The sequence below is a fragment of the Canis aureus genome, chromosome 25 (assembly GCF_053574225.1).
Source record: "Canis aureus isolate CA01 chromosome 25, VMU_Caureus_v.1.0, whole genome shotgun sequence".
In the NCBI taxonomy this organism is placed as follows: domain Eukaryota; kingdom Metazoa; phylum Chordata; class Mammalia; order Carnivora; family Canidae; genus Canis; species Canis aureus.
This window is the reverse complement of record NC_135635.1, coordinates 6,460,642-6,580,911: the sequence shown is the minus strand read 5'-3', so window position 1 is coordinate 6,580,911 and position 120,270 is coordinate 6,460,642. Positions and strand designations below refer to the sequence as shown.

The window sequence follows — 120,270 nt, the reverse complement described above, 5'->3', positions numbered from 1 at the left end:
GGAATATTACTCAGACATCAAAAAGGAAGAAGTCTTACCATTTGCAATGATGTGGATGGAACTAGAGGGTACTTTGCCAAGTGAAATAAGTCAATCAGAAAAAGACAATTATATGGTTTCACTCATATGTGGAATTTAAGAAACAAAACAAAGGATCATAGGGGAATGGAAGAAAAAATAAAATAAGATGAAATCAGAGAGGTAGACAAACCCAAAGGGATTATTAACTATAATTAACAAACTGAAAAAAAAAGAAAAAAAGTTAAAAAAAAAGAAACAAACTGAGTTGTTGGAGGGGAGGTGGGTCGGGGGATGGGGTAACTGGGTGATGGGCATTAACAAGGGCATGTGTTGTATTGAACATTGGGTGTAATATTCAAGGGATGAATAACAACTCTATGTCTGGAACTAATGATACACTATATTTTTATTAATTGAATTTAAATAAGATAATAAAAATAAAAAAGAATCACCCAAAGAGAAACACATCAATATGTTAGTTCATGTCTTTTCAACCATTTTGTTTTCTATATTTTAAAAGCTTTTAAGTTCAACATACGGCCCAAGCAGAATCTGCCTTCAAAACTTTAGTGTTGGTGAGCACTATATCTTTAGGATGAAATGTAGCATTGGCTCCTGATTGGAAGATCTGCTGTAAGTCCAACAGGGAGAAAGTATAAAGGATAAAAATACATTTTTTGTTTGAATGGGCAACTGGGAACAATTGCATTGCATCTCATTTTATAGTCCAAAATAATTTACTTATTTAATACATGATTGTCTACCATGTTCCATATATCGTGCAAGGTGCCAGGGATATATATATATAGAATCATGCATGAGAATTTTCTCTCTGACTTCATGGGTATTATACTATATTCAAGGTCATTAGATTAAGGGGATAAGTAAGAATATAAAGAATCCACATAATATATGGAGTATGGATTAACGTATATGTTAATATATGGAATAACAAAAAACCATACTTGTATAAGCAAATATATTTCAAATTCTATTGCATCCATATAGGGAATGTATTCTTTTGAAGGGTCATGGAACACTTGTAAAATACTGTTGATGTATTAGGGTATAAAGAAACCTTAAATGAACTCCAAAGAGCCAAAACAGTTCAGACTATATTCACTATGCTAACACCGGGCATTAATATTCTTAAATTTCTGTATAGAGGAGATTTCTTAAAATTGTGTTTATTTTCTTCCCTTGAGAGAGAAAAAAAGCACAAGTGGTTGATCACCTTGTATGTAGGATTTTGCTTACCAATATTGTTTATTATCACCGTGCACTTTAAAAAAAAAAAGATTTTATTTATTTATTCATGAGGGACATGGCGAAAGAGAGTCAGGGACACAGGCAGAGGGTGAAGAGGCCCCATGCAGGGAGCCCGGTGCTGGACATGATCCCGGGTCCCAGAATCACGCCATAAGCCAAAGGCAGATGCCCAACCACTGAGCCACCCAGGCATCCCATCACTGTGCACTTTAAATATCTTATAAGAGGGGGAGGAGCAAGATGGCGGAAGAGTAGGGTCTCCAAATCACCTGTCTCCACCAAACTACCTAGAAAACCTTCAAATTATCCTGAAAATCTATGAATTCGGCCTGAGATTTAAAGAGAGACCAGCTGGAATGCTACAGTGAGAAGAGTTCGCGCTTCTATCAAGGTAGGAAGACGGGGAAAAAGAAATAAAGGAACAAAGGCCTCCAAGGGGGAGGGGCCCGCGAGGAGCCGGGCTGAGGCCGGGGCGAGTGTCCCCAGGACAGGAGAGCCCCGTCCCGGAGACGCAGGAGCTGCACCGACCTTCCCGGGGGAAAGGGGCTCGCGGGGAGTTGGAGCAGGACCCAGGAGGGCGGGGATGCCCTCGGGCTCCCCGGGACAGTAACAGCAACTGCGCGCCCAGGAGAGTGCGCCGAGCTCCCTAAGGGCTGCAGCGCGCACGGCGGGACCCGGCGGGACCCGGAGCAGCTGAAGGGGTTCGGGCGGCGGCTCCGCGGAGGGGGCTGCGCGGCCCCGGGAGCAGCTCGGAGGGGCTCGGGCAGAGGAAGAGGCTCCGTGCGGAGGGGGCTGCGCGGTTCCAGGAGCAGCTCGGAGGGGCTCGGGCGGCGGCTCCGCGGAGGGGGCTGCGCGGCCCGGGAGCGCAAATCCACCAGCGCAGGCTCCGGAGCACAGGGCGCCGGGACACAGCCCAGGATCCCGCCTCCCCCGGGACAGGCAGAGGCCGGGAGGGCCCAGGACAGCGAGGACGCTCCTGCCCCAGCTGAGCACATCAGCGGCCCCGCCCCGGAGCCTCCAGGCCCTGCAGACGGAGTTCCTGCCGGAGCTGAATCCAGGTTTCCAGAGTTGCCCCGCCACTGGGGCTGTTCCTCCTGCGGCCTCACGGGGTAAACAACCCCCACCGAGCCCTGCACCAGGCAGGGGCACAGCAGCTCCCCCAACTGCTAACACCTGAAAATCAGCACAACAGGCCCCTCCCCCAGAAGATCAGCTAGACTGACAACTTCCAGGAGAAGCCAAGGGACTTAAAGAACACAGAATCAGAAGATACTCCCCGGTGGTTCTTTTTTTGTTTGTTTGTTTTTGTTTTTGTTTTGTTTTGCTTTTTGATTTGTTTCCTTCCCCCACCCCCTTTTTTTCTCCTTTCTTTTTCTTTCTCTTTTTCTTCTTTTTTTTTTCTTTTTTTTCTTTTTTTTTCGTTTTTTTTTCTTTTTCTTCCCTTTTTTTTTCTCTTTCTCTTTTCTTTCCTTCTTTCTCTCCTCTCTTTTTCTCTTTTTCCCAATACAACTTGCTTTTGGCCACTCTGCACTGAGCAAAATGACTAGAAGGAAAACCTCACCTCAAAAGAAAGAATCAGAAACAGTCCTCTCTCCCACAGAGTTACAAAATCTGGATTACAATTCAATGTCAGAAAGCCAATTCAGAAGCACTATTATACACCTACTGGTGGCTCTAGAAAAAAGTATAAAGGACTCAAGAGACTTCATGACTGCAGAATTTAGAGCTAATCAGGCAGAAATTAAAAACCAATTGAATGAGATGCAATCCAAACTAGAAGTCCTAACGACGAGGGTTAACGAGGTGGAAGAACGAGTGAGTGACCTAGAAGACAAGTTGACAGCAAAGAGGGAAACTGAGGAAAAAAGAGACAAACAATTAAAAGACCATGAAGATAGATTAAGGGAAATAAACGACAGCCTGAGGAAGAAAAACCTACGTTTAATTGGGGTTCCCGAGGGCGCCGAAAGGGCCAGAGGGCCAGAATATGTATTTGAACAAATTCTAGCTGAAAACTTTCCTAATCTGGGAAGGGAAACAGGCATTCAGATCCAGGAAATAGAGAGATCCCCCCCTAAAATAAATAAAAACCGTTCAACACCTCGACATTTAATTGTGAAGCTTGCAAATTCCAAAGATAAGGAGAAGATCCTTAAAGCAGCAAGAGACAAGAAATCCCTGACTTTTATGGGGAGGAGTATTAGGGTAACAGCAGACCTCTCCACAGAGACCTGGCAGGCCAGAAAGGGCTGGCAGGATATATTCAGGGTCCTAAATGAAAAGAACATGCAACCAAGAATACTTTATCCAGCAAGGCTCTCATTCAAAATGGAAGGAGAGATAAAGAGCTTCCAAGACAGGCAGCAACTAAAAGAATATGTGACCTCCAAACCAGCTCTGCAAGAAATTTTAAGGGGGCCTCTTAAAATTCCCCTTTAAGAAGAAGTTCAGTGGAACAGTCCACAAAAACAAAGACTGAATAGATATCATGATGACACTAAACTCATATCTCTCAATAGTAACTCTGAATGTGAACGGGCTTAATGACCCCATCAAAAGGCGCAGGGTTTCAGACTGGATAAAAAAGCAGGACCCATCTATTTGCTGTCTACAAGAGACTCATTTTAGACAGAAGGACACCTACAGCCTGAAAATAAAAGGTTGGAGAACCATTTACCATTCGAATGGTCCTCAAAAGAAAGCAGGGGTAGCCATCCTTATATCAGATAAACTAAAATTTACCCCAAAGACTGTAGTGAGAGATGAAGAGGGACACTATATCATACTTAAAGGATCTATTCAACAAGAGGACTTAACAATCCTCAATATATATGCTCCGAATGTGGGAGCTGCCAAATATATCAATCAATTATTAACCAAAGTGAAGAAATACTTAGATAATAATACACTTATACTTGGTGACTTCAATCTAGCTCTTTCTATACTCGATAGGTCTTCTAAGCAAAACATCTCCAAAGAAACGAGAGCTTTAAATGATACACTGGACCAGATGGATTTCACAGATATCTACAGAACTTTACATCCAAACTCAACTGAATACACATTCTTCTCAAGCGCACATGGAACTTTCTCCAGAATAGACCACATATTGGGTCACAAATCGGGTCTGAACCGATACCAAAAGATTGGGATTGTCCCCTGCATATTCTCGGACCATAATGCCTTGAAATTAGAACTAAATCACAACAAGAAGTTTGGAAGGACCTCAAACACATGGAGGTTAAGGACCATCCTGCTAAAAGATAAAAGGGTCAACCAGGAAATTAAGGAAGAATTAAAAAGATTCATGGAAACTAATGAGAATGAAGATACAACCGTTCAAAATCTTTGGGATGCAGCAAAAGCAGTCCTAAGGGGGAAATACATCGCAATACAAGCATCCATTCAAAAACTGGAAAGAACTCAAATACAAAAGCTAACCTTACACATAAAGGAGCTAGAGAAAAAACAGCAAATAGATCCTACACCCAAGAGAAGAAGGGAACTAATAAAGATTCGAGCAGAACTCAACGAAATCGAGACCAGAAGAACTGTGGAACAGATCAACAGAACCAGGAGTTGGTTCTTTGAAAGAATTAATAAGATAGATAAACCATTAGCCAGCCTTATTAAAAAGAAGAGAGAGAAGACTCAAATTAATAAAATCATGAATGAGAAAGGAGAGATCACTACCAACACCAAGGAAATACAAACGATTTTAAAAACCTATTATGAACAGCTATACGCCAATAAATTAGGCAATCTAGAAGAAATGGACGCATTCCTGGAAAGCCACAAACTACCAAAACTGGAACAGGAAGAAATAGAAAACCTGAACAGGCCAATAACCAGGGAGGAAATTGAAGCAGTCATCAAAAACCTCCCAAGACACAAGAGTCCAGGGCCAGATGGCTTCCCAGGGGAATTTTATCAAACGTTTAAAGAAGAAATCATACCTATTCTCCTAAAGCTGTTTGGAAAGATAGAAAGAGATGGAGTACTTCCAAATTCGTTCTATGAAGCCAGCATCACCTTAATTCCAAAGCCAGACAAAGACCCCGCCAAAAAGGAGAATTACAGACCAATATCCCTGATGAACATGGATGCAAAAATTCTCAACAAGATACTGGCCAATAGGATCCAACAGTACATTAAGAAAATTATTCACCATGACCAAGTAGGATTTATCCCTGGGACACAAGGCTGGTTCAACACCCATAAAACAATCAATGTGATTCATCATATCAGCAAGAGAAAAACCAAGAACCATATGATCCTCTCATTGGATGCAGAGAAAGCATTTGACAAAATACAGCATCCATTCCTGATCAAAACTCTTCAGAGTGTAGGGATAGAGGGAACATTCCTCGACATCTTAAAAGCCATCTATGAAAAGCCCACAGCAAATATCATTCTCAATGGGGAAGCACTGGGAGCCTTTCCCCTAAGATCAGGAACAAGACAGGGATGTCCACTCTCACCACTGCTGTTCAACATAGTACTGGAAGTCCTAGCCTCAGCAATCAGACAACAAAAAGACATTAAAGGCATTCAAATTGGCAAAGAAGAAGTCAAACTCTCCCTCTTCGCCGATGACATGATACTCTACATAGAAAACCCAAAAGTCTCCACCCCAAGATTGCTAGAACTCATACAGCAATTCGGTAGCGTGGCAGGATACAAAATCAATGCCCAGAAGTCAGTGGCATTTCTATACACTAACAATGAGACTGAAGAAAGAGAAATTAAGGAGTCAATCCCATTTACAATTGCACCCAAAAGCATAAGATACCTAGGAATAAACCTCACCAAAGATGTAAAGGATCTATACCCTCAAAACTATAGAACACTTCTGAAAGAAATTGAGGAAGACACAAAGAGATGGAAAAATATTCCATGCTCATGGATTGGCAGAATTAATATTGTGAAAATGTCAATGTTACCCAGGGCAATATACACGTTTAATGCAATCCCTATCAAAATACCATGGACTTTCTTCAGAGAGTTAGAACAAATTATTTTAAGATTTGTGTGGAATCAGAAAAGACCCCGAATAGCCAGGAGAATTTTAAAAAAGAAAACCATAGCTGGGGGCATCACAATGCCAGATTTCAGGTTGTACTACAAAGCTGTGGTCATCAAGACAGTGTGGTACTGGCACAAAAACAGACACATAGATCAGTGGAACAGAATAGAGAATCCAGAAGTGGACCCTGAACTTTACGGGCAACTAATATTCGATAAAGGAGGAAAGACTATCCATTGGAAGAAAGACAGTCTCTTCAATAAATGGTGCTGGGAAAATTGGACATCCACATGCAGAAGAATGAAACTAGACCACTCTCTTTCACCATACACAAAGATAAACTCAAAATGGATGAAAGATCTAAATGTGAGACAAGATTCCATCAAAATCCTAGAGAAGAACACAGGCAACACCCTTTTTGAACTCGGCCATAGTAACTTCTTGCAAGATACATCCACGAAGGCAAAAGAAACAAAAGCAAAAATGAACTATTGGGACTTCATCAAGATAAGAAGCTTTTGCACAGCAAAGGATACAGTCAACAAAACTCAAAGACAACCTACAGAATGGGAGAAGATATTTGCAAATGACATATCAGATAAAGGGCTAGTTTCCAAGATCTATAAAGAACTTATTAAACTCAACACCAAAGAAACAAACAATCCAATCATGAAATGGGCAAAAGACATGAACAGAAATCTCACAGAAGAAGACATAGACATGGCCAACATGCACATGAGAAAATGCTCTGCATCACTTGCCATCAGGGAAATACAAATCAAAACCACAATGAGATACCACCTCACACCAGTGAGAATGGGAAAAATTAACAAGGCAGGAAACAACAAATGTTGGAGAGGATGTGGAGAAAAGGGAACCCTCTTACACTGTTGGTGGGAATGTGAACTGGTGCAGCCACTCTGGAAAACTGTGTGGAGGTTCCTCAAACAGTTAAAAATATACCTGCCCTACGACCCAGCAATTGCACTGTTGGGGATTTACCCCAAAGATACAAATGCAATGAAACGCCGGGACACCTGCACCCCGATGTTTCTAGCAGCAATGGCCACGATAGCCAAACTGTGGAAGGAGCCTCGGTGTCCAACGAAAGATGAATGGATAAAGAAGATGTGGTTTATGTATACAATGGAATATTACTCAGCTATTAGAAATGACAAATACCCACCATTTGCTTCAACGTGGATGGAACTGGAGGGTATTATGCTGAGTGAAGTAAGTCAGTCGGAGAAGGACAAACATTATATGTTCTCATTCATTTGGGGAATATAAATAATAGTGAAAGGGAAAATAAGGGAAGGGAGAAGAAATGTGTGGGAAATATCAGAAAGGGAGACAGAACGTAAAGACTGCTAACTCTGGGAAACGAACTAGGGGTGGTAGAAGGGGAGGAGGGCGGGGGGTGGGAGTGAATGGGTGACGGGCACTGGGTGTTATTCTGTATGTTAGTAAATTGAACACCAATAAAAAAAAAAAAAGAAAAAAAAAACTTATATTACACATTTAAAATGCACTTCTGAAAAAAATAAAATAAAATAAAATGCACTTCTGTGTACTACAAAAAAAAAAATATCTTATAACTTTCAATTATACCTAATTAAAGCTGAAAAAAGTCTGTCAAATCCAAATGGATAAAACAGAATATTGCTTGCTGGTTTTTTTTTGTTTTTGTTTTACTTCAAGGAAAGAAGTAAATTCTTACTGAATATTTTAAATTTATGATGTGTTTTTTGATAAATAAATTATAAATAACATTCTTCTGATCTGCTAGGTCGCCAGGAGTGTTATGTCATTTGTGTACAGCATGAATGCTGAAATCCAGGCTGTGCAATGTAGCCTGTGCTCAATTCACCAAGCTGTGTACCCTAGTGAGGTGTGAGTTCAGAAGTGGTGTCTTCTTTCTAATTCTTCTCTGAGACAGTGACTTTTTGTAATTATCCCAAAGGTACCATATGTGCTAGGGAAGCACTGCTGATCAAGAAGATCCAGCTGTGAGAATATTTAATATTTAAATTTCGGCACTTACATTTTTTGTCTTATTAGATTGGTGAAATTTTGAATGAATAATAATTAATAGGCCTGTGTTCCTCTGAGTGGATTTTGGGAATAAAAAGGCAAAAAGTACTTCTTATAATGCACTGGTATTCAAAGTGTGGTCCATAGACCACCAACGCCAGCAGCATTACCTGAGAACTGGATAGAAATGCAAACTGTTGGGCTTCATTCCAACTACTGAAACATAAACTCTAGGGATGGGCCCAGAAACCAGTATTTTAACAAGCCCTCCATGTGATTCTGATGCACATTAAACATCGAAACTACTGGTTTAATACAGGGGTGGACACATTATGGCCCCTCAGCCAAATATAATCCACTGCCTATTTTTATAAAGTTTAAGAGGAACAGAGCTACATCCATTTATTTATGTATTTCTATAATTGTTTTCCCACTACAATGGCAGAGCTTAGTAGTTGCCACAGAGACCATATAGCCTATAAATAAGGTTGTCAGATTTAGAAAATAAAAATATAAGATGCTTTAAGTGTGTTTTTCAGACACTGAATAGTTTTTTATTATAAATATGTTCTGTGCAATATTAGTAATCCAACATACAAAGCCTAAAATATTTACTACCTGCCCCTTTACAGAAGACATAAAGGGTGTGTAAGAGAAGCAACGAAAAGGCCTTACTTAGTCCTGAATACACACTTGGGATTTCGGTGCATCCAGACTCAAGCACTTTCTTCCCAAGAAGAAGGCTAAAACTAGGAGACCAATTTGCCTGAATGGAAGGGCAGCTGGTGCCTCTTCTTTTTCTGTTTATTTTTTTAAATTAATTAATTAATTAATTTTTTCTTTTTCTGTTTATTAAACTCACTATATCAGTTGCTTTCCCTTTTTAAAGTGCCTGGTGTTACACATGTTCAATTAAGATAAAGCAGACGTCCTTCAATAGCAATTAAAAAAAAAAGATCAAGCAGATGTTTTAGAAGCATTGTCCAAGTAATTGAGAAGCAGTTCTGTGACAATAAAACTAGACATGATTATGAAAATAGCCCCATCTACTTGAAAATTGGGGGGAAAACCCCTCTGAAAACAATCCTTAGATCAAACAACCAATCAAAGCAGTAATTACTATTTAAAAAAATACTAGTAATGAAAAGCAGCATATACTAAGTACTATACACATATATTTGTTAAAGTAGCCTGAAATCGTTTTTTTACTCAACAAAAAGAAATAGAGATGAAATTAAAAAAAAATTGCTGAAGGGGTATTCACTATTCTGAGTGAAAGGAATAAAGTGCAGTTGTTCTAAACCTTGGCTTCACATTATACTCACTTGAAGAGCCTTTAAATGTCTCCTTGGCAGAAGATATGAACAGGCATTCTCCAAAGAAGATATCGAGATGGACAACAGACACATGAAAAGATGCTCAACATCACTCATCATCAGGGAAATACAAATCAAAATCACACTCAAGTATCACTTCGCACCTGTCAGAGTGGCTAAAAGAAACACAAGAAACAACAAGTGTTGGCAAGGATGTGGAGAAACAGGAGCCCTCATGTACTGCTAGGAATGCAAACTGGTGTAGCCACTGTGGAAAACAGTATGGAGGTTCATCAAAAATTAAAAATAGAAGTACTATATGATCCACTACATAGTAGAACATAGTAATTCCACTACTGGGCATTTACCCAAAGAATACAAAAACATTAATTTGAAAAGATACAGGCATGCCTATGTTTATAGAAGCTTTATTTACAACAGCCAAATTATTCATTTGTTTATTGATAGATGAATGGATAAAGAATGTGTGGTATATATACAAAATGGAATATTATTCTATCATAAAAAGGAATGAATCTCAAGACTTGCAACAATATGAAGGAGCTACAGAGTATAATACTAAGTGAAATAAATCAGTCAGACAAAGACAAATACCATATGATGTCACTCATATGTGAAATTTAAGAAATAAATGAACAAAGGAAGAAGAGAGAGAGAGAGAGAGAGAAGCCAAGAAACAGACTCTTGATTATAGAGAACAAACTGATGGTCACCAGAGGGGACGAGGGTGAGTAGATGGGTGAAACAGGTGATGGGGATTAGAGTACACTTATCATGATGAATACTGAGTAATGGGTAGTTGTTGAATCACTATATTGTACACTAATATAATACTGTATGTTAATGATGCCACATATCAGACACATTAAAACAGAATGTATTCAGATGGCTCAGTCATCAATATTTTTTTAATAATAAATTTATTTTTTATTGGTGTTCAATTTGCCAACATACATAATAACACCCAGTGCTCATCCCGTCAAGTGCCCACCTCAGTGCCTGCCACCCAGTCACTCCCACCCCCTGCCCTCCTCCCCTTCTACCACCCCTATTTCGTTTCCCAGAGTTAGGAGTCTTCCATGTTCTGTCTCCCTTTCTGATATTTCCCACTTATTTTTTCTCCTTTCCCCTTTATTCCCTTTCACTATTATTTATATTCCCCAAAGGAATGAAACCATATAATGTTTGTCCTTCTCCCATTGACTTATTTCACTCAGTCATCAATATATTTAAAAATTCACCAGGTAAGTCCAATGGTGCAACTAAATTTGAGAATTATCAAAATAGAGAAAGGAGACAAAGGGCTATAACCAAATAATGCCAGGTCTTGACAGTTTTTATATGAGTTCTTTCTAATCTTTGCACCAATCAGGTATTTTTGAAGACTACCAGAACTATTTACAAGAATAGAAAAAATAAAAGCTTGCTTATTATTTTTAAGAAGTCATCAAACCAACTGATACCAAAACCTGAGAAAGTACCCACAAAAGAAAGTTGTGACCAAGATAATTTATTAATAATGAAATAGGCAAAGCAAATTACTAGCAAATGGAATCTATTAGTGCATTCAAAGCATACTGTGCTATGACCAACTAAAATTTATCCCAGGGATTTAAAGTTTTCCTTATATGAGGAATTCTACTAATACAACTCATCATATTAATATGACAAAGATGAAAAATTTATTTTATTTTATTTTATTTTTATTTTTTTTAATTTATTTTTTATTGGTGTTCAATTTACTAACATACAGAATAACCCCCAGTGCCCGTCACCCATTCACTCCCACCCCCCGCCCTCCTCCCCTTCCACCACCCCTAGTTCGTTTCCCAGAGTTAGCAGTCTTTACGTTCTGTCTCCCTTTCTGATATTCTAATCAATGCAATGTTAAGACACTTGATAAAATTCAACAGAAATGTCTGATTTAAAAAATCCTTAGTAAAAAAAAAAATCCTTAGTAAAATAGGACTAGAAAGAGCCTTCCATGTCATAATTTAAAAATTTATCTAAATTAAAGGAATTATAATGCATACTATGTGTTAGATATTGTTTGTTCTACATGTGCTTTAAGTAGTAATTGTTCTAAACTTCAAAATAATATATGGGGTAGGCAATCTTTCTTTTAACCTCACAGAAAGAGTCAGTGATTGGCCCAGCTTCACACAGTAAATGAACAGTGAATCTTAAATTAATACCTGGGAAATCAGATTCCAGAAGCTTCACTGTCAACTACTCCCACATTTTCAGGGTTTTGACTGCCCTACAAGTTATTAGCCAAAGCATATGACGAATTAAAGGAGTGGTGTATTGGTAAGTGTTTAACAGATATCTGAGAGGGGCTCTGATTTGTAGCATTTGCCAATTTCTATAGTGTAAATACTCCCACCATGACCTATTTCAAGCTAGAAATGTGACATCACTAAACATGCTTTAGGAAAATATGTTCATTAGGTTACTATAATTTTTGCAAACATACAGACATAACAGATGTAAATAATCTTGATAGCATAGATAATATTAAGAGAGTGAAAAAACTTAGGAAGTAACAAATTTTTAGCATTACCTCTGTTTTTAAATATAATTTATTTAGTAGTAAGCTTATATAAATTTGACAACTAGTTCTTAAACTTTCTGAAAACTTAATGGCTCTTGAGAGCTGGTACCAAATGGCTCCAGTACACCACTGGAATGAAAAGGAAAGGGAAGAATTATAATTTGCAGAAGATATTTCCAGGAGTAGAGTGAATTTCTCCTCTCTTTATGTTTCTGCCTCAACCTATAGGGAGGCCATAATTTCTACCTAAATTTCTCCCATTAAGGGGGAGTAATGTTACAGGAAACTCTTTCATCCCACTGTTCATCTTTACTCTAGAAATAAATATCCCTCAGCTTGGCACTGGTTACATATATTATGGTACATGCACAAAATGGGACAATCTTTTGGAAATTGAATCTTACCTCATTCTGTTGCTATGGCTGGAAATGGTCTTTTTGTCACCAAATCACTGTAATAGGTAAGAAAGACAATCTCATGAAGCCTGAGGATGAGCTAGCCCAGGGAGAGAACATCTGATATTGGGGTTCTCTCTGGAAAAGATGGTGCCCTGTAAATTTATATAACTTCTCACATATAATCTCTCAAATTATTCCAAATCAATTCTACTCAGATAAAACTTCTTTACCCATTTATAGTAATTTATAGTTTACAAAGCACATTCACATACATTATCCCATTTAACTCTCACAAAAATCCTGTGAAGTAGATACTACCTCCATTTTACAGATCAGGAAACTGAGACTCAGAGAGCTAAAGTAACTTGCTTCACATCATACAGCTATTAAATGAAACCAATGAAACTCAGACCAGATCTTTAAAGTCCTTAGAAGGGACGCCTGGGTGGCTTAGCGGTTGAGCATCTGCCTTTGACAGAGAGCGTGATCCCGGCCCCGGGAACGAGTCCTGCATGGGTTTCCCTGCAAGGAGCCTGCTTCTCCCTCTGCATGTGTCTCTGCCTCTCTCTCTTTCTGTGTGTCTCTCATGAATAAGTAAATAAAATCTTTTAAAAAAAAGTCCTCAAAATACCTTTCCACCATACCAAGGTGGCTAGGGCAGAGATGTTATTACCTCTTGCAAGTTACACCATTAATTAATGTTCCATTTAGTCAAGAATACACATGCACACACTGTTCTGACCCACATTTCCTTATAGTTATATTCCTCATTCTTTGATTTAATCATGATAGAGAACAATTTATTGTGTGTATGTGTGTGGCACGGAAATCCCTTTGAAATTTGAATACATTTATGAACCATTTTAGCCTTGTCCCTCAAGCTGAATATTCATGAGAATTCATGAGCTTTTATCAGGTCTTGCTATCCTTATTTCCTCATTACCTTTAAAGTTTCCAGAAATAAGAAAAGGAACAACTAAAGAAGAAATGGATTGGAGACATGAAAGAAAGTATAAGAACTAAATAAGCACATTTTGCATTTTAAAAAATTGAATGTGTATAATACCCTTGGCTGACAGGCTGATCAGATCATCCCTGAAACAAAGAATTATATACTAATGAGGGGGTTGAATCAGAACCCTGAAAAGAGAGATTTAAGAGGTTAAGAAAGAACAATCTGGAAAAATACTCCTATTCAAATACAGCAACCAGCTGTTTGCTCTACAACTCCCACAGGACAGACCAATAGGAATGGAGGTAAGTGCAACAAGAGTATTAAAATAGAGAAAAAGGAATATTTTGATTTTAATGAGGGATTTGAAAGCATCAAAGTGATTGGATGCTCTGTGTCCAAAATTAGGACAGATTCCAGAGCATCAGGTCTTGTTTAAGCTCAAAACAGTCCAAAAGCAAAGAGTGGACTGGAGCCTGCACTTCCTTGTTTGCTTTCTTGTTTAACAACATCAAGACACATCCACTTCTTTAAGTAGAAGACTGGGTGACTTTTTCTGCTTCTTACTCATTTCCACATGCAATTAGTCTTTCATTTTCTCATTTCACCTCTTCCACCACCTTTATGCACCCTATACTGCAGTTACTATTTATCATATAGAAACCCATCCATCTGTTCATTCAGGTATTAGTTGGTGGCTAATATGTACATACTCCACTCCTTCTTGCCTCCATGAATTCACACATTCTGGTTGTTTTCTATGTAATGCCCTTCATCTTTATTGGCATCTAGTGAAATTCTTATTTTTTTGTGATGTGGATCATATGCCACTTCCTTAACATAGTCTTCCCCAATAACTTGCCATTCCCCCTCCCACTTTCTCTTATTGAAAATAGTTTAATTTTGGCAAAGTAAGTTCTTTTTATTCCATTATTAGCTCTCTTTTTCTTTTTTGAGTATAGTTGACACATGATGTTACATGAGTTTCAGGTATACAACATAGTGATTCAACACCTCTATATGTTATGGTATATTCACCACAGGTGTAGCTACCATCTGTCACTGCAACACTATTTTCTCTTTGAGCCATAAGTGCTGTGTACAGTTTATACAAGGCCCTCAAAATAATTGGAAGAATTAAATTGGCTTTATACTCATTCTTGGGAAGAGACCAATACTGAGATATTTAACATTTTATAATGGATTAGCTAAGAAATAAATACTAAATATAACTGACAGACATAATCAGTACACAAATAAAAATTAAAATAGCCAAAACTGGATGTAGTAAAATGTAGATCTATAAATTTTGACCTGGGAAAATGGGACTGGATAAAAATAATGCCCACAAAAGAAAACACATAGTAGCAGAAGCTATTATGTAAAATTTGATTTGGACAAAGACTGGTAACAGAACTGCTTGATAAGTTAAACGTAAATGAATCAGTCTGGATGAAAATAATTTAGTATTTTTATAGTCTTTTTAGTTTTTTATTATTTTTATTTTATTTAAAATCAATTAATTAACAGTGTATTATTAGTTTCAGAGATAGAGTTTAGTGATTCATCAGTTGCACATAACACCCAGTGCTCATTACATCAAGTGCCCTCCTTAGTGCCCGTTACCCCGTTAACAAAATTGGAAATTGGAAATATCTAAAGTAGTATAATAGAAAATTGGTTAAGGGATTGATTCAAGTTAATGGAATTAATTATTAAGAGTAATTTCATATCAATAATTTATATGAATTTGGTGCTGGTATAATTCTGATTTAAATATCTGTATTCATTAACATAGAATCAATCTCAGGACCAAAATAGTGAGGGAAAAATAACTACAGGGACATAATTGTGGGACAAAATTATCTACTGGCTCTCCAACAGAGTAAGCTTTCTTTTAAATATTTTATTTATTTATTCATGAGAATACACAGAGAGGAGAGAGAGTCAGAGACACAGGCAGAGGGAGAAGCAGGCTCCATGCAGGGAGCCTGACATGGGACTCTCTCCCGGGTCTCCAGGATCACACGTTGGCCTGAAGGCGGCGCTAAACCGCTGAGCCACCCAGGCTGCCCAGAGTAAACTTTTGATTAATGATTTTTGAACAAGGAAATGAATATTTAAACTGTAATTTTTGTGAACACTTTGTAATTATGTAATCCACAAAATCTGCTTAAAATTCATATTTGCCAAATTTGTAATATTTAATACACAATTAGATTATTTTAATCCTCTGATAATTTTGCATTACTTTGTGTGCTTCTCCCCTTCTATTTAGCTTTGGAGAATTTCTTTTCTTTTTAAAGATTTTATTTATTTGTTCAACAGAGAGAGAGAGTGCACAAGCAGGGGGAGCGGCAGAGGGAGAAGCAGGCTATCTGCTCAGCATGTGTGGCTTGATCCCAGGACCCTGGGATCATGACAGAAACCAAAGGCAGACGCTTAACCAGCTGGACCATCTGGGTACCCCTCTTTGGAGCATTACAAAGAGTTTTAAATTCTAATCTATATATGGACCCTTCTGCCTTAATTTCCCACAAGCATATTATGTTGTATTAATCAGGAAATGAGATCATTCAATAGAAGTCCATCATACAGAAAAACATCACAACACTTAATATTTCATTATTTCATGGGTCCATCTGCTTTCCAAAAAAGAAAGAGAGAAACTTGAGGACAAGAGAAAAGAAATATGTTAATCTCTTTCCTTTCATTTAAGAAAGCAACTAGATGTTTCACACTACCACTTAATTATAGTGTATAAAATTTTGAATATATTTCAAAAACTCACAGAAAAACTGGAAGAAAATAGAGTTGAGCTTTGAATGAAGGGGAACTTCTGAACCAAAGGTAATAAGTCACCAGCCCTCTGGCCCACACAGGTGTGTTTTATTCAGCCTATAGTCTTCTCTGAAGGATACCTCACATAAAACTCTAAATTCTAGCTTATCAGGGAAGAACAATCAGAAGGTCTTGCTACACTGTGCCTATTCTCTTTAACAACAAATTGGAATTTTGTGCTGGTCTCTCCTTTACAAGACTCAAGTCGTCCAGTCTCAAGACTCTCCACTGTCATGCCATTGCACTATTTGACCACTGAAGGAATTTGAGCTTAAGGGCATTGTCTAAGTCATACAAGAAATCATGAAGAGAAAGATTTTTACATCAAATGGGAAATTTTGGTATAACAACAAAGAAAGCTACCTTATTTGTTTGTAACAAATAACTGATTAAAAAAATGCAATTATAAGAGGCACCAACATATTAAATTTATCATGTAAAAAGCTCATCAAAAACACCAAAGCATTAAGAGATAAAAAGATTAAAATACCATGCTGGGTCTAGAGAAAGAGAAAAAGGAGAAAGAGAGAAATAAAAGGATAAGAACTCTTAACTGATAGAAGTGGAAAAAACATCCAAAAGCATACAAACTCATTAATAATATAACAATGGTTTCAGATCAGATACCATTTCTTTCTTTTTGTAAAAAATATTTCCAAAGTAGAGTTTATTATCATTTCACTTTCTTGACGTTAAAGGAAGACAAATTATCTGAATTTAAAATACACTTCTGAGGGGGGCACTTGACGGGATGAGCACCGGGTGTTATTCTGTATGTTGGCAAATTGAACACCAATAAAAAATAAATTTATAATAAATAAATAAATAAATAAATAAAATATTAAAAAATAAAAAAATACACTCCTTAGCTGTTTTCAAAACAGAGTATTTTGTATGTTTGACATCTTCTCATAGCAACAATCTTAAATATTAGCTCATGAAATGTCTTTGCAGGACTCCAATGTGACCAGTATGGTTAGAAAATAATGATAAAACCAAGCCACTACCAAATTTTTATAAGAATGTAGTAAGAAAATATGAATCAGTTTTAGAAGTTCAAACACAATGGTGATTTTCAATATACTAACCACTGCCTGCTGTTTAAAACCATTAAAGATGAAATATATCAAAACTTAAATCTTCAAAATATTAAAGAGCTGAGATAGTTACTGTCTTTTGTCGGTTATATATAAAAAATCCATTGCAAATCAAATTTTCTCCCATTAAAAATTCAAAATCTCAAGGTATCTAATTTAATTTTGTGTATCTCCATGCAAAAGGTGAAATTTGGTTATGGTAGTCTAATTTTGTTTTACTATAAGCCACTTTCCCATAAGAATTGATATTTTTATCCATAGATTCTTCATTGCCTATGTCATTACTTCTTTTTATTTTCTGATTCAGAAAGTATGTTCCAATTTTTTTTAAAGCTGCCTGCTTTAGAGCAAATAAAAGTTTATTTTCTTTTAGTTTTAGTGGCATGTAAGTTTTATTTTATTTTTTACATTTTTAAAATTTATTTATTTTTATTATTATTTTTAAAGATTTTATTTATTTATTCATGAGAGACACAGAGAAGGAGAGGGAGAGAGAGGCAGAGACACAGGCAGAGGGAGAAGCAGGCTCCATGCAGGGAGCCCGATGTGGGATTCGATCCTGGGTCTCCAGGATCAGGCCCTGGGCTGAAAGCGGCGCTAAACCACTGAGTCACCCGGGCTGCCCCATTTTTAAAATTTAAATTCAATTTGCCAACATATAGTATAACACTCAGTGCTCATCCATCAAGTGTCCTCCTCAGTGCGAGTCACCCAGTTAACCCATCCCCCCACCCATTTCCCCTTCTGCAACCCTTTATTTGTTTCTCAGAGTTAGGAGTCTCTCATGATTTGTCTCCCTCTCTAATTTTTCCCACTCAGTTCCCTTCCTTTCCCTTAAAATCCCTTTCACTATTTCTTATATTCCACATATGAGTGAAACCATATGATGATTGCCCTTCTCCGATTGACTTATTTCACTCAGCCTAATACCCTTTAGTTCCATCCACATGGGAGCAAATGGTGGATATTCATCTTTTCTGATGGCTGAGTAATATGACATTGTATATATAAATATACCACATCTTCTTTATCCATTCATCTGTCGAAGGACATCGTGACTCCTTCCACAGTCTGGCTATTGTGGATATTGTTGCTATAAACATTGGGGTGCAGGTGTCCCAGCATTCACTACATCTGTATCTTTGGGGTAAAGACCCAGTAGTGCAATTGCTGGGTCATAGGATAGCTCTGTTTTTAACTTCTCAAGGAACCCCCACACTTCTCCAGAGTGGCTGTGCCAGTTTGCATTCCCACCAACAATACAAGAGGTTTCCCCTTTCTCCACATCCTCTCTAACACTTGTTGATTCCTGTCTTAACTCAACATTCTCACTGGTGTGAGGTGGTATCTCATTGTGGTTTTTTTTTTTTAAAGATTTTATTCATTTATTCATGAGAGACACACAGAGAGAGAAAGGGATAGAGACACAGGCAGAGGGAGAAGCAGGCTCCACGCAGGGAGCCCAATGCGGGACTTGATCCTGGGACTCCAGGACCACGTCCTGGGCCAAAGGCAGGTGCCAAACTGCTGAGCCACCCAGGGATCCCCTCATTGTGGTTTTGATTTGTATTTCCCTGATGGCAAGTGATGCGGAGCATTTTCTCATGTGCTTGTTGGCCATGTGTGTCTTCTTTGGTGAAATTTCTCTTCATGTCTTCTGCCCATTTCATGATTGCATTGTTTTTTGGTAGATGCCATTTCTGATTCATTAAATTAAAAAGATTTAAGTTATAGCATCAATGCTGATGAAATGGTACTCCATTGTTGGTTGGAAAGCTGTTTGGCAGTTTTAAAAAGTTAATTCCTTTTAATGTAAGGTTCCTTTAAAAATACAGACCTTGGAGTCCAATTATCTGGATTTAAATCCTGGCTTCACCACTTAGCAAATGTGTAAACTGAATGACTTAAATGAACATGCCTCAGTGTCTTCTTTTCTAAGATGAGAATAATAGTGATAGTACTTACTGGATTATGAAGATTAAATAAATACTTGTGAAGTTTTTTGAACAGTGCCTGGCACATAGTGCTATTTAAGTCTGCTAAATGTGAATAGATTTAACTATTTAAAAAATTTATTCTAAGGGCAGCCCAAGTGGTTCAGCAGTTTAGTGCCACCTTTGGCCCAGGATGTGATCCTGAGACCCAGGATTGGGTTCCACATTGGGCTCCCTGCCTGAAGCCTGCTTCTCCCTCTGCCTGTGTGTCTGCTTCTCTCTCTCTGTCTCATGAATAAATAAATAAAATCTTTTAAATAAATAAATAAATTGAGCAAAGGTCATCCCAAAACTCATGGGAGAAATAGGTAAATTAGCATTATTTATAATAGCAAAAATAAGAAGCTATAATAGAATAGTTATATCATTGAAAATTAAACTAATGAAATATTATACAGTCATTAAAATTGTTTATGAATTCTGTGTAATAATATTGAAATACATTATAACTTTAAGTGAAACAAAAAGCAAAATGCAAGCCAGTATATTTGGTACTCTCACTACATTAATAAAAAAGAAATTTCCTTTGCATTGATAAAAAATTTGGGAGGAAGTTCACCAAAATGTTTAATGGCTGCTTATTGATGATAGAGCTATAAAATATTTTTATTTTTATTTTTTAAAGATTTTATTTATTTGATACAGAGAGAGAGAGTGCACAAGCAGGAGGAGCAACAGGCAGAGGGAGAGAGAGAATCAGACTCCCAACAGAGCAAATATGTAAAAGTAAAGAATGCTGAGTTTTAAATAAATGGAAAGCAGAGAAAAAATTTCCATTTATTTTAAACTCAGCATTCTTTACTTTTACATATTTCTTTATATACATTTTCAAGGTAGAAAGTGACATTATGTGTAATATTATTATTCTGATTTAACTGTTAGAAAGTGCACCAAAGATAACAGACTTCTCATTTACCCATTAACTTTCTTACTCTTAGTGTTTAAATACCCCTCTTAAACTGAACATTGTGTAGTACTAGCTTGTTTAATAAATATATGGTTACATATGTATGTAATTAAAATATATTGAGAACATTAAAAAAGGATAAATCAATTTAATAAATATCTAATTTATTCACTCATTCAACAAATATTTATTAAGACCCTGTTATGGGCCAGGCCCTGTTTTAGACACTTGGGAAATAACAAGTGATCAAGATTATTGTTCTCATGATGCTCCCATTCCATTGGAACTGAGAAAATAAAGTGAGAATGGCTTTGACTGAAAGAATCTTGAGACATCTAAAAATATATATCTCGGATTTAAAAGGATTTAAGAGGGTGAGACTCATGGTATAATTAACCAAAGTCCAACAAATTTCATAATTTTTATATATATCAACTTCAGACAACCATATTGTGAGATGATTTTCTTAGATGTTAATATTAAGAAACATAAAGATGGACTCATAAACAAATGCAAAAATAGAAAATATTTGAAGTCATTTAATTACATATAAGATATTATAAATTTAATAAATGTCAACCTGACATTGTGAAAATTAACCATTAGGTTCATAGAATTGGTTTTAGGATACTTAGTTTGCTCTCTTGGGGCCATAGTAGAATTAATAACTAAATAGGTATTGGAATATTTTATGGGAATTAAAAGGAATACTGATATCAAATGCCTGGCTAGGTCTAACCTACATCTATTTTGGAGCAATTTATGTTGTCCTAGCCTTAGTAAAAATTGGGATTTATGTTCATCTTTTCTTTACTATGTGAAGACAAACAACAAATTTGTTAAATTATAATAATTTCAATTATGTATCTAGACATTTTTCAAGGTAATTTGGTTTCTTTTCTTTTTCCCTATTATATATCCTACCCTCTCATAGTTGGATCCACTGCAATGTCTCCATTATTTCTATAATTGAGAGACTCTGAACTACACTTCCTATCTAATGATGGTCTGACTGACAGTGTGGGGGCCCTTGCTTGGCATGACAGATCTTTACTGCTAAGGACAAGACAAAAGCACAAGTTCTATTACAGTGAAATTTCTCTGGTATCCACATGAGTGAGAGACAGCACAGATAACCTTATTTTAGATCTTTATTTCAATATTTTTTTCTTAATTCTAGATGGATGTAATATTCATTTATCCTTTCTGCTAAAATACTTAATAGTTATTCACAGTTTCCCCTCTAGAGGAACAATCTAAGCTATATATGGAGAGAGCAAAAAATCAAATAAAGCCAAGAATACATGCCTTATGGTTTGACAATGGCTACTCTTACAAGGGGATTTAAACAATTTTTGAAAAGAGTCCCTAAATCTCCTAAAGTCCCCCATAAACTGCCTCCTGACCCCAAAATACCCTAAAACATATAGAGAAAGCAAGATGAAAAGGTGAACAATTAATTCACAATAGAACGACTAATCCTTAAATATTAAGGGTTTGGCTATTTGTACAAGATTGATTTGTAGGAAACTATACAGACAGACTTTGTGATTGATGAAGGCAAAACTGAGCATTAGATTAGCTTTTTACAGCAGTGTTTGCAGCCATCATTAATGTGAACTACATGTCATTTATATTGTCTTGAAAAATTGCACTGATTGTAAAAATAATCAGAAACACAAAGATAGGGACATGAAATAGTTACATACGAAAGTCCTGGAAAGAACTAAATAATTTGTTAGTCAATGATATAGATAGTATTAAATGAAATAGGCGGTCCTGGATGTCTCAGTTAAGTGTCCGACTCTTGATTTCAGCTCAGGTCATGATTTCAGGGTCCTGGGATTGAGCCTGTGTCAGGCTCCACACTCAGTGGGGAGTCTGCTTGAGCTTCTCTCTCTCTCCCTCTTCCCCTCCTCCTGCTTTCTCTCTCTCTAAAATAAATAAATCTTTTGGAAAAAAAAGAAGTGAAATAGTCATTTCTTGAGATCCAACATCCACATGTGAAACTCACACATATATGGTAAATATGTAGAAAAAGCTTAGGGTTTGGAATTAGATAAGCCAGTACTGAGGCTTTGCCACTTACTAATAGTATTTTGAGATAATCTCTCTGGCTTATCGAATGGCCTAAAGATAAATTTATAATGGAAATAATACACTTAAAGTGACTGATAGACAGTAACTGCTTAGTATATGTTTATTAACTTCTCCTTTACTTTGCTCCCATCTTTTCTTCTTTGTATCTCATATGCTGGAAGAAATCTTTTAAGATCTTGAATCAATATTCCACTGCCATGGAAAATTCCTAGGTAGAAACTATGGTTTCTTTTTCCAGATCAGAAAATCCTTTTGTTTAGCAGATTAAACTCCTGTCCTATCTTTGACTCCTTGACCAATTTCCTTTTAATTTTATTTATTCTATCTATCTTAGAGGAAATGAGAAAAATTGAATCTTTGCGTTATTTACCTTATTTTGAAATATATTAACAAACCTCTTCAAGAACCCTAACCCATTTTTTTCTCAAAGAAGCAGGAAAGAAAAATGCACAGATATATATGAAAACTATTTACACAGGCAAACGGATTGAGAAAAAAACACAAATGGGGAAGGAGGAAGAAAAATAGTGAGGCAGATAAAAGAAAAAAAAGCAGGGAATCCCTGAGTGGCTCAGCACTTTAGCGCCTGCCTTCAGCCTACGGTGGGATCCTGGAGTCCCAGGATCAAATCCCACATCAGGCTCCCTGCATGAAGCCTGCTTCTCCCTCTGCCTGTGTCTCTGCCTCTCTCTTTGTCTCTGTGTCTCTTATGAATAAATAAATAAAATCTTTGAAAAAAAAAGAAAAGAAAAAAAGCAGATGAGAAGAAAATGGAAGATAAAGTCAAATAGAAAAATAAAGTGAAAGTTAGAAATAAGAGGAGACAAAAATAGAGTGTGAGAGACATAACTGCAGCAATCCCTCCCATTTCCTTGACTCTCTCCATGGTATAGATTCTCTCAGATGTTCCTCACAATAACCTGTAAGGAACCTGTGCTCTAAAAGGATGCCACTAACAAGACTGTAAGATGCAGAAATGGAGTCTCAGGAAAGAATAAGCAAGAATAAGACTTGTTAAGTAGCAAGACAGGGATAAAGGCAAGACTCTAACTATGGTCTTTTAGTGTCTTCAAACCTCTGTGGATCAAGGCCACTTATACATAAAATATTAAAATCAAAAGAAATTTTCTGGCTCCTGGGATAGTGCTTTTTCTTCTATTCATGGTAAAAGAGGATGGGGAAATGATGAAAAGGGGGGATCTAGAGAGAGGGAGGTGAAGGATATGCTGAAAGCAGAAAGAAGGCTAGAAAAAGAGAGAGAAAAAAAATCCCCAGAAAGATGAAAAGCCAAATAGGAAACAGACTGAGAGACCCACCTAAGCATAATGGCATATGTCTTTGGATGATATTAAACCAATCCCCCAATCTAGGAGTTTAGAATCTTCTCACTTCACCCAGGTGACTCTGAAAATAACTGGTCTGGTCTCTGGGTTCTTTCTGCCTTGTAGACTGGTCACCTCAAACCAGACCAGCCCTCTCATCCAAGTTATCTGCCCCTTAACCAGGGCCAAAAGGGCAGTGGGGCAGACTCAGAGCCTGATGGAAACATGGAGGAGAGACACAGAGAAAGAAGCAACTAGCTGGAAGAGCTAACAAAATAGAGACATGGCTAGACATCTAGAGAAGAAACAGTAAGGCAGAGGTAAACTGAGTCAAGATCGGTGACATTTTATCAATGGCCACTGTCTGCAAGTCCCTGGTGTGATCTGAACACAGGTGATTGCTGAAGGAGGCAGTGAGATTCATCTCTGAGAGATGCCAACTTTCAGCACAGGAGGAGTGAACATATTCACTGACCTTCTCCATGGGCTTCAGTATCTGCAGGTGAGGACATTGGCTGTGCTACTATCGGGTCCATAGTGAGGATGCAGAAAGTTCTGCTGTAAACCAGCTGCTCATTTATGGTGTGACCTCCTGATTCTCTGCTCCTTCTGGTGTTTTCATGTTTCTTGCTCCCTAATGTTAAAAAATCCTCATGCTGTCTCTCTCACACATACATCCTCTCCCTCACAGATGTAGCAGGATATCCAGTTGGCTCTTAACATTAGGGAGGTAGAGGCTACTCCTCACTGGTCACTGAGAGGAGACTAATTGTAACAGATGAAAAATCTATTCTTTCAGTTTGCCTTATTAAGTCTGACCACATGTCAAACCAGTCCTAGGATCCTTGGGGGGACCTGTCCATTGGCAAAGGGCTCTGGAACTTCTGAGTTAGTTTCAGATTTCATAAGCAGAATCTTTTCCCCACCCAAGATTGCTGTTTGGAAGAATTAAGGGTCAGGATGTTTTCATGTTTCCTGCTCCCCTATGTCAGACCAAGAACCCTCATTCCTAAAGGCAGAACCTATCTAGAACTGATCACTCTGACCCTCAGCCCAAGGGGTTCAGGGAGATCTAGTCCAACATGGGACTGCGGGAAATGCAATGAGTAGTTGTTTTCTTTGGAAAAATGTTTGTTCAGAACAATTCCTGAACTGAATCAGCTATCCAGTCACGTTCAAAATATCCTCCTTGTCTCATAAGCTTTTCTTTTTCTTACAGTTGGTTTCTTAGAATTCAAATTCAAACAAGACCCAGAACTTACAAGCAGCACAGGAAAGAGTGGGCCCATGTCAACAAGACTAATTCTGCATATCTCTGCTGGCAGAGGAGAGGTTATAATTTTCTTCCATGCCTTTTTTTTTCTAAGCCATGGGCTTAGAAATTGCACAGGGCTGAAGCTATAAGAACAGCATTTCGGTCTCTGCTGAGAGGGTGGCCAGAGACTACAGGGCCAATAATGAGATAGTAAATGCATAATTCTGTTGAGTTTGAATGTCCTGGAGTTCCAGATACTGAAGCTAACAGGTTTAATGTGACACCACCTTCCAGGAAGCAGACATTACAAGAATTGTAAAAGAGAGTGGAGTTTACTCCCAACTGCATTTCCTAGAATCCCAGAACTTCTTTTCAGTCTTTTCTAATATTGGGTAGACTCTCTTTTTATGGAAGTGATTTTATTTTATTTATTTATTTTTTAATTTATTTTTTATTGGTGTTCAATTTACTAACATACAGAATAACCCCCAGTGCCCGTCACCCATTCACTCCCACCCCCCGCCCTCCTCCCCTTCTACCACCCTTAGTTCGTTTCCCAGAGTTAGCAGTCTTTACGTTCTGTCTCCCTTTCTGATATTTCCCACACATTTCTTCTCCCTTCCCTTATATTCCCTTTCACTATTATTTATATTCCCCAAATGAATGAGAACATATAATGTTTGTCCTTCTCCGACTGACTTCACTCAGCATAATACCCTCCAGTTCCATCCACGTTGAAGCAAATGGTGGGTATTTGTCATTTCTAATAGCTGAGTAATATTCCATTGTATACATAAACCACATCTTCTTTATCCATTCATCTTTCGTTGGACACCGAGGCTCCTTCCACAGTTTGGCTATCGTGGCCATTGCTGCTATAAACATCGGGGTGCAGGTGTCCCGGCGTTTCATTGCATTTGTATCTTTGGGGTAAATCCCCAACAGTGCAATTGCTGGGTCGTAGGGCAGGAATATGAACTGGTGCAGCCACTCTGGAAAACTGTGTGGAGGTTCCTCAAACAGTTGGAAGTGATTTTAGATAAATCAAGGTGCTTCACTAAATCGTCTCTTCTTTCTTCCACACTTTTTTTCTGAAAGGCCCTTACTCTCCAAAGCTTGACAAGGGAGCATGAAGAATTGATTTGTTTGTATTTTCTGTTTTTCTGCTTAGAGTGGTTTGAAGTCTGTGGTACCCTTTGTCTTCCAATTATGCTGAGGCGTGTGTTTTATGAGTTTTATTTCTTCTTTTTGACCTATACTGTTTTTAAAGTATTTGTGGAGAGATTCGGTTTTAGGTAGCTATTGTTATCCTTGATGAGCCAGAATCCAGATATTTTGGTTTCTGTTTTTGCTACTAAAAATCCTTCTTTTGGTCTAATATCTCTTGTCAATAATATCTTTTTCTGTGGCTATTCTAAGACCTTCTTTTTGTATTCAGTATTTTGAAATTTTATTACCTTTTTAATTTTTATTTATCTTGTTGGAGATTTGCTATCCCTTCTAAATTTAAGATAAAACTTCTTCATTAACTTGGGAAAAATCATTCAGCCATTATCTTTTTAAATATAACTTCTTCATTCTTTCTGGTATATTCGTTTGTTTTTTTAAGTTTTATTGATTTGTTTGAGTGGGGGAGGGGCAGAGGGAGAGGGAAAGAGAGTCTCAAGCTGACTCCAACTGAATTTGGAGCCTGACTCAGGACTTGATCCCTGACCTGAGATCACAACCTGAGATGAAACCAAGAGTCTGACGCTTAACTGATTGAGCCACCCAGGCGCCTCTATTAGTTTTTATCATTCTATTTGCCACTTAACTCTATTTTGTTTTAGTTTATCTTACTGTCTCTGAGCTGTGTTCTGGGTAATTCTTTAGCTCCACATCTCGTAAGTTTTCTAATTGTTTCTTCTTTGATGTGTAAGGTACTGTTGAAATGTCTAAGTTTTTTTATTTCAAAAACTATTTTGCAGTTCTGTATCTTATTTTTTTCTGCCAATATATCTGCTTCACTGATAGTATCTTGTTCCTTTCTCATGTTTTCAACTTTAGATTTTATTTCTTTGGACATCTTAAACACACTTACATTGTATTAATAAGCCAAAAATTCCATTGTCTGGAAATACTAAGGTGTCACTAGTGATATTTTTTTGTTTCTGGTATTTGTTGCTCAGAATGGTAGCTTTGTAATTTTGGATTATCAGCACATATTTAGCTGGACTTCACATAAGGAAATCTTGTGCAGTCTATTTTGTGAGAGGATTTATGTTTGTATCTATCAAGTATTCCAGAAACGTACAAACTCAGAATCATCTTATAATTATTTAGTTTAGAATTATTATTCTGGGGCCATGCACAAAGTATAAATTCATGAGTGAAGGTTTGTGATCATAAATTTTCAAGGGCTATTTTTTCCCCCAGAATTCGGGCTAACATAAACAGATATCCATGTTGTTTTCCTCTGCCAATGGAAAGATTATTTCCCTGTCCATTCTTTTACTGAGTGTGTAGACCTTTGAGGATACAAGCTTTAGTCAAGATTTCATTTCTAACTTCCTAAATTGTGTAGGTAAAGAGTTTGCTTCCTGTTCTGAAGTCTGTTTACTGAGATCCACAAACATTCCTGAAAAACATGATCTTAGTGACTGATTGTCATTCTGTTTTCCAGCTTTTTATTTATTTTTGCCCACTGTTTTATTTTCTTGAAAGTTCAGCAAGCATTTGATAGGATTTAAAACATACTTTATATAGCATTGTTAGGTTTTATAATTGTATATATGGGAAGGGATGGAAAGGTGGTTGAGACATGGAAATTCTTCCTAAAATCTTTTTATATATTGGGATATAGTTTATATTCAGTGAAATTTACCCTTTTTAGTGCAGTTCTATTTGACAAATATATATAGTAATGTAATCATCACTGCATTCAGGGTACGTAGCCCCACATTCCCTCATTTATCATCTCAAAATACTCCCTCATGGCCCTATGTAGCTAATTTATTCAACTCTTCCGTCTACCCCAAAACCTTGGTAATCACTGAACTGTTTTCTGTACCTATAGTTTTGCCATCTCCAGAAGGTACATTTAAGTGGAATTATATAGTATGCAGCCTTTTGGGTTTGCCTTCTTTTATTTAGCATAATGTATTTCAGATTCACCTATGTTATGTATACCAGTAGTTTGTTCCTTTTTATTTTTGAGTAGTAGTATTTCACTATATAGATGTACCACAGTTTTTTATCCATTAGTCATTTGGAGGTATTCACTATCACTCAAAATGTCAGTTGTTGGTGATTATGAGTAAAGCTGCTATAAATAATATCTGCATACAAATTTTTGTGTGAATGTTAAGTTTTCAATGTTCCTGAGTGGAAACCTTGGAGTAAGATTTTTAGGTGGTATATTGTTTAAATTTATGAGACATTGACAAATTATTTTACAAGAGGTTATATATACCATTTGCATTCTCACTAGCAACATAAGAGAAATATGAGAGTTCCACTTGCATTATTTCTTTGTCAGCACTAGGTATTTTCAGATTTTTATCATACTCTATAATTATAATAAATGTGTAGTGTGGTTAAATTGTGATTTTACTTGCATTTTCATAAAGACTAATGATGATGAGCATTTTTCTTGTGCATATTTGCCACCCATATATTTTCTCTGGCAAAATATCAACTATTTTGCATATTTAAACAATTGGTTTGTTTTCTTTATTTATTTTGAGCATTACTGATGCATTTTGGATACAAGTCATTTCTCAGATATGTGATTTTCAAATGTTTCTCCCAGTCTGTGTTTGTTGTTTTTTTCATTCTCTTAATAGTGACTTTCAAAGAGCAAAATTTTTATATTTTGATGAAGTCCAATTTACTAAGTTTTTTCTTTTATGCTTTGAGTGTCATAGTTAAGAAAACTTTGCCGAAAGAGGTAAAGGATCTATACCCTAAAAACTACAGAACACTTCTGAAAGAAATTGAGGAAGACACAAAGAGATGGAAAAATATTCCATGCTCATGGATTGGAAGAATTAATATTGTGAAAATGTCAATGCTACCCAGGGCAATTCACACATTCAGTGCAATCCCTATCAAAATACCATGGGCTTTCTTCACAGTGTTGGAACAAATAATCTTAAGATTTGTGTGGAATCAGAAAAGACCCCAAATAGCCAGGGGCATATTGAAAAAGAAAACCAGAGCTGGGGGCATCACAATGCCAGATTTCAAGTTGTACTCCAAAGCTGTGATCATCAAGACAGTGTGGTACTGGCACAAAAACAGACACATAGATCAATGGAACAGAATAGAGAACCCAGAAATGGGCCCTCAACTCCATGGTCAACTAATATTCGACAAAGCAGGAAAGACTATCCACTGGAAAAAGGACAGTCTCTTCAATAAACGGTGCTGGGAAAATTGGACATCCACCTGCAGAAGAATGAAACTAGACCATTCTCTTACACCATACACAAAGATAAACTCAAAATGGATGAAAGATCTACATGTGATACAGGAATCCATCAAAATCCTAGAGGAAAACATAGGCAACACCCTTTTTTGAACTTGGCCACAGCAACTTCTTGCAAGACACACCCATGAAGGCAAGGGAAACAAAAGCAAAAATGAATTATTGGGACTTCATCAAGATAAAAAGCTTCTGCACAGCCAAAGAAACAGTCAACAAAACTAAAAGACAACCTACAGAATGGGAGAAGATATTTGCAAATGACATTATCAGAGAAAGGGCTAGTATCCAAGATCTAGAAAGAACTTATTAATCTCAACACCAAAGAAACAAACAATCCAATCATGAAATGGGCAAAATACATGAACAGAAATTTCACAGAGGAAGACATCCACATGGCCAACAAGCACATGAAAAAATGCTCCGCATTACTTGCCATCAGGGAAATACAAATCAAAACCACAATGAGATACCACCTCACACCAGTGAGAATGGGGAAAATTAACAAGACAGGAAACAACAAATGTTGGAGAGGATGTGGAGAAAGGGGAACCCTCTTGCACTGTTGGTGGGAATGTGAACCGGTGTAGCCACTCTGGAAAACTGTGTGGAGGTTCCTCAAAGAGTTAAACATAGAACTGCCCTATGACCCAGCAATTGCACTACTGGGGATTTACCCCAAAGATACAGATGCAGTGAAATGCCGGGACACCTGCACCCCAGTGTTTATAGCAGCAATGTCCACAATAGCCAAACTGTGGAAGGAGCCTTGGTGTCCATTGAAAGATGAATGGATAAAGAAGATGTGGTCTATTTATACAATGGAATATTACTCAGCCATTAGAGATGACAAATACCCAGCATTTGCTTCAACATGGATGGAACTGGAAGGTACTATGCTGAGTGAAGTAAGTCAATTGGAACAGGACAAACATTATATGGTCTCATTCACCTGGGGAATATAAAAAATAGTGAAAGGGAATAAAGGGGAAAGGAGAGAAAATGAGTGGGAAATATCAAGCGAGGGTGACAGAACATGAGAGACACCTAACTCTAGGAAAGGAACAAGGAGTAGTGGAAAGGGAGGTGGGAGGGGGGTTGGGGTGACTGGGTGACAGGCACTGAGGGGGGCACTTGATGGGATGAGCACTGGGTGTTATGCTATATGTTGGCATTTTGAACTCCAACAAAAAATATATACAAAAAAGTAAAAAAAAAAGAAAACTTTGCCAAGACAAAGGTTATAAAGATTTTTACCTATGTTTTCTTCTGGAAGTTTGATCATTTTACATGATACCTGAGGCCTATGATCCATTTCGAGTTAATTTTTTTTATAGGGTACATGATATGGGTTGATGTTTGTTTTGCATATGTATGTTCAATTTTCTCAGTGTCATTTCTTAAAAAGATCATATTTTATTTATTGAATTTACTTTGAGTCTTGTTGAAAATAAGTTGGCTATACATATGAGGATCTATTTCAAAACTCTATTCTATCCCACAGGTTTATAGGTCTATCCTTTTGCCAATACCATGTATTTTTTGTTATTGTAGCTTTATAGTGAATCTTGAAATCAGGTAATGTGAGTCCTCCAACTTTGTTATTGATGTTCTTTGAAATTAATTGACTATTTTTAAGAGCAGTTTTAGGTTTACAGCAAAATGGACATAAAATATAAACAATTCCCATATATCCTCTAACACTTTACCCCACCCACTCAGCTTCCTCTATTGTGAATATTTTGCATTAGTATGGTGCATTTGTTATAACTGATAAGCCAGTATCAATATGTTATAACTAAAAGCCATTGTTTACATTAGGATTCATTGTGTGTGTCTACATTCTGTGGGTTTTAAAAAATGTATAATGGCATGTATCTACTATCATAGCATCATATGGTATAGCTTCAGTGTCCTATAAAACACCTGTGTTCCACCTATTTCTGCCTCCCTCTCTCCCTCTGTACTCCTGGCAACAACTGATTTTTAAAAAATTATCTCCATAGTTTTGTCTTTTCTAGAGTATCATATAGTTGGAATCATGCACTATATGCCCTTTTCAGATTGGCTTATTTCACTTACCAATATGCATTTAAGAATCCTCTATGTCTTTTTGTGGCTTGATAGCTCATTTCTTTTTATCATTATATGGATGTACTAGAGTTTGTTTATCCATTCACCTATTGAAAGACATCTTGCTTGCTTCTAAGTTTGAGCAATTATGAATAAAGCTGCTGTAAACATTTGTCTACAGCTTAGATCTCGTTTGGGTAAATACCAAGGAGTATAACTGCTGAATCATATGGAAGGAGTATGTTTAGGTTTGTAAGAAATTGCTAAGCTTTTTAAAAAATATTTTTATTTATTTAACACAGAGAGAAAGAGAGCTAGAGAGCAGAAGCAGGAGGAACAGCAGAGGGAGGAGGAGAAGCTGAGCAGGCAGCCCATCGTGGGGCTCTATCCCAGGACCCTAAGAATATGACCTGAGCCAAAGCAGACGCTTAACCAACTGACCCACCCAGGCACCCCACTAAACTGTCCTTTAAAGTGACCATATCATTTTGCATTCTACTAGCAATGAATTAGAGTTCCTGTTGTTTCATATCCTCATCAACATTTGGTATTGTCAGTGTTTTGGATTTTAACCATTTTAATGGATGTGTAGTGGCATTTCGTTGTTTTAATCTGTAGTGCCCTAATGACATATGACATTGGGCATCTTTTATATTTGCCATCTGTATCTTCTTTGATAAGGTATCTGTTCAGATCTTTTGCCTATTTTAAAAATCAGGTTGTTTGTTTTCTTATCGTTGAGTTTTACTAGTTCTTTGTATATTTTAGATACCGGTCCATTATGAGATATGTGTTTTGCAAACATTTTCTCAGTCTGTGGTTTGTTTCATTCTCTGGCCATTGGGTTTTGCATAAGAAAAGTTTTTAATCTTAATGAAATCCAACTTATCCACTTTATTTTATGCATGATGATTTTGTGTTGTATCTAAAAAGCCATTGCCAAGTTTGCATAGAGTTTCTCCGATATTATTTTCTTTTTTTTTAATTTTTATTTATTTATGATAGTCATACAGAGAGAGAGAGAGAGAGGCAGAGACACAGGCAGAGGGAGAAGCAGGCTCCATGCACCGGGAGCATGACGTGGGATTCGATCCCGGGTCTCCAGGATCGCGCCCTGGGCCAAAGGCAGGAGCTAAACCGCTGCGCCACCCAGGGATCCCCGATATTATTTTCTAGGAGTTTTATGGTTTTGTGTTTTACATTTAGCTCTATGATCTATTTAGAATTAACTTTTGTGAAGGATGTAAGATCTATGTGTAAATTCTTTCTTTCTTTCTCTCTTTTTTTTTTTTTTTGTATGTGTATGTCCTGTTTTTAAAGCACCATTTGCTGAAAAGAATATCCATTCTCCATTGAGTTGCTTTTGCTCCTTTGACTATTGACTATATTTCTGTGAGTCTGTGCTTGGGGATTATGTTCCATTGATCTATTTGTCTGGGTTTTTTTTTTGGGGGGGCAATATTACACTATCTGGACCAAAGGAGCTTTCTATTGTCTTAAAGATGGCTATTGTCAGTCCTCCAACTTTGTTCTTTTCCTCCAATATTGTATTGGCTGTACTGTGCCTTTCGCCTTTCTGTGCAAACTTCAGAATCAGTTTTCTGTATTCACAAAATAACTTGCTGTGTTCTTTTCAAAGTTGTTTTTGGATATCTTCATTCCTTTGCATTCCCATGTATGTTTTAGAAGCAGATTTCTGATTTCTACAAAAAAAAATCCTTCTAGTTTTTTGAGATTGCATTGAATCTATAGATCAGTCTTGGGAGAAATGACATCTTAACGATGTTTAGTTTTCAATTCCTGAACACAATATTATATATATATTTTTTTTTTCTTTTACTTCTTTCCTTGGCATTTTATAGTTTTTATCATAAAGGCCCTATGTACATTTTATTAGATTTATAATTTAGTATTTCATATCTTTCGGTGCTATTGTAGTTGGCACTTTTTAAGTTTCAATCTTTGTTATTCATAGCTAGTATATAGAGATACAACTGATTTTCTTTATTGACCTTGCTGAACTCACTTATTTTGTAGGTTCTTTGAGATTTTCTCTGTCAACAGCCCTTTAATTTGTGAATAGAGACACTTCACATTTATTGTATTCTAATCTTTACCTTTTCAGAGGTACCAAAATCTGTACCCTCCCTCCTCTCTTTTTTTTTTAAATTGTCCTCTGTCACCACTCCTTTTTTTAAAATTTTTATTTATTTATGATAGTCACACACAGAGAGAGAGAGAGGCAGAGACACAGGCAGAGGGAGAATCAGGCTCCATGCACTGGGAGCCCGACGTGGGACTCGATCCCGGGTCTCCAGGATCTCGCCCTGGGCCAAAGGCAGGCGCTAAACCGCTGCGCCACCCAGGGTTCCCTCTTTCTTTTTCTGATCTTTACATACAATATTCCTCATATTGGAAATGTGTTTTCTTCATTTTTCTTTGACTAGAGAGTTATTAATTTTATTGAATTTTTAAAGAACCAGGTTTTTATTTAATTGATTTTGTTATTTTCAATTTCATTAGATTATTCTTTTTTTTAAATTGAAGTTCAATTTGCCAACATATGGTATAACACCCAGTGCTCATCCCATCAAGTGCCCTTCTCCATGCCCATCACTCTGTTACCCTATCCCCCCACCCACCTCCCTTTCCATTACCCTTTGGTTCGTTTCCCAGAGTTAGGAGTCTCTTTGTCACCTTCTCTAAATTTTCCCACTAATTTTCCCTCCTTTCCCTTACAATCCCTATTAATATTTCTTATATACCCCATATGAGTGAAACCAATAATCATTAGATTATTCTTTTTTTTTTTTTTTACAGATCAGTTATTTAATTAGGTCCTTTGTAGGTAGCTCTGAAGAATAGCTTTGATTTTTGACAGAATTTGAAAGTCCATAGCTTTCTGATCAACCTTGTGCTCGTCCATAATCTCATTTGTTTCTCTATGTCAAAGATCTTCCTGGTGTCTGGGTTTATGCAGCTGCTTCTTCTTAAAGTAAGTAATCATCAGTGAGATGTTTTGGAATTTTCACATTACTGTTATCAATTTTGGTGGAGGTTGTAATGACAGATTTCTGATCTGTTTTAAGCAGAGGGACTTGATTGAGGGCCAGAGGCCAGTCACAAGCAGCAAGCCACTGCTCAGCTGCTTCAGGAAAACCACTCTCTTGCCTCTGTGGTGTCCAGTGAGGATGATCAAAATGGTCTTAGAAGTGATGCTAGCTTGCAGTTTTCTCACATGCTGTCTGAAAGGTGTCCCCCCACCCCTCCGCCAGCTCAACAGCTTTTGAGGCACATCTTCAGTAGGATAATAAATACCTAACTAAGCATTTTGTGAAATTTAACCTGTTGGGTACCACCAATTCTTCTCACCACCAACTGGTTTTGTGATAGTGTGGAAAACTTTCTCCTTTTTCTTTTCAACCCTGGATTTAGCTGCTGAATACTTCCTCTTGTACATGGCCTTTTTGAAATACACAGCCAATTAGGAATATCTACCAGATCCTACAACTAGGGTTTCAGCTGCAGTGGGGCTTCCCTTCTTTGGCATTTTAGTCTTCAGGTTACCATTCTTAACCTTGCCACCAGCATCAGCCTTCTCAGTTTTACATTTCTTCTCCTTAGTATCTGACTTCTCAGTTTTGTCACCTGCCATCTTGCAAGATGGGAAAGAGCCATTAGATTATTTTTTTATCATCTTTATTTTCTTCTTTCTGTTTGCTTTGAATTTAATTTGCTCTTCTTTTCCAATTTCTTAAGACAAGAGCTTAGAGTATTAAGTTAGACCTTTCTTATTTTCTAATATAAACATTTATTGCTATAACTTTACCTAAAAGCACTGCTTGGCTCATAATAAGCACTGCTTATATCTTACAAATTTTGATATGTTGATTTTATTTTTTTGTTCAATTCGAAATAGTTTCTTCTGATCTCTTCTACAACTCATGGATCATCTAGAATTATGTTTATTTTTTTTAAATATTTTATTTATTGATTCATGAGAGACACAGATTGAGAGAGAGAGAGAGAGAGGCAGAGACACAGGGAGAGGGAGAAGCAGGCTCCATGCAGAGAGTCTGATGTGGGACTTGGTCCTGAGACTCCAGGATCACGCCCTGAGCCAAAGGATTGACGCTCTAGAATTGTGTTTTTAAAAATGCTTAGATATTTGGGGATTTTCAGGATATCTTTGTAATTTCTTTTTTTTAAAAGATTTTATTTATCTATTTGAGAGAGAGAAAGAGATTGAGCACCACATGGCAGGGTGAGGAACAGAGGGAGAAGGAGAAGCAGGCTCCCTACTGAGGAGGAAGCCTGACATGTGGCTCCATCCCAGGAACCCAACATTATGACCTGACCTGAAGGTAGACATTTAACCAACTGAACCACCCAGGTGCCCATCTGTTATTGATTTCTAATATAATTTTGTTATGACCAGATAACATAACTTGAATAATTTCAATTCTTTAAAATTCCTTATTTATTGCCCAGAGTAAGATCCATCTTGGTGAATTCCCCATGTGCATCTGGATAGTACAAGTGTTCCGCCATTGTTGGGTTCAGTGGTCCATAAATGTCAATTTGGTTAATATGATTGATAGTGTTATTCAGATTTATTACTTTTTTCTTTTTAAATTCAAGATTAATATTAGTTTTAGATGTACAATATAATGATTTGACAATTCTATAGGTTAAACAGTGCTCATCATGATAAGCGTACTTGGACTTTCCTTCACCTATTCCACCCATCTAGCCACCCATCTCCCCTCCAGCAACCACCAGTTTGTTCTCTATATTTAAGAGTCTGGGGGTTTTGTTTGCTTTTTTTCTCTGTTCATTTGTTTGGTTTCTTAAATTCCACGTATGAATGGCATCATATGGTATTTGTCTTTCTCTGGCTGACTTGTTTCAATTAGCATAGTATAGATAGTATTATACCCTCTAGATCCATCCATGCTGCAAATGGCAAGATTCCATTCTATTTAATGGCTAATATTCCATTGTATGTATATATGTCTGTACATATATACACCACACCTTCATCCTTTCATCTATCGATGGACACTTGGGCTGCTTCCACATCTTGGCTATTGTAAACAATGCTGCAATAAATAGAGGTGCCTATATCTTTTGAAGTAAGTGTTTCCATCTTCCACTATTGGAATTACTGGATCATGTGGTAGTTCTATTTTTTTTTTTTTTAATTTATGACAGTCACACACACAGAGAGAGAGAGAGGCAGAGACACAGGCAGAGGGAGAAGCAGGCTCCATGCACCGGGAGCCTGACGTGGGATTCGATCCCGGGTCTCCAGGATCGTGCCCTGGGCCAAAGGCAGGCGCCAAACCGCTGCGCCACCCAGGGATCCCCTATTTTTAATTTTTGAAGGACCTCCATACTGTTTTCCACAGTGACTACACCAGCTTGTATTCAAACAGTGCAAGAGAGTGCCTTTTTCTCCACATCCTCATCAACACTTATTATTTGTTTTCATTTTAGCCATTCTGCTGACATGTGTATGGTGATTCCTCATTGTGGTTTTAGTTTGCATTTCTCTGATGATTAGTGATGTTGAGCATCTTTTCATGAGTCTGTTGGCCATCTCTGTCTTCTTTGGAAAAAACATCTATTCATGGATTATTTGGGTGTTTTGGTGTTGAGTTGTATAAGTTCTTTATATATTTTGGATATTAACCTTTTATCAGATACATTATTTGCAAATATCTTCTCCTATGCAGTAGGTTGGCTTTTTGATTTGTTGATTTCCTTCACCTCACAAAAGCTTTTTATTTTTGTGAAGTCCCAATAGTTTAATTTTGCTTTTGTTTCCCTTCAGGAGGCATATCTACAAAAATGGCTCTACAGCTAATGTCAAAGAGATTACTCCCTATGTTTTCTTCTAGGAATTTCATGGCTTCAGGTCTCACACTTATGTCTTTGATCCATTTTGAGTTTATTTTTGTGTGCTGAAAGAAGGGGGCCCAGTTTCTTTTTCTTTTCTTTTGTATATAGCCGTTGTTTTGCTAACACCATTTGTTGAAGAGACTGTCTTTTCCCCATTGTATATTCTTGCCTCCTTTGTTGTAGATTAATTGGCCATACAAGGGTAGGTTTATTTCTGGACCCTCTATTCTATTTCATTGATCTTTTTAAGTCTATTTTTGTGCCCGTATTATATTCTTTTGATTACTACAGCATTGTAGTATATCTTGAAATCTAGGAATGTGAAACCTCCAGTTTTGCTTTTTCAAGATTGCTTTGGCCATTCAGTCTTTTGTGGTTCCATGCAAATTGTAGGATTGTTTGTTCTAGTTTTGAGAAAAATGCTGATGGTATTTTGATAGGGATTGCATTAAATCTGTGGATTGCTTTGAGAAGTATAGACATTTTCACAATATTTGTTCTTCCATTTCATGAACATGGAATGTCTTTCCACTTCTCTTTGTGTCATCTTCAATTTCTTTCATCAGTGTTTTATATTTTTCAATGTGCAGGTCCTTCACCTCCTTGGTTAAATTTATTCCTAGGTTTGTTTGTTTGTATGTATGTATGTATGTATGTATGTATGTATGTATGTATTGGTATACTTGTTCATTGGGATTGTTTTCTTATTTCCTTTTCTGCTACTTCATTATTAATGTATAGAAATGCAATAGATTTCTCTATATTGATTTTGTATCTAGCAACTTTACTGAATTTATTAGTTCTAGGAGTCTTTTGATGGAGTCTTTAGGGTTTTCTATATAGAGTATCATGTCATCTGCAAATACTGAAAGTTTTACTTCTTCCTAACCAAATTGGATGCTTTCTGTTTCTTCTCCCTGTCTGACTGCCATGGCTAGGAGTTTTCATATGGTGCTGAATATAAATGGTGATAAAGGACATCCTTGTCTTCTTCCTGATCTTAGGAGAAAAGCTCTGGTTTTCCCCACTGAGTATGATATTTGCTGTGGGCTTTTCATGTATGGCCTTTATTATGCTGAAGTATGTTCCCTCTAAACTTACTTTGTTGAGGGTTTTTATCATGAATGTATGTTGTACTTTGTCAAATGCTTTTTCTGAATCCACTGAAATGGTCATATGGGGGCAGCCCTGGTGGTTCAGTGTTTTAGCACTGCCTTCAGCCCAGGGTGTGATCCTGGAGACCTGGGATAGAGTCCCACGTTGGGCTCCCTGCATGGAGCCTGCTTCTCCCTCTGCCTGTGCCTCTGTCTCTCTCTCTCTCTCTCTGTGTCTCTCATGAATAAATAAATAAAATCTTTTAAAAAATGAAATGATCATATGGATTTTGTCCTTTCTCTTGTTGATGTGATGCATCACACTGATGATTTGTGAGTATTGAACCACCCTTGCACTCCAGGAATAAATCCCACTTGATCGTGGTACATGATGTTTTTAATATACTATTGCATTCAGTTTGCTAATATTTTGTTGAAAATTGGTGCATATATGTTCATCAGAGATATTGGCCTATACTATTTTTTGTACTGTCTTTTAAGAAAAAAATTTTAGTAGGTTCTATGCCCAACTTGGGGTTTAATAAACATAGAGGGGGGAAATAGGAGAGGAAAACTGAGAAATATACGCTTGAGAACAAACTGATGGTTACCAGAGGGGAGGTGGGCAAAGGGATGGTTAAATAGATGATGGGGATTAAGGAGGGCACATATTGTGATAAGCAATACAGCTGCTGTATATAAGTCTTGAAACACTAAATTCTATACCTGAAACTAATATTAAACTGTATGTTAACTAACTGGAATTTAAATAAAAACTCAGGAAAAAAAAATCAAACTCACAACCCCTAGATCAAGAGTGGCATGCTCTACTGACTGAGCCAGGCAGGCTTCCCTTTTATAGTGGTCTTTATCAGGATAATTCTGGCCTAGAAGAATGAATTTGGATGCTTTCCTTCCTCTTTTATTTTTTGGAATAGTTTAAGAAGAATAGGTATTAATTATTTTTTAACTGTTTGGTAGATATCATCTATGAAGCTTCTGGTTCTGGACTTTCATTTGTTTGGAGTAGATTACTGATCTAATTTCATTGCTAGTAATTGGTCTGCTCAAATTTTCTATTCCTGTTTCAGTTTTTGGAGGTTATACTTTTCTAGGAATTTATCTATTTCTTCTGTATTGTCCAATTTGTTAGCATACAAATTTGTCATAATATACTCTTATAATCCTTAGTATTTCTGTGGTGTTTATTGTTATTTCTCCTCTTTCGTTTCTGATTTTTCTCTTTGAGTCCTCTTTTATTTTTCTTTTGATAGGTATGGCTAAAGGTATATCAATTTTGTTGGTTTTGGGACGCCTGAGTGGCTCAGCAGTTGAGTGCCTGCCTTTGGCTCAGGGCGTGATCTCGGAGTCCCAGGATCAAGTTCCACATCAGGCTGCCTGCATGGAGCCTGCTTCTCCCTCTGCTTGTATGCTTCTCTCTGTGTGTCTCTCATAAATAAATAAATGAAATCTTTAAAAAAAAATTTTTTTTGTTGGTCTTTTCAAAGAACCAGCTCCTGGTTTCGTTGATCTGTTCCATGTTTTTTTTTTTTTTCAGTTTCTGTTTCACTTATTTCTCCTCTAATCTTTATTATCTCCTTCCTTCTACTGGTTTTGGGCTTCATTCTTTTTCTAGCTCCTTTTGGTGTAAGGCTAGTTTATTTAAAGTTTTTCTTGCTTTTTAAATTAATCTTTTCTCTTAGAATAGCTTCTGCTGCATCCCAAAGATTTTGGACTATTGTATTTTCATTTTCATTTGTCTCCCCATGTATCTTTTTATTTCCTCTTTGATTTCCTAGTTGATGCATTCAGTACTTAGTAGCAAGTTATTTAACCTCCATGTATTTTTTCCTTCCAGATTTTTTCTTGTGGTTTATTTCTAGCTTCATACTACTGTGGTCAGAAAAGATGCAAGATATGCTTTCAATCCTTTTGAATTTGTTGACACTTGTTTTGTGGCCTAAAATACAATGTATTTTGGAGAATGTTCCATATGCACTTGAAAGAATGTGTATTTTGCTGTTTTTAGATGGAATGTTCTGAATATATCTATTAGGTATATCTGGTTCAATGCCATTGTTACCTTGTTGATTTTCTGTCTGAATGATCTGTCTACTGAAGACAGGTCTTAAAGTCCCCTGCTATTATTGTATTACTATTGATTTCTTCCTTTATGTTTGTTAGTAATTGCTCTATGTATTTGGGCACTCCCATGTTGGGTACATAGATGTTTACAATTGTTATCTCTTATTGGATTGTTCCCTTTATGATTATGTAGTATCCTTCTTTTTCTCGTTATAGTCTTTGTTTTAAAGCCTATAGTATTGCTACCTCAGCTTTCCTTTTGCTTCCATTTGCATGATAAATGTTTTTCTTTCTCTTCACTTTCAATCTGCATGTGTTTTTAAGTCTGAAAGGAGTCTCTTGGAGGCAGAATATAGATGGGTCTTGCTTTTTTATCCATTCATTCTATGCCTTTTTTTCAAAGATTTTATTTATTTATTCATGAGAGACACACAGAGAGGCAGAGACACAGGCCAAGGGAGAAGCAGGTTCTTGCAGGGAGCCCAATGTGGGACTCAGTCCTCGGACCCTGGGATCAGGCCCTGAGCCGAAGGCAGACGCTCAACTGCTGAGCCACCCAGGCATCCCCACTCTATGTCTTTTGATTGGTGCATTCAGTTTATTTACATTCAAAGTAATTATTTATAGGTATGTATTTATTGTTATTTTGTTACTTGCTTTAAAGTTCTATTTTGCAGTTCTCCATAACTATCTTCTTTTTCTCTCTTCGCTTGGGGTTTGATGACTTTCTTTAGTGAGATGCTTGGATTCCTTTCTCATTATTTTTTGCATATTTATTACAGGCTTTTGATTTGTGGTTACCATTTGGTTTATATATAAACCTATCCTTTTTTTTTTAATTTTTATTTATTTATGATAGTTACAGAGAGAGAGAGAGAGGCAGAGACACAGGCAGAGGGAGAAGCAGGCTCCATGCACCGGGAGCCCGATGTGGGATTCGATCCCGGGTCTCCAGGATCGCGCCCTGGGCCAAAGGCAGGCGCCAAACCGCTGCGCCACCCAGGGATCCCAGGTTTATATATAAACCTATCCTATGCATATAGCAGTCTATATTGGGTTGACAGTTGCTTAAGTTTGTACCCATTTCTAAAAGCACTAAATTTTACCCTCCCCATGTTTAATGTGTAGTTTGTCATACTTTATATCCTTTTATTTTGTGAAAAACCTTGAGGGACTTTTTTTTTAAATTTTTCAATTTTTATTTTTTATATGAGAGAGAGGCACACAATGAGAGAGAGAGGCAGAGACAGGCAGAGGGAGAAGCAGACTCCATGCACAGAGCCTGATGCGGGACTCGATCCCGGGACTCCAGGATCATGCCCTGGGTGGAAGGCAGGCGCTAAACTGCTGAGGCACCAAGGGATCCCCCTTGAGTGACTTTTATAGACATAATTGACATTTACTACTTTTGTTCTTTAATCTCCATACTGGTTTTTATTTTTTTATTTTTTATTTTTTTCATACTGGTTTTTAATAAGGATAATCCACTACTTTTATTATGACTGTATGTACCTATGACATTTTTTCTTTCCATTTTTTTCCTTCCCTAATTTTCCTACTCCTAATTCAGGTCTTTTCTTTCCACTCAATGAATTCCCTTTGATGTTTCTTATAAAGCTGGTTCAGTGGTGATGAATTCCTTTAGCTTTCATTTGTCTAGAAACTCTTTATCTCTTATTCTACTCTGAATGATAGCCTTGCTAGATAGAGAATTCTTGGCTGCAGATTTTTCCTATTCAACACTTTGAATATATTATGTCACTCCATTCTGAATGTTTTTTTTTAAAGATTCTATTTATTTATTCATTAAAGACAGAGAGAGAGAGAGAAAAAAAAAAAGAGAGAGAGCCAGAGACACAGGCAGAGGGAGAAGCAGGCTCCATGTAGGGGGCCTGATGTGGGACTCGATCCTGGGACTTCAAGATCAGGCTTGGGGCCAAAGGCAGGCGCTAAGCCCCTGAGCCACCCAGGGATTCCCTTGCCACTCCATTCTGGTATGCAAAGTTTATGCTAAAAAAATCAACAGATACCCTTATAGGGCTTCTCTTGTATGTAACTGTTTTCTTGTGTAACTGAAACCTGCACAACAACTTTAACCCTTGTATGCTGTCCTTGGTCTAATAGCCTCCCTTAACAGGCCTTCTCACCACCGAAAACCTTTGTCTTTAGCTGAAGATGGTATTTAAAGTGATTATTTGGGCCATTTTAGAGAACTAAGCAGTATTCCTGAGTATCTCCTATGTACAAAGCATGTATAGATGTTATTAAGCTTGTTTTTCTCCTATTAAAAAAACTCTTTATAACTATTTTCTGCCATTTAAATTATTGTGTGTCTTGGTGTGGACCTCTTTTGGTTTATTTTGTTGGCAGGCTCTCTGTGCCTCCTAGATCTGAATGTCTGTTTCCTTCCCCAAGAATAGGAAGTTTTCAGCTATTATTTCTTCAAATAAATTCTCTGCCCTCTTTCTCTCTCTTCTTCTGGAATATCTATAATGCAAATGCTATTATGCTTGATGATGTCCCTGAGTTCCCTTAACTTTCCCTCATTTTTATTGTTTTTTTTCTTTTTCCTATTCAACTTGGTTGCTTTCTATTACTCTGTCTTTCACCTCACAGATCTGTTCTTCTGCTTCCTCAGCAACTATTTATTCCTTTGTAATCTCAGTTATTGAGTTTTTCACCTTTGATTGGTTATGTATATATATTTTAAGATTTTATTTTTTTTATTCATGAGAGACAGAGAGAGTGACAGAGACACAGGCAGAGGGAGAAGCAGGCTCCCCATGGGAGCCTGATGCAGGACTAGATCTTGGGATCCTGGGATCATGCCCTGAGCCAAAGGCAGAAGCTCAGCCATTGAGCCACCCAGACATCCTTCTTTTTATATTTTCTATCTTTTTGTTGAAGGTCTCACTGAGAACTTCCAGTCTTTTCTCAAGCCAACATCTTTATGACCAGCATATTGCTTATCTCTTTAATCTAGCTCCTTTATTGTAACTTTGCACTGTTCTTTCATTTGGTACATATTCCTCTCTCTTCTCATTTTATCTAACTCTGTTTGTTTCTATGTATTAGGAAAGTTAGCTGTGTCTCCTGATCTTGAAAGTAGTGGCCCTTTTAAGAAGAGACCCTAGAGTGCCCTGTAATGCAATGTCCCCTATTCACCAGAACCTGGTACTTCAAAAGTATCTTCTTCTTTTTTTTTTTTTTTTTCAAAAGTATCTTCTATGTGTGTTATATGCACTCTACTTTAGGCACCCTACTGAGGGGTGGGGGAGAAAAATATTGCCTGTGAGCTCTTCTGTTCTTGGAGAAGTCTCCTAAAGATCACTGCCCTTCCAATGCATGTTTTGAGATTAGTAAGTAAATCTCCTTCCTGTATACTATAGATACTTTTCAAACTGCTGCTTCTAAGCTGTATCTCTGGTATAGTTTGTTATGCAATCTCTTTAAGGAAAGGGACAGCTTCTTATTGCCCTCCAGCTCTCTCAGAGTCAAGTCTCCTGATTTTTTTTTAAGTGGGCTCCACACCCAGCATGGAGCCCAATGCAGGGCTTGAACTCATGACCCTGAGCTAAAATCAAGAATTGGATAAAGGGGAAAACTTTTTCACCATTGATGGGAATGCAAGCTGGTGCAGCATTCTGGAAAATAGTGTGAAAGTTCCTCAAGAAGTTAAAAATAGAGCTACCCTACAACCCAGCAATTGCACTTTTAGGTATTTATCCTAAAGATATAGATGTAGTGAAACGACAGGACATCTGCACCCCAATGTTCATAGCAGCAATGTCCACATGCAAACTGTGGAAGGAGTTGAGATGTCCTTTGACAGATGAATGGATAAAGAAGATGTGGCATATATACATACACAATGGAATACTACTCAGCCATCAGAAAGAATGAATAGCTACCATTTACATCAACATGGATGGAACTGGAGGGTATTATGGTGAGTGAAATAACTCAATCAGAGAAAGACAACTATCATATGGTTTCACTCATATGTGGAATATAAGAAATAATGAAAGGGAAGTGGGGGAAACTGAGTGGGGAAAAATTAGAGAGGAAGACAAACCATGAAAGATTCCTAACTCTGAGAAACAAACAAAGGGTTGCAGGGGTGGGGGTGAATGGGAGGATAGGGTAACTGGGTGACAGGCATTAAGAAGGGCAAGTGATGTGATAAGCAATGAGTGTTATACTATACGTTGGCAAAATGAATTTAAATAAAATTTAAAAAAAGAGTTGGATGCCCAACTGACTTAGCCAGCCGGGTGCCTTTCAAGTCTCCTGATTTTTAAAAGTCCCACTGATTGTAAAAATTCATGTCTGTCTGGTTTTCAAAACCAAATGTTATAGGGACTTGTCTTCTAGTGCAGGCCCCCTGTATCTCGGGTGTCTGGCGTTGGGTCTACTCCTCTTCCTTTTTATGCTTATGGTGTCCCTCCCATTTGTGGGTAGTTTTTTTAAATTTAGAATTTATTTTATTAAATATTCTAGGTGGCATGTGATAAACTGAACTTCTGTTGGTTTGCAGCTTAATGATTCATGTAACTGTGGCAGTGCTTAATTTGGTTCCCCCTGACCAGGACTATTTTTTCCTACAGTTTTTGATGTGGTCTCCTCTCTACAATTAATTGTGGAGCGTCTGTTCAGCTAGTCTTTGGTTCATTTTCTGGGTTACTTACACTGATGTGACTATTATCTAGGTGTATCCATAGGGTGAGATGAGTTTAGGATCTTCTGACTCTGCCATCTTCCCAGGCTTCCCTCTTAGATCTATTTTTTTTTTTTTTTTTGTGGTGTCTCTCTACTTCTTGAAATGATTACTAATATGTCTCCAACTATAGCTATTTCACCTTTTCTCCTTCTAGTTTTATTCATTTTTGCCTTATGTATTTTGAAATCCTTTTCTTAAGTACATACACACTTAGGTTTATTATGTCTTTTCAGTGGACTGTCTTTTTGTTGATCTTTGATTATAATATAATTATTCTAGCCATCTTTTGATTTTTGTTTGTATGATCTATCCTTTTACATATGACAATTTGTATTTTTACAGGTTTTTGGATCATTTGCTTCTAATTAATTATATGACTGGATTATGATCAACCATATTACTAGTTGTTTTCTAGTTGTTTCACCTGTTTTCTTTTTCCCCTCTTTTTCTATTATTAGATTGATTATTTTTATAATTTGATATTTATCTTTGCCATTGGCTTATTATATACATACTTTAAATTTTTTTAGTGATTGTCCTATGATTTTTTTTGTCCTATGATTTTTAATAGACATATTTGTTATTTACATTTTACCTTCAAACAGTACTATGTCACTTCATGATAGAGTAGTTTCATAACAAATACTCCTAATTTCTTTTCCTATCTTTGTCATGGGAAATATGCTGTCATATATTTTAATTTTCATATGCTCTAAACCCATAGTACATTGCTACTATTTTAGCTTTAGACAATAAATTATTATTATTATTTTTAATAAAATAATTTTTATTGGTGTTCAATTTACCAACATACAGAATAACACCCAGTGCTCATCCCGTCAAGTATCCCCCTCAGTGCCCGTCACCCACTCACCCCCACCCCCTTCCCCACCTCCCCTTCCACCACCCCTAGTTCATTTCCCAGAGTTAGGAGTCTTTATGTTCTGTCTCCCTTTCTGATATTTCCTACACATTTCTTCTCCCTTCCCTTATATTCCCTTTCACTATTATTTATATTCCCCAAATGAATGAGAACATACACTGTTTGTCCTTCTCCGATTGACTTACTTCACTCGGCATAATACCCTCCAGTTCCATCCACGTTGAAGCAAATGGTGGGTATTTGTTGTTTCTAATGGCTGAGTAATATTCCATTGTATACATAAACCACATCTTCTTTATCCATTCATCTTTCGTTGGACACCGAGGCTCCTTCCACAGTTTGGCTATTGTGGACATTGCTGCTATAAACATCGGGGTGCAGGTTAGACAATAAATTATTGTATAAAGTGATTAAAAACAAGAAAAATATATTTACCTTCATCTTAATAATTTTTAGACATCTTTTTGTGGATCCAAATATCTGTCTGGAATTATAGCCCTTCCTCTTAAACTCTTTTAACAGTTCTTCTGTTATAGGTCAACTGGCACTGAATTTGCTGTTTTTGTTTTGTGAAAATTATATTTACAAATGATCCCTGACTTAAAATGGTCCAACTTAGGATTTTTTTTTCTTAAAAATAGTGTGAGGATATATATTCAGTAGAATCATTCTCTGAATTTTGATCTTTTCCTAGGCTAGCAATATAAACCTGTGATTTGATATCTTTTTTTTTGAAAACTCTCAGCTATTTTTCTTAACATTTATTTAAAAATTATTTAAATTCAATTAGCCAACATATAAGACATCATTAATTTCAGATGTAGAGTTCAGTAATTCATCAGTTGCATGGAGAGTACCCAGAGCTCATCACATCACGTGCCCTCCTTAATACTCCTCACCCAGTTACTCCACCCCCGCACCCACCGCCTCTCTAGCAACCCTCAGTTTCTTTCCCATAGTTTATAAGGCTCTTATGGTTTGTCTCTGTCTCTGATTTCTTTCCATTCAGTTTTCCCTCCCTTGCCTGATGATCCTCTGCACTGTCTCTTATATTTCTAATTAGTTCTTCACATTTTGTACTTTGTTATCTCATCTTCTTCTAAGTTTCTAATTACATGTATGTTAGGCTATTTGATACTGTCACACACCTCTTGAATATTTTGGGTTTTTTTCCACTCTTTTTAATTTTTGTGTTATAGTAGTGTAATTTCTATTGACCTATCTTCCAGTTCATTGATTTCTACCCCTCCCCCACCCCAGGATATGTTTAATCTACTTATGAGCTTATTGGGAGGCATTCTTCATTACTGTTACCATTTTTATTTCTAGTATTTCACTTGTCTTTTTCCTATAGTTTCCTCTCTGTCCAATTGAAATTACCTAACTTTTGATGCACATTACCTATATTTTCTGCTAGAGCCTTTTACATATTAATCAGAATTATTTAAAATTCCCTGGTAAGGTAAACATATGGTTTATCTTTTTGTCTTTTTTTATTTTTTTTACATGACTCCTAATTTTTGGTTTTGAGTTACACATTGTGTGTATGACAGAAGAGACTGAGGAATATAGTGTTATGTCTGGAAATGGTCATGATCTAGTATCTATAATTTTGAAAAAATTCTCATTGACCTCACTTTTCTTCCAGTTATTACCACACTTCCCTTCAGTTATTACTTCCAGTTTTCAAAAGAATTTTCTCTAAAGAATCATCTGTAAAAGTTGTCTTTACTTCTCAAGTTTATTTCTTAAGCCCATTGTAATCTGGCCTCCATCCCACTTCCTCTGGAATTGTTCTCCATAAAGTCTCCAACAATGTAGATGGTCTCTTATCTACTCTAATTTTATTCAGTCTCTCAGCTGTTTTGGAGGAGATCCTCAAGAAGACATGACTGCTGGCTGAGCTAGACCCTGGCAATCAGAGGTTCTTTACCCCTTCCCCCGTTCTTAGAATGTGAATTTTGCTTGCCTTCCCTGCTCCCAGAAGCTGCCCCAAAGACACAGTCTTGAAACAGTGATGTGGTGTTGAGACCACTTGGATGGTACACACAAGTGAACCCAGTTAAAGCCTCTATATAAACTTCTAAGATTTGGCAGATTGGCAGATATGTATGGAGATCTACTCATCTTGTGGCCACCCAAGACAAGTCTTAAATGTAAACTCCTTTGCTTTTTAAACCTGCCACCTATTGATCTGGAGTGGGCTGCCTCTTTCTTCAGGTCCCTGAAACCAGAGGCTGGTTTCAGATTATCTCCAGGAAGCTCTCAAGGAGGTTGCAACCAACAAGCTGCTTACTCTTTCTTTCTTGAAACAACTTCTTATGAGAGAGCCAGACATATACCCAATATTGATTCTCACCCTTATTATTTTTTTGAACAAAATCATGGTCTTGTTTAATGTAGCAGTGTGCTCAGCTGAAAAAAACATTTTTCTTTCAGGCTTCCTTGCATAGAGAGATGGTTGTTTGACTAAGTCCTGGCCAGTAAGATACAAGCAGGAGTTTCTGGGTAGAACTACCTTTAAGAGGCATAGGGGCTGACGCTATTGGCTTTTGCCCCTTGCTTGTTCTCCCTTTCCCCTTTCCCCCTTTCTTTTGGCCTGGAATGAATGCATTGTGGTTGAGATCCAGAAGCTCTTTTGCAACTGTGAGATGACCCTGAGGATACTAGCACACTATCACTTCTGCCTACATTCTGTTGGCCAAAGGCATGATTAAGTCCAGACTCATGTGACAATGGATAGGACTTATTATCCTATTTTAAGGAGAGAGAAACTAGTTTATTAAACCAGTCCATATAATTGCTCATTGCAGCAACCTAGGAGTCATCTCTGATGCCTCTGTTTTCATCACTCTCCACATCTAATCCATCAGGAAGTCCTGTTGAATCTGTTGTAAAAGTGTATACGGAATTCACACATTCTCTCTGCCACTGTAATCCAAGATACCATCACCTCTTGCCCAGGCTCCAAGAGTCTCTTAATTGGTCTTCTCCTTTTTACCTTTCCTCCTATTGATTTTACTCACTGCAGCAAGAGTGATTTTAAAATGAAAATCACTTTGCATTGTTCATTCACTTAAAAAATGACCTTACAGGGTACTTGGTTGGCTCCGGTAAGTGTCCAATTCTTGATTTCAGTTCAGGTCATGATCTCAGGGTTGTGAGATGGAGTCTGCTTAAGATTCTCTCTCCCTCTTCCATTGCCCCTTCCCTTACTCCTGCTGTCTTTCTCAAAAAAAAGAAAAAAAAAAAGACTTTATATTGCATTTAGAATAAAATTTGAATTCCTAATAATAGCATTTAAGGCTATATATTATCCACTCTCTCTGCCTGTCTCTCTAATCTCATCATATTCTGGTTTCTTCTTCATTCACTATATTTCAGCTGCGTTTTATTTCAGTAACTTAAGCTTTCTAAACTTTCATATTTCATTGCCTTTGCATATGTTGTTATATCTTTCTAGAATGCTCTTTCCTTAATTCTGCCATGACTAGCTCACTCTCACTCTTTAAATCTTTGTTAATGTATCATTTTCTCAGATCAGTCTTCCCTTACCTTCCTCTTTAAAGTTGATCCCCTTGCTTTTCTCTACCTAGCTCTTTGCTGGATTCTGTCATGACTCTTATTTTTCTGTTTACTTACCTCCTCAAATAGAGTGTAAGCACCATGAAGGCAAGAGACATTCCTATTATTCACTGTTGTATACCCATACCTGACTTTGACCCTGGTACTTTGTAGGTTTTAGACAAAAATGTTGGGTGAGTGAGTGAATGAATAAATGAGATAATTAAGTTCTGATCCAGGACAGTAGCCATGGGCAAGAAGGGAAAGAATATTTGAAAATTTTAAGACCTAGGTTAAATGCCCAGTCCTCTCTGAGGCCTCTTCTTATCTCTCCAGTCAGAAATTGAGTATAATGTCCCATGTGAGCATCCTCTAATTTCTATTTGTGTTTCACTTGTGGTACTTAACATGCCCTCTTACAGTGATTGTTCTTAATTATTTATCTTTCCGTCAGATTTTTACTTATCTTAATTCAAAGACTACATTTTATTTGTCTGTCTCCCATAATATGCAGCATTGTCATGCAGTAGACTGAATATATGTGTTGAATGAAAGAATGAGGGAATAATCTGAAAATTTTCCAGTTCTAGGAAAAGGAGAAGGGGTTTCCATAGATTGAGTACCTGGGTAGCTTCCCTGTGATTCAACCTCTTGGGGAGGAGCTCATCCTGCTTGAAAGTTTTCCAAACTCATTACAAAGGTTCTTTGTCCAGGGCATAAACCTGCCATATTTTACTTTCTGAAGTAAACCAAAGAAAGGTACAAATAATAGACTGATCTTCCAGATTTACTAATCTGAAGTAAAAGCCTGCTATTCCCTCAGTGAATTATAATACAGATCATTTGAACATTTCCCAGCATATCCCATGTTAGCCAATAGAAATGACTGTGAACTTCCAAACTTTGCTACCTGGGGAAGCCTAGTAATAGTGTTGAGCATACTCTGAGGAGGTACTTGGGTCCCAGCCAGTCTCTGTCCAGGCTGAGTCCCTCATCCTCCCTCCTTCTGTGGTGTCTGTGGGAATAGACCTTACGGGAGAAGAAGGTAGAGTTGAACTGAGACTGTCAGGGCCTCATTAGCTTTGCTACTTAGAGATTTCCCCAAAGTTCCAAGGGTGGAAATCCCCACAGGCAGCTTTACTTTAGATCAATTAATGTCAGCCTCAGTTTTGCTTTTATCCTAAATAAGTCTCAAGAGGTTAGTTAGAAAGATGCCTGCAGGAACTCCCCAAGTGACAGCCTAAAGAGAATCAGAAGCAGCAGGGATTTATTAAAAAAAGTGGGCAAAGGGCACATGTCCAGGAGGTGTCCCTACAGATCTTGTTGCAAGCATCCTGAGTAATCTAGCAACTCTAGGGCCAGCTCTCTCTGCTATGTAATTTAAGGACTGTCCCTGGAATACCCTCTTTACTCCTACCCTAAATCTTTGCCTTGTAGTCATTTCTGGATTAGTTAGGAGAGACTGGTCTCTGACTTTGGGACATCTTTGTTAACATGCACTTCTCTAATCTACACAAATCACCAATAACCAGATTAAATCCCCTTCTGGAAATAAGACTTTCATCTCATCATACCCTGCATCACAGATTGTTTCCAAAACAAAAAGAACCCAAACAAAACAATTATTCAAAAACCAAACTGTTAAGTAAGATATGGAACATCTATAGAATGGCATTTTATATACCAAAAATATGATAACCATGAAAATATTATGGAAACTATTTTCTAATTATTTTCCTTTACATTTTTCTATTGCTTTAATAGCATGTATCACTATCATAATAAGGAAAAAACACATTAAAATGGTAATGGAGCCATTTAGTTAATAGTTATTTAGTTATCATAAAGTTATGATTTCCTAAGATTACACCAAAAAAAAGAGACTGATTAATCTGTTTCCTAGGACTTCCATAACATTACCACAAACTGCACAAAACGGGTAGTATAAAACAGCAGAAATTTATTCTTTCACAGTTCTGGAGGCCAGAAGTCCAAAATCAAGCTATCAGCAAGGTTGATACCTCCAAGAGGCTCTGAAGGGGAATCTGTTCCATGCTTCTCTCCTTCTGGTGGTTGTTACTGGAAGTCCTTGGCATTCCCTGGCTCTAGATATATTATGTCATCATCACATGGACTTCTCCCTATGTGTCTGTGTCTAGATTTCCCTCTTCTTATAAAGACACCAGTCATTGGATAAGTGTCCACTCTATCTTAACTTGATTACATCTGCAAAGACCCTAAATCCAAATACAGTCACATTCACAGAGAGGTTGCTGGCAGGATAAATACCCAGACCTCATTCTCTGTCTACCTCTCATCTCTAGCCAGTATACCCTAGGTAGAACCCAAATGGAAGCCAGATGGCAAGGAAGCCCATGATGGAAAACATACAGATTATTCCCCAGGAACACTGACCAGGATGGAGAATGGATTTGTAAAGGCAAAAGGAGGCCATCCAGCACACTGGGTATTTATTTAGTGTCATGGGTGATTGTACACTTGGACTGAGGCCTTGGTTCCTCCCTAGTAATATGAAAGGCTACCCTCAGTTCCTTGCCACATGAGCCTTGCCACTTTGCTTCACTGAAGCACACAAGAAGAGCCAAAGAGACAAAATGCCAGCCAGATGGCAGAAGTCTCTTATAATCATGCAAGTGACATTATTTTTCCTGTACTATATTCATTAGGGTCAAGTCAGCAGGTTCAGTTCACACCCAAAGGGAAGGAATTAAACAAAAAATGTGAACAACACTGCCCTCCTTTATTCTAACAGATCCTAATTTTGTTCCCTCTCTTCCTAATGATCAAAGGACCCAGGGGTAGCTGGGTCTTTTCCAAGCTCCAGGGGCCAATCTTAATTAGCCTATAACCAATCATGGTGATTCTATTTCCCTTGCCAAGTATTACTTTAAGTATAAGAGTATGATGAAAGTCCAGTAAAAACATATGAGGCTAATCTCCTACTAGGCTTCTGGGAAGATTATCCTCACTCTTTAAAGGGACATAAACACAGGGACACTTCCTGCTCCTCTGAATTTGTGATGTCCAGAACTTTGTCAGCCATCTTGGAAGCATGTGGCATCCAGACTAAGAAGGCAAACCAACACCAAATGAGGACACCAGAGCAGAAAGATTCAGAAAACACCTGGGTTTCTGATGAAGTTACCGAGTTGCTTAACTAACCAACACTGGATCATCCATCTCTGTAGTCCTTATTATGTGATTTAACAATGTATTCATTGTTTTGTCACTTTTGGTTGGATTTATATTACATGCAAGTAAAGGCATCCCACAGATAATATTGTGCCTCATTTCTTAAATAGCAGCTATCACACACAGAGTATCTAATTCTTATTAAAGTCTAGACCTTGAGGGATCCCCGGGTGGTGCAGTGGTTTGGCGCCTGCCTTTGGCCCAGGGCGCGATCCTGGAGACCCGGGATCGAATCCCACATCGGGCTCTCGGTGCATGGAGCCTGCTTCTCCCTCTGCCTATGTCTCTGCCTCTCTCTCTCTCTCTCTGTGACTATCATAAAAAAAAAAAAAAAAGTCTAGACCTTGAGCAAGTTATTTAATCTATTTCAGTTTTCCCATCACACAACGAGAGTAATAAAAAGTACCTACATCAGGGATCCCTGGGTGGCGCAGCGGTTTGGCGCCTGCCTTTGGCCCAGGGCGCGATCCTGGAGACCCGGGATCGAATCCCACGTCGGGCTCCCGGTGCATGGAGCCTGCTTCTCCCTCTGCCTGTGTCTCTGCCTCTCTCTCTCTCTGTGACTATCATAAATAAATAAAAAGAAAATTAAAAAAAGAAAAAAGAAAGAAAAAGTACCTACATCATATATCTCTTGTGAAGATTAAGTCCATTAATGTAATTAATAAGTTAAATAACGCTTGAAACATTACGATGGTGCAATAAATGCAATAAATTATTATTACTTAGGTCAGACATTAAGCTAGGCAATTTACACAGTAATTATTTTCTTTCTACAGAGGCAGACATTACCATTTTTATTTTACTGGTGAAAAAATGAGATCAAGTAGATGAAATAGTTTATTCAAATTCAAATTTACTAAAGACTGGTATATCTCCATTTTATAGATATGGAAATTGAGGTTTAGTCACACAACTAGTAAATAGCAGAGCCAGGATTTGAAGCCAGACATTCTAACTCTAGAGCCAATGTTTTTAACTACTATTCAATGTACTACTTCCACAGATGGGTCATAAGTTATTGAACAATTCTCCTGTTGTTGGATAATTGGGTTTCTAAACTTGCATTGTTATAAGTAAATGAACATCTTGTACAAATATCCTTGACACAGTTGAACAATGATTTCTATATGATAAATTCTTAAAAGTGGAAGAAGGTCTGTCTTTTAATATTCAACAATGCCTTATATAATCAGAGGAGCAAAAATCAAAAATTAACAGAAAGTTTTTAAAATAAAGCAAGGCATCTGAGCTAGGGAAAAGAGAGATCTTTTATGTATTTTCTAAATTGGACTTGGACATGCAAATTAGGAGCAGATCTGTGTTCCCAGTCCCCACCCTTAAACTCACAAATTTAGGACTCTTTTTTTTTTTTTTTTTTCCAATATTACCTTGAGATTAGAGCAAGAATATGAAACAAAAAATCAGAGGGAAACTCATGGAAGAGCACCCAAGGCATAGGGCTGTTTGCTCTAGTCCCTCCTCCAGCTATTCACCTAAAGCAGCTTCTTTCCCCTTTTCTTCCTCCAGACCCTCCCCTACCTCATTGGAATGCAGGGATATGAAGTGACTGAAGGGAGCTGTTCCACTGACAGGAACTACATGGCATTATTCAGAATTAACATTCATGGATGACATCATGGTTTGGGATGTTAGTGTTATCTGTGTCATTCCCATTCATTTATTCATCAACAAATATGCACAGAATGACTATCATTTGCCAGGCAATGTTCTAAGCACCAGAGATACATCAGTGAACAAGAGCCAAAATTCCCTATCCTGTAGAACTATATTCTCTGACAAGTTGTTAAACGAATGAGTATATAGGACATGCCAATACACAGATTCATTATGTCATCCATGAATACTGATACATTTGGAAAGACTCTTCTAACTCATTCCAGAAATTCTTTCTAGCCTCTCCCTAGTCCCCAGAAATGTCCAAAATATTTGCCTCTCTAGCTAAACAATGCCTTCCTTAGATCCACTACTCCAAGCTTAACTTCTTCACCTGAGTTATATCCTGCCCCAGGAAAATGCATACTTCAATCCATTTCCACCAGGCTGTTAGCCCTACCATTGTCCAGAAACTATTTAGGTCAGCAAATTCATAAGCAAGTACCCCAATTTCTTTTTTTAAATAAAGATTTTATTTATTTATTTATTTATTTATTTATTTATTTATCTATTTATTTATTTATTTATTCATGAGAGACACACAGAGAGAGAGAGGGGCAGAGACACAGGCAGAGGGAGAAGCAGGCTCCATGCAAGGAGCCGGATGTGGGACTCAATTCTGGGAATCTGGGATCAGGCCCTGAGGCAAAGGCAGACGTTCCACTGTTGAGCCACCCAGGCATCCCTACCCAATTTCCCTTTTTAAGATTATTTTTAAATAGGTAATACAGACATGTAATAATGTCTCCAGCTTCCAAGTTTCCTTTGCCAGAGGCAATCACTGTTTCCACTCTTTTATCATTTCAGGAAAAAAAAATCAATGTAAATATAACTAATGTTGAGCAAAACTATCTCTGCTGCTTCAGAATTGGTGCCTAAGGCCTGCAGTGAGACAGAGTTACTGAAATCCTCATGTTCAAAAGAGACACCACCAAAGAGCCAGCCACACTTGGGAGTCTGATACTCCCTCCACACTCAATAAGATTCAGATAAACCAGTGCTGCCATACTCAACTATGTACTCCACATTTCCCAGTTCATAAAATCAAAAGATTGTCCTTTTGAGGGGAAAGAAATTCTCAGAGTTGTGACAGCTTAGAAAAGATTTATGGCTTATTTCTCCTTTTTCACAGAAGGCAGAGCAGCTTCCTTCACTACCATACCAAGTAAAGTAAGCAGGAAGGTCCCAGGAAAATCCCCAGTAGGTTCTGGGGAGTATATTTAGAAAGGGGAGACAAGTATATAAATCCCTAGTTGGATGCTCATAGAATGTTGGAACTGATGATGGAACATCATAACTTTTATGGTGTAGCTTGTCATATTTATATGTTCCTCAAGATATGTGGAACATATCCACAATTTGCCTTAAAATACCTGGATGTGAAGCTTACTGGAGTAACCTGAGCCAGTGCAGCAATAAGGCCCAATGGAAGTATGATGGTTGATTTCACGTACCAGTTTGACCAGGTCACAGAATACTCAGACGTTCAGTTAAACATTATTTCTAGGTGTGTCTGTGAGTTTTTCTAGAAGGGATTAGCATTGGAATAGGTAGACTGAGTAAAGCAGACTACTCTTCCCATTGTGGGTGGGCAACAATCAATCAGTTGAGGGCCTAAAGAGAATTAAAAGGCAGAGGAAAGAATTCACTCTGTCTGCTTGAGCTCTGGTAACAGTTTTGTCCTGTCTTTGGACTGTGGCTTATATCATCAGTGATCCAGTTCTCAGGCCTTTGGCTTCATACTGCAACTACACACCAGCTTTCCTGTCTCTCCAGTTTGCAGGTGGCAGATTGTGGGACTTCTCAGCCTCCATAATCCTATGAGCCAATTCCTCATAAATCTCTTAAGATATATACTATACCATTAATCCTTAACCTAGCCTTCCCCAAAGGTAACTATGGCCTTTTACCAGTTACTGTGGATTGGGGAAAAGGAAATAATTAGACCTTTCAGAGACTACTGGGCACTGACTCTGAACTGACACAAATTCCAGGAGACTCAATATGTCCACCAGTCAGAATAGGGGCTTATAGAGGTTAATCAATGGAGTTTTAGTTCAGATTCATCTCACAGAGGGTGCAGTGGGTCAACAGACCTATGCTACGGTTACTTCTCTATTTCTAGAATGTATACTTAGCAGCAGATAGAATCCTCACATTGGTTCCCTGACTTGTGGAGGGAAGGCTATTATGCTGGGAAATGTAAAATGGAAGCCACTAGAACTACCTCTATCTAGGAAAATAGCAAATCAAAGGCACTACCTCACTCCTGGAAGGAATGCAAAGATTAATGCCACCATCAAGAACTTGAAAGATGCAGGGATAGTGATTCCCACCACATCTCCATTCAACTCTGGCCTGTGTGATGGATCAGAGAATAAAATGGATTATCATAACTTAACCAGGTGGTAACTCCAATTGCAGCTGCTGTACCAGATGTGGATTCACTGCTTGACCAAACGGACACATCCCTTGGTACCTGGTATGCAGCTACTGATCTAGCAAATGCTTTTTTCTTGATACCTTCTAGGAGAGATCACCAGAAGAGGTATTGCTGACAAGGTCAGCAATACACCTTCACTGTCTTACCTCAGAGATATATCAATTCTGCAACACTATGTCATAATTTAGTTCACATGGATCTTGATCACCTTTTCCTTCCACAATATATCACATTTGTCCATTACATTGATGTTGTTATTGGAAGTTTGAAATTTTTTTCCTTGAATTGAAACAATTGTTTTGTAATGATAATAAGAATTTTCTTAGCAATGTCTTCATCATGATAGTCAAATGGACTGTGTATTCATTACCAGTGGAAAAACAGCCCCTGTTTTCATGTCTATACACGATACCTTAGAAACCACAGAAATTATGAGCTTTAAAGATATCGTGTACCCTCTTTACTTCTTGCCTCAGCTGACTTTAGTCCCTAGAGGGGCATGCCAGTCATCCTTATGAATCTTCCTTTTCAACACAAAGCTAATTTCATAACTGGACTCAGGACTCCTCTTTGGAAAGGATGCTATCTTCTTCTCTTTACAGGCATACTTGGGAGCATGTGGTCCAAAACTTAGAGTTGGGGATTGGGGAAAGTGAGAGCCCCCACTTAAACCTTGAGCCTAAGCAACATTTGCTAACTCAGAATTTACCAGAAAGTCCTACACTAGGGGTTTTTAGACACTGACTCAATTAATTAATGACTCTCATTCTGTCAGTTCTCCTTACTTCTGGGCCTAGGATAAGGTCAACAATGGACAGGCCCATTGAAATTTCAGAAGAAATATCAATGTTAGATAAGGCTGAAGTCTAGTATTATCCAAAAGACTTATTACTGATTCTTCACATGAAATGTGCCCACAACTTTGGTAGTATCCTATTTTAAAATTCCTCACTTTTTCTTTCCTTAGCCGGATGATATCGTCAAACAGCAGAAAGACAAATAGCTATATAAATGTAAAAATAAACAAATATAAGTAAAATTGAGATTTAATACTAGAGGAATGTTGGTTGCATATTTCCTGACTCCTATGCTATTTGACACAGAAACCAAATTTCTCTATACTCCAAGCAGTTATTATGTAAGTAATAAAAACTACCAACTAGTGTTTTAAAACTAGCAACAAGAGCAGGCAACAAGTAAAAGATGAGTAAGTCAAATAGAAGGTAAGAAGTTTGCTTAAGGAAAGAAAGGAATAACAAGGCTCCAGACATTCTTTTAGATGTAGGGGAAGTCAATTAACAATAGGTAAATAAAGAGGACATTATTCAGATAATAATAAATGCGATACTACCTTTTATTGGGTGGTCAGGGAATGACATGAGACAAGAATGATGTAAAGGATCAAATATGAAGATTTTAGAATAGAGGGTTCTAGGCAGAGAGGACACAAAGTATCAAAGTGGTAAAGTGAGAATAAGATGTGAGTTCATGAAACAAATCCTAGAGGGACTGAGTGCAAAGGGCAGAGAAGTGGCAGGGGTGGCCATATGACAGATCATGTAGGGTGTATAGATCAGGGAGGGAGTTTGAATTTCACTTTACATGTGCAGGGAGCAGAATTCTCGAGAATAGGACTTATAACTTCATCACAGAGTAAGGTAAATGAAGAAGAATTTCAACAGCTGGCAGAGTTATTTCCTTTTTGGTTAAACATTTCTTTTTGCTTTCAAAATAGCTTATTATATCTTATATCAATTATGAAATCACCTTCTGGAAAAAACTTGAGAATAAAAATACATTAAAAAACAAAGGCTTTTGGCTAAGGAAGAATTTCACTGATGGTTAACTATTAATATTCAATTAATAATTTGTAAAAACAAATACATTATTCTTACAAATAGAATCTACTTAATTACTAAAAATATATTCATGAAGAATACCTTCTTCAATAAAATCATAAGAATTCTTCATATTCTAGAATATGTTATTTATTTTTTATAATATTTCATCTCCTCCTCTATCTAGCTGCTCCTCAGTATCTAGCTGTGGTGGCAAGAGATGGGGTAAAGAAAATGGAACATTATTTAAAATGCTATTAGGCAATACATGATCTTTTAAAAGATTTAAATAATAGTAAATACTTAGGTAAATTTGTCAAAATGATTTCATGATAATTTGGCAAATTGGCCATTTCCTTTTTTTCCCATCATTTTATTTATTTATTACTTTTTTAAATAATAAATTTATTTTTTATTGGTGTTCAATTTGAATTGGCCATTTCCTTTTGTTGCACTGGCATTCTACATATTGTTAGTGAATTAATTGAGGGCTAATAAGAAAAGTCAAAGTTCATGGGAGGCAGACTATTGTAGTTTGAATACAGACATCTAATTTAGTGAAGGGATTTTTTTAAAGGCACAAACCTACACAGTAACCAAAAGATAAAACATCAGCACAATATATATATATATATTTTTATAGATTTTATATTTATGTATGTATGTATGTATATTGAGCAGAGGGAGGGGCAGAGGGAGAGGGAAAGAGAGTCTTAAACAGACTCCATACTGAGCATGGTGGAGCTCAATCTCACGACTGTGAGACCATGACCTAAGCTGAAATCAAGAGTCAGATGCTTAACTGACTATGCCACCCAGCGGGACTGGAGCACACTATATTTAGAAACTGAAGGCAGATGAATGCATGGTATCTGATTTTGCAGAGCTAAGAAACAAATTATAGGCCAGCAACTAGGCAGGGGCATGGGACTAAGAACAAAGTGTGATGTGCGAAATCACCTGGAATTGAGAATGAAAGGTGTGGAGTGGAGGCTAAAATGGGAAGAACTCTTGAAAGTTATTTCAAAAACTTTTTAATTGTTCATCCATTCCCCCATTGCAATAGCTGTGAGACCATCACTCATCCACCCTAGTAGAAAATTGAAAATTTATTCTTGGGAGAGTAAACAGAGTGATTTCATCTCAGCTACAATAGGTCTACTGGAAGGCATTAATATACCAAAAAAAAAGGGGGGGGGATTAAAGAAACATATGCTCCCTAAATGCTACAGTTCTCAGATCTCTTCTCCCATTTAACTCTCAGAATGCTGGCAGCTAAGTCTTTAGCCTCCAAGTAGACCAGAATAGTCTTCTCTAGTGAAGAGTCTTTCCCAAGAGGAAAGACCTAAACATATTTATTTTCATGGCTTCCTAACCAAAGACCTAAGTAGTTTAACCAATAAGAAAGCTCACAGTTGACAAGCTTCCACCAAAGCACTTTGGAATTTCATCTATATTTTAGTCTTCTCCTGTACATATGAAAAGACAACCAAGTATTACCAGGCAAATGAGAAGTTTTCAATATGAAAGATAAAGGCCAAATTAAGCTAACAGTAAAAGAAGGTGGGGGAGCAACTTGGAGGAAACAAAATATGCATAGAGAAGAAAATAAAAAGTCACAATTAGGGGGATCCCTGGGTGGCTCAGCGGTTCAGTGCCTGCCTTTGGCCCAGGGAGTGATATTGGAGTCCCGGGATTGAGTCCCGCGTCCAGCTCCCAGCACGGAGCCTGCTTCCCCCTCTGCCTGTGTCTCTGCCTCTCTCTCTCTCTCTCTCTGGGTCTATCATGAATAAAAAGAAAAGTCACAATTAAAAGACACTTAAGGAGATGAAATGCATCCATGAAGCAAGTACAGGATGCTATGAAAAAGAATATGTAGAAAACAAATGAAGAGCTCTTAGAATTAAACATGATACAGAAACAGAATAGAAGAGTTGGAAAATAGCTAAGAGCATTTCTCAGGATGTAATATGGCAAAGAGACTCCCATATGGGAGGAAATCATCATCATGATCATTTAAGAAATTTTTCTTTGAACCAAACGATTTCTTAGAACTTCATGAATTTCCAGATTGAAGGGTCCACAAAATGTTCAGTGTGATAAAGAAAATCGAAATACACCATAGGACATTACTATAAAATTACAGTACACTGGGACAAAGAGAAGATTCTATAAGCTTCCAGAAAGATAGAAATACATAAAAATAGAAAGACAGAAATAATAAGTAACATGAAAAGAATCAGAAATAGAAATACTTCTCCAAAGCAACTCCAGAATCTAGAAAACAATTGGTAAATACCAGAGAAAAAGAATATTCCAGCTTGGAATACTAAACCCAGTGAAACTACCAATAAAGTGTGAGGGTAGAAAAAAGAAATTTCTGACATGCAAGTTCTTACTTTTACTTCCCATGCACTTTTTCTCCGAAGGTACTACAGGATACTTCACTCCAAATAAAGGGAGTAAACTAAGAAAGGAGGAAGATATGGAGTGCAGAACACAGGAGATCCCACAAGAGAGAGAAGTGAAAGAATCCCAATGATGAAGAGATATCCTAAAAAGAGAATTATGTACCAGATTGAAGCAGGGTGATTCAAAAGTCATACATATTAAGGGGTGCTATCCCCATTCACTCTGTCGTTACACCATTTTAAAAATCCTGACAAAATATGAGAGACTCCTAACTCTGGGAAACGAACAAGCGGTAGTGGAAGGGGAGGTGGGCAGGGGTTTGGGGTGACTGGGTGATGGGTGCTGAGGGGGGCACTTGATGGGATGAGCACTGGATGTTATACTATTTGTTGGCAAATCGAACTCCAATAAAAATATACAAAATAAAAATTTAAAAAATTAAAAAAAATAAAAATAAAAATCCCGACTAAGCTACTAGTACGTGTATTCCATTAGAAAAAAAGGAGGGTGCTTCTCTCCCTCTGCCTCTCTCTCTCTCTCTCTCTCTGTTTCTAATAAATAAATAAAATCTAAAAAAAAAAAGGATAAAAGGAGGGCATGAGATCCAAGAAATAAGTAATTCAAATCAGGAGAAAGCTGAGGGGAATTCCTAGAAGAGTAGTAAAGGGAAGTCTCAGAATCACAGCTGCACGGCAGGATCAAAGGATAATCAAAGTAGAATGAATCTCTAGAGAGTCTCTCTCTCTCCCTCTCTCTCTCTCTCACACACATACACACACACACATACTCACTGGAACTGATAGATTAGCTGATAAAAATCACCCTTGTGGGAATCTATAATGAGAAGTTATTGGAAGATGTGAGAGGAAGTAGCAATTGGTAAGAAAAAAAATTATGTAAAAACTGTGAAAAGATAAAGCAATTACACTATGAAGAAATAAGAATGTAATCACAGTACAATAGTCATCCAGACAATAGAATATCCAGACAATAATGTAAATATTGAATACCAATTTAATAAAAAATTGTATTATAATCAAGAAAGGATGCTGTATTTTGTCAAATGTTTTTTCTGCATCAATTGAGAGGATCATATGGTTCTTGTCATCTCTTTTATTAATATGATGTATCATGTTGATTGATTTGTGAATGTTGCACCCTTGCACCCCTAGAATAAATCCCACTTGGTTGGTCATGGTGAATAATACTTTTAATGTATTGTTGGATCCTATTGGCTAGTACTTTGGTGAAAATTTTGGCATCTATGTTCTTTAGGGATATTAGTCTGTAATTCTCCTTCTTGGTGGGGTCTTTGGTTTTGGGATCAAGGTAATGCTGGCCTCATAGAATGAGTTTGGAAGTTTTCTTTCCATTTCTATTTTTTGAAAGAGCATTAGTAGGATAGGTATAAATTCTTCTTTAAATGTTTGGTAGAATTCCCCTGGGAAGCCATCTGGCCCTGGATGCTTGTTTGTTGGGAGATTTTTGATTACTGCTTCAATTTCCTTGCTGGTTATTGGTCTGTTCGGGTTTTCTATTTCTTCTTGTTTTAGTTTTGGTAGTTTAAAATTTTCTAGGAATATATCCATTTCTTCCATACTTGTTCATATGTTCTTATAATTGTTTATATTTCCTTGGTGTGGTCATGATCTCTCCTCTTTCAGTCATGATTTTATTAATTTGGGTTTTTCTCTTTTCTTTTGTATTAGCATTCTGGCTAGAGGTTTATGGATCTTACTAATTCCTTCAAAGAACCAGCTTCTAGTTTCATTGATCTGGCCTACTGTTCTTTTGATTTCTATTTAATTGATTTCTGCTCTAATCTTTATTATTTCTCATCTCCTGCTTTGTTTAGGCCTTACTTGCTGTTCTTTCTCCAGCTCCTTTAGGTGAAAGGTCAGATTGCGTATTTGAGACTTTTTAATTTTTTGAGAAAGGCTTGCTATGTACTTCCCTCTTAGGACTGCCTTTGCAGTATCCCAAAGGTTTTGAACAGTTGTGTTTTCATTTTCATTTGTTTCCATGAATTTAAAAAATTCTTCTTTAATTTCCTGGTTGCCCCATTCAATCTTCAGTAGGATCCTCTTTAATCCCCAAGGATTTGAGTTCCTTCCAAAATTCCTCTTGTGACTGACTGAGTCCAAGTTTCAAAGTATTGTTGTCCAAAAACATGCAGGGAATAATCCCAATAGTTTGGTACCAGTTGAGACCTGATTTGTGACCCAGTATGATATGATCTATTCTACAGAACATTACATGTGCACTTGAGAAGAATGTGTATTATGTTGCTTTCAGATGGAATCTTCTGTATATATCTGTGAAGTCTATCTGGTCCAGTGTGTCATTCAAAGCACTTGTTTCCTTATTGATCTTCTGTTTATAAGATCTGTCCATTTCTGTGAGTGGGGTGTTGAAGTCTTCTGCTATTATTGTATTATTATCAATATGTTACTTTAATTTTGTTACTTATTGGTTTCTATACTGGCTACTCCCAAGTTAGGAGCATAAATATTTGGAACCCTCTTCCATCACTGGTGGGAATGCAAGCTGATACATCCACTCTGGAAAACAGTATCGAGGTTCCTCAAGAAGTTAAAACAGAGCTACCCTATGCCAGCAATTGCATTACTAGGTATTTACTCCAAAGATACTAATGTAGTGATCTAAAGTGGCACCTGCACCCCAGTGTTACAGCAGTTACAGCAGCAATGTCCACAATAGCCAAACTGTGGAAAGCTGGGGTGTCCATTGACAGATGTACAAAGAAGATGTGGTATATATATATATCCAATGGAATATTACTCATCCATCAGAAAGGATGAATACTTACCATTTACATTGACATGGATAGAACAGGAGGTTATTAGGCTAATCAAAATAAATCAATAAGAGAAAGACAAATATTATATGGTTTCATTCATGTGGAATATAAGGAACAGCACAGAGGATCATTAGGGAAGGGAGGGAAAACTGAATGGGAAGTCATCGGAGAGGGTGAAAAAGTATGAGACTCTTAACTCCGGGAAACAAACTGAGGTTGCTGGAGGGGAGGTTAGTAGGGGCATGGAATAATTGTGTGATGAGCATTAAGGAGGGCATGGGATATGATAAACACTGGGTGTTAAACACAACTGATGAATTACTGAATTCTACATCTGAAACTAGTGATGTTCTATATGTTGGCTAATTGAATTTAAGTTAAAAAAAAAACCTGTATTATAACTCTACTGGGAAGATGGGGGAAAAAAGCAGAGAGGACGGAAGCACAGGAGAGCTAAATCTTCACTACCATTCCTATTGACCATAATAGGAAGTCAAAGGACAGTGTCAAAAATAAATTAATGAAAAAGATATTTAGAAATTTGTAGATAGGTAGAGAGATATATGAAAGCCATAAGACATAGATAGAAAAGGAGTCCAAAATTTTTGCCTCTGGGGAGGAAGACTTGAGGAAGTAAGAAGGAATGGAGTAGAAAGCCATTATATTTATAATAAGACTTCTATTACTAATTGATTTTTTATTCTTACTACATGCATTACATTAATCAAAATCCAAAATAGTATTTAAAATCCCTGGGTTCCAAGAGCGGCTATAATGCCTGATTTTGGCCTATATTTAAATTGGATATTCACTCTGAATACCCAGTTTTATCTCCCTTTGTAAATGCCCACAGTTTATACCACCCTCCGTATTTTCTAAATGCACAATGAAATCTCATGAACATAGAATAGGGACAGGCAAACTATAGCCATCAGGCAAAATTGGCCTATTTTTCTATGAGCTATGAATAAAAATGGCTCTTATAATTTTAAATGGTTGAAAAAATCAAAAGGAGAATAATATTTTGTGACACATAAAATTACATGAAATTTATATTTCAGTGTCCATGCTCATATGTTTACACTTTGTTGATGGCTGCTTTTGTGCTACAATGGCACAGTCAGTAGCTGTGACAGTGACTGTGGCCAGCAAAGCAAAGAATATTTGCTATCTGGGCCTTTATAGAAAACGTTTGCTGACTCATGACTTAGAAGCTTAGTAAGACAGGATGGGTATATGTCAGACCATCTCTCCTCTGTTACCACCTTTCTGAAATCATATTCTGGAAATATATGTACATATAAGCAAATGCACACTCCAAACTATCAGAAAATCATCTCCCCTAGCTTCACCATCAAAGTTTTTTTTTTTTTTTTTTTTTTTTTTTGTCAGATTTCATTAGAGCAATTCCCTGGCAATCCCTACTTCTCAGCACTATGATTTCTGAATTAACTTGTAGCCTGTCATCTTCTCAATAAGAAACAAAGAAAAACTTACTTAGAACCTGACTATAAGAAAATTGAGGATACCATCTTCCAGTCTCTAGCATTACTGTTATCAGAAAGAAAAGGAAACTAGGAAGGTGAATGATCTAGAAAAGAAGAAAGTAATTAGAAATAAGCAATAATATTCTAATTTTCTTTACAAGAGGGTTTATCTCCTCAAAGGTAGTACTATATTAGCAACCATAGGAAAATGAAAACTGAAATGTATTTTTAATGTTTTTTTTTCATTATTGATTTGAAATCCAGATCTGTTCTCCATAAAATTGATTCTAGAAAGATAGTCTGCCTTCAAGACCTTCTGTTGCTTGGCCATAGGGTGGTCCAAAACTGAATTTGCATTTCAGAAAGTGAGATTAAGAAGTTTGGGGTAGGGGGAGAAGGATAGAGGGCCTATGCTGTTTTCTGTCTATACTGGGCTTAAACAACTGAGATATTTCTACTCTCTTACCTGGGCCTTCCCTGTTCCTCTAACCTGGGATACAGATATTGTGATGCCTCCTGTTAGGGAAGGTCTTCAAATTATGGTTTAGTTTTTTTGTACTAGGAAAGTCAGTGATGTCAACTCTACCAAAAGAACTCCCTGGTCCTATTTCTGGATTGAGACTTGAATGCTGTAGCATTTCAGGGTAAAGACTCTTAGAAAGCTGGCTTGAGTTATGCATAGACCTGAGGAATAAGAGAAGGGGAAAGAGAAAATAGAGTCCTGTTTTCAGGGATTATTAGGAACATTAAATAAATTTCCAAAAGATTCTGACCTAAAGATAAAGCTAGAATCTACTGAAATACAGGGTACTGAGAGTTAGCAGAAGTACCTTCTAATATCTACTAAACTTTGTTTTGTTACCCTGTATTATCCCTTTATTTTCATGTTATCATCATGCCTCTGCTATGCTGATGTAGTTAATAACTACAAACAGAGACAAATTAGTATTAGAGGTATGGAGACTTAGGAAAGAATTGCAAACTTCTTCTCCGAAAGTATTAGAAGCCCAAGAAAAATATAAATCTTTATAACACAAAGGAAGGATACTGGCCCAAGGATACATAACCTCCTTCCTCACTGCTGCTCATTGTTTTCCTTTCTGGCAGAAAATCTTCAGTATTCCGCATACTGAATTTGTGTGTGTCCTTATGGGAAATAAATAAAGAGGAAATGAGCCCCATTCCTTCTCTTCAACTCTGCTCTTTTAGCTTCCCTCCCTTCCTGATCAACCAAGTGCCCCATCTTACCTACTATGTAAGCTTCTAGGCTCTTTCTGCCAAGTTTTCTCTTATGTCATGGTTACGCATTCCTCATCATTTTTTGTATTCTGCTACTGAATGCAGAACTAGATATCCTTGGGCAGAACATTAAGAATTTGATTCTGTCACTCCAGGATCTGTTCCTTGGTGTGGTTTTGACCTCAACCCCGTAAGGCATAGTTGCCAGAACTGAGTCAGAACTAATTCAAACAAGCTATGGCAAGAAGCCAAAAGAGTTCCCACTTAAGTTGAACTCCTGATCCAGGGAGGATGTTCCTGAGTTTCAACACAGGGTACTCTTATGTCTCCAATATCTGGCCATTGTCTAGCTCAGAGGACAACTTCAGGCCAGAGGGGAAGTCAGTTTTTAAGAAAAGACATACAGATTTTCAGAAGTATATCCTGGTACATACAGGAGCTCTATGGAAATTAAACACCATCTTAATCTACATGCCGGCATTCCAAATTTTGGTTATATACCCCCAGCTAACCATTCCCTCAGTGAAAAAAATCTTCCCCAGAACTTCCTCTAAACAATCCTATTTGTGTTTTTTTTTTTATTTTTTTTAAAATTTATTTATGATAGTCACAGAGAGAGAGAGAGGCAGAGACATAGGCAGAGGGAGAAGCAGGCTCCATGCACCGGGAGCCCGATGTGGGATTCGATCCCGGGTCTCCAGGATCGCGCCCTGGGCCAAAGGCAGGCGCCAAACCGCTGCGCCACCCAGGGATCCCCTATTTGTGTTTTTTACTTTTCTAGTTCTCCAACTATAACTCAGGGACATTTGGGGACTGAAGCTCAAAACCCTTGAAACCAGTGTACCCTTTACCATGTGTTAAATGTTTTACTTTGGTAAAAATCTCACTTGTGTTCTACCACAGTCCTATGAAGTATCAGTATCCCCATTTATAGATAAAAAAGCTCAGAGAAATGACTTGCTTATGTTAGATTCAATGATAAAGCTAGGACTTGAATCTAGGCTTTTCTAAAGCTGGCCTCTGCTCTTTCCAAATCCTATGCTGCTGGTCATCATTCAATTAGTAATTCAGTTTCTAAAGGTATCTAAGAAGAAAAGAGTAAAATCCTCTAACTCCATCATTTCACAGGTTCGCTTAGAACTGATAATAATCACTACAAGAAAGAGGGAACATGAAAAGGATACTATAGCTTAGGCTGGAGCATAGGATACAACTGAATATGTCTATCAATTTCAGGGGTCCCAGGCTCCTTATCACTGGAGATCAAATAGTTATTCCTCACCTCCCAAAGCTCACAAGAAGGGTAAACTTGTTTTGTTTTGTATAGCCAAACTCCAATGGAGAGTCCCTGGAGCAAGAGACATCCACTTGTTCAGCTAGAAAGGCCAAAGCTCTGGTAACACCTTTTCCTGGCACTGCCTCCCTCACCTATAACCACCTTCAGAGGTGTGAGAAGCTGATATCCACACTCCACTGGCTTGCCTGTAGGTGAATCACTGGAGAACAAGCCCTGGGTACTAATTTCAATGCTGTTGCTATGTATCGGTGGGACCTTGATCAGGGCTCTTTATCTCTCAGTTTTTTTCTTCTGTGAAATGAGAGAATGTTCAAGATATACTATGGGGAGCCTAATGAGCAAGGACAGACCCATGGATTCTCTGACCCAAACCATATATTTCTTTCTCTCAAGTCCCTACCCCACAATGGGTAATCTAAGAGCTCTTTACCACGTTAGATTCATCACAGGCCATATACCTACCTACTGGCTTCTTTGTGCCAGCACTGTCCTAAGCATCTTCCTCAAGCTTTCCCATTAGCACTCTTTGGGAGAAAAAAAAAAAAAAAAAAAAAACAAACACAATCCCACTCCTTCACTCCAATGCTAGGTGACCAAAAGTTCTAGTCAGATTCTGAAACCCTCGTTTCAGAGGAGATGGAAGGAGATGAGAGCCTGTTCTTCAGGAGGGTGAAGTTTAGGAAGCTGCCAAATTCTATGCCAGATTGCTTTTAGCTATCTTCTCACAGATTTCTCGTTTTTCTATATCTCATTAATAAAAAGCCTAACAGCCTCTTCCCTCTGAGGCAAATGAGTAAGACAGCATCTTGGGGCAGAATTGCCTCTTAGCCCCATCTTAGACTAGGGACCCAGAAGCCGCTTAGACTACATTCCCCTCAAGACACCTCTCTGCTTCCAGTCTTCCAATTTTCTTCCTAGGGGGCATGCATGCTCTGACCATTAGTGCAAGATCCCCGCGATTGGAGTACAGGCCAGGTTACGCCCACTCAGCCTTCAGAATATGGGAAAGTACTCAAAAGAAAGGCAGCGTGGGCTTTTACCCATTCTGAGCACCCAATCCTTCTCCAGCATCTCTTGCAGTAGCCTCGGGATCCCGCATGGTTCCTCAGTCTAATGCCTGTGGTCACTGGAGGACAGGAACCCGCTGTGTGTGTCCCCTTAGCTTTAAGGCAAGAAGGAACCAGAGCCTCAGAAAGGGACTTTAGCGAAATTGCAGATAAATTATTCGTGCAGCTTGAATAATTTTAGTTTTAAGTGTAGTAGGCAGGGAGAAAATTGTGAACGGGAGTGAGGCACGTGGTCAGTTTCTTAGCCAATCATAAAGCACAACTGATGTTGCAACCTGAAAACCCCGCCCCGTTGCCACGGCAACAGTCCAAGGACTAAAATTTCTGGTTTCTTTCATTCTCAGATCAAATCTTAAATACTTCGGTAAAGGCCCACCAAATAATATCTGGTCTTTGCTCTCCAGTAGATGAAGTAAGGAGGGCAGTCGATAAAAAACTCCTACAGTGTAGGCAACATACTAGACAATAAGGTTAAAACAAACGCTGCCCTTGCTTTCAAGCAAATTTATCTAAGACAAAAGTGATGATTGCTGTGATGTATCAGGACAAAATACAAAGACTCCTAACCCAGACTGTCAAAAAGGAGAGGTACAGAGAGAACGAAAGGCGCCCAGAGAAAGTAATGGGTGTGAATAAAGTCCTAAAGTGTCCTAGATTTGCAAAGAACTTCAATCCTCATTATCTGCACACAAATTTAAAATCCAATTAGATTAAAGAATGAAATATTTAAAAAAATAAGTTTTAAAAGAAAATATAGGATACTATTTTTATGACCTAAGGCAGGGAACTAAGTTACAAAGCTAAGAAGCTATAGAGGAGACTGATAAAACCGACAACATAAAATTAGCAACTTATTAATAGAAGATACCATGAACAAGATTAAGAGATAAGAGAAAGGGCAAAATATCTGCATTGTGCTTGAGAGCAATCAATATTTAAATGTCTATGCCCACCAGCCAAAAGTGCCAGGAAACATACCTGTGGGCAAGCAGAGTTGGGTTTTACAGGTTGTAACAAAAAAGACTATGTACCATGGGGAAATCTTGGACATCTCATAAGAGGTGGTAAAGAAAGAATTGTCTTGTAATTTGAGCTTGTGTTAAGTTTGGGGACAGTCTGCCAGAAAGTGAGGCAATTCCATGATTGGATAACTTAATTATTATCTAGGACATGGTAGCACTTCAATGGAGCTAAAGTTGTACTTGATAAAGCAGTAGCAGGCTGTCATTTGGCTGGGAGAATATGTTTGGTCATTTTTTTGGTAATTTTCACCGTGTTCTTGTCCTTATCTGTGCTCAGATATGATTAGAATGGTTGCATTTTTGTCTTGCTCCAAAAGAGTCATGAATACTTTTGTTTGATGTTATTGTTCTCTGAAATTGTTTCTGTTAAGTAGGGAACTTCTGGGCCTAGGTTCTAGTTACAGGCTAGCTCTTATCTGATACCTGCCATATTCTCTCTTGTACAATATATAAAGAGTTCCTACAAGTCAAGAATAAAACAATATAAAACATTATGGAAGGATAGAAACAACAATTCACAAAAGAAATACAAATGAATAATTAAACTCATGGAAAGATGTTCAGCTGTACCAACAGGAAAATGCAAATTAAAACAGTAAAACACCATTGGCATTAATTTAAATTGGCTCAGCCTCTTTAGAGGGCAATTTAACAACATCTACCAAAACATTATATGCATATACTTTTACTAGGAATTCCATTTCTAAAGATGTCTTCTAATGAGTTATATGCACATATACACAAAGAGGACTATAAAGAGAGACTTACTGTAGCATGTTTGTAATAGTAAAAACTGTCTAAAGTGAATAATTAAACTCTGGAATATTATGCAATAGTTATGTCAACAGGCACTAATCCAGACTAGCTGGCTTGGCTAAATGAGTGTCAAAATATAGTACTTATACAGAAAACAGCTCATATGGGAAAACAGGATTTTCCAAAAGTACTCAGACTCTATAACCCATTTTAAAATTACAGACAGTTTGCAGGTAGGAGTCTGCCAACATTCTAAACTGATTTTTGTGACCTTAGTGACATGTTAATATTCTTTAAAAAGCTTTTGTTATTTTTAATCACCAAGCAATATGAGCATCAGGCCCTTTTATTTTATTCCTGAGTCTTATTCCAATTCTGGGCTTTGCCAGAGAGGGTCAAGGTTTGGGTTTTGAAGAAGAAGGTCAGGGAGGAATGTATTTAATATACATAGGATATATAATCTATTCAATAAAATATTTAAACTGTTTCTATAGACATAGCTTTTATTAAGGTTTACTTTTATAGTTCCACTTTCTCCTGGAATATTTCCTTTTATTAACTCAAATGTAAAGTGCTCAAAACCAAGTATATAATTTCCTCTCGCAATGAGCCATTATTTAATAATTAACACAGAACTTTCAGAAAAAAATATGATCAAACTCAAGGCCTATTCCATCTCACTGTAGAAAGACCAAAACATAACAAGCCTTTTTAAATCTTGAAAAAAGTTTATCCTACAGTTGCAGATCTTATCTGACCTTATCCAAGTTGTTCCACCTTAAAGAAGAAAATGAAAAATGTAACTAAGAAGCAAGTTCAAGGAGGCCCAAGTGCTAAAGATGAGTTAGAGCAGGACTCGGGCATATCTCAAGGTTATGATGTGGTAAGGATCAGGCTCCAAGTGAAATTGCCATAGACTTTGAAGTGGTTTTGTAGAGAGATAAGAATGAGGGTTTCAGTGGCTTCACTGAAGGAGTTCACTGTAGAACACTGTGGTGACAGATTTGATGATGGAAAGCTTATGAATATACTCAAGAGTTTAGAGCAAATTAGAAGATATAAGCAAAGCACAGCTACTGTAATATGATTATATCCAAATAGTATTATAACTAGATTGGCATTACAGTTCTAGAGAATGAGACAATGGTCCAGCTTCATTGGGTAATTTCATTTAGGCTTCACTTTAATCTTCAGGAGAATAAAAATAGTGATAATAATAATACATATAAGAGCCAAACTTTTTGCGTGTTTAATATGTTGAAAGGTCATAAGTGCTTTATATTCATTCATTTAACCAATATGTATTGATCACCTACTATGTTCTTGTCACAGTGCTAGTTGAGAATAGAGTGGTTAACAGACAAGATTCTTGCTCTCATTGGGCTTTCTTTTTCTTTTTTTTTTTAGTTTCAGATGTAGACTTTAGTGATTCATCACTTACATACAACACCCAGTGCTCATCGCAAGTGCCCTCCTTAATACATATCATAACCCATCCCCCTACCCACCTCCTTTCCAGTAACCCTTTGTTCTCTATAGTTAAGTGTCTGTTTTCTGGTTTGCCTTTCTCCCCCTGCCCCCATTGATCTGTTTTGCTTCTTAAACTCCACATGAGTGAAATCATATGATATGCCTTTCTCTGACTGACTTACACTACTTAGGAGAATACACAGTAGCTCCATCCACACTGTTGCAAATGTTAAGACTTCATTCTTTTTTGATGTCTTTTATATTCCACTGTATACAGAGACCACATCTTCTTTATCCATTCATCAGTTGATGGACATTTGGGCTCTTTTCATAATTTGGCTATTGTTGATAATGCTGCTATAAACATCAGGATGCATGTATCTTGCTGAATCAGTATTTTTGTATCCTTTGGATAAATATCTAAAAGTGCAATTGCTGGATCATCTGGTACTTCTCTTTTACACACACACACACACACACACACACACACACATATGCATATTTTTAAGTAGTCTCCATGCTGGGCATGGAGCCCAACACAGAGTTTGAACTCATGACCCTGAGATCAAGACCTGAGTTGAGATCAAGAGTCAGACGCTTAACCAACTAAGCCACCTAGGCACCTCTCTTCTCCCCATTTTTTAAACTGGATTATAGGTTTTTTGGGTGTTGAGTTTGTGAAGTTTGTTGTAGATTTTGGATACTAACCCTCTATGATATATGCCATTTGCAAGTATCTTCTTCCATTCTGAAGGTTGCCTTTTACTTTTGTTGCTTCCTTCACTGTGCAGAAGCTTTCTACCTTGATGAGGTCCCAACAGTTTATGTTTGCCTTTGTTTCCCTTGCCTCAGGAGACATATGTAGAAAGAAGTCGCTATGGCCAATGTCAAAGAAGTTACTGCATATGTTCTCTTCTTCAGGTCTCACATTTAGGTCTTTCATCCATTTTGAATTTATTTTTGTGTATGGCATAAGAGAGTGGTGCAGTTTTCCCCAGAACCATTTGTGGAAGAGACTTTTTCCTGTGGATATTGTTTTTCTGCTTTGTTGAAGACTAGTTGATCATATAGTTTTGGGTTCATTTCTTGGTTTTTCTATTCTGTTCCATTGATCTATGTGTCTATTTTTGTGCCAGTACCATACTGTCTTGATGACTACAGCTTTGTAATATAACTTGAATTCTAGAATTGTGATGCCTCCAGCTTTGCTTTTCATTTTCAAGGTTTCTTTGGTTATTCAGGGTCTTTTGTTTCCATACAAATTTTAGGATTGTTTGTTCCAGCTCTGTGAAAAATGCTGGTGATATTTTGATAGGGACTGCATTAAATATGTAGACTGCTTTGGGCAGTACAAACATCTTAACATTTTTTCTTCCAATTCACAAGCATGGGATGTTTTTCCATTTCTTTGTGTCATCTTCAATTTATTATTTTTATTTTTTTATTGGTGTTCAATTTGCCAGCATATAGAATAAAACCCAGTGCTCATCTCATCAAGTGCCCCCCTCAGTGCCCGTCACCCAGTCACCCCCACCCCCCGCCCACCTCCCTTTCTACCCCCCCTTGTTCGTTTCCCAGAGTTAGGAGTCTCTCATGTTCTGTCTCCCTTTCTGATAGTTCCCACTCATTTTTTCTCCTTTCCCCTTTATTCCCTTTCACTATTTTTTATATTCCCCAAATGAATGAGATCATATAATGTTTGTCCTTCTCTGATTGACTTATTTCACCCAGCATAATACCCTCCAGTTCCATCCATGTTGAAGCAAATGGTGGGTATTTGTCATTTCTAATGGCTGAGTAATATTCCATTGTATACATATACCACATCTTCTTTATCCATTCATCTTTCAACAGCCACTCTGGAAAACTGTGTGGAGTTTCCTCAAAGAGTTAAAAATAGATCTGCCCTACAACCCAGCAATTGCACTGCTGGGGATTTACCCCAAAGATACAGATGCAGTGAAATGCCGGGACACCTGTACCCTGATGTTTATAGCAGCAATGTTTACAATAGCCAAACTGTGGAAGGAGCCTCAGTGTCCATCATCTTCAATTTCTTTCCTAAATTTTCTAAGTTTTCTGAGTACAGATCTTTCATCTCTTTGGCAAGGTTTATTCCTAAGTCTCTTATTGTTCATGGTGCAATTGTAAATGGGAGTAATCCCTTAATTTCTCTTTCTGCTGCTTTATTATTGTGTATAGAAATGCCACAGATTTCTATATGTTGGTTTTGTATTCTGTGACTTTAATGAATTCATGTATCAGTTCTAGCATTTTGGTAGTCTTTTGGATTTTCTTCAGAGTATCATGCAACTAGTGAGAGTTGCTGCTTATTTGGATGCCTATTATTTCTTTTTGTTGCCTGATCCCTTTGGCCAGAACTTCCAGTACTATGTTAAATAATAGCCACAAGAGTGGATATCCCTGTCTTGTTCCTGGTTACAGAGGAAAAGCCTTCAATTTTTCCCCATTAAGGATTATAGCAACTATGGGTTTTTCATATATGGCCTTTATGATGTTTTTTTTTTATTTTTTTAAATTTTTATTTATTTATGATAGTCACAGAGAGAGAAAGAGAGAGAGGCAGAGACATAGGCAGAGGGAGAAGCAGGCTCCATGCACCGGGAGCCTGATGTGGGATTCGATCCCGAGTCTCCAGGATCGCGCCCTGGGCCAAAGGCAGGCGCCAAACCGCTGCGCCACCCAGGGATTCCGGCCTTTATGATGTTGAAGTCACTATCCCTAATTCATTAAGGACTTTTATCGTGAATTGTTGTCATACTTTGTCAAATGCTTTTTCTGCATCTATTGAGAGGATCATATGGATAATATAATAATATTAATATAATATTAATCATATGAATTAATAAAGGATAATATATTTCCTTTATTAATATGGTGTATCATGTTGATTTATTTACAAATATTGAACCACCTTTGCAGTCATTGGGCTTATTTTCCTGTAGATTTCATGAGTTATATAATCATTTCAACAATGTCTCATAGGCAGTATGAAATGTATCTTATAGATAAGGAAACCTGAGGTACAGAGAAACTAATTTTCTAAAAAATCACGAGGGTAGAAAGTGTCAGAGTCAGAAAATGAACCCAGATGGTCTGACTTCAAGGTCACTTCAAAACCTTTATGTATGATCATGGTTAATTGATCAAAGACAATAATATATTTCTTTATGTGTTTCAAAGAGTTCTTACACTGTTCAAAATGCAGTAACTTCTGAGGGGAGAAGAAAGGTCCCAATCACTACTCAAAAGGAAAACTTATTCTTAGGTCCAAGATTGATTAGAGAGCCCTTCAACATTTGTGAGCCTGAATTTTATTTTTCAACACCAAGAGCAAAGAAAAATTAGCTTTCATAATTCTTAAATGAGAAACATCTAATGTAAGGTTTCTACAAATGGAATGTAGTGAGAAAGAAAAATAACTATCTCTTATACCTAGCAACTGATTTGAAACTTATAGCTAAGCTATGTTGTTTTTTAATCGGACATAAATGATCTCAAAAGAACACCCACTTCAGACAAGAGCATTGTACAACCCACAAAATGCTAAAAATTTCTCTATCAACTAAATGAATGAATGCTACTTCTTTACCAATTAGATATTTGCCCTTACTCTAGTTTGTTCTCCCTATAGATAAAATTTACTTAGATACCCAATCACAGTGTTACTTTGTGAGATCATATTATGTCTTTCTATAATTGACTTATTTCACCTAGCATAATTTCCTCTAGTTCCATCCATGTCATTGCAAATTGCATGATTTCATTTTTTTGGATGGCTGAGTAGTAGCATATATAGAGAGAGAGTGTTTGCCAAGACTAGAGGAGGCAAATGATACCTAGTTTTCTCTTTGTAGTGTTAACAGCTATTGATGCATGATGAATCAATCTCTTAATTTATCATGAGTTGCAGAATAGTGATATTCTAGTTTTTTTCCATATGTTAGTTGGGATACTTTTATATAAAGAGATACTTCATCCATTTCACGTGCTATTTGGGTATGCAGTGGTATGGTTCATATGGGAAAGGCCAAATGAATGCTTGATTCATTTACCAGGTAATGAATTGGTTCCTATTATCTTCAATTCTTTCCTTTTTAAATATCTATTATGAACTTGTGGATTTAAACATATTTCATGGGTTTCAATCTATGCTTTTCTTATCCTTATTGATACTCGAATTATCCCTTCTTTGGCTAGTGTATTATCTTCAGTTGGCTGCTGAGGTCTTTTGAGATGACCCTAGTAGTCTTTGAAAGCTTCATAACTATCCCATGTCTCAAGATGTTCCAAGCTTATCTTGTACATTTCCTGCTTCAGATTGGAATTGGCTACTTCTATAAGAAGCCTTGGTTTCAGGGACACTTGGGTGGCTCAGTTGGTTAAGTGTCTGTCTTAAGCTCAGGTCATGATCCCAGGGTCCTGGAATTGAGCCCCTTGATGGGCTCCTCTTCTCCATCTCCCTCTGCAGCTCCTCCTGCTTGTGCTCTCTTGCTCATTCTCTCAAATAAATAAATAAAATCTTAAAGGAAAAAAAAAAGAAACCCTGGTTTCTTCTAATATGAAGTGGTATTTCAAGACTACAATACAGATACTAGGGATACTCACGGCGACTGTTCTTTTTATTTTCTTTTCCTTATTGTTTTTAGGCATTTCCAGTGGATGTAGCAGCTATATATTTGTATTTATGTTTATATTTGTACCTTGTGAATTCATGCTGATGTTTCCAATTCAAATTCAAGACTACGGAGTTTTTAACTCAACTTTTTTGGTATTACATCTATACCGCCTTTCTCCTACGTTAGTAATCCTGATTATTAAGGATGAAGAGACAATAGAACTAGAAAATTTCATAATTACTCATTTGCTTTATCCCACATCAATATATTCTCAGAATAACAATGCTAAGACTACCACCATAATAATTGCTGAAAACACTAAACATTTGGGGTTTATATTATTGCTTAGTTTTGCCTGTTTTGAACTTCATATATATGGAATCATACAAAATGTATTCACGTCTCTTTTCTTCACTCTATATAATGTCTATGAGATTCACACTAATTAGAGGCTTTTTTCCATTGTTAGGTAATGTTCTATACAATTCATAGGAAATGAATAATTATTTAGAAAAATTTATCTGGTTCAAGTGCAGTGACCATTTATCACTCATAATAGAAGTCCAAGAATTTGGCCTCAAAGACCACATATCTCTTTGAACTGGTCTCCAGATACCAAAAATTGCACTGCATTTTTCTGAACTCCATTTTCACTTCTCATTTCTGTTTCATCTCTGGGCAAAGTAAAGAACCAGATATCGATAGCATTATCCTACACACTCAAGCCTCAGTCAGTCCAGTTATGATTGATGTAGTACAAGTTTCCATAACCTTATGTCAGCACTGTGCCTATAGGAAGCCATACCTTCATAGAATCATATATGTTAAGAGGAAGAACCTTGAAAATCAACCATTTCTGTGGTGTCAAGCCTGTGGTCTCTAAACCTTTAGGAGTTAAATAACAATTTTCAATATTTGAAATGTTGTAACAGAAATCTCATAACTACGTATATAAAATCTTGTTTTTCTGCCTTTGCCTGACATCTCAACTCAGGGTGGCAATCATGGTTCAATCTAGTGCTAACCAGAAACAAAAATGTCTTTAATTAATAAGAAATATAAAACAAATAGTTTCATAGCAAACACAGTATTATGCAAGACACAATCTTTCAAAGCATGGGACCTACAGAGGAAAAGTAGCAACAAGTCAGGGTTCTTGATGGTATAACTGCTGTAGTCCAATATGCCCATGTTGAAGAGAGGTGAAATGATTCACCCACAGCTACTCTTCTAGGGAACACAGTTCAGTAAATGTATTAAAATTTTTTAATTGGGTTAAAATAAACATAAAGCATACTATCTTAACCATTTTTTCACTGTACAGTTGATTGGTATCACATATGAATATATTTATAGATATATTCATATTGTTGTGCAGCCATCACCACCATCCATTTCCATAACTCTTTTCATCTTGTAAAACTGCAACTATACCTATTAAACAATAATTCAATATTATCCCTTTCTCCTCAGCCCTGGCCACCAACATTCTACTTTCTGTCTCTATGATTTTGATTACTCTAAGTACTTCATATAAATGGAATTGTATAGTTTTTGTCTTTTTGTGAATGGCTTATTTCACTTAACATAATTACCTTCTTGTTTAAGGCTGAGCAATATTCATCGTATGTATATACCACATTTTACTTATCCTTTCATCTATCAATGGACACTTGCTTTGCTTCTAAATTTTGGCTATTGTTGGGACGCCTGGATGGCTCAGCAGTTTAAGCATCTGCCTTCGGCTCAGGGCATGGTCCCAGGTCCGGGGATGGAGTCCCACACTGGGCTCCCCATAGGGAGCCTGCTTCTCCCTCTACCTGTGTCTCTGCCTCTCTTTCTGTGTCTCTCATGAATGAATGAATAAAATCTTTAAAAATAAATAAATAAATTTTAGCTAATGTGGATAATGCTGCTATGAACACAGGTGTACAAATCTCTTTGAGATGCTGCTTTCAATTCTTTTAGCTCTATACCCAGAAGTCGAACTGCTGGGTCATATAGTAATTCTATTTTTAATTTTTCAAGGACCATCACACTGTTTTCCATAGCAGTTGTACAATCTTACATTCCCACCAATGGTGCACAAGGGTTCCAATCTCTCCACATTCTTCCCAACACTTTATTTCTGTTTGTTTTTTTTTTTTTAAATAGCAGCCAACCTAATGGGTGTGAGATGTGATACTGAGCATCTCATATGTTTGTTGGATGTTTGTGTAGTTTGGGAGAAATGTCTACTCAAGTCCTTTGCCCATCTTTGAATCAGGCTGTTTGCTTTTTTGTTGTTGAGTTTTAGGAGTTCTCTATATACTCTGGTTATTATCTGGATACCCAGATAAATGATTTGCAAATATTTCCCCCCATTCTACAGGTTGCCTTTTTACTCTGTGAATAGTGTTTTTTGATGTATAGATTTTTAAAATTTTCATGAATACCAATTTGTCTATTTTTTCTTTTGTTATCTGTGCCTTTGGCATCATATCTAAGAAATCATTACCATGTCCAATGTTATGAAACTTTATCCTATGTATTTTTCTGAGAATTTCATTGTTATAGGTCTTACATTTAGGTCTTTGATCCCTTTTGAGTTAATTTTTGTATATGGTGTTAGGTAAGGGTCCAACTTTCTTTTACATGCAGATGTCCAATTTTCCCAACACTATTTGTTAAAAAGACCATCCTTTTTCTATCAAATGGTCTTGGCACCCTTGTCAAAAATCATTTGACTGTATAAGTGAGGGATTATTTCTGGGTTCTTTATTCCATTGGTTTGTATGCCTGTCTTTATTAGCAAAGGTATTTTTAACCATAGCACAAGAGTGTTCTCTCAGCCTGCTTATTCTTTAGATCAAAGAAGAATATGAAGCTGGGGTCCAGCTTGAGGGTGGAGTGGTATGTTTTTGTAAATTACAGGCTTCTCTAAGAATGAGTAATCTCAGTCATTATCCTCAGCCAAGTTTACTCCCTGTAAAAGAAATATTAACCCCATCTGTTACAGTTTTGATAAGAACTGCATGTAAAATAAATCACTCATTTAGTTCAGTGCCTGAACTTTGGTATATTTTTTCTTTTTAGATATGCTAGTCCAGTGGTTCTCAAAATGTGGTCCCCAGAACAGCAACAACAGCATCAACTGGGAACATATTAAAAAGGCAAAATCTTAAGACATACAGATGGCCAACATGAAAAAGATGCCCAACATCACTAATCATAAGGAAAAGCAAATCAAAACCACAGTGAGCTATCACCTCACACCTATTTTGATAATAGCTATTATCAAAAAGACAAGAAATAATAAGTGTTGGTGAGGATGTGGAAAAAAGAACACTTTTATGCCAATGGTAGGAATGTAAGTTGGTGCAGCCACTATTAAAAACAGTACAAAGGTTTCTCAAAAAACTATAAATAGAACTACCATATGGTCTAGCAATTCCGCTTGCAAGTATTTATCCCAAGAAAATGAAACTCAAAAAGATATCTGCACCTCCATGCACAGGCAGCATTATTTACAATAGCCAAGACATGGAAACAGCCTAAGTGTCCACGGATGGATGAATAGATAAAGAAAATGTCATATATATTTATTCAGTGGATATTATTCAGCCATAAAAAAAGAATGAAATCTTTGTGTGCTATCTGTGACAATATGGGTGGAACTTCTTCAAGTTCCATAATGCTAAATGACATCAAAGAAAGATATATATATAATATATCACTCATTTCTGAGATCTAAGAAAGAAGAAAAAAACCCAACTCAGATACAGAGAACAGATTGGTGTTTGCCAGAGGAGGGGAGGTAGGTGAAGTGAAGGAGGTCAAAGGTCTAAATTTCCAGTTGATAAGTCATAGGAATGTAATGTATAGCATTGTGAGTATAGTTAGTAACACTGTATTGAGTATTTGAAATTTGCAAAGAGTATATGTAAGTTCTCATCACAAGAAAAAAAATTTGTAACAGAATGAAAGCAAGAGAGCATGGTGATCATTTCAAAACATATACAACTATCTTTGTGTTGTATACCTGAAACAAATAAGTACAAATTCTTGGGCCTCATCCTAAACCTACTAAATCAGAAACATGGGGTAGGATCCAACAAGCTCTTTTCTTAACAAGCCCTTCAGGTGATCCTAATATGCACAGCCAATGTTTCAGAATGAAGTCCCACCATGACAAAAACAAAAACTGACATTCTCCTGGAGGTATCTTATTCACAAGTATCTTGGTGTGTTTATCATTTACACATCTTTAAAGGCATAAACTAGCAGTAACACTGGGAGGGGTCTTTTGTTTGTTTGGTTTGGGTTTTTTTCTTTTCTTCTTTTTTCTTTTTCTTTTTCTTTTTTTTTTTTTTTTTGAGAGAGAGAGAGAAACAGAACATGTGGGTCGGGAGGGACAGAAGGAGGAGAGAGGGAATCTGAAGCAGACTCCACGCCCAACTCTGAGCAGGAGGCCGCCTCCCATTTCAGGATGGAGAGATCATGACCTGAATCAGAAATCAAGGGTAGGAAACTTAACCCACTGGGACGCCTGGGTGGCTCAGTGGTTGAGCGTCTGCGTTTGGCTCAGGGCGTCATCCTGTCCGCAAGGGCTCCTGCAGGGAGTTGCCTCTCCCGTGGCCTGTGTCTCTGCCTCTCTCTGTCTCTCTCATAAATAAATAAATAAATAAATAAGTAAAAAAAACAAAAGAAAACCACTGAACTGCCCCAGTTCAACAACAACCTTTTGTTGTTTTCTTTGGCTTTTTTGTGTGGTTTTTGTGGGGGAGGGAGTTAATTTTAATAACATGTCTGGTAAAACGCTTGCTAATGGGCAGGAGAATGAGGTAACGAGAAAGGCTGAGCGCTCAAGGCTGCTACAGCACGCTACACGGGGCCCACAGTAGGAAAGATCAGATGAAGGAGACACAGGAAGAAAAAGGATTTTTTTTTGTGAATTATCCAGAAATATGTGTGGTCTGTCTACAGGAGCAAGGATGTCTCGTGGCTCTGCCCATGCCACCCTTTCTGACCAGATGTTTTGTTCCCTGTTCTCTGCACACACCAGACCTTTCGTGAGTCGCTTCCTCACCTCCAAGAGTCTCGTGGCCGTCCCCTTGGCCAGCACGTTCCTCTCCCCAACCCCGCAGAAATAACCTTCATTCTCAGCGTTCCTTTCGCTTTTTGGACTTACCCTGCCAGTCGCATTTCTCCCCTGGACCTTTCTTTTCTCGCTCCCGCTATTCCCGAGGGGAGGTGCCCTTTGAGCGCCCTCCTTGGGGCTCTGAGGAGCCGCGGGTCTTCCGCCTGAGAGAAAGGGCGGGAAAGCCCCTGGAGCAGCTGCTCTCATTGGCTAACGTTTGCCGACGTCATCATGAGGGGCCTGCTGGGAGCAGAGTTGGAGGCGGTGTGGGGTTTTTCTTTTCTTCCCACCTGGTAGCACCGCCCTAATGACTGGGCTTGGAGGCGCTTGGGGGTGTGAGTTCCCGGCCTTCACGGCCAATCCGTTATCTTCCTCTGTGGGCCGTGGCACTGTGGGAGGCTCTGCCCCTCTCCCAAGAGGATTTCCTGGGAACCATCATTTTATTTATTTATTTTAAAGATTTTCTTTATTTATTCATGAGACACACACACAGAGAAATAGAGAGAGAGAGAGAGAGAGAGGCAGAGACACAGGCAGAGGGAGAAGCAGGTTCCATGCAGGGAGCCCGATGTGGGACTCGATCCCGAGACCCCGGGGTCACGCCCTGAGCCAAAGGCAGGCGCTCAGCTGCTGAGCCTCCCAGGCGTCCTGGAACCAAGTTTTAATCTGGACTCGTCTGGCCTTCTAAGGGCCCCTCCACCTCTCAGGCAAGCCTCTGCCTGTGTCCCTGATAAATCTTAACTGTTGTGAGCCTTCATTCACTTCTGGAGGTGAGGAAGGGGGCGAATTTTTGAAGGACAACTTTAGAAGACCCAGAAATTGAGATTTTCTGAAGACAACTATTCTACAGCAAGGAAAGAGGCAGGAGACTTAGGTGATCAGGGCAGGTAAAGTGAACAGGACTAAGGGAGAGTAAGCAGGGCAAGTGCTGCTCACTACATTTTCTTTGGAAAAAACTTCAGCCCACAGCAGAATTGCTTTAGATATGCAGACATAAATAAAAATAAATATAAATTTTAAAATAACTATTTAAATATAAAATATATAAAATAATTATTTTGCTACTCAGAGTATTAAAAAGAAGGATACTCAAGGATTGAAATTTAATAAAATTATAATTTTCATGGCTTCATCAAAGGTATTTCAAGTAAAACTTGTTTCCTTCCCTTCTTTTCTATCAGCGTTTAGTGGTAAAGAATATAGTGTCTGCTAGTACAGTTTGGTGCCACTGCTTTAATTCACGCTCAGAGGCCAGCAGTTTTACCTGCTATTGGTTTTTGCACTATTGAAGTAAATGTCAACACAGGTAAATAATGTCTAAGGATTATTTATGAAAAGTTTTTACCTTGTGATAGTCCCTTGAAAGGCTTGATTACATTTTGGGAATCAGTGCCCTAGGGAAGAGTAAGGCCTTTTCTTTTTCTCTCTAAACCTCATTCAGAGAAGGTAATACGCTTTAGTAAATTATTCGGTACCTCCTTTTCATGTGTACAGTTGTTCATCTAATTACATGCAAATACCAAATTCAATTTGCCACCCACAGAAGAGATTTTAGAAGCCATTTGGACCAACAACTAGTCATTTTAAAGATTATTTTATTTTAGAGAGAGAGCGCCTCTGAGAAGGAGCAGGGGGAGGGATGGAGGGGGAGGGAGAGAGAGCAGGAAAGAATATCAGGCGGATTCCCTACTGAGCCCCCACTAAGGCTCAATCTCAGGAGCCTGAGATTATGACCTGAGCTGAAACCAAGAGTCTGATACTTAACTGACTGAGCCACCCAGGTGCCCCAATAACTAGTCATTTTTAAATGTTCCACTAATTTCTGGCCTGACCACCATCATTTGACTGTTTGCTTAAATGTAATGTCTTGTATTTCTTTGTCTGCTTTTAAGATTTTTTCTTCAGGGGCACCTGGGTGGTTCAGTCAGTTATTCAACTCAGGTCATGATCCCAGGGTCCTGGGATCTAGCCCTATGCCAGGCTCCCTGCTCAGCAGAGTGCCTACTTCTTCCTCTCCCATTGCCGCCTGCTTGTGCTTGCTCCATCTCTCTCAAATAAATACATAAAATCTTCTTTAAAAAAAGATTTTTTTCTTTCAATTTTAAGCTATTTGATTATGACATGCCTGACTATAATTTTAAGTTCATCTGTTGGGTTTTGCTATGCTTTTGGATCTGTAAATTTATACTTTTCACCAAATTTGGATAGTTTTCAACCATTTTATATGTATGTATTATATATTTTTTTCTGCTCCAATCTTTTTCTTCTTTCCCTCTGAGACATCTGTGACATGTATATTGTTCCTTTTGATATTGTCCTACAGGTCTCTAAGACTATTTTCAACTCATTTCATCTTTTTTTCCTTCCCTTATTTATACCGAATATATTTATCTTCAAGCTCAATGACTCTTCCTTCTGTCATCTCCATTCTGCTGAGTCCCTACAGTGTTGCTATCCAGAATCTGCCACTGCTGCACAGCGGGAAGGGGGAGTAACTCTGCTCTTTTTTTTTTTTTTTTTGAAGATTTTATTTATTTATTGGAGAGAGTGAGTGGGAAGAAGAGGGGGAATCTGAAGAAGATTCTGTGCTTAGTACAGAACCTACATGGGGCTCAATCTCAGGACCCAAGATCATGACTTGAGCCAAAATCAAGAGTTGGACACTCAACCAACTGAGCCATCTAGGCACCCCTAGTTCTACTCTTTATTAGCGCTCCCTGGTAGAGAATAGAAGCCTGAAATAGGGCTTTGGTCTTCAGGAGCTACATCACTGCTGATGGGGAGGGGAAGGAGTGCTGCTAGTTTGGGGATAATCACCTGGAGTGGGATGGGTATAAAAATCAGAAAGTTTCCATCCCACAGTCCTCCCTTGCCAGTCCTACAGCTAGAGAGAATAGATTCTTCTCTCTCTCTCTCTCTCTCTCTCTCTCTCTCTTTTTTCCCCTGTCTGGGCCATTGGAAGTTCTGGGTTTTTAGGCTGCACTAGCATCTAGGCAGGGATATATATATATATATCCTATGCCTAGCTCAAAAAAGAAAACCCAAGGAACTTGCAGCTACTTTGTCCCCTAAGTCCTAAGACCCTTAACCTGCTTGCATTCGCTTTTTGGAGTATTCTGGTAGTTGTTTTACATATTTTAGTCCAAGGTTTTTAGTTGTATGAGAGGTTGAGTGTAGTGTGATTAATCTGTCTGATCTAAAAATAAAAGTCTCTTATCTCTATGTTTTTATTAAAAAATAATCTTTGTTACTTTGTTACTTTGATAGGTCAAAAATCATTACCTATTTTGTTGTTTTATTATAGTCAAAGGAAGAGCTTATTTTTCACATATTTTCATGCCTACATTTCTTAATTTGGAGGTTTACTCTTAATTTTGGAATAACTAATAGAGTTTTGGAGCAGATTTTTCCTCAGTTTACTTTTTTACTCTTCTTTTACTTTTTTAATGTACAAAATTTTAAGATTTTTATATAATCAGTATATATTATATGTCAGTAATTTCCTCTGTGAATTCTTCCATTAACTTAATGCTTAGAAAATCTTTCTTCTTAAAATCAGATAAATACCTAAACTATTCCCTGCTTTTATTTTCTATATTTAACTCTTTGATCCATCTTAATTTTATTCACATTTGGTGAAACAGGAGTATTTTGTTGAAAAAAATGTCAAGTTCTTAACTATTATATCATATACATTTTTCTCATTAGTAGTTACTCCTAACTTGTTAAAAGTTAGGTCTAATGACAAAGAGATAAAAGCTTCAGGATCTTTTTTTTAAAATAGTGAAAGTGATTTTAAGGATTGGAATTTTACTTATTTATTTTTAAATAAGTTCTACACCCAATTTGGGGTTTGAACTCATGAACAACAGTTTCATGCTTAGGGAACCTGGGTGGCTCAGTCAGTTAAGTGTTTGACTCTTGATTTTGGTTCAGGTCATGATCTCATGGTCATGAGATTGAACCCCACATCAGGCTGCATGCTGGGTGTGGAGCCTCCTTAAGATTCTCTCTCTCCCTCTCCCGCTCCCCGCTCCTCCACAGTGCATGCATGTTCTCTCTCTCTCTCTCTCTCTCAAAAAAAAAAAAAAAAAAAAAAAAAAAGTTTCATCCTCTACAAACTGAGCCCTCCAGGTGCCCAGGTTGGAATTCATTTTAAAAATATAAATGTATTTTTCAGTGCCACCAGTGGAGAATTCAGAACTGTATATGTGGCCCTAGAGAGTGGTAAGACATGGCCCAGGCCAGGGAGGCATACGTTGGGAGTGGAGCATGAAGTAGAACTAGGTACATTTTGTCTTGTTATCCGAAGTTAAAAGTGCTAGTCCACTTGAGTTGTGCCTATAAAGCCACACAAAAATAGGCAGCAGGCTGGTTTGGGCCCATGGGCCACAGTTTTTCAACCTTTGCTCTAGCAACCTGGTAAAGAACAGAGAACCAGAACTAGAAGGGAAAACCCTCTTGTCCTGCAAAGTCTTTCTAGTACCCTTTACTACAAAACTTAACATGATGTCAGATGAAAAAGGAGAAATATTTAAAAGGCCCAGACCAAATAAATAAATAAATAAATACTTAAAAAATAAAAAAATAAATAAAAGGCCCAGATCCATTTTCACATTCAGGTAACAAAAGCAATAAATTGGCAACTGGCATAACTAGTATATTGCTGGCGATCCAGGATAGTTGGAGGCAACCATGTGAAGAAAGACTGAGTCTCACTGAATTTTAATCTGAGGGACAGGGGGACCAAGACTCAGACTCAAACCGGACTCGGACTTGGACCCTGAGGCTTTGTCTCCTCCAGTTTTTAATTAAGAGAGCTAGCATAGTGGCCATAGGAATTATTAACTTTGGGAAGCAGAGGAAAAAAATGTTGAAGAGGTAAAAGAATAGGCTATTGACTCAAGGAGTAGGGAGTGGAGGAGCTGTATCTGGAGAACCATGTGGTCAAGAGTTAGTGTGCTGACACTGGACCTCACCTATCCCCAGTGTGCTGAGGACTACGAGATTCAGTTCTCAGATAAGCTCTGTAGCTGGTTCTCCACAGTATATGGTAGGAATTATAGTGAGGAAGGAGAATTGGAATTGCTTGCTCAAAGCTTTGATTAGTGAAATGATAGAAGAAAAGAGCTAGTGTGGCATTTCCCTTACTCTAGGTTGAGGTTGAAAAAATAGGAATCCTTTTTGGGTTTACCTGTGAGGTATAGAGAATTCTCATTCCAGACTTCTCCTTTGGTACACCATTTACCTTCTCATCTGTAAATGTGAATAATATTATCCACTTTTCAGTGTTGTTGAAAGAATTAGTGATAATTTAAACACAATACTTGATCCATTGGCCTTCAATAAGTAAATAGTAGCTCTTTTTCCCTAAAGGATCAAAGGCTGAGAAAAAGCCAAGAGAGAAGAGTAGGTTTAAGATAGAAAATTAGATGTGATTTTTAACAGGAAATGGAGAGGTAAATGTGTTTGAAATGAAATATTTAGGACTGCAGTTTTGAGGGAAAAAATGGGGAAAGTTATGCAGTATAATTCCAGAATGTGTATTGTGAATTGAGAATGCCAATTAGGCTTGCTCTTGGTCATATTCCTGAGCATGGACATTTATTTATACCATTTAATTTGAAGGAAAGCAATTTTTAATTAGTGAATTTGGGTTTTCTGGTATTTTAGGTCTGTAGAGATTAAGATAGGAATAAGCTTCTCTGTAGTGAATTGTAGGTCTGGGATATTTCAATTCTCTGACTACAAGAGTTACATATATATGGTAAATGATTTCTACTCTACCATTTTTTTGTGTGTGTGTTTATGCTTTGGGTTCATTTGTACAATATTCTGGGAATTGACAAGGGCATGGATGGCTGGGAGCAGTTAACTATGACAGAATTGAATGTTGCCCAGAATGTAGTGTTATTGTGGGACTGCAGATTGTCTGTCTTGGAATGCCCTGAGCCTCATATTGAAAGTAAAAATCCTCAGAAAAATGGGTTTTCAGTTTTCATATTTAAGTGCTATAGTAGAATAGTTCTTAGAGGTCCCACATTGTGGGCTCATGGAAAGACTTAACTATTAATAATGCTTGATTCAATTTATGAAGGATTTAATTTATATAGGACACCTTTGAGTGGAAAAAAAGGTACTTGGGTAAGATTTTGCCAATACCAAAGCCCTTATTTCTCTCTTGTTATTTTTAGAGGGATGAGTATAGATTTTATATTTGTGAGGAGGGGTGTGTTACACTGGGTTTTTAGAGCTTCTTGGGAGGAGTCAGGGAGACTGGACCTTCATGTTTTCAGGATAATTGCTGAGAGATTTGCCTGGTCCTCCAGTAACATCACCTGGATCTAGATTATCTAGACTCACTTCTAGAACAATTGTGCTGAGGATTAGAAGGATAAATGCCCAATTGCTATTCTGTCTCCATACTTTTATGAATCTTGATATTTTTATTTTCACATTCTTTAGTGTGAACCACTTTAGTTCTCACAAAAGCCATGAGTAGACTAATGGGTTTGTTTGCTGAAATGACCATTGTGGGGTTATTTGCATTAAAGTGGAAGGTATATAGTGGTTCAGGAGAGGAAAAGAGTCTTTTGGGGGAAAACCAACTAGCGGTTTGAGAGAGATAAATTGATCAAATACAAGATAATTGAGTAAGCAAGACCTAGACACTTGGGGTCCTAGGTATAGTTTGAAGTTAGATCAAAGTGTGCTACTAAATTTTGCTGTACTCTTGCATGGAGTTATCCTTAATGAAGTTAGAGCTGCATAACTCTATGTGAGGAAGTGAGATTAATAAAAACTCTGATGTTCTTAGAATTTTGTATAGTAATTAAAAGTTGCTATGCCTAAATCAACCAAGTTCCTCTGGAGACCTAACAGTCATGACCACTACAGAAGAGTCTTGTTACCAACAAAGAATAATATGATCTTGAGATGCCTGGGTGGCTCAGTGGTTCAGCATCTGCCTCCGGCTCAGGGCGTGATCCTGGAGTCCCAGGGTCCAGTTCCACATTGGGCTCCCCATGGGGATTTGCCTTTGCCTATGCCTCTGTCTCTCTCTATATATATATCTCATGAATAAAATAAATAAAATCTTAAAAAAAGAATAATATTATCTTTCCTGGAACTTGAAGCAGAAAGATTTAGGCTAAACATTATCCCCAAGTATCCTTTTACCTCCTCTGCCCCCTCCCTTAACCCCAAGGCTTCCAGAAATTAAGAGCTATTGATCTTTCTCACAACAGGGTAGTGCTAGGTGCTTACTTCTGTTTTATAATCATAGATGATTAAAATTGGAAGGGATGGTTCAGTCTTGTCTTTCTGGAGCTGGAGTTGGTATCTCCTCATTAGAGGTATGACACTGGCTTGTTCTGACTCTTTTCCTAAAGAAATTGTTTTTTCTGAAGTATCTTTTTCCTTTGGGGTGTCAGAAGAGGTCTGGCAAGTAGATTTATTCCAAAGAGGAACAAAAGAACTCTGAGAGATTGGTGCAGCAAAAAGTTTCTATCAGGTAGTTGGCTTTCTTGTCTTCTGAGCCAGCTTAGTGGTAGTGAAGCATTTTGTTTCTTACCTCTAATTTTTTGTTATTCTTCCATTACTTCTAGTATATTTACACAGAAATTTATAAAGAAATGGTTACGCATAAATGAAAATTTTTTGTTTTGTTTGCCATGTTGTTTTTTTTTCCCACAAATATTTCTTTTCCTTTGACATCAGCCTTTCCCAGAGGCTTCTAATTGTCCTCTTTTGTCATCACAAGGGTATCAATAAACATGGTTGTTTGATTTGGTTCTTTTTTTTTTTTCCAGACATGGGGAGGCAGGGTAGAGAGAGAGGGAGAGAAAGAATCTTAAGCAGGCTACATACCCAGCTTGACGTAGGGCTTGATGTGGGGCTTGTTTCAGGGGCTTGATTCTTAGTCTCACAACCCTGAGATCATGACCTGAGCCAAAATCAAAAGTCAGATGCCTAACTGACTGAGCCACCCAATGCCCCGATGTGGTTCTTGTCTTTTTTTCATGATGGTTGTCCCATCCTACAGCTAGTGGCCTACACAACCAAGAAGTATAGCCAGACCAAGAGACTACACAAATGAGAGAAAACCTGGTCCATGTGGTTCTACCTTTCTGCCTGGTAGCTCTTTGTTGGTGCACTGTCCGTGTGCTGATGTGTTAGTCTCTTGGACTAACACAGTACCTTGCTCTAATTTAAATACTGGGAGAAAGTACAATGAGTGCTTGTAGATCCTTCTGATTCTGAACTGTGATTGAGAAGATAAACTTCTTCTTGCTCTGTGGTGGAGATACATAAAGGTCAATCTTGGAGAAAAGGAAACCTAGCTCCATAGTTAATAATTTAGTCCTTAGAATTAAGTAGACTTAGGTATGAACCCACACTCTACCATTTACTGCTATGTGACTACTTACAGCTCTGTCATTATGTTACATGTCCTTCACACCTTGGCCCTAACCTACTTTTCCAGTCTAATCTCCTGCCACTTCCCTCTCATTGTCTACTCCTCACTCCCCAACAGTTGTGTTTTAATCAGATGGAATTACCTAGGAGCTTGTTGGAAAGGTAAAACCTCTGGCCCCACCCCAGACCTAATGTACAGGAATCAGTATTTTATGAAGTACACTAAAGTTTAAGAAGTACTGCCCTAAGCCGCTTCCTAGCACTTTGATTCCTAGAAGAAATGATGTCATAGTCCAGCCTGTGACTGCTGAGTATATCGAATGTCCTTTGGAGAAGTATGATATGCTTTTGCAATTTGAAGTATTCTTTGAATAATTCCCAACTAGACTGTGTCCAAAATAAGAAGTCCTTGAGTAACTAGCTACCTTGGTCCCCTTCATTTCAACTCTTTAAGAATCATCCTGCTCCTTTCTCCTGATTCCCTGGGAGTTTCCTTTGAATCCAGAGAAAGCCTCCTCACCAGAGGAGCTTACACAGACTCTATGAAATGCCTGCTGGGTATAATGAAGGATAGTGTTAGATGCAGCAGGGGCCATAGAAATCCAAAGGCTATTTGGCTCTCTGGAAACTTTATTTAGTTGGAAAGGCATAAACATTCAGAGTAAAATTAATTTTATGCCTTATATTTGGGTAATCCTTTGTCATCTATCATCACCTCTAATGAACCTCTCGAATAATTCTGTGATGTTGGTAGGAAGGGATTATTGGCCTTTTTTTTTTTTAAGATAAAGAAGTCAGATCTAAAGATATGGAGGGGTTTATCAATGCCATATGGCTGTTAATGAGCTGAGATATGTGTCCATGTCTCCAGCTCTAAGTCCAGGCTGTTTTCTTTTTAAAACTAGTGTGCTGCATTGTACCCTCTAGTACCAAATTCATTTAAATTAAGTAAAATGCAGTGTAGGATTGCAAAAGTTTAATGTGGTAGTTAAGATGAGAGAAATCATTTGAAAGAGTTGAGGAGGCTTCAGTAAGGAAAGGATTTAGCAGGTCTTTGAAAGATAAGCAGGATATATCCGAACAAAGAAAGGGAGTGAGCAATCCAAGAGGAGGAACAAAAGGCAGAAAAGCAAAGTCTGGTCAAAGAATAATGATTAGACCAGAGTTCTTAGTCTGTTTGGAAACTGGTTGGTTTCTATCCACCTAAATGAGGCATCTGAATTTCCCAGGTGTGGGAATCATTGTTTAGGGTAGAGGGAGCACAGTGGTTCTTTCTTTCCTTCATATTCTTGCACAGAATCCACCATGTGGAGAGTCAGGGAGACATGACTCTAGATCTCTAGCGGGTGAGACCTAAAGGTGGGAGTTTCTAGATCAGGCTTTGTGTGATAGACTACCACATTTATTTTTTTAAAGGCATTGTATTACCTGTTTTAGATAGTTGGGAGCAGCTTCTTTCACTTTAGGGAAATGTGGGTAGATGGTGTTCAGGACCACAGGAAAACAGTGAACTTCAGAAAGTGGTTAAGATCAAGGTCATGAGAAGTGGAAGCATAACAAGGGCAGGGAACAAACCCCGGAGATGATAAAGGTGATTTTTGGGGGGTGCACAGACACCGCGATCTGGATTGGTTTAGACCTAGAAGGAAGTGGAGACTGACCGGCCCCCCCACCTGGGTGGGGTCTGGCGGCAGCTCCCTAGCCAGGACCGGAAAGTCAGGCCTGCCATTGTGACATCCGCAGCCAGCTTCAGCTTTAGCTCGCGCCGCGGCGTGGGAAGCCCACAGCAGCGGCCCCGCAGAGGCGGGAGCGGGGCCATGGCTGAGGTGGCTGGGCCCACTGGTGATCCCAAAGCCATTGAAGTTAAAACCCAGCTGGGCGCCGAAAAAACCCTGACGACACCGCCCAGGAGGGGCCCGCGCTCGGTGCTCAAAGTCTCCCAGCTGTTGCTCCGAGCCATCACTGCGCACAAAGGGCTGACCCTTGCTGCCCTCAAGAAGGAGTTTGGAAATGCTGGCTACGAAGTGCGCAGGAAGTGCTGCCGCCCCTCGGGCGAAGCACCCAAGTCTGATGTGAAGGGCACGCTTCTGCGGGTCAGCGGCAGGGACGCCTCGGGCTACTTCAGGGTCTGGAAGACTCCGAAGCCCAAGAGAAAGCCAGGACGCCCGAGGTTGGCGGAGGGCGCGCGCTCTTCGCGGAGGAGCCTTCCGGCGCCGCGGAGCCCACGGAGGCGCAGCACGCATCGCAGGGCGGCCAAGAAGGCCAGGGAAGTATGGAGACGGAGCACCAGGGCAAACGCGAGGGTGCGGAAGATAAGGGCAAGAGCCAAGGACTCGGTGCGTTCCAGAGCCAGGGAGGAAGCGAGGGCTAAGGTGATGGAGGAGAGGAAAGGACGGACCCTGAAGGAAGACAACAGGCCTAGGACCCGGGAAGAGAGGAGCAGGCCAGGCTTGAAGCCCAGGGAAGAGAAGCAGCAAGACCAGGAGAAGCCGGTAAAACGCACCCTCCAGAAGACAACCTTGGTGAAGACTGACCGCAATTCTAGCAGTCAGGGGAAGACTCATGAGCCAAGGGCTGCCCGCACAAAGACTTCCATGAAATGTGAAAGTGCTCGGAATGCAGCCGGGTGCCTGTAGGGTGGGAGCAATTGCCCTTCATCCAGACACAGATGCCTTTCCTGTAGGCTCTAATCAGAGCAGCTCTCACACACTGAAGTGGACAAGACTATATACAAGACCTTTCCACTATATCGTGTCCGTTTTGTCTTTGCCGCACCTGGAAGAGTAAGGGCAAGGGTGGGTGTTGAGGTGAGACCTATAGGCGGGGCAGATGGGGTGAGGGGACAAAAAGATGTGGTGATTCTGCTCCTGCTTCAGGCCCCAGGCCAATGCCTTTCAGAAGGAAGAAAGAAAACAGGTAGAAGAAAAGCAGCCACTTGAGGGGATTAATGTTAGACACCCGGTCAGATCCAAATTCAGTTTTGGGGAGAAGGGCATGTAAAGAGAGAAGTAGGGGGCATCATTGGGACAAGAGAAGAGCAGGCAACCTTTATAGGATGAGTGGTTCCACTGACCCAAAATGTTCTTAACTGAAATTCCTTTAGGGAAAAAGGCCCTTCTCCCCAAGTGGATTGTAATGGGTTTGTAGTTTTTACCTGACTTGATATTATTTTAACTTTAAAACTTTCTTATTATGTTAATATTCAGCTAAATGGGTGTGTGTGAAAGCATTTAGCACAGGGCTTGGCACAGGGTAGGTGCCTGAGCGTTAAATAAGAGTATAAATAGTTTGTGATGATGTGATAATGAGCTATGACAGAAAACTCTACTGGATCAGCACTTAATGAGACCAGGATTCTAGTCAAAGTTCCACATTCTGACCTTGGCTGAGTTGTTACTTAACCGTTCATAGTCTTGGCTTCCTTCTCTAAAAAAAGGTTGGAATTGGGCTAGGATGGTTTTAGGGGCTTTTAAGTGTTAGTAAAATAAGACAAAGTATCATGATGTCGGCCTTGACAAAATGCAGTGAGGGAATTATCAACGGGGAATACTAACGAGAGGAAATTATGTATATTTATAGGATGCATATCAGAAATATAAGATGAGAAGGCTAGGTAATGAATAGCTAGATCTTTTACTTTTCTTAAAAAACAACATGTATTGAGCATCATATGCCAAATATAGAGCAAATGTATGATTTCTTTTAGCTCCAAATGTAGAGATTAAGAACAGAATGGGAATAATTCTAATGCCATAGGACAAGACAGAACACAGAAATGGTTCCTAGAGAAGTAAAAACATCAGAGTAGTTGATTCAAGGAAATGACTTTCTGTTTCCAGCTGAATCCAAAGGAATAGGAAGAAGGGAGACACTGGGAAGGTGCTTTCATTCTTGTAAAGAGGTGAGAGTGATGGTGGGAGGTGGAAATGTGTTTGAACAAGGTGGGAAGCTTTTTCAGTGTATATGACCAAGCTTTTCAGAGAGTGTGGTATCTTCTACAAGAGGGGAACAGGTATGTGTATTTACACACAGAAAGAAAAGGAAGGGAGGATGGAAGGAGGGAAGAAGGGAGGAAAGGAGGGAAAGAAAGCTTAAATGATGCTAATATTCACCTTCTCACACCCTTAAATGAGAATCACTGCTTTAAACCTATGCAAAGCTAATAGCAAAATGCTTGCTGTTGTATCTCATCTATAGATGATCTGAACTTTGAAATTTCCCCCTGCTATAATTAGATTTACTCTGCACTTGAATTGTCTGTGAATAGAATGAAGCAACCAGAATCAGAGACGAGGGAGCCATCTGAAAAAAGGTAGTGGGAAACTTTGTTGAACACAGAGCAAAGTTAATCAGATGTCCTTAGGATAGCCAGATGTATTGCCCCGTTATAGTCCTGGGAGGTTTTTACCTAAAGAATCAGATGGTCAAGAACTAGAAGCCTTTTCTCCTAAAATGGGATGAGAAGGACACTGGCAATTTTTTTTTTAGATTTCCTAAGAATCATCACAGTTCTATTTACATTATAATGATTTCTTCATTTAAGCAAACTTCCAGTCATTCTGGTCAGTAAATTTGACAAATGTATTAAGTGTCAGACCCTGACCATATGTAGCTATATATGGTCATTTCAGGTTATTTTCCATTGGTAAATATTAAGGTGGCTATACTCCAGTAAAATACAGGAAATGACTTTAGCTCATTAGCTATCCACATTATCTAGTTTGTAATGCTAGCTGGGTACTTCTCTGAAAGGAATTCCCAAGAATAGTTCATCTTATACCCAGTATTCATTAATGATGAAATGCCTGCAAGATTCTGGGCACTTTGCTGAAGATGGATAAAGCATAATCCCCACTTTTCACTGCTCACATTCTAGTGGCATATTTGGGTATTTAATTTTAGTCAGAGCAAATGGAACATCTCTGACCTCAATTCTTTGCTCTCCTTTGATCTCAACTGCCTAGTGCGATGATCAGAAAATTGTTGGACTTTAGATTTGTAACAAAGTTCAGATGCCCTCTAGCATCAGATATTCAATGGTTGTTGATAAAACAGTTAACAGGAATGCAAATGGCCCTTAAAAATATGGAGAAGGGGGATTCCTGGGTGGCGCAGCGGTTTGGCACCTGCCTTTGGCCCAGGGCGCGATCTTGGAGACCCGGAATCGAATCCCACATCGGGCTCCCGGTGCATGGAGCCTGCTTCTCCCTCTGCCTATGTCTCTGCCTCTCTCTCTCTCTCTCTCTCTGTGACTATCATAAATAAATAAAAATTAAAAAAAAATCTTAAAAAAATATGGAGAAGGTACCATTTTACTCATAAGAGAGATGCACACTAAAACAGTAAGATAACATTTTTAAAAATCAATTCAAAGGTTTCGAGAACCTACTCCATCAGTGAGGCTGTGGGAGATCAGACACTCACACACAATGCTAGTGAAAGTGTAAATGCAGGAATTTGTCTTTCACAATTACAAATGCAAATATCCTTTGACCCAGCAGAACCACTTTATCTTTCAGATGTAAGTACATTTATGAGAAGACTTATGTCCAAGGTATTCAGTGCAGCACTGCAGTAGCAAAAAAGGAAATAATCTAAATATAACTAGGGGGCTGGTTAAACAAGCTTCTGTATAGTGAAACTGCATGCAGCTGTAAAAAGGAGGAGAGTCTCTACGTAGTATGACAAGCTCCCAAAGATAAGTGAAAAAACAATTCCGGACAAGGAAGTATACCATACTATCTTTTGTGTAAAATGAAGGAAAATATATGTCTTTGTAATTGTATAAAACTCTGGAAAGATACACAAAAATTAACTGGTTCTGTATGGAGACGGGAAGGTGATGGGAACTGTAGAGGATATAGAGAAATTAGACTCTTTACTATCTCTTTTTTTTTTTGGTATTTGTTTTCAGAATCATGTAAATTGTAACTTGTTTAAAAAAGGTAAAAAATTCCACATAATTGTCAGTTGCAGCTTTTTCATTTATAATGTGGTTTGTACTTTTGCATGCATTGTTTCATTTTCACCTCAGTCCCTTAGATCTCAAGTGAAAAAGCTTAATGTTTGGAAAATGTGCACTTTGGAAATTGACTTTTAACTGTGCTCTCTTGTCTACATGCCGAATGGGGCCTCACCATCTACTCAGTAACTCTCCAAGACATCTTTTCTATGTAGGTAGAGTCAGGAGTTAGAATTTATGCCCACATTGAGTGTTTTAAAAATTTGAGGTTTCTTGTGGTGGATGGTGTTCTCCAACACATTGCAGGCTCTGTTTTCAGAGCATGCAAACATCTCCATGTGTCACTGGTCTCAAAACAGTAGTTCTCTCCTATCCCCTATTTCGGGGGAGCCCTGTGGAGACAAGGCTTTGTGGTTGGGCTGGAGATAACTCCATCTACAACCTAAATGTCTCGAAGGACAGGAAGACATTCTGGGAAATTAATATAGGGGCACCATGTCAGAAAGGGAGCTTTAAAAAGAGAAAAAGCCAAAGGATTTGAAAGAGAGAAACCAAAGACTGAGGGGGTGTCAGCATGAGGCCTTGGATGAGGCTGGGAAAAGCACTGATAGAAAGGAGTAAGGAGAGGAGGTCAGGATTTCAATAGACACCAACTGGAGATGGCAGAGAGAACAGGGGCCTCAGTGAACAATCACAGCTGTGTTTCTTTTCCCCCTTTTGTCAGCTCTTTGCCGCCGCCTCCTTTTTGGTTAGGAGAAAGACCAGATTTGTCAAGAGTATTACTTCAGGTGACTGGGGGAACTAAAAGTGAACACATGAGAACAGGGAAACATGAAGCACCAAGGTAGGTGCCAGAACAGCTGGGCTGGTGTTCATGTTCAGGAAGCTGCACAGGTGGATCATCCCCAAACAGTAGGCTCCAAGCTCCATTTAGGCAACTCGCATGGAGGAAGAGCAAAGCCTTTGGGTTGTACTCAAGGCCTGCAGAGGGGTTCCTTCCCCTCTTCCCCACACTCCATGAAGCTCCACAGGTGGAAGGTGGTGTCAGTGGATCAGAGGCTGGCAGTTTCATGCCAGCTCCCCATGTTTTCTCCCACACTTTTTTTCTCTTACCTTATTCTTTTGATACCCTCTGCCATGTTCCCATCCTCTTTATCCACAAAAGTATGTCTGGTGGACCCAGCTCCTGCTTAACCCCATCTGTGCATGCCTCTTCTAGCGCCCCCATCTCCAATTACTGTAAATTTGCCTAGGGGGTCAAGTCACATTCACCATCATCGCAGTCTCTGGACTCAGGCTTACCACTTTAAGGGTATCCCAAGAGTGGCATCTTCACTTGAATGACCCTGAGATGGAAGGCCTCCTTAAATTTGCTTCCTACGCCTTTACCCACTTTACCCTAGGCCTGGTCCTGATCAACACTCTGCTTCCCCCATTTCCAGGTTGGATTAAGACCAGCTAACTTGGGAGGGACATCTGGAAGCCAGGACACCAAGAGGGAAATGGGGAAGCCAAACTTGTGGCATCTCAAGGTTTATGTTTTTGGGAGTGGCAGTGAAGGGGCTCACGCATGGCTCTGTGACTTCCTCTAAAGCTATCTGGTGTCTCCCCAGCTCTGCTGCAGCTTTTTGATCAAGAGAAGAGCTGAGAATGAAAGGACATATTAGAAACCGCTAAGGATACAAACAAAGGTCCATCAGAGAGAAATTCATAGTCCATCAGAGGGAACCAAGTCAGACAACAGCTAGAAATCTGGCAGGCACAGAGCAGTTGGGCTGGATGGCATGTGGACACACACCTCCAAAGTTTCCTGTATGAGGGTGCCTTTGTGACAGTATCATGAGGCATGGCAGAAAAGTGGTGCCAAGGAAGGGCTCAGCTGAGGAACATGCTGAGTACAGGGCTTGTGGCTACACTTGATCTCCCAGGCTTAGAACAGCCAGTGCCTGGCATGTAATGAGCTCTCCAAAAATGGCTTATAGAATTGAGACTGATTCTCGGAAGCAAGAAGAAGCAGGAAGGGACTGGGTAAATCAAAGTAGCAAAAAGTAGAAATCCATTTTGGAAGTTACATCAAGGGAAAAAGAGCCTGCAGGGAATGGAGTGCAAGACCTGGACTTGGCGGTATAGACAATCCACTGGCCACGTTAGCATGTGGGGAGGGGTAAGACAGAAAGAGAGGAAGAGACGCAGAGTGGTGGGATGGCAGCTGAGCTAGAGGGATTTGAGGGAAGAAAGTTGGAAATATGAGTAATTGATCCTGCTTTGTAGGCTTAAAGCTGACAAACTGGACAGCAGGCAGAGACAGGGGGCTCATGATGGAACAGAATTGACTAGAAGCCTGAAGAGAGTAACTATGATGGAAAGAGGATAGGGAGTAGAAGAACAAATATCCTTGTGAAGGTGAGGCATTCCCCAGGCAAAACACAAATTCCAAACCATCAGAAAAAGAGAAATGGGAGAGAAGAGTGGAGAAGGAGCTCCATTTATTGGGAAATGGAGGTAGTGATTGGAAAGGCAAGAGAGAGACACCGTGAGGCCTGGAGTTGAAAACTGTAGCCAAGCTTCTCCACCTTGGGGAGAGGGTCTGATCACCTCCCCAAACTCCAACCTTTTGACTTTGGGAGAGCTCCAGAGGTGGTAGGTTTGTAAATATCAGTTCAGTATGTCCTCATGGATTTGGTTAGGAAAGGAGCTAGAGAAGGTAACAGAACCAGGGCCTGCAAGACAGGTTCCTTCCTGCAGCCTGAACTGGACAGTCTTCAAAGCAGGAAATGCATTTTTGACATAGGTGCTATGGTTTAATTGATTAGAACTCTACCTGGTAAATAGACTCTGGGTTCAAATCTCACTTGTGTCACATATTACTAAATGAGCCTGGTTGTCTCTTGTGTCCTGGGGACTCTCCAATGCTTCTATTGCTCTTGCCCATAGGGTAGGCCAAATCATAGTTGGGAATCCCTTTCATGGTACCTCATTGTCTCCAATACAATTATGAGGCTGGAAAACTTGGTGCCTTAAAAGCTGGGGAGAGCTGGCCTTACTCTATTCTGTGCTAAATGTTCACCTTGCATGCCTCCAGACCAACTTATTAGACCTTGAGAAGGAGGAAGTAACTAGCACAGGAGGACTATTTCCTTGGATGTTGGTTTTTCAGTTTTACATTGGATTTCCCTTCTTTGAGGTGTCTGCTCCTTTTTGGTCCTTCAGATTTCTGTACCTATGAACCCTCTATGTCCACTGTAGAAGCTCTAGCCCCAGTCTGTCACAACAGCTAGGTAGGTGCCCTACCATGGTTTCTAAAATTGTTGACTAACCCAGTCCTTTCACAGATTTAAGGGTGGGGACTCAAGCGAACCAGAAAGGAGGAGAAACTAGCCTTGAGGGGTTGCAGAAAATAAACCTGACAACAGGAACACAAAGATTCCCCTCCCAATTTGAATAGGATAAGGTACTACTGATTGAAGTGGAATTTGAATCTCCTAGCAGTGATTCTCAAACTTTGGCATACATCAGATATTCTGGAAGGCAAGTGAAGACTGATTCCTGGGCTCTACTCCCAGAATTTCTGATTCAGTTTGTTTGGGGTAGAGCCTGAGAATTTGCATTTCTAAAACAAGTTCTCAGGTGATGTTGATGCTGCTGGTTCAGAGACCACATTTTGAGACCTAAGCTCTAATATAGCACTCCAGGAAATTTTGCCAGCTCAGGATCACTAAGACTCTAAAGGAATAGATTTCTGTTACTACCCAGCTCCACTCATCCCTGTCCAGTGCACTCATCTGAAGAGAGGTGGAAAGAACACACGTCTTCTGGCATTTCTGGTTCTGAGTAAGGGCTCACCTTGCCCTTAATGGAAATAAGGAAACAGTGGTTTGAGTCCAGAAGTATAGGAAAGGAAAGGATTTTGTCACAAATTATTACCCTTTTAGCTCCCTGAAGATATAACATCATTTTGACAAGGGAAAAATTTTTCCTTCACTTCTATCAGAGTTAAGGCTTGAAATGTAAGTAATTCTGGGAAGAGCTAACACTTTGAGTTATATTATCTGGTATAAGGGATTCTTTGCAGACATACTTTGATGGGATAAAAAGGGAAGAATATTTGGGCCCTGAACAGGGTAAAGGCACCACAGAAGGAAAAGGTGATAGGTTTCTAAAGATGGACTTCCCCAATTTACATTTGTCCAGAGAGAACACAGACACAGTTGTGTGTTTGGTTTTTTGTTTTTTGTTTTTTTGTTTTTATTTAAAGGGGATAGGGTGGACATGTGGCAAAGCCAGCTAGGAGAAAGATGGGAGTTTGAAGCTGATTCCCTGTGGGAAAAATCTTCCAAATCTATTCACCCATCTAATGGCTGTTGCTTATTTTATTTTTCGTCCAAGGGAAGTGGTGTTGGACCGAGGTAGAGAAGACAGTGGTGTACCAGAAATGACCTAAAGGGATGTCCTTTCTGCAGAAAGCTCTTAGACTCTATCATGCCTTTCGTCTGGATGGCTGCACCCAGACTTTGGGGACTTCTCTTGCTATCCTTATAATTACTAAAACAGACCAATTGCTGGAGGTTAACATTTGGTTATTAAGATGTGTGATCTGACAGTACAGAGAGTCACTTCCCACAAGTCTTTAAAACAAGGTTTGTGAGGAGCTCAATTTGTCAGCATGTCATCTTTAAAAAAAAAAAAAAACAACAAAAAACAGAGTAGAATGTCAGCAATACTCTCCTAGTCATTAAAGACTAGACTCTGTCTTTATACCCTACTGCCTCTGATATCTTAGTCCTTAAAATATTTAGTGATCCTTGCCTTGTAATTTTTGACACAAATGTATAAATGACCATGTTGGGTCAGAGTAACTCCCTATGACCCTGGTTTAGTGATTCCATGGATGGGCTCTGAACCTGCTAAATATGTATATAAAACAGAGTGAATTTCTAATGCCCGTTTTTCTTAAAAGTGAGCTTCTGATTTTTATCAGAGTCTCATAAGGGTCTCTGATCTAAAACAGGTTCTGAACCCCTGCTTACATAGAGCTGATCTGCATTAATGAATGAGGCATAGTGGGAGGGTAAAAGAAATGGCATAGTCCAGTTTTACCACTGGAATCCAATACTCTCCTATTCCCTGGGGTACCTCCTAATATTAATCCTAAAATGCTCCTATTTCTGAGGACCTTAAAAAGGGCTGGCCATTTTGCTCTATTCGTAGGAACTTAAGCAAGAGAAGTGCATCCCAGGCAAAGAAGAAAGGCTCCTCTGTGTGGCAAAAGGGAGGTGGCAGCTGGGTTGCTCAACTCATATCCACTCTAAGAAGCCCGGTCAACAAAATGACCCTATTTTCAGCTCTATTTAGGTCCAGAACTCTGAGGAGCTGTGGTTCACCCAGTTTTTCCTAAGCAAATGGGATAATCACTAAACTAGATTGTTGCAGCTTACTTCCTTTTGCCTCTCTGGTTAATTCCACCAAATTGTGGTTAAGAAATAAGTATGTTAAGGAAAAACCAGAATGTAAGCATTAAAGAGAAATTATCCCACTTTTATCTGCTTTGCTCCTCTCCTTCCTAACCCCAAACTGCTCTTACATACAAGATAATTTTTAAATTATATGATTGGTATTAACACATTATCAATAAGGCAAAACAATGACCAACTCATCAACCAATAGATGCTAGAATACTTAGGCAAGTCCTGGAGTTAAGAGTCTTAGTGTGGATACCTTCCCAGAACTGGGAAGAAAACCCAATGCACTACCTCCCCACCACATCAGCTGAAAAGCTGAACCATAGCCATTTTCCCTAACATTCCGTTTCTGGGAGAATGAGATCCTTAAGAAAAACTGTCTCCTTGATGAGGCAATCAAGGTCAAATAAGAGTGATGACAACAACCTGCAAGCACTGTGATTCCTGTCCTAATTTTCCAGCACTAAAACAAGACAAAGAAACCCACTCAGCACAAAGCTTCTATATGCACCTTACTTGAAATCAACAAGAAACAGCTCACCTCACTGAGGATGTGTCTGTCTTTCTCCTCCTAGGCAAAAAGAATCTGTGGCCCAGAGATTCAGACCTATACATATATACCCACAGTTGTCTTGATCTCAGCAATACAGGGGAAAGCTTTATACCTCAACCCCCACAACTTAACCCATCACTTAATCCTTTCCATGAGGGCTCCCTTAATCGCTCAGCTTACTTCCTATCTTGAAACAAAACAAAAAAATCCCATACAATCCCTACTACCCTCACCCCCAGAAAACAGCCCCTAGAAAATCTAGCTTGTACAGTTTGCACATTGCATGCTCTCTTCAAAGACCCTGCACACAGATACACATAGACACATAAAGACACAGTCAAGAGGAGAGGGGTCTGTTCAAGGGGATAAAGTTTTTTTCTTCCGTGTGGGCCTGGGTTCCTTTGGGAGTGTAAGTCCATCTCAGCATTGTAGCGTGATCCCTCAGCTGGATATATGTATGAGGAAGATGAAGGGAGTCTGAATAAGGGAGTGAAAACGTTCTTGTTTCTATTTTTCAATAGGTGGGGGTAAGAGGTGTGATGTATATTTGGATGATCAGGGTAAGGATGATAGACCCACACAGGAATGAGGTCTGCCCCTCAGCTTTCATCTGGATAAAAAAGGAGGACTCTGGGTGCCTGATCACTATCTCTTTCCCGTTTCCTCATTACTCCCTAACCCAGTGTTCACCAGTGTGTTTCATGGAGTCACCAGTTCTGCGGGAGGTGAGATAGCAAGGACTCTGAGGTCAAACACATTTAGGAAACACTGCAGTAAAAGAGGCCTGACAAGTCTTTGCACACATACGTTCTCAGAGCCTTCAATATGCTAATATGGTCTTTCTCTCTATATACAGAGAGGATATAATAGTTACAGTATACAAAGGTGTTATTCAAATATTCAACTGGTACAGCATAGGCTCCAACCACTCAGGATGGACCGCAGCCATAAACTGCTGATTCTCAAGTGGTACCCTTGAGAATGGGCTTCGGCTGAATATCAGCATCGTTTCCTAAAAGTTTTGCCCAAAGAACTCCATTTTATGTGGAATCTCATAGAACTGGTGAGAAATGTTTGGCCAATGTTGGAACCTCATCTTTCTAAGGATGGAGCCAGGGTTCATGATTCTGGCCACTGGGGTGCAGGAGAGGGGCAGTTCTGGCAGAGACTCCTGGTAGCACCAGCTGCTGATAGATGTGACCACAGCTGCAGCAGAAACAGATTTCAAAAGATAGATGTCCCTCTGTCCCAGCTGCTCCGGGGACTTTGTCCCTGGTGGGTCAGCAGGTGCCTGTCCAGGTGATGTTTACGGCCAAAGCTCTTTTCACAGCGAGGGCACTGGAAGGGCTTCTCCCCAGTATGGGTCAGCCAGTGTCTCACCAGGTGGTGCCGTCGGCCAAAGCTCTTCCCACACTCAGTGCACACATGGCACTTTGGCACTGGGGGGGCACGCTGCCGTTTCCTAGCCCCCGGGCTCTCTCCAACCTCTTGGCCCTTGCAGGACTTGCCTTCCGCATGCACTCTCTGGTGGCTGGCCAGATGGGAGTTGCATCGGAAATTCTTGCCACACTCAGAGCACCTGCTGGGCTTGTCATGTAGGTGTGTTTTCTGGTGCCGGATCAGATGGTGTCTTCGCCCGAAGCTCTTTTCACACTTGAGGCAGCTATAGGGCCGCTCCCCAGTGTGTGTTTGCTGGTGCCTGGCAAGGTGGGAGCCCCACACAAACTGTTTCCCACACTGGGGGCATGTGTGAGGTCTTAACAGGGAATCCATCTCTGTGCTACATAGAAGGTTTGAGAAGCTATCTTCCTGAAGAAAAGGTGGGCCCAGGAGCATTCCTCTGGAGCCCCTGGGCATGGAATCCCAGCTCTCATCCTGCTCTGGGTTCCAGAGAACAGTATCTTCAGACACACTAGATAACATTCTGGGAGGTTCTGCTTCTAGTTCAGGGGTATCACCCTCGTGCTCACTTCCATCTCCTGTGGAGAAGGGAAAATACCAACCCCAAGAGGGGAGTCACAAGAGAGTACCCCAGGACCCAAGTCACAGGTGAGGTTGTCTGATTCCTGTTAGGGCCTAAACCTCACCCCACAAAGGCTGGAAGAACAGATTCTAATATTGTTCAAGACAGTGCAAGAAGTGTAGAAGTTAAAAGCCTTAGGAGGCAGATTCCCCAATTTTGAATCTCAGCTTTCCCACTTAGCTTCTGTAAGCCTTTTCTCTTCTGTAAAATGGCAATGATCATAAGATAGATGTTATAAGACAGACAGTATAATACCTGCACATAGTGAGCATTTAGTAAATGGTCTATGCTTTTATTATTTATTTATTTATTTATTTATTTATTTATTTATTTATTTATTTTTTATTTAAATTACTTCCATCTTCCTGTCTAAGCATAGATGGAAAGAGTTAAAAAATGTGCTGCAATCTTCATGGGCTGAGTGACCATCTGTCAGCAATACTAGCGGCACCCTGGAAAGCATCTCCACAATGAGTGGGATGTTGAATAATAACATCAGTAACAACAACAACTAACATTTATTGAGTGCTTATTATGTGCCTGGTATTGTTCTATTCTGTTAACATATTTAAGTCTCTCGATAATTTACCAATGAGGAACCCAAATGCGAGCTAATTACATTTCCAAGATTCCCAGGTGTGGTCCTGGATTCAAATCCACAAAGTCTGGTTTTAGAGCCTGCCTTCTAAACCTTTCTGCTACACTGTCTTGCCTTTGAAGAAAAAGATCTCAACTTTTTTGACTCTGTAACTCACTGAGTGGAGGAGGGATTGGATGGACACATAATGATGACACTCCAAGAGGGTTGAAGGCAGTGGCTGAAAGTGTATTCTAGGTGTTTACCTGTGTATGTGACCCTTAGGATGTCCCTCTCCTCCAAGTCCTGGGGGTCAGGGACCCATTGTTCTTCCCCTCCTTCTAGTTGAGAAAGCATGTCCAGTTTGGGAATTGGAAATCCTGTCCATGGGAAAGGAAAACAGAGATGTCAGTGAGTTCAATTGTAATTTTCTATTTCTGAAAAAAAGCTGTTTCCTAGATTATTCCTTGGAACTGGAGATAAAAGAAGGTCAGATATAGGCCTCTCTCCTGTCCCCATTTCTGTTAAGTTCCTCTTCTTTCTTTTAGAAAGTCATATTCTCTTCCCTAGTGTGTCTGTTCTCTTCCACTCAGATTTCAAATACTTCCAGCCCACCTGTCCTTAACTTTACTTAATTAGCCCTACTACAGCTGTCCTACCTCCACTCCCATTTTACCCTAGATGGCTTGCTGAGTTTCCAAGGACTCAGTTCTATCACTTAAATGTCCTTCTCCCTCTTAATTCCCAACCAAGAAGAGCCCAAAGTTCCCTTCTCCACAATTCAGCATTATTTTGCTGTTGTTTTTAAGAAATGACACCTCATTTCTATTCTCTTTGGATTAGCCCTAATGCTCTTTCTCTGGTAAAAGTGTAGACAGACTTCCAGCCAAGGAAAGAACCCTAGATAGATACTATCCGATAGTTCTGGAGCAGATGGCCCCATCTTCCCAGAGTATAATCTTTTAAAAGTGGCTAGGGAAGATCATGCTTACTTAGAGAGACCACTATCCCACAGTTTTCCTGCATGACATATTCTCCATAAAAGTCTGTCTGAGAAGGGTCCAGGCTCCGCCATTCTTCCTGAGAGAAGCACAAGGACACATCCTTGATGGTTACCAGGCCCTGAAACAAAATGTAGCATCATCTGTTAGTAATTGTTCCTTAAGGAAAATGTGATCCCAGTATAAAAGGCTGAAGTGGTAGAAGAGAGGGCATGAGAGCATTTAGGGAAAGAATTCCCCCAGAAGTCTTTGGGTAAGGCATATAGTTTTGGTGAAAGATAAATGGAGCAGAGGGGCGAAAGTAATGGTGAGTGAGTGAGGAGGATAATGTCTCTTGAGGAGTTTCCCACTTGAACCATGAAGTTGGAGGCACCATGAACTCATTACTCCCCTGATTAACTACAGATGTCTGCCCAGTCTCACCTCACTTGCCTCGTTCTTTTAATTGCAGAAACTGGGTACTAGCTTCCTCTTCCTCCACTTGACCTTTTCCTTTTCTATCAGTACAAAATCATATAGATGAAACATCTTTTTTGATCTCTACCCATCATGCCATATCTTTATCTTTGGAGACAGTATATAGTATAGTGGTTAGGATTCTCAAGCCAAATGACTCCTAGCTCTGCCATTTATTAGCAGTTTTGTCCTTACACAAGTGCCCTAATCTCTTCCTACCCTATTTTCTCACATGTAAAATGAGCATATTTGGTTTCCTCTCAGAGATAAATGGGTTAATATACATAAAGCATTTAGAGAGACACAAGCATGGTAAGCACTCTGGGAGTATAGCTACTACTACTATTATTATCTTTCCATGAGTTTCCTATTGCCTTCTGAATCCAAACCTATTTCCTCTCTCTGGCTCTGCCCCTCTTTACATCTTTCTATCTTCTCTCCTTTTCCATATGTTCCATTACCCACCCAGTCCTGTCTACTTTATGTTCTATCAAGCTTCCCTCAGGTCCTCTTTTCCTAGTCTTTCCAGATTTTTTTCTTAAAGAACATTAATAAATTGTTCTTAAAAGCCATATAGGAATGGCACAGCCATCCATTAAAAACAACTTAACCTCTAGGAATTCCCCTCTTCTTGTCATGCCTTCACTCACTTCACACTTCAAGGGTATTAATGAGCCATTTGGAAGGGGAAAGAATCTGTCCAGTTATAAGATGAAGATACCATTTGTGATCATGTGAGATAACAAATCAATAGGATGATGGTGAGCCTACAGAAAGGTAGCAGTGATGAGACCCTGGGAGAGGCCAAGGAAAACAGCCCACCTGTGATCCTGCTGCAAGAAGTGCAGCTGCCATCTCCCAATCTCCGGTGCTCCCCTCCTGGGGAATGGCAGGAACCCAGGGAGCTGACTGAGCTGGAGAGAAAAAAGAGGAAACGCTAGAGATGGACCATCCATCCTTTCCCAAAAAGGGCGCGATGGACCCCATGTCAGAGGAACTTAAGGGTCACATTTTCCTGAATCTGTATCCATTGGTAAAATTCAAATGCATACATAGAGTGGAAGAGATCTCCACTTAACATATTTTGCAAAGGTGTTAAGTGGTTTTTAGTAAAGCTTATTATATGTCAGCCATCTCCACTAGACTAGTTGTGGTTTGAATTTATATTATTTGAATGTAATTTTCACCTAGTAAAGTGCATCTTACTGGGTGTGTTCTCAACAGTAATAGGAGTTGTCACTTCCTTTGTCTCCCACATTCAATACCACTAACCATGCACTTGCAGCATGTGGAGGGAGTGATTATGCAAGAAATAGGAGAAGTGCAGTTTCATGATTTACAAAACCCAGGAACTCCTGATATTCCTGTGACCAGAGCCCAAGAAGAATAGACTAGTCCTGGTACTGGTTACAGTACTCAAACACACATATACACTCCAGGCTCTCACCCTTCTCCTGAAGGGACTGTGGATCCTCTTCAAGGTCACAGCACAGGTGCTCCAGTGGCCCTGGTGCTGTTCTCCATGGCCCCTCTTCTTGGCTTCCCCTTTCCACCTGAGGCTCTGCTCCATCCAGCTGGACATTCATTGACTCCCATCCTGTACCCAGGACTGCTGTCTGTTCTGAAAGCATTTTTGCTGCAAACCCAAATTGTGACCTGGAACAAATTCATTATCAGCTGTGCCCATTAAAAATGGAAAGAGGTGATATTCCTAAGGGAGTTACGGAGAACAGCCTGAGGGATAAAAGATGAAACCAGATAAGGGGAGCTTGATGGAAGATGAACTTTAAAGTTTGGTGTGTTCCAATCAACTGAGCCTGGGCCAAGCTTCTTGGAGGAACTAAGAAATGAGCAGGTGCTAAATAACAAAGTCACTAACAGTTATTTTGGGGACCTCATGGCAGAAACAGAATACTCTTGATGGCTGGAAGAACTTAATTTTTTTTTTTTAAAAGATCAATCCTGGAAATTCAAAAGGTATTCATTTAATTTCAACCACTCAAAATACAATAAAGTAAGTAATCTGGACACATGTAGGAATGGAATGTGCACGGATTTACACTCAACAAAAATGGATATAATCACATAGAAGATTTTCTGCCACAAATCTCATTCTCATCAATTAGTTCAGAATGAAATGATTACTATAGATAGAAGTCCTAGCCAAAGGTGTATGTGTGTGTGTGTGTGTGTGTGTGTGTGTATACAAGGAGCACACATCCCCTTTATAAGCCTGAACCAAATGACACCTCTCTTAAGCCTCAACAAAGAGACACAACCTGGCACTCTGATGCAGAAAATAAGAACTGGTAATAAATGTGGTAGAAAGACCAATAACTCAGAAAGCATGTGTAAAACTCCAAAGCAACCCTAACAGGAGAAATTGTTAGTCAGTAAGGAGTTGATGTCTGCTTGGGAAAAGTATAAAGGAAAAGAAAGCATTTGAACCAGAGTGGATAAAGGGGAAATAATTGATGCTAACATGACCTCAGTGTGTGAATTAATAGTCCTGTGAGCTGAGACATAGGAAAGAACCTGAGACATAGGAAAGAACCAGTCAGATCTCATTAGAAAAATATATTCAGTTTTAAAGAAGGGTATGAAGAAACCAGAAACCAGTATGGTTCATCAGAAGAAATAAAAGTGGAGAAAGGGATGGGAAACATGGCCATTGGGGATAAGTTAAAAACAATAGACATAATTTTCTCCTGTCTAGGGAAAAAAGCTGATAAATGATGTTACTAAGAACAAGAAATGGTTTATATCTCTTTATAGATCTATTTATTCTCTTGATTGCCAGAGAAGAGATTTAGGTTATACAAAAAACATTTTTTTTAGATATTTTATTTAGTTATTTGAAAGAGACTGAGAGTACAGTGGGGGGGGGGGCAGTGGGACAGGGAGAAGCAGACTCCCTGCTCAGCATGGAGATCGAGATGGGTTTCAATCCCAGGACCCCAGGATCGTGATCTGAGCCAGAGGCAGATGCTTAACCGACCAAGCCACTGAGGCATCCCTAGATTAAAAAAAAAAAAAAAAAAAATTCTTAACAATAATCCTGTAGTGCACGGGACCAGGTTGTGGGCTTTTTTTTTCTCCGGACATCTTGGAGTCAGAACAGGTCTCATGTGTTGTGACAAGGGGACTTCCTTGACTTCTGGCAGAGAAACAGTCTATGAGACTGCACAGAGTCCTTTCTGCTTGGCAACATCTTTTGTGTGTGTGTGTGTGTGTGTGTGCGCGCGCGCGTGTGATTTTTATTCAGTACTCAAGCAGTCAGAGCTAGTGAAAGCCTTCCAAAAACAAGTCAGAACCTTGGTTAACTATCCTGGCTCACTCATATCTATTCAGTAACACTTGCAAGAACCCAGAAGCCCACGACAGGTTAATGACCGATGTCAAGTTGTTGATTTTCTTGCCTATTTGTCTTTGACAAAAAGAGGTAGGTGGCAACCCTAAGCCCAATGCACAGGAAGGGAACAAATTATGCTTTCATCTCAGAAGTCCAGAGAAGTCTCGGGGCCTCATGGGAGCCTCCTGGACTGATTCCCAGCTTAGGAGGTTTCCTTTTCAGAGACTTCTCATGAGAAAGGAAAATTCCCAGTAAAGCAATAAAGGGAAACTTCCATTTTAGCGCTCTCTTCTGATTTCCAACCCCTGTGTTTGCTTCGCTTTTAACATATAAGGCGCTAATTCCCCTCTCTTCACTGGAGGTCTTCTTTGTTTCTCAAGCTCCCTTTGAACTCCTCCCTCAGGGCTTTACCTACAGTTAATGTCTGGACACCTGTCTCAGACTCATTTGTCCATCTCCCCAGCAGCACCGTCCCTGGATGGGAAGTTTCTTTCTGTGGAGCCTACAGGGCTCGCTGTGAGCCTCTCCAGGCCACTGACAGAAAACCTGTGGAAGTGCTGGCAAAAATCTCAGCAACAAGGGGGTGGGGACTTATCCTCACACAGCGTGTCCTAAGATGTTCACGCTCTCGGAGCCAGAACCCGGGCAGTCATGGGTGTCAGCCTAATCAGGTTTCTCCTGGCTCCAGGATGTTCCCAGGCCTACTGGAGTCTGGCTCCCAGGGCTTCCGTTTCCCACTTTTCCTCACATATCCGGGGGTCAAGGCACCTGCAGAAGGAAGTTTGTGCAGCGGCAGCTGTTGGACAGGGCCAAGGGGGTGTGTGACACGAGAAGCCCAAGGGCACAGGGACGAGTCGCGCTCCGCCGGAGAACCGTGCCCTGTGCCCCGGGTGGGGCTTGGGCGGGACGGGTGCCTGCTCCGGAGTAAGGTGGCTTCTTCCCCTCTTCTTGTCACAGTGCCCCTGGGCAGGGTCAGATTTCAGAGAATCCGAGGGAGGCAGAGCTAGGGCAGGGGAAGTGAGGTCAGAAAACAGGTTTCCCGGGAACCGGGGCAGGAGCAGGTCAAGAGAGAGGAGCCCCGGGGTAACCAGTGCGCGAGTGACAGCGGCGGGAAGCCGCGCGGCCTGTCAGCGACGCCGGGGACCGGGAAGCCGGGGCGCGGGGCGGGCCCGCGATGACAGCGGGGCCGACCCCCGGTTAAGGCGAGCGACCCGCAGGCCGCGACGGTCCTCCCGGCGCCGCGTGGGGGGTGACCGGGCCCCCCGCCCGCCGCCCCGGGAAGCCAGTCGTCCCTCCCTCCAGCCGCGACGCCCTGCGGCCCGGCCCCACTCACCCCGGTCGGCTTGGCCTGCGGCCCGCGCCTCCCTTCTGGGCGCCGCCTGCCCCTCCCCTCCGCCCTCCGCTTGGTGGGAGCCGGCGGCCGCGGAGCCAGCGACGGGCGGGGACGGCGGCCGGGCGGGCGCGGGCGGGCGCGGGCGGGCGGGCACAGGAAATCCCCGCCCGCTTCCGGGGCTCGGCGGCGGCGGCGGCGTGGGGGAGGGGGAGGGGGCGGGCCGCGGTCCCCACGGTCCCCGCGGTCCCCGCGGCCCTGCCCGCCCGGCCCGGACCTCGGCGCCCGCCCGTCCGCCGAGGACGCCGCGGGCCCAGGCGTCGGGATCCCGCCTTCGGCGCCCGCCCGCCCGCGCGCTGACTGACCCGCTCCGATCCCGGCCACTCGGCCTCCCACCGCCTCTGCACGCGGGACCCGGAGTTACCCCGACATCTAGTAACCGCTCGCCCTATGCACACAGTCGCTGCGAGAGCGAATCCAGGCGACCGGGTGGGTTCCTCGGCGCTGGACTTCGGGGCGTCCCGGCGGCGGCTCGCGGCGCCTGCGAGGGCTGAGGGAGGCCGTCCTGCCGCCGGAGCGCGTCGCGCGGGCCCGGGAGCCGGGCTGTGGGGGGCGAGCGGCGGCTCAGGGCTTGGCACAGCCGGGGTTAAGTCCCTCACGGAAACCGATTTCACCTACTGCCTTGCACTTTTTAAATATGGCTACTACGATGATTAGATTATATATGTGGCTTGCATTGTTTTTCTATTGGACAGAGCTTCCTCGAAGCATTAAGGTGAATTTGACTGAAAAAAAAAATGAGAAGGGACTGCAGAATACGATAAACCATGTTACCATCAGCATCTGTTTAGAATCTACAAATCACATTATTTCATTATCACATTGATTCACAATCATTATAATGATTTCATTATATCATTATCATCATCAAATTCGGTAAAATTTTAAAGAGTTCAAAAATAAGGGACTCACTTAAGGTCATAAGTGACAATCATTCCTTTAATATATATTTATTATTATTTTATGTATTTATGTATTGATTTATGTATTGATTTATTGATTTATTGATTTTTGCTATGTGCCAGGCACCAGGACTAAATGCTGGCAGTCAGAGATCCCAAAGGAATTGTCTGTGGATTCAAGGACTCAGTCTTTGGAAACCCAAGCTCAACAAATATTTGCAGTCAAATGTAATAGATGCTAAAATGGCGGGATAGACCCTGCACTAGGAACAAAGACCTACACATGGGAGGGAAGTCAGAGAGTGCCTCACAGAAGTCTTGAGGCAGAGGAGAGTGGAGAGGGCTCCAAAAAAGAAGAGAATGTGCTAGACATGCAAGTGGTAAAGGGTATAGAGCATATTTTGGAGCCAATCATAGAATATGTGCAGAGAGTGGTACAGCCAGGATTTATATCTCAGGTCCTGGAACTAAGTCTGTGGGTTCTTCTCATTTATGTGACCACTGTTGTTAAATATAAGGTGCGTTAATCAGGGTAGGCCAACGAGACCAGTATCTGAGTGGTTTAACACAATAAAGGCTTATGCTTCATACAAGTCCCTGTATAGTGGGTTAGTTGGGACCGGTGGGTGGGGTATCTGCTCCTTGCAGTTGTGGATGGACATGGCTTCTATCTTGTGGCTCCACCATCACCAGTTGCCTTGGAATCATCCAATCTATGTGCCTCAGATAAGGGAGGAGAACTGTGGTGGACTTGTTGCAGATATCAGGGGCCAACCCTGGAAGTGGGGTACATAATTTTTACCCCATTCCCTTAGTCTGAATTCAGATGTGTAGTGACACATCCCGCCTGACTGCAGGGGTGGCTGGGAAGTAAAATGATTGTGCCTAGTAAAAAAGGAAATGAGGTCTAAGGAAGACTTACATTGCCTCTGCCACACAATATTACATTCAATTTAACCAAGCACCTAAATCTGACTTTACTTCAAAAGGATATTTGGAGAGAGTTGGCACATTGATAGATGGAAGAGGCAGCCCAGACCCTCCTCTCTTCTTCTTTGGGAAACAAATCAGTATAAGGTTGTATTCTTAAAAAACAAACAAACAAACAAACAAACAAACAAACAAAAAAACGTAGGCGGTGAGGGGAGGCAAAAATAGGCTTTGGCCTAATGGTATGATAGTATTTAGTAAACATGTGCTTTATGTCAGAACCTTGCCTTAAATATCACAGGGAGAAAATAAGTAAAATACCTCTCTATTATGCTTTGACATGCCACCTCTTTACCCATGCCTCAACAAACTGAAGTATAGGTATTATCTCAGCATGGGTTCAAGGGTATTAAGTGAGCCAAAAGGCAAAGTTAGAAATACAGCCCTGGCCTTAGACTTATAACCTGGTGCACCAGAATAGTACCTTACTTTTCATAGTAATGTATGGACAAGTCCAAACTCCTATACAATGTTACAAGGTAGAGTAATTAAGTAGGAGGTGAACAGCAGGTAGATAATTCCATCTTTTTTTTTAAAGATTTTATTTATTTATTTTTTATTGGTGTTCAATTTGCCAACATATAGAAAAACACTCAGTGCTGATCCCATCAAGTGACCCCCTCAGTGCCCGTCACCCAGTCACAACCCCCCCCACCTCCCTTTCCACCACCCCTTGTTTGTTTCCCAGAGTTAGGAGTCTCTCATGTTCTGTCTCCCTTTCTGATATTTCCCACTCATTTTAAAATCCATTTGGGGAATATAAAATGAGTGGGAGATTTTATTTATTTATTCATGAGAGACACAGTGAGAGAAAAAGAGAGAGAGTGAGGCAGAGGGAGAAGCAGGCTCCATGCAGGGAGCCCAACATGGGACTCGATCCCAGGACTCCAGGATCAAGCCCTGAGCCAAAGGCAGGCGCTAAACCACTGAGCCATTCAGGGATCCCTGATAATTCCATCTTTTAAAAACTTTCTGGTGGAAAAGTTTCAAGATCAGTTTTGATGGCAAAATGTGGGAAGAACAGCCTGGATAGAATCAGACGGCAGGGGACACTTGGGTGGCTCAGCGGATGAGCATCTGCCTTTGGCCCAGGGCATGATCCTGGAGTCCCGGGATCGAGTCTCACATCGGGATCCCTGCATGGAGCCTACTTCTGTCTATGCCTCTCTCTCTCCCTCTTTCTCTCTCAGTGTGTGTGTCTCTCATGAATAAATAAATAAAATCTTTAAAAAGAAAAAGAATCAGAAGGCAGAAATGGATATGCTGTCATGTGCTATGGGATGAAGAACACAGATATGGGGGTGTCTATCTAAAGTAGAGAAATTAAATGGGGAAATTGACAGAAGGATTAGAATAGTGTTTTTTTTTTTTTTTAATTTGCTATGACAAGTAATAGGGAGTCTTTATACTTAGTGTTAAAAGGAAACAATATACCCGATGGGTCTAATTATGTCATTCTAAGGAAACATGGTGGTGTGAGGCTGCCCTATTGATAGAGTTCACAACAATAGAATTAGATGAGTTGGGCTCATAGCCAGATTCTAAGTATGGAATACAGAGCTCCTCAGGACACAACAGTGTTCTATCTGAGGCTCAGAGAAAAGTTCCCAGATAGTTAAGGTTTCAAGTTCTCTATAGTACTTTGAAAGACCTTAAAAGGCTCAGTCTCTTGTCTATCAGCCTTGGCTTCTTCATTTCTGAGAACAGGAGTTCTGCTGTGGTTTGAATAAGAAAGTATAATGCAGGTGTTCACCAGTTAGGATTGTGTTATAAAAGTTCCTTTATCAGTTGATTATAATGAATTATCAGCTTGGCTTATAAAAACCCTGTTCAGCCACAATGAAAGCATACCTTCCATTGCTAACTAGAACCTAACCACTCTATATGACACTGCTTTTCTTTCATTCAAAGTTTTGAAGCTTGGTGTCAGAGATGAATTTTCCACTAACAGGTCAGTGGAGTTCTTTACTTCCTCTTTGTTCTACATAGGAAAAGAAGAAAGGAGAGAGAAAGGGTGAAGGAAGTTTCAGATTAGGACTCCTATGGAGAGAAAGGGTTAGAGCCCTTGTTCAGTAATTAATAATTATAACTAACATTTGTAGAGCACTTTAAATTTACAAAGTGCTTTTTTATACTCAACTACATTCAGTACATGCTGTTGATTTCTGTTCTGTTACCTTATTTTAAAAGTTTACTATTTACTACCCACTAAATTGATTTTACAACCCACTAATGGATTGCAGCTTATCATTAAAAAAGTATTGGTATGCAAGTTGTAGGAGCAAAATTAGCCACTTCTTGGAATGACTGCATGGGCACATGCTTTATTAAGGGACAGCCAGGTTTTGACTAGATAAAGGAGGAGAAAGAAACATCTATCCAAGAGGTTGAAGGATATAGGGGTGTCTGTAATCTGTTCGGGCTGCTGTAACAAAATGCTGTTGACTAGGTGGCTTATAAACAATGCATATTTATTTCTCACAGTCCTGGAGGCTGATAAGTCTAAGAATGGGGTGCTGACAGCGTCTAGTGAGAATCTGCTCACGGTGTCTTCACATGGTAGAAAGGGGGAGCTCTCTGAGGCCCCTTTTAGAAGGGCACTAATCCCATTTGTGTGCTCTGTCCTCGTGACCTAATCCCCTCCCAGAGGCCCTACCTCCAAGTATCATCACACTGGAAATCAGGTTTCAGCATATGAATTTTGGGGAGATACAAACATTCAGTTTATAGAAAGGGGGGTTTTGTTGATGACAGACCCTGAATTCCAAAAGTCACAGTGGAAGGATGTAGAGGTTGTTTTGGGAGTTAGAGTTTGATTCTACTTAGGCGATGTAGAGGACTGTAATAGGGTAAGAATCTCTAATTTGAGGGATGATCTGGGGGCTAAGGATTCACATGGTGAGTGTTGTAAGCAGAGATATAGGACATGATGGGATTAGTTCTCTCAGGGGGAGGTGGATAATCAGTCGTAATATAGCCCCCTTCTTGGGACTGGTCTCTCAGTTTGTCAGTGGTGGGGTGAGGTGTTAAGGGTCGGTTGGGGTTGAGTAGATGAGCTGTGTGTGGTAGAATGAGGGTCTCATTCTAGAAGTGTGCTGAGCTCTGTGGACTCTTTTTCAATTCTACTGTGGATAGAGTGACTATCTTTCCAGAAGTGCCAGAGCTCTGAGGGTCCCTTAAATCAGGCTTGGCAGTGAGTGGTAGTAGTTTCAAGGCTTAAGAAGTTCTGTGGCTTACACTTAAATCCTACTGTCCTTGATGTTGAGGAGGAAGGAAGGACTGACCTCACAAGAAGGTAATAGTTTTATTTGTACTCTTTAAGTAGGAAAATTTTAATTAAAAAGACAATGCTAACTTAAATAGTGGGTACAAAGATATACTAGAAATTGGACTAAACTAAGAACCGAAAGATTTGTTTTTTTAATTCTGGCTATGCCTCTCGGTGACAGATCAGAGCCTTAACCCCAGCTATCAAATTAGTATCATGTTGTCCTTCTTTTCCTTAAAAGCTGTTCTGAGGAATAAATTAAGTAAAAATATAGACATATGGTGTAAAATTTATAAAGCAGTTTCAAAGGCAAGCTATTGGCAATGGGCATTACTTGGCAGAAATAATTTGTAGTCAGTACAAATAGTGGACCAAGTGCAAGCAGCTGTCAGTTAGTGACAGCTGGTGTTGCAATCAGGGTAAGACTAGATGTTTTATACGATTTAAAGAGATTTTTGATGGTGCAGTGCAACTCAGACAAATAGATAAAAAGCAGAACTGTTTGTTACTTACAGCTCCAAAGAGAGAAGTCCGTTGTGTGGAGCCACATAGTGGGTTACACCTGAGGACAGGGTAACAGTAGGCTGGAACTGTAGGAGGTGCTTATGTATGGCAAATAGGATAGAGTTAGGTAGGTTTCCCAGGCTAAGAAGAAGCTGTTCCTGAGTGTAGGTATCTGGGGGCCTCTGGCAGTTGGGTATGTGTGTATTGTAACCCAGGAGTGTTAGAGCCTGATAAGGGAAGTAGTTGGAGTGGGAGTTTGATAAATTGCCAGTGAAGGGGAATTGAGAGTTTAAGCCATGACATCAAGACTGGGTCAAAACAGCACTTGTGAAATATCATATTACACTGGGACAGCCTTAGAGTTGTGTAATCTCAAACTGTCATTTTTTTTTTTTTATAGTACAGAAACTTACTCAAAGCAGACTTCTCATTGACATAGTATAGTTTCTTAATTTAGCTATTTATTTATAATACATTTTATTTATAAATTACTGAAAATCTAATCCTTAATACTGTTATCTCTGGCTCTTAATTTATATTTTAAGTAGGCCAGATTGTTTAATCATTTTAGAGAAATACCTGGCATCATCTAATACCCAGTGGCAGAGTTACACTGGGTTAAAAGTTCTTCTGAGATTATAAATGCCGGTAGCATCTAATGGCTGGTATAATTCAGGCTCAAAGTTGTTTTCCATCAGGTTAGAGTTATTTTCCTATTATATGGCTGTGGTAGAAAGAATATTAAGTTGTCCCCTAACTTCTTAATATAGTATTCTATAGTCCCTTCCTCTTGAATATGGGTAGGATTTGTGAATATGGTGGGATTTAATTTCCATGATTAGCTACTGAGCAGCTGGCTTTGAGTAAATAAAAAAGGGAGACTATCCTGAATAGCCCTGACCTAAGGAGGTGAGCCCATAGAAATGGGCACTTCCTAAAGTCAGAGAGATTAGAAGCTACCATGCTCTGAGGGGGCCTTGTGGCTAGGAACTGAAGGAGTCTGTAGGAGCTGAGAGCAGTCCCTGGCTGTCAGCTAGCAAGGAACTGGGGACCTCAGTCCTATAAGCTACAAGAAATCAGATTCTGCTGACAACCGTGTCATCTTGGAAGACTACAAGTCTCAGATGAGATCATAGCATGGCTTACACTTTGATTTTAGCCTGAAGAGATTCTGAGCAGAGTACCAAACTGATCCATGCCTGGAGTTCTGATCCACAGAGACTGCGAGATAATAAATTTGTGTTGATTTTAGCTACTAAATTGCAGTAATTCATTATGCAACAATAGAAAATACACTGTGTCCAATTTTTCATTTTTATGATTGTGCATACATAGGTACTACATTTATTTTTTCTCTTTACATGGAAATGAGTTGTTTACACTTTTTTGTCTTCTTGAACAATGCTACTGTGAACACTTTGTAAACTATTTCTGGTGCACTTGTTTAAGGGTTTCTCTAGGATTAGAATAGTTGAACCATAGAATATGTGAATGTTCACCTTTATAAGATAATGCCAAATGACAAAAGTATTGCAAAAATTGTGTTTCTTTAAAAAAATAAAGTTAATATGTCTTCACTAGGCTAAAAGAAAAACTGAAAAGACAGGTTACTAACATCAGGAATAAGTGAGTGCCTCACTGCATATTCTTCATAGACTCAAAAGCTAATAAGAGATTGTTATGAACAATTTTATGCCAATGAATTTGACAATTAGATGAATTGGACAAATTCTTTGAAAGACATAAATTATCAAATTATAAGAAAATATAGAAAACCTAAATAGCACTATATCAACTAAAGAAATTAGAGTTGTAACCATAAATCAGAAGGAAACTCAAGGTCCAGATGGTTTTACTGGTGAATCTGATCAAACTTACACAAAAGGATACTAATCCTACAACCAAACAAAATAAAACAAAACAAAACAAAAACAAACCCTTTCAGAAAAGAGAGAAGGGGACACTTCTTCACTCATTTAAGGAGGCTGTAATTGTCTTACTAAAACCAGACCAAGACATTACACATCTAAACTTGTTATGAGACAAATATAAGCTTGACGCCAAAACTGATAAGAACAATACAAGAAAATAAAGTTACAGGCCCTCATAGACATAGATGCAAAAATCCTCAGCTAATTTTTAGCAAATTGATTACAGCAATATATATGAACCAAGTGGGATTTATCCCAGGAATGCAAGGTTGCTTTTAGCATTTGAAAATCAATATACCACATAGACAGAGCAAAATAGGAAACTATTATGGTTTCAACTGATACCAAAAAAGCAACTAACAACATGCAACACCCTTCACAAACTAGGAATAAAAAGCTTATATCTGAAAAGCCTATTGCAAACATAATAATTAATGTGAAAGACTGAATGTTTTTATCCTAAGACTGGAAATAAGACAAGGATGTCTGCTCTCACTGCTTCTTTTCATTGTTGTACTGGAGGCACTAATCAGTGCAAAAAAAGGACAAAAATAAAAAACAAAATGCACATAGTTTAGAGAAGAAAAGTAACGTTATATAATAGAAAATTTTGAGGAGTCTACAAAGAAATTCCTAGACTATAGTAAGTGAATTCAAGAAGGTCACATGATACAAGGTCAATCTAGAAATCAATTATATTTTTATAAATAAGCAACAATTAGAAAATAAAAGTAAAAACAGTTCAATTTATGATATGTAAAACATGGTATACTAAAAAAATGATATACTCAGAGATAAGTTTAATAAAATGTGTAAGACTTTGTACACTGAAAACTAGAAAACACTGTAGAGAGAAATTGAAGAACTTCAAATACCTGGGGAGATATATCATGTTCATGAATTAGAAGATTCACTATTGTTGTCATTATCTCTGAATTGTTCCTTAGTGTCTTTAGAAGAAAACAGGAGGATAGCCTGGGAACACTGAGAGCATCTTGGTGAAATAGTACAAATATTTATTTTATTAAATCTTGTATATACTGGAGTATATACGTGTTTTTACTATTCTGTGTAACAAAATGGGAAGT

General features: G+C 39.0%; 2 protein-coding genes, 1 long non-coding RNA gene and 1 pseudogene across 5 annotated transcripts; 1 reads left to right on the top strand and 3 right to left on the bottom strand.

Moving 5' to 3' along the window:
- Positions 1-11,513: 11,513 nt before the first annotated feature.
- LOC144296908 (uncharacterized) lies at positions 11,514-86,452 on the bottom strand. Its single transcript, XR_013363840.1, has 4 exons — positions 82,448-86,452; positions 53,519-53,671; positions 12,646-12,692; positions 11,514-12,370 (listed from the first exon to the last, which is right to left on the bottom strand). It is a non-coding gene; the product is annotated as an uncharacterized LOC144296908 (long non-coding RNA).
- On the bottom strand, positions 34,479-35,300 carry LOC144297697 (large ribosomal subunit protein eL6 pseudogene; annotated as a pseudogene).
- Positions 86,453-92,568: 6,116 nt separating the features above from the next.
- On the top strand, positions 92,569-93,561 carry H1-7 (H1.7 linker histone). The gene has a single exon (XM_077870280.1). The coding sequence runs from the start codon at positions 92,632-92,634 to the stop codon at positions 93,448-93,450; it is 819 nt and encodes a 272-aa protein (XP_077726406.1). The 5' UTR covers positions 92,569-92,631; the 3' UTR covers positions 93,451-93,561.
- On the bottom strand, positions 92,696-111,682 carry ZNF641 (zinc finger protein 641). Of its 3 annotated transcripts, XM_077870278.1 has the most exons (7): positions 111,531-111,682; positions 110,966-111,200; positions 108,293-108,501; positions 107,668-107,759; positions 106,381-106,510; positions 105,655-105,768; positions 92,696-104,767 (listed from the first exon to the last, which is right to left on the bottom strand). In XM_077870278.1, exons 3-7 carry the CDS (start codon positions 108,474-108,476, stop codon positions 104,013-104,015), a joined length of 1,275 nt encoding a protein of 424 aa, XP_077726404.1. In that variant the 5' UTR covers positions 108,477-108,501; positions 110,966-111,200; positions 111,531-111,682; the 3' UTR covers positions 92,696-104,012. The 3 variants fall into 3 exon arrangements, 2 of the variants coding, with proteins under 2 accessions (XP_077726404.1, XP_077726405.1); XM_077870279.1 differs by lacking the exon at positions 110,966-111,200 and having other exon boundaries at positions 111,531-111,680; XR_013363838.1 differs by lacking the exons at positions 92,696-104,767; positions 105,655-105,768; positions 106,381-106,510; ... (1 more) ...; positions 108,293-108,501; positions 110,966-111,200 and adding exons at positions 109,601-109,861; positions 110,799-110,965 and having other exon boundaries at positions 111,531-111,659.
- Between the last annotated feature and the right edge of the window lie 8,588 nt (positions 111,683-120,270).

Coding starts and splice junctions, on each gene's coding strand:
- H1-7 (XM_077870280.1), top strand. CDS start 92,632: ATGGCTGAGGTGGCTGGGCCCACTGGTGATCCCAAAGCCATTGAAGTT.
- ZNF641 (XM_077870278.1), bottom strand. CDS start 108,476: ATGCTTTCAGAACAGACAGCAGTCCTGGGTACAGGATGGGAGTCAATG. Junction 107,760..108,292: donor ACAGTCCCTTCAGGAGAAGG/GTGAGAGCCTGG, acceptor TTTTCTCTCCAG/CTCAGTCAGCTCCCTGGGTT. Junction 106,511..107,667: donor TTCTTGCAGCAGGATCACAG/GTGGGCTGTTTT, acceptor ATTTTGTTTCAG/GGCCTGGTAACCATCAAGGA.